Raw genomic sequence first — 144,179 nt, 5'->3', positions numbered from 1 at the left:
CTGCTTTTCGATATTTGAAAGGAACAAACCTGGGTTGGTCCAATGTTGGGAGTGACAAGGTCAATTCACTTGTGCTAACAATAGATTTTTTAAACAATTTTTCTTATACAGCCTTTGTATGTTTTTGCTAGTGTCGGAACATACTGCAGATGGGCCTTTTAACTTAGGAGGAGTTTAGGGTCACTGGGTTCAAGGTGGCGGCCTTGCACACATATATATTTGATAAATGTTTGTAAGTTAAATATTTTTCAACTTTATCACAAAGCAATGACATACCATCTTATAGCGAGCTCGAAGAGCAGGCCCGAAGGGCCTGCTCGCAAAGCGAGCTTTACGGTAACGCGAGTACCTGCTAAGTGATGGTTTTGAAAACTTTCGTCCGAAAGTACTGATATGACACATCGCAACTTTTCGAATTTAAAGATAACGATAAAAACTGAGGAATTCTGACTGAAAACGGATGTGTAGACTGGTCACCCGCGCACTTCTATGGGAACCATAATTGGACAGGGAACCAGAATAACGGAAGCTGTGTATAAAATATCGAATGTCAGTTTTAAAACGGAAAATGTAAAATGAAAATTGAACGATTATTTTAACCGACTTTTCCCGTACATAGGTTTTGCCTGATTTCATTAAATGTACATTTACCTCCTCTTTTTTCAACAAACAAAACATTCTAACACAATCGGAAATTTTTCTATATAAACAAAGAAGGCCCGGAGCAAGTATTACTCTACAACAATGCACTGGCCGTTCTTATTATCTCCCTGTGTATGTTCACATTGAGGGCGCCATTTTGTTTGAAAAATCTGATAAATAAAAACAATTTTTTGTCGAATTTTGTTGTGAAAACTATCTAGAATGAAAGAAAATGGTCTAACTAAGAAAATGAATCCGAACACCAATATCTTTTATTCAGTCGTTAACGCTGTACAGACGTTTAAAGTATTGTTTACGTGACGTCACAATATATAGCGCCAAACAGCACGTGCAAAACAATCAAATCAAGTACGCTATTTTAATGTCTCAAACGTGTTAAGTTTTACATTTATTTCACTTTTAATAATCTTTATTTCGCTTGAAAAATTATAGAGTGAAATAAAATAAACAAACATAGTTTTATCAACGTTTTCAAAATTCGTTATTCTCAAAATGTTTTTTTCACGTAGCATAAATGATAAAATACATTAATTTTATTCATTTAATAGGAAGAACCAGAATAAACGGAAGCAGTGTATACAATACCGAATGACAATTTTAAAATGGAAAATGTATAATAAAAATGAGCGATTATTTCATACTACTTCTCGTTAAAAGTACATCGAGCTCGCTTTGAGGCTTTGCCTTTTTCATATTATTTTTCACCATAACAAAATGACAGAACTCTCTTAAGTAATATAACAATGTTGACATTTTTTGACATTTTTTCTGTATATAACTGAGTAATTTTTTTATTTTTTTTTTAAATGTTACTGAAAAGAATCTGTCTTATTTTGTTATCATTTTCACTAAATGACATCATGAGACCATATAAACTTATATGTTATGCAAATCGCCCCAGGATAATACAAATTTCACTAAATTTCCAATTTCCAAACTTACTGTATAAAAATATTTAAATCAAAAGTAAACACATTAATGAAAGTTGTAAAAGGAGTTCCACAGCAGTACAAAAGTCTAAAACATAAATTTTTTAAAAGCTTACAATAACTGGGACGATTTAAATTGAAAATAAAAATACTTAGAATTCAATTTAAAAGAGACAGTTACTGAGATGTTGGGCATGATGTGAGTATTTTTTACCATTCAAATGCTATTTTGAAAGTAATTTTGCACAATTAAATGTAAAAATATGTCCAGACTAATGATGTCAAAAACATTCAGTGGAGTCCTTTGAAAATAACTACAGTCAACTATCGTTATCTCGACATCGCTTTTCTCGATATTTCGTTATCTCGATGAAATTTTAAAAGTCCCGATTTTTTTCCTTCTTTATCTATATTGGAAATATTTGTTTATCTCGATATTTCTATTTCGATATTTTCAGTATCTCGATGAAAAATTTCAGCCCCAACAGTTATTTTCACACAATTATCCTTTGTTTATCTCGACTAATAATTTTCTTTCGTCTGTTCCCTTCAGACGTGTGAAAAACACAATCTAGACGATAATTGCTCAATTACAGCGCGTGTCATAATGACAATTATGTTTGTAACAAGTTTAGCTGTTTTTATAAAAGTTAATCTATTTAGCGTGTTGATTGACTTATGTCCAAAATGAGTGAATTTTACATTCTTTTTACATTCTTTTTAAAAATTCGAACACTGTATCAATTCATTTTGACTTTAAATGTAAATGAAATAGTGAAAGTATAGAAACACTACCGTTGCAATATTGTTTCACAACATCAACACCAAATCAATCAGCGGTCGAACAATCTCGAGAAAGACCCGATAAATAACCCGGGAGGATATCCGAATCAACCATATCCGATATCAGATTCACTATATTGGTGTATTACTGAGTAAATCTCACTATGTGTTTTTATCACAGACACCCGTATTTCCGCTGGTTAACATCCGCCAATGTTACTTTGTCAAATATTGACTAGGCCTATGAAAACAAGATATAGGGATATTATCGTTTATTTGACATAAGGTATGCACATGTCTTTTGTAAAAATCAGTTTCGCTTTGTTCTAACCTTAATATGTTTATCTCGACATTTCGTTATCTCGATATTTTTTGGACGGTCCCAATGACTTCGAGATAACGAGAGTCGACTGTAGTATATAAATAAAATTAAAGTGTCAAAATTGATAAATATTTGTTGAACATAAACCAATATGATAACAATTTGAGTAACAAAGTCCTTAGTTAAAACTTCTAGACGTTAGAATCGTCCAAACTAATAATTATTCAAAGTAATTAAATACTATTCTTAGAAATTGGTTCCAGCTGCTCGAATCTGCTTGACTCTCAGCAGTATACAGGAGTGAATTACTCGCTTCTGTTTCCTTCTCTATCCAGGTACATTGAACATTTGGGACACAATTAATAGTAACTTAACTTTTTTAAATTCATAATTCACTGATAAGGATAATCAAAATTATATATACTCTGTAGATACTTCATATAGAAATAAACAGTATTTTTCATGAACTGGTTAAATCAAACCAGTTTCAATTATGACAGCAGTTGTCAAAGTCTATCCTCACACTACACACATTGCAAATGTTTATTTTTTCTTTCTTTTTATCTTTGAATAAAAAGAGCTGAGAGGTTATAGTTTACCTTACTTAATTGCATTTCAATTTCAAAATATTGTTTAGTTAGATAATTATAAGAACCAGTTTAATACTTAAGGAAGTCTAACTGTAATGTGTTGCCACTAAGCAAATTCAAATGTATAACATCGGCCAATATCGTAATAATTCGCCCAAGATTTTGTGAAAATAACATTCCTGATTAACCGATGTTTGCCAATGTTGTTTTGGTGGGAAATCATTGCAGCAAGACTACCTTAATTGTATATTTGTGTCAATTTTGTGCTAATATATTGGTCATTGATAAGTTTTTTTTAAACTATTTAACACAAACTATCCGTCTTAGACATAAGTTTTTCATGATTTGGTAAAAAATACCAAAATGCCTAAAATAATTCACAAGTGATTATTAATACAATATATTTTATGTCAGTCCATAGTTTAAGTTTAATTAAACCATGAAAAAATATATCTACACTGGAAATAGTTTTTAAGAATTGTATGGATACAGTCAATGCGAGAAAGGAATCTATTGTTGAACCATCAAAACTGCTAATTATCTAGAGTTCTTAAAGTGTTTAAGATTTGAAATGATTTACCCCACATACATAGATATGCGAAATTCTTAAATACGTACAATGCCACTCAACAAAAGATTTTATAATATTATAAGTTAGAAGTCTTAAATGATTGATTTTTAAAAATCCCGATTTCCCCCAATATTTGGCCCCATGTCCTTCATCTTTTACTGGCGAAAAAAATGAGGACATGAGTAACTAAAACATCCCGAGTATTTTTAACTAACAACATTTTCCATACACCCCGCCCACTAAGTTGCACAGTAGTTTCCTTCTCATAATCCTCTTCTCCTGGGAATTTCTTTCAGTTCTAGCATTGTCTCTTCAGCAAAGTATGGAAATTGTAAAAATTATAAATTTTAGTCATAAAAGGAATTTAAAGTAAAGAAATTAACATTTATATGCATTTTTTGAAAAAAAAATGTTTTTACCCCACTCTCTTTGTAATTATTATAATCAGAAAAAATGTACTAAAAGTGAGTTTTTTTTGTTGATGTTAATGTTAATTCTGTTAATATATGACATAAGAAAACATTAAATTTGACAATAAATAGAAAAAAATAAATAAATGTACAAGTCATGACATATGTAAAAAATAGCATTTTTTTCTTATATTTTTCGACACAATTTTCACTTTTTGATCATTAAAATATTTAAACACTAATATACACATTAAAACCTCATTTATGTCCTTATTTGATACTAAAATGCGTTATAAGAATATATGCAGCAGTACTTACTGGCTAAAAAATCAATTACGTAAGAGAATTTTTTTTCATATTTTGGTGGCCATCTTGGACGCCATCTTGTAATTCTCGGACCGCATCATGATTTGAGTCTTGATATTATTACAATTCTGATATTCCTCTAACAGAAACTACATAAATTATTTGGGAACCTTTCATGCACACAAAAACCCCTTCAGATACTGTTACTAGTTCTTCCTTAATTCGTAGTTTAATGAAATATTGTTGCCAATCTTTGCGTGTTCAATTATCGTTGGCATTGTAATTAGTCAATCAGTGGAAACATTACTGCTCAAGACTTAAAATTATTTAAGAATATACGATAATCGCACACTACATGTATTTGTCACATTGGTGTATTAGGTTTCCATCCCAGTTCGCAAGATACTTCTAAACACTTGAAAATATTTGATAAGGGCAAGAAGAAAAGTCTTTAGGATGATTGTGTGTATGACTGCCGCAACATTTACAACAACAGACCACACCATCGAGTCATGCAACAAAGTAAACAACTATAGGGCATACCCCTAAAATCTTTATATTAACCTGTTGAAAGTCCAAAATCTGTGATTGCTGACTTAATTTCATGTGTTGAAATTACGCTTATATAAAACATGGTTAAGCATTATAACTTCATGAATATTTTGTCAACAATGCCCATAATAGAAGCGCCACGCCTTCATAATTTAAAATTTGTATTTGGAAAAGTTCTTGGTTTTTAGTGAAATAATTTTACCAGTTTTTACGTTGATCTGATTTGTCACAGTCCAATCATGTTATTAATCTAATGTTTACTGAGGTTTGCTGTTCATTTTAGCAATAATAAATTAATAACCGTCAAACTCAATATTAAGCTCTGTATACTTTTCTTGAAAAAGAGGCCTTTCATAAATAGCCATAAATTCAAACGCACCAAACACACGAACCGAACACAAATGTTTTTAAACGTGTACAATTTCTGTATTGAAATAACAATCATTCGTAAACAATTTTTTCATTAAGAATGCCTAATTGTAAGTTGCAAAAGAATTCTGAAAACGAAAAATCTCTCGACTGCAGTGAGAAACAAAGTTAAAGGCCTACACTGAAATACCCGATATGATCAAGGCTGTTTGTGAAAGATTAGAGAGAAGATGAGGGTTGCTATATCCCTTACGGCTCGAGATTCGACATACGCATGTGAAATCTTCAATAAAATCGGTACTTGAGACTACTATCCTGAAAAAGTATATGTAACATAATGAAATTTTGTGCAAAGATATTTCATGCTTTTTTACACTTATAAAATTAAAACTTGGATTAATTATTCAACACGTATTTGGACATCAGATTTAAGATCTTGGTTTTTAACAGCTTCAAAAATAATGTTTAAACATGGATTAATTTTATTTGTCTAAAACCTAATTCTATGAATATATTTTCTCATGGAGTGGTATTTAATTTTTTTTATAAATTTAAAAAGAAACATCTGAAAGTTATAATAATCAAATGTATAGAACTTTAAGAAATTAGCTTTACGTGTTGTCTGACAAGTCTAATTTTAGCATAAATATCTAAAATGGAATTGAGCCCTTGACACAGAAGCAACGTGAAACATACTTGAAAATAGCGAAATCCGGATTTTATGAACATATGATTTATTGAAATTTCTCTGTTATGAAGGAAATAGTCAATACTGATTGCTGATGTGTCCTTAGATCTATCATTAAACCTATCCTTAATCGAACTCACCTGATGAAATGGACAAAAAAAATAATTTTTTATGTATAGAATTATACACTGTGTTATATTTAGACACTTAATGAAACATAAACGATTTAGACAGATTAGTTGGTGGAGAGAGCATCGGCTGAGCATCGAGACTGTTTAAATAAAAAGAGGTTAGATTTACATTGTATTTTTTTGTTCTTCTTTTTTGTATGATAGTGCTACACATTTGGATACTTAAGTGGCTATAGGATTAATAGGGTTTGATATTGTTTTCGTCGTTTACATCTTCTTATGCACGAGAGGTCTCTCCAAATAGACGCTAAGCTTAAATGAATTTCTGATCAAATAATTATTTCGCTGAAAATATACTGTCAGAAATGTTTAGTCGAAATAGTAGGATAACGGCTTATATACATTTTTATGTTTGACAACCAACTTTACTGTTTTAATATAAAGCAATCTGTCTAAAGTTTCCTCGAGAGCAACAATGAAAGAGAACACAACCTAGATGCATTTGTTTTTTTATTATGATAGACTATCAAAAAAAGAGGTGAACTATTAGTTCATTGGTCAGTATTGTCGGTGTTGCGTGTAGGAAGTCGAGTATTGTTATTAGACCGTATCACATATACACGATTCTGATGATTCTGATGTTGAGCTGTCAGCCGGCGGCGGCGGCGGTGGAGCACCAATTCCTCGTTTTCGTCTCATCTTCACTAATGACATTCTCACATCTATAAAAAAAGTCAAATATAAATGTAAGTTTAATCTTATTTCGTTTATCAGTATCAAAACTGACAAACACGTTTTCACCTAAGATTATAGGTACATTTACTAGGGTTATTATTACATGTCGATTAAGACTGTCATTTACAACAATGACATAAAATAATGCAGACATACTTGTGCAGAATCTAATTAAAATCATCTCCTAAATTACGCTACACATTAGGATCGAACATCCACCCATAGGCAGTCACCCTCTAGTGGTCTTTCAAAAACCAATTAATTATTGGCGAGCTTTTATTATTTCGAAAGCGATGCGGTTTTTAATTTTAACCCTAAGAGTATGTAATTTTAACGATTTCGAAAACAAACATGACGTTGTCCATGCAGCCGACTGGTAAACTGGCAAACAATCTTACCCATTTAAAAAATTGACGTAAATTAATCAAAAATTACTTCAAACATTCTTTTCTAACAACACAACTTCCTGTGGATAACGGTAGGTTGGTGCTTCTTCTAATGTAAAAAAACCGGTTTGATTTTATGGCTTAAAATAGCTTTCTCGGGAAATTCGAATTATAAAGAAAGCGAAACATATTCGGTCGTCATCAAAACTGCACGGAAGGAATAAGTAGATCTGAACTTTAGTCAGATTGGTGCAGAATTGTGCATTTATATGGCTGAAACGAGCATCACAGCAAGTGAATGAATCAATATAAGTTATAGTAATTCAGATTAAAACAAATGAATTAGCGCGTACAGATGCTAAGACGTCAATTTTTAAACCACATTACAAAATGTTTTAGAAAATATTTGCTCTTCACTACTTGTGTCATGTAATTATTACTAAAAGGAATTAGATAGAAATATGATAACGACACTATTCATGATGATACCAATGTTGCTTCGGTGTATCACTCGCAATCGGCTTAACCTTGTAAAAGGTAAGATATCAGTCACATTTCTCTGCTAATTACAGTCTAATGTAATATGACATTAGTTGTTTGGCAAAGTGTTCAGCAAAAGTTTGCCGAATATCAAACAATAAAGTTTAAAATGAATTTTTGTATTTATTTTCATTTCACACCTTATAGAATATAACCAATTGACATTCAGTGTTGAAACGACGTGTTGTTTCATTAGAATTCATATATGGAATCCTTCTTATCAATATAGTCCTATATCCAAAAAAACTCAATATCAAATGAAAATCGTACTCCATATGGCCACGTTCTCATTTTCAGTCCAAAACATCTATCTATCAAATACATATAATCAAATACTCTACCTGGTCTCGTTTTCAATTCCTTTGTCAACATGTCAATAAATGGTGTTGTGAAATAAAGAGGCCAATAAACATTGTTGGGAAAATACTTATTCTATTAGACTTGTACACAACTGCAAAATTTATATCAGACTCGACTAGCGATTCGTCCAGTATAGGGCTGACAGCTCTGTACTCGTCCGATATAATTCAGTACTGTATTCAAAAATCTATCATAACCTCATTATATCGATGAAATAAAGTCGCCTTTAAAACTGTAGTCAGGTCATCATTCGAGCGTATGATTAGAAAAAGTAAAAATATTCCTGGAAATATTTGGGTAAAGTTAAATATCAATATCATATTTGAACATAGAGTAATTTTTACATAGGTATTACGTTATTTCACAGTCATGCGTTCCTCGATATCAAGTCAGTGATTAATTTGATTATTTTTTCTTGATCCATGTAAAATCATAAATATTTTATGAAAAATATGGCATATTTGTTTATTTCTACCCCCTAAATGACAGAATGAAAGAATATCTGCATATTGTTACAGACTTTAAGAATTTTTCCTAGTAAGTATTCACCGAATTTAACCATTTGACTACAATTTCGCTCATAAGAAAACACTTCAAGTTTTCATTAAACAAATGTGGAAGCGTGATGCTTTTTTCCAATCTATTCTGCTGTTAATATTGCTAGTAAAAACAAGACATTGTATACTTAAAAAACTAATTACCGTTCACATCTGCCATGTCTACTTCATCTTTGGCTAAGTCTGTGTCAGCCTTAACATTGAAACCTAAAACGATAAGTGTCTTCTTAAAAAAGTAAGATAACATTTAATTACATATAACTCATTTCTTAATCAATTCGAAGTCACCAATAAATGACAACAATTACTACTGCTGCAAATGCTGATGGTAATGTTGCTGATTAAGGTGGTTTTTAATGCAAACTATGAATCTAATAATAATGATGACATATCACTTGCTTTATCGTTGAACAATCGTTCCTTATTCTTTCACAGATAAAACGATGCTATGTAAAATTGTTTTCACAGCATCAAAATTTCATTAAAATTGCTTATAGGATTTATCATAAGTAAACATGAATATGGCCTAACTTTAGTCCGAGAAAGGCCCAATCCTTTAAACAATTGTCTACCGAGTAACTCAATAGTTAGAGACCTCGACGTAGTCGATTAGAGTGCAAAATGATTTAAGTTAACAATCATCACCCACGTTTCGAATTCAACCAGTTTAAGCTCCTGTTCTATCTTAATGCAATTCCCCTTTTAATTCCATATTTTGTTCCTCTGTCAGTAAATAATGACCATGATCAAACTGTACACACATGTATTGTAGGTTCACATGTGGGTTCTATGTTTAATATGTACCCACAGCTCTTGATATGTGACCCTTTCAACTCTAAAAAAATCGAACGACATTTTCAAAACAAGTTATCCTTTAAACAGAGATCAACGCGCAATATTTATTTGTATGATTTGAATTTTCAGAAAGAAATATTTTTGAACAAGGCTTATTTTATCAAAACCAAAAAAAATCTGTTTCTGAGGTATATTTCTTTTTATCAATTTTGTGAACTTACACATTTAATTTTGTAAACATGTTTTAATGTGGGAGAGAGTCGTTTTAACTTTAAGATAATATTTTTGCAAATAGATGTGTTACACACACACACATATATATATATATATATATATATATATATAGCGGGAAAAAAAGAATGAAGTGATGCCTTTTCCAGTTTACATTGCAATTGTTTATTAACAAAACTGTAATAAATAATTGAAGAGAAATATCAACCGGTTTCACCCGTTAAAGGGATCTTCAAGATTTGTTAATAAACACAATTGCAATGTAAACTGAAAAAGGCATCACTTCATTCTTTTTTTCCCGCTATTTTTATCCGTATTGTGTTTAAACTTTACATTTATATATATATATATATATATATATATATATATATATATATATATATATATATATATATATATATATATATATATATATATATATATATATATATCAGAATTAAAAAAAATGAAATAGATAAATAAGAATTACTAGTTACAGCTTACAGGAATTAATAAGTTCAATTTCAATAATAACAAATAACTGGTGTCGTTTAAGTTACACAAATGATACAATCGTCGCATCTGTGCCCTAGTTATATTTGTTATCGTTACCTTAACACATGTTTTGTATTAAAACGAGTAAAAATATTATCACTTCATTTTAAATCTATAATATAAATCATTAGAACGATTAAACAAGTTATATTCTTAGAGAATATTTCCCTCTAATAAAATATATAAAGTTATCTACAGAAAAAAGAGAACATTTGAACATCATCATTGAAACATTACAAAAATCAGTTCTGAATCGAATCAAATAACGGTCATGTGAATATGAATTTAAGCATCTTTTCCAAATACAATATTTAATAGCAATTAGAATATTTCATACACTACCATGAAATCAATATTTAGAACTGTAGGTTACTCCTCATGGACAAATATTTTGTCTGCAATTCCTAGTAAATTAACATAAGATGCTGGTTATATAAAAATCCTTAATATGTCATATGCACATTACTTAAACTATTCATTTTTGAAGAAAAAAAAAACAGCAATAATAAAAACATTTCCTTTTCAATCACCTCCATTAGGCATCAACTCAACTAACATATGATAAAATAAAAACCTTTTAAGATGCCACAAATAAATAAAATGTGTTATGCATGACTATATATGTAAAGAAATTTCGGTAGTTTTCCAAACTTGTCAATAGAGAGAAATAAAAGAAATATATATAAATAACACGGCAAAATATGGCATCAACACACAAGAAAACAAAATAAAACAGACAACTTACCTTCAATAGTTACAGAAAGAACTGCGCACAAAATGACCAAAATCAACAGCTTTTTAGCTAACATTGCTGGGTTTGTAGTTGACTCGTGATCACCAGAGCTGGAAAAGCGTATTTGTCGAGTATTGAACACACGTGTATTCAAGCAGCAACTTTACATTTATTGTTTACGAAGCCGTTATATAATGTTAGTTGCCCATTAAGTAAGCCACGTGATATTTTATCATGATTTCCCCTAAGCAAGGGTCTAAAAGTTCAAAAGAGATTAATGGGTGATAAGTTTAAAAAATGCATAGACTGCAATTCTTTGTTAATGTCAAAATGTATACAACAATGATGTTTCAATGTACAAAATACAACTTATTATTAAAACAATAGAACAAAGAAAAAAATTATTTAAGAAGAACAATATGGAATACAGATGATTACTATGTAATTATTTTATCACAATTGTTTGTTTATAATTGTTGTTGTTTGACTTTAACTCACACCGACACTATTAAGATCATTTGGCGACTTTCCAGCTTTACTTGTGGAGGAAAACCTCAGGTGCCCTTTCGTATAGTATTTCGGGCACGCGGGGTATCTGAGTATAACTATTTATAACAATTGAATAAAAAGCTTAAATAAGACTTAAGGAATCACTGCGGTCAATTGCCATTCACTATAAAACAAAATAAGCAACTGTTGGCCGGCGGTCGCCAATTATTCCTCGTTACAGTATTAGATAAAGACTATTATAAAACTCAAAACAAAACCTTTGCTAATAAGCCAAGTTTAAACTAGCTTTAGATGAACAGAACGAATAAATTAAAATGTAAAGAAATATGTTTGTTTCATCAAACTTTCATCTGCATGTACGTAATACAATTAGAGATTTTGTAAATGATTGCAAAGATATAGGATGAAACACATTTCAATAAGATATGCACTATTTGAAATTGTAACAATGATGCATGCCAATAATTATTCATCGACGATTAAGTTGGTAATTTTTGCCCGGACGTTGGTGACAGTCAACGATTTTAGAAGGTAGACTTAATGTCTGGATTTGATTTCTTTTAACCTTAAACGTATCAACGATAATATAATTATAATGTAGAATCACTTAATGTATCATCAAATGCTAATGTGATTACATTCTCGTGTATATCTATTTCTAAAGGGAAAACTCTTTTTTAGCAGTTAACAATGTTATGCAAGCGTTGCATTATTTCATATGTTTTAAATGCACTAACTATTTTATCTGCCAGGTATTGTTGCAACTTTATTTTTGTTGCCGTTACATAGAAGATTATGAAGATTATAAAAATTCAAAACTCAAATATAATGCATAATTCATTGTTGCATTTTGAAAAACAATATTCGCATTAATTTCCAATATAAATAAAACATCAATTTTGTTTGCCCTAATTATTATTTTTTGTTTTTAACAAATAAGTGGATACTTGTATCTTAAGGATATTTTTCTCTACAAAGTATTATAAAGTATTTTTTTACGAAAAACAACATTTTCTTTTAAATAATTTATCGGTGAGAAGAAATCTTTGACAATTTTTTTTAAAAATCTTTGACAAGCCTTGTTTATTTCGCTTCCGTGAATACTTGATTATTTGATTATTGAGAAAACATCTATTGTTCTACGCTTCATTGTCCCTTTGATACAAAGTCTCAGTCCAAAGTTTAACCTTATTCGTAGAAGCTTCAACATACTCTTTCTGTTATTTCATTTTTTATTTGGCAGGCGATGTATGGTGCTTGTAATAAATGCTGTTGAACAATTTATTTGTTAAACAGTCAGACAATTTATTTTGTTAAAATGATTTGAATACACTCTTTAAAGAGAATAATATTGAGTGGCGTAATTTCCTTTAATATATAAAAATGATATCTCCTGTCGTTATCTAAACCAGCGAGATATCCACCAACTGTTTCAGCAGTAGAACGAGTAATGACAACTGATTTTGTAGATATACAATGAACATGAACCTACTGCTTAAGTATTTGACGACAAAAATGTGTTTGAAGTTACCTTATTATTTTCTTTTCATCATTTACGTACAATATATAATGCATATTATCCTTAATTAAATTACAGATTTCGTGAGTTGATAATTGAAATTTATGAACTTTCAGTTTTTTGCGTATTACTCTGACGATATATGGTTGTTACTTAAGATGTAATTTTATTTAATACTAAGTTTAAATTATATACCTCCAGGAAATATTAATGTTAATTAATACTTTATGATTATATGTTTATTACTTAATGCTGAAAAAAATGTTGTTGTTGTTGTTGTTGTTGTTGTTGATTAAGAATCAGTCCAAGTTTCGATTAATGATCCTGGTTTATTCATTTATTTATTTATCTTTTTCATTTACCTGACAGTATCTCAACTGACAACAGCGGTATGCCTTTAGGATGCAAAAACGTTTTTACAATAGTTTGCGATACAAATATATGTCATTCTAAATGTAAGTTTTTCATACTTTGTTTTTATTGTTAAATTTAAAGTACTTCCGAAAAAGATTAATAATGGGACAATCCCCTAAAAGATATTTAGTGCTCGCCAATTTTTTTAAGCCAATCACCGACGAGGATATTTCAAATTTTCAGGTTTCAAATCTTAATAGAACAGATTTTATATAAACTGGACGTTTTATATTATAAAACGCAAGTGGGCGGAGCACTAAGCCGGTTAGAGTGCATATTGGATGTTCTCCGTAAATAAGAAAGCTACAGTCGCTTCGCAAGCTCCGCTCCTTTTTAGCTTTCTTATTTACGAAGAACACCCAATATGCACTCTAACCTTTACATGGTATATTCTTCTATACATAATCAAATGATCCTGATTTTATATTTATTGCTTTATTAAAAAATGTTATATAAAAAAACGTTATTAGGCTAAAATGGTATAGTAGATAAACATATTTTTAAAAAACATTATGATTTGCAAAATACATAACAATACAAAAAAAGCAATGATAACGGAATCAAAATAAGGATCAATTATAGGACCAAGATCAATATTTTAATAATCTCTTAATTGCGCTTATGTTGTAAACCAATATTTTTTTGGTAAAATGCCATAAATATGGTATTGCAAATTCCTTTTTATATAAATCTATAAGTAAATCTATGAGAATAAACATACAATAAGTTTTAAGATATGACATTGATCCTGGTCCGTAAAATTGATTAAACACGGACATGGAGTGAAGAAGCAGCTTTAATTGTAAGCTCATGATTTTTAGAGAGAAAATCTTCCAAATGCAAAAGAAGATCAATAAACATATTTTTAGATTGATGTTCCGCTTTTCCTTTAACAAAAACATGCGCAAATTTCGTTAAAGTTCAAACAAGTTCATTACGCGGACTTATACAATAATTTGTTTTTGTAAACAAATAACTTTTTAAAGATTTTTAACCGATTTCAAGGAACAGTTTAAACCAAGATGAACTATGATATCCTAAAATAAATCATTTTAAACAAACTAAATCTTTTGTAAACAGATTTTACATGCTATCACTGTTAAAGAAAAGTTAACGGATAAACTTCACGCGACCCTTTTAAAATCTATATGCTCTTATTACGCAAGTTAAATTCACCCCTTTTCACGCACTATATACCATTGACTTGTCATAATGTCACTTTAATATACAGTATCAGGAGTGTTAGATATTAATTTAATACTGTATGCGTTTCTTTATAAAAGATACATTATGCTGAAATTTCATATTTGAAAATATTGATATTTACTTAACAGTCTCTTTTAAATGTAAAATAAAAATATTTTTTAATAAACACACATAGAAAATATGTTACGTTTTACAATATACGCACTATAAGTAAACACAATATGAATACAGTGTTTTTAAAAAACTATTGTGTACGAGAGAACCACCAAATGAACGTGACCAGTAGCATGGAATGCTTTCAAAATACTGCTTTGTGCATTTTTTTTTAAAATTCAAATTCAATATACTCAGTAAGAATTTCATAAGTAGTCGTATTTTACCCAAAGATGAGCGGAGTATGTCTTTTCTTTCTCCACTTACCTTCGACTAACGTTATACCGGTATCTCTATGTTTCAGATTTTTTTTTGTTGTTATCAAAATCTGCCTGGTATTTAACTTCAGTATTGTTGTATTTTTCTGGTCCTACGCGATCATTTATTCTAGTAAGTTAGTGTTGAAAATTGATTACAGCTTAAGTCGGGTCTAGGGTTTGTTGCGCTTGTTCATTATCTCTCAGGAGCAGAATAAATTTAAACGAGTCTGCAATTTTTGAATAATAATGCAGTTTTCTTTGCTCTCAAGGATCATCTATATTCAAATGCGTTATACCAGAAACTTTTAATTATTTCGAATCGCTGCTAGAGGAAGCTATCCGGTCTATACACAATTCCGTCTGAGACATCCGTTATGCTGGAAATCGTTACATTACCTTAAATTGACATAATGCCCATCCAAGGGTATATATTGAGTAAACAGGTGAAAGTCAAAAGTTTACATTTTGCCCTAATTCCATTCAGTTGTATAATTAATACACATGAACGATAAATAACTCAAGGAAATTTATATAAGTATTCATCTGAAATTACGTATAACGCTCAGTTTGGGAGCGGTCTATTTATATATCAGGCAGATTTATATTTTATTGCAAACGTTGGTCAATCACCATTATTACAGGAATTGTTTTGAAATATATAGTCAATTCAACTCCATTTGACAATGAAAATGAGCATTATGTCATTTTAACCATTCACAAAACCGTAAGAAAAAGAATCTTCTTTCTGAATGACAATTTTAATGATTTTGTTTTTTTAATTCATTTTACGGACACAATCCGTTTGTTATCAGTATGACTGTAATATTAACAGGGAAGAACTGAATATAAGGAGAATTTTCATTGGTCATTTTGAAATTACAAACTGAAATCGGTGAATCTCATTCGTCATTCTAAAATAAAGTGTGATAGTCTAAAATGAGGTGTGCTGGATAGTTCTTACCATTCTAAGATAAAATGTTAAGAATTGCTTTATCATGATGAAAGGTAAGAGATAGTTTTGCCACTATAAAATAAAATGTTGAGGATGGTTCTAAAATTAAATATACAGGAATGACGATAGTTTTTTTCAAAAATATTTAGGTTAATTTGTAAATGATAACAAAATGTATCAAGTCAAACGTAAAACAATTAAAAGGGACACCTTTAATAGAAATTGTTATTCTCTGAATAAACATCAATATAAATATGCTATAATTGAATTTCAATGTTTACAAAATGGATATTTTCTTATAATTATCATGTCATTGTTTTGCAAGCGTTGCTGGCATTTCTTTTGTTATTGAAAACCTTGAAATAAAATAATTGTTCATGTCAAACAGATTTACTGCGGCCTAGTACCATTTTAATAGATACTTCTTGTTTTATATACAAGGGTCGATGTTAATTTGCTCTAACAATAAATGATAATATTATTGCAATGCTTTTGGTTATGAAAAGGTAGTGCATATTAAAAATGTAAATTATTGTGGTTTTGATTTATGAAAAAGAAATGAAATAAAAATTATATATTTCAATTTCCATGTTTGCATTTTAAAATTAAAAAAATAATACGATTTAAAAAAAGTTTTAAAAAGTCATCCCGTACTTCACTACAGTGTTGCTTTATTTTTATGGTATTTCGTTATCATTGCTTTAAGCACAAAGGATAAAAATTTAGTTTGCATTGAGAGACACAATTTACTTCCAATTTCTTAAACAGGATAAGTTTTTGTGTGTAAAATTCAGATGTTTTGAAATAACAAAAATGTATTTGTCTATATCTATTTTTAGTATGTCAATAATGTCCCTGTCTTGACCACTTTTACAGCAGATAAAAGAGTTAGCCCAATGTCATTATATTTTATCACGGGATAGCCCTCGAATTGTTTGCAATACGATCCAATTTTTAACCAGGATACAGTCCACGTCAGGGGCATACCTCGGCTTATTTTGAGTGTACGCCGAGTGCCGGTTTTTGGCCGAAGGAACGCCAGAGACTAATATATCATATATAGCTATGTGCTATAACTAATGATTTAGGGGATATTTAAGCTAATTGTACTACTATTGTCTTTTTCTATAGTTATGAAAATAACATCAAGTACATATATTGAATGTAAGAGAAATAGCACGAAGTCTAACGTGTACACTGTTTTAAACAGTTCAAAATATATTTGCTTTTAGTAAAACAAAACATAGCCAGGTGTCTCTCTTGTAAAAAAGATGGGTTTTATCTCCTTTGTAACAAGTTTAGTTTCTTCTTTGTTACTTTTCTTATGTTCCACCATAACTTAACTTGAGATATAATCAAGGAAAATATGCTTTAAAATGATCTGTATGACTTTAATACAAACACAACAGCTTAAATGTTTTGTGTAACGAAAGGTTATCGTATTCACAGATAAAATGTAGTATCGCACGATCATTTAGCTTCCTTAAAATATCTTTAATGCGTATTATGTCAATGGTGCAGACAATAAGTATTGACTTTTACATTTTTGGTCTCAACTCTAGTCTTTCAATTTCCATTCGAAATATTTAAGTTATTTCATTACGAAGTTAAATGCCTCACGCACATAAAGTATGTTAGTATAAACAGACTCGCAAATTTGTTATCTAAAGTCGTCGAAAATAACAGAATTTAGACATGATGTGTCTTATATGGTTATACATCGTTCTCGTTATATATTTGTCTATGTTTCAATATGTATAGATGAGACTACGTATAATAAAGAATATATATCATTGTTTTCAGAAGTGTGCATTTTTTACTCAATAAAATAATACAGTAGAAACAATTTTCTGTAGTGATATATTTTGTAAATACTGGTATTCTTTTTTACGGTCAAATAAACAAAAGTTGAATTTGGTTTGTGACGATGGATGATGGCAATAGTTCACTGCAAAGATTTGATTCACAGTGTCAAAATTATTCTACATAATTTGAAATGAATATAAGTTGAATGAATGTTAATATACTGATTTATAGTTACAAGGTAAAATATAAAAAGACATTCCATACAGCTAACTCACTCCCTTCAATTGTGCTGCAAACGCCAAATTGCAAACAAGATCTTTATTTTGCATATATACCTAGATGTAAAAAATGAAATAAATGTTTACTTTTCACTGATTTGATTCTTCTGAAGAAAAAAAAATGATTGTAATATATTTCATGAATTTTTACCCTTATTTGGAGATTGACGAGGATTATTAGCATTTATTAACGCTTTACTCAAAATGAAAAAAAGAGAAAATTCCAAAGAAATTGTTTATATCATCTTTTTACTCCCTTTCTTCATAATTGAAGTTTTGATTGTGCATAAAAAGTTAACGCATATTCGAATAAGGTAACATCCTAAGCATACCTGTAGAATCAATTAGCAGCTACGAATATGTTGATAGATCTACGCCCAGATTTCATTTTTGATTTTTTTCAGAAACTTGTTCTTTTTATACGCCCGCGCGTATTTGCGTATCGGTAGGTACGCCACTGCACGTATCATCACTTTGTAATGGATGACACAGGGCAAAACAACTGTAGTAATATAAGAAAAGAAAAATGTTTGTCTCAAAGGTAGAGCAGAAGACTACAATCGTGTCTAAATCTTGTTTTTACTTGATTGGTTAATCTGTTTAAGGAAGAAAAAATAGGAACTTGATAAAAAGGTGCTCATTACCTTCATAAGTAAAGGACGGGGGATCATCTCTTACAGGTATGTCTTCTTTTAATATATACAATTTAAAACATTTTTCTATTTTATTTCACCTATTGCTGTGAATTTCATGCCGAAAGATAATGCCAATAACGTTATGTTTCAACAAAGTAACACTTACAGGAAAATGATAGTAAACAACTCTTTAGCGTTAAGTGCGATGATTTAGTAATTTATTATTATTATTACTATTATTACTAATGTCTTTATAATTACCAATAATGATGATTATTTATTTATTTATTTTGTTTATTTATTTATTTATTTTTGTTGATTGATTTATTTATTTATTTATTTATCCATCTATTTCTTTATTGCAGCAATTAAAATTTTAATAATAATAATAATAATAATAATAATAATAATAATAATTATAATAATAATAATAATAATAATAATAATGAACATCATTATCGATTATAATAATAATTATCATTATAAATGTTGCTTTTACAATAATTGTATTTTATCAAGTACCATAAGAAAATTAAGACAGGATGCTGAAGATAATAAAATTGTCAATTGGGCTTCAAAAGTAAGAGATTTATTACAAAATGCTGGTTTTAATGATGTTTGGTTGTTTCCTTCTTCAGTAGATATAAATAAGTTTACAGTAATTTTTCGTACACGACTTCAGGATATATATGTTAATAACTGGAGACAGGATATCTCATCCAGATCTTCACTTTTATTATTCAAAGAATTAAAACCTATTTTTGAAATATCAGAATATTTAACAAAGATAAAATGTCCAATATCAAGAAAGACTCTTGCTAAATTACGTTTGTCGTCTCATCAACTTTTTATTGAAACTGGAAGACATAGAAATATTGATAGAAATGATAGGAAATGCCAACTATGCCAATGTAATGATATTGAAGATGAATTTCATTTTGTATTAATTTGCTCAGCTTATACAACATTAAGGAAACAATGCATTCCTAGATATTATTATACACGCCCAAGTATGTTAAAATTTACTGAATTGTTACAGTGTACAAATGCAAACATTTTAAATAAATTAGCCAATTATTGTAAAAAAGCATTTGATGTTCGAAGGAATTCATTAAATCATTAAAAAAAAGACATAATAAATGACTCATCACTAGAATGTACTCAAACATATATTTAAAGAAAAAAAATGAATTAGAAATTAAATACAGCAATATATTTATATATATGTATTAATTGTATATAATAATCTATTAATATGTTATATAAAATGTCACATTACTTCATGTATGTAAATAAATGTATGTATGTATGTAACGATGAACTGTAAATGTTCAAGTTAGACAAATAAATTTTCTGTTCTGTTCTGTTCTGTTATTTCTTATATTATTTATATCGTATTATCATTATAAAACTAATTATTGTTTTGTTATCTTGTTATATCTTTGTTATAATGAAATATTGATAAACACAACAAAAATGTATTTTTTAAATATTCTTTTTAAATGTATTTTAAAAAAATTATGTTACAGAGTTTTAAATTAATAAATAGTAAATAACAATACTTTGATTTAGAACAATTTGCGTTTTGTTACCTTTGGCATTTTTCTCGATTCAAATGTCATTACTTAAAAATAGCTTTAATCAAAATCGTTATGTTGACTTCATTTTTAAATTTCTTTTAATTGCGCACCGTTCTCTGCTGATGTCATTGTTTTACGTGCGCCTTTTTTCCGCCCTTCTGCTGCACTGAGTTTTTTATACACGTGTCGTCAATTACATATTACCTGTCATGATTTTTTTTATTTCTATAATGAAATAGTTTCAAACAAAGAATTTCTCAATTATTCATACACAAGACTTTATGTTTGTATATTGTAAATGAACGTTATTTTAACTTACACTGTACATATCTTATGTTTTATGTATTCTGTGTATTCGTAGTATTTGTGTGCAACCTCAGTAGAGCCACCCTCTGCAAAACAATAATAATACAAGTTTGAAATCTTCCAAAAGAAAAACTTAACCATTAATGTAGCCTATCTAGTACAACACCTCAACGTATACGAAAAGTTGTAACTCCATCCAAGAGGGTGTTGCTTTGCAAAGGGTTGTATAGTATATTTAATATAACAATGTAACTGTAGACTTTTCGGCTAAGTCCATTTCTCACTTGTTATAGGGACACATACACAGTAAGATTCGAACGAAATAACCATGCAGTTCTTTGGTGTTTTAATTCTGGCAGGAATGTTGTGCATTTCACTTACTTTTGCAGACAGGGTAAGTTTGTGCATTTGTTGTTTCTATCACAACGCAAATCCGGACTATTCCTGATCACATGTATACTGTAATTAGTTATATATAGATAACTTACTGTGTAGCTACGGAATTAATACATCATTGATTCATTCAATGTGTATGGTTTATTGCAAGCGTAAACACCTTTTAAACTTCGACAGGTGTATCATTTATTGCAAGCCTAACAATAGTAACTTATATAATTTCTTGTTAGTACATGCAGTTCACTGTGAAGTTGATTGAAAACCACAGTAACTAAATGATTATTGGTTCTTTCTCCAAGAAATATTTGTTCGGAAACATTCTTGCAAGTAATGGTGAAATATATCATAATTTATAATTAAATTGAGTACAATCGTTAGATTTTTATCAAAATTACTTTTCATTTTATTTTAGATCTTCCGAATCGAGTCACATAAGAAGGGTAATGAAAACGTGCTAATTATTAAAGAAAGAGACTGGGAAGAGGGTCACGGAAATTGACGTATTTGAAGAGGATGTAAGTAATTGTATAATTGTCAAATCATTACAAGATGAATCGTAGAAAATTTTGATAAATATTTTTCTCAGTGACGAAATACCCATCTTTTTCAATAACATTTTATCTATAATATACACAAGTTACATCGAAAAAGTCACAGGCTATTGATGCTTCAAATGATTGTTGGAGTTCCAGAAAAAGTGTTATGGATTGCGTCGGGGGGCATACGTTCTGTGAACGTCGCCTTTGCCTTGTTGATATTCGTTCTAATCTATATTTACTAATTGGCACAAAACACATAATATATATTGTACAACAACATTGACCTGGCACTCTTGCATTTGACCCTGTTGTCGGTATATTCCGTAAACGTTACGATCTACCTGTAAATCAATATGAATGTAAATATCGAATTGATAAAATTGTGTAAATTAAAAATCAATCTTAGCGCAGTTGGTAAAGGAGGTGTAACTTCACTTGAAGAATTTAGACGAATTCTGGTAGGTTCGAATCCTATTACTACAACTTATTTTTTATATTTAAAATTGCCATTCTCTCAAAACTATTGCAAATCTTTTATTTGTGTGTACCAACATTGTGTGTAGTATTTAAAATAATTGCCTTTAAAGCGCGTATGCGCTAAAGCATAAACGATTTCATAATGTCACAAAAAGAACCGATGAAAGATACTGTTATAAAAAAAATATGATACTGTTATAAAATAAAAAAAAATATAATTGTGTTTAAAAACACCACTAAAAAGGTTTTCTTAAACTAGGTGTAGTAAAACTATTTCAAATTAATTCTTGCGAGTAAATAAAAAAAAATCAAAATGGGGTGTTGGTAAAGGATCGAACCATAGACCTTCAGATCGGTAGTCCGACATCTATGCCAATACACCACACCTTACTGACGAGTGAAGTTAGCAAATATATTGATATATTCGATAGATACTGGTCAGTGTTTATTCAAATGACCTTTACGAAAGTTAATGAAGTGCAAGGTCAATGTTGTTGTACAATACTTTTGTAACATTTTGTTGTTATATACTTTGCATATATTTCATGTTTTCCCTTTATCATTACTGTCGTTGTATTCAAAACCATAATCAAATATTCGGAATATTTCTCACGCTTTATTACAACTAATTTTAGCCGCGTCACAACAAAACCAACATAATGGGTTTGCGACCAGCATAGATCCAGACCAGCCTGCGCATCCGCGCAGTCTGATCAGGATCCATGCTGTTTGCTATCAGTTTCTCTACTTGTAATAGGGTTTGTAAGCGAACAGCATGGATCCTGATAAAACTGCGCGGATGCGAAGGCTGGTCTGGATCCATGCTGGTCGCAAACTCATTATGTTGGTTTTGTCATGACATGGCTCAATTTGAATTCCCTTGCCTGAATCAGGCAAATGTTAATCAGGCAGCAATAAACGAAATAAGCAAATTAACATAAACGCACACTTATTTCAGGAATATCAACTTGGAAAGCCAGAAGGCGAAGATTATTGCCTCGTCTCACGATATCTGATTAAGGTAACACTTTACATCGTTTTCAAGTGTAAATTATAGAATACATACGCATTTGCGCTAATCCTATCCGCTTTATTATTAATTAGACTTTGTTAATAGAATACTAAATACTATGTATAGGTTCAAGTTTTTTAGTACTACAAAATTTAATTGGTCAGGCGCGCGCGGCGCAGCAAAGTGTTTTAAATTATGTTAATAAACAGTCGATTTACTAGACTGATTACAGTTTGGCGATTTACTTAAGTTAATGTGTTACGATTCATTTGGAATACTGCAATCCTATTGGACAAAAATAATTTCAAACACTAAAGATTTGATCAAGATGTAAGCTTATCCTTTCCACTTATAACAATTGTATTAAAGAATTATTTAGGTAACTTTTCAATCCTATCGTATTATCAACTTGAACAAGGACAACTTTTAATCCTATTCAATTATTAAAAAAGAGAATTTAATAAATAATTTTGGTAAATATTCAACACAATCGACTTATAAACTGTGAATAAATTATAAAGAAATATTTCAATACTATTCATTTCTAAAATAAATAGTGTATTGAATAATTAATTAAGTAAAACAGATAAACTTATTGTATTAAGTAACTTAATCAGGTTATTCACCAATCGTAACCACTTGCTGCATATTATTAACATCACGCTCCATTTGTCATAAACATTTCATGAACAATGCATTATATATACTATGATAGTATAGTAAGATATGAAAATAGTATTTAACTGAAGTATAATTTATCTTTTGCAAAAAAGATTGAATAAATACTTGACATAATGAATACACATTCGTCCTATGATTACGTTTTATGGCGACTTTATTTGCAAAAGTAGATTAAATTAAAATAACGAAATTAAAATGAAAACCGCAATGCACTCATTTTTTCCAAAACAAATATTTTAATGTATTTTTTCTGATATGTTATCAGGCAGCTGATTCCCCGTATTGTTTCAAACGTATAAATGGTCCAATAGACATGCAAGAAGAATTACAAATCGATCTTACCGAATGTGGAGACCGTGAAATCGTCTTCCTAGAGCCAACAGAATGTCGTAAGGCTGACACGGACATGGATAGAGAACCTAGAAACGGTAAGACAATATAAAGGTTTAACACGAATCATGTGATAACAATGTTTTATTTCAATACGTTTTTTCTTCATATCTTGCTATATATACATGTATATTGCTTATATGAATTAGATACTTCTAAATGAAATATTGAGAAATATTGAGGAAATAAAATGCGTATTTTCATTTTCCGTATTTTCACTGAAAACATTTATATTTCACTGCAGTGAAACATATTTTCTTTATTTCAATGGTGTCTTGCAGAACTACGTTCTTCTTTATTCAGTCAATATACAAAGTTAAAGAAGTCCCACAAATCGAAAGGTAAAAAAAGAGAATAATGTATATACTAAACAGAATATTCAAGGGTTTTTTTGTATAAATACAGGACCTGTTTTCATCTTGTGATATGATGTTATCATATTTCACTTGTGACTACGGCCACTCGTGCAATATATATTTTCATACTACCCAATGAAAAAAGATCCTAAATTTATAGAAAAATCCTCTATAAGCACCGGATGGAAAGAAAATCGTATTTGTAAAGAAGTGTGAGCAGATGTGAGGGGTATGGTGAAGTAATGTCATAAAGTTATGTCTGATAATATAGTTTACAAATGATGAGGTATAATTATATAATAGAGTTAATGAAAGAATTCGTAATTCTATAATTGTTTCATACACTTGACCATAATAGATATAACAAGAACGTATTACATTAGGCAAGTGAGACTAGTAAATGCATGCGAGTCAAGTAAGGGTACTCCACTTATCACCCTAGTATTTAGATATTAAAAAAAACCCTCAACAGTATTGGTAGATTAGATAAGATATATTTCTTCTTTTTCAGGTCTTAGAGAGAAAAGGGGGGTAAATTGCTACACCAGAGAAGAAACCATTGTATATTGTAAAAGGTATGAAAACGTGTGCACACGACGGGGAGGGTTGTGGAATAAGTGTAAAGCATACAGGACCCAATGTGCGGAACAGGATACGCGCGTTGTTACAACACGTTATTGCTCATAAGGAAAATGGTATCGTAGTGTAAACATCAGCAACCAAAGATAATATATTTACGAAAGACTTTAACTGTTAAGAATGTATGTATTTGTATGACTTACTTCTATGACGTATGTGTCAATCCAACAGAGGTTAACATTTCTATTCTGTGTTTTTTGTTTTCATTTAAACCATTTATTACTATTTGAAAATTTAACCAGGTTATAGTTTTTAACTTTATAAAAAAGTAAAGGAGAACGTCAAACGTATTCGTCTTAACCACGACGAAATCGTATTGGGATGATTAACACTTCAAATTACTTGATTAACATTTGACAAATAGTTTTTCTATTAGACTTAATGAAATTAAAGTTTATCATCAGACTTATTTTCACAGACTTATTTTCAGTCCTTTCAAAGGAGGATAACTGATGCATTTGTCTATTTAATCTCATTTTTGTTTAGGTTTTCGTTTTCGATATTACTCACATAACTTTATGTCACAAAACAAAACTCAAGCAACGACATAATACATTTGTTATACCCTTTCACTTACAACAAAAAGGTTGAACTTTCTTTGCAAATATGTCGCTTTATAAGTATATCAAGTATATCTACATGTTAAATTTATTTAAAAACAGTCCTTTTTACAATTTTTGAATTTTGCATAATGACTTAAATGCGAAACAGCAACATGAAAAGCCTGATAAGAATGCCTAAAACAATCCAGACCGGTAACCCATCATTTTGTTAAAAATGTTTAATTTTATCATATTCTAATATTATGCAAATAAATTCTACCAATAAGTTTTATTTTGCCTATATGTTTTTGTTAAAACTGCAGATAACGTCTTTAAACAAGGTACTTGATACCTAACATGATCAAATTGTCTCGTTTGTATTGTTACTGTAATGAATATCTGATGTATTTATTAACATGCTACAATTCTGATTTGTTATAACTCATGTCTGAATAAATAAACGATTAACCAAGTTTGTTCGTCGCTTGTTATGTAATTTTGTTACTAGGATGTCAGCTGGGGTATCTTAGATGAGTCTTGCTAAATTTTAAACATGTCAGTCATTAAATTTTGAAAATACAATTTATTGAATATTGAACCCTTCTCATCTCTACAACGTAAAAATATGTCTGTTATTCCCATTGTATGCTCTAAGAAGAAAAAACATGTTGTATTCGAAACCTTACTACAAGTAACTCTTGATTTTGTTATATTTTTTCCTCTCTAATAACCATCATAATGACCCGAAGTTTTCCGGTTCTGACGCTTGGAAGTTTCGCTACAAAAGGTGATGAAACCTTTACAAACTTAAATATCATAAATGAACTTTTCATTTTTCAATCAAGACAAAATTATTGGTTATTTTCTACTAAATTGTCAATTACTGTTTGAATTGTGAATAGTACACACCATTTGTCTACACTAGTCGCATTGTTCTTTTCAGTTTCTGTAGGTAGATTAAATGTTAAATTTGCACATTTACAAAGCGCAAAACAATGAATAGAAATCTACTTTTTAACTTTCTTTCAAATAACAATAGATGTTACAACAAACGCGAATAGTATTTCTTTTGTAAAAAAAAGTTGTGATTGTTTGTGATGAAATTCTTAATGCAATGCAACAATCTGATAATTTGAATAAGACAGATAAGTGACATATAGGTATCTATCCATCACCGTATCGAGAATCAAAATATACAAAATTCACACTTTATGAGAGGTGTTACAATATGAATGCAACTAGGCAAATATCTCGCTTTTAACCACTTTTTGCACGAACTATGTACATGTATTGCATAGATGGCATTATAAGTTCTCGATCGATACAATACATTAACGCTGCTCGTGTATACTAAAGCTGACATCATTGGGAAAAGGTCTCCTTCCACTGACAAAATACGGTCCTATATCAAGAACCGCTGTATTCTTGCGATACAGGCGAAATACATATCAAAGGAAATAAGTCGTTTTTATGGGAACAATTACTTTCCTTTTCATCTGTCACACGGTGGTATAAAAAATTAAAAGTGGTGTGGATTCAGTAAATGGTTGAAAAATAAAGGATCTGATTGCCACTAATGCAAGATTTACAACTAGGTATATAGCTATATATGTTGGTATCTCTATTGGAGCCGCTCATACAATTATCAGACTAATATAAAAATGAAAAGGATAAGTGTCAGATGGATACCCCATCTCCTTACAGAAGAGTAAATACTTGCTTGGGTAAGAATCTCCAAACAATTGTTGAAACAGTTCCCTAAATACAACAATTGAACTTTCGTAAATATCATAACTGGCGATGAGACGTGTGTTCGCTTTTATGAGCCCAGGCGAAAGATGCCTAACAAAATATTGGCAATTAACTTGCATAGCAAAACGCACCATGAGCGTCAAAAAGGTCATGTACGTAATTTTCTTTACCAATCAAGGTACTGCTATTTAAATTGCCGTACCAAAGGGTAAATCTGTAAATGCCAAGTTTTACAAAGGCAAGGTCCTTCATAAATTAAAGAAATATTTCAAAAACCGTCGACCAGCAACTGGTCTCCGTGGTGTCAGGTTGTTGCATGACAATGCTTCGTCACACAAAGCGGCCATTGTACGAGAATATCTGAAACAGGAAAAGGTTGTCGAGCTTCCTCACCCTCCTTATTCGCCAGATCTTGCCCCTTGTGACTTTTTCCTATTTCCGAGGTCCAAAAAGCACTTTGCTGGAAGAAAATATCAAAAGCGAAAAAAATTCGGTTCGGCTATTTTCCCGCGTCTGAACATTACGAGTTATACCTCGAAAAGATTATGAAAACGCTTTTAAAAAATAGAATTAAAAGACTAAAACTTTGAATATCACATGGTGGTGAGTATTTTGAAGGATTGAGATAATTATTTTGGCACTGTTTGTCAAGCACTTCTGAAATTGACCCATTTAATACTTTTTTAAGATTATTTCAAAAGAAAACATACAAAGTTTTAATATACTAATAAATAGAATGGTCAGGGTTCATTCATTTATTAAACTTTATTAAATGTGATTTTCCAATATTTTCTACAAAATGATTGATTAAGAGGTGGCTAATATCCTGAATAGGTGAAACGTTTTTTAAACGTGCTGGAATCATCACCGTCTAGCATTGCACAAATTATATCTATATACTTTTATTATAATTTTATAGGATTATTAATATTGTTCCAAGCAAATTATGAGTGACATGCAACGATTCCCTGGTCAGTGCGTGGCAATATGATATTACCTTCTGTTTCAGGTTCTGTTTTACGTCACACCAACAAAGTTTAGTATCATTAAAGTCCATGGCTTGATTTAAGACCCCGTTTGCGAGGGACACATAGTTTACATTAATCACCCTGCCACAAACGCTCCAAATATTCCCTTAAATGTTCTTACATGTATATGAAACATAACCTTACGCGCACGTTATTCTGTACGATAGCTATAGTTTAACATATTTCCTAAATATTAATAAGGTTTAAGTAGAACCGAAAGTACAACAGTTAGAGTTATTCTGTAAAGTATGAAAAAAGATATAAAAGATTGTCCAAGGATTTCTAATCAATATTCTTAGCAAAAGCACATCAAATTAAAATACAATATTTAAAATGATCTTTACATTATGAACTTATCTCAAAAGTTATATATAATTTTCTTGTCAATTGCAAAATCTATTAAACCTGTCAAACCTCACCCTTTCTGGTCATTGGCTCATGCAATAGTGGTACACATGTCGTATATCTGTAGTTCAAACCTAGTGTATATTATAAATTCATCTCAATAAAATAATATAAAAATAATTTGGTCAATAACAATACCAATATTCGTTAAACCAATAAAGGGTCAACTGTCTGGACACTAGTGCTTCTAGTTCATACCTTGTGCATATCATAAATTCATCTCGATTAGAAAACATACTACCCTGGTCAATTGTCATGTCATTGTCCAATTAAACAATTAAGGGTCATCACCATGTTTTGTCATTTGGTCTAGCGCACTAGTGGTACACATGTCGTACACTTCTGGTTCAGATCTATGCACACTACGATCGTATGTGTTCACGACTGAGAACATTTCGTGTGAACTCATATTAAGTTTGTACTGAAATAACAACTTCCGCGATAAATTGTTATATAGAATATTTCGATGTCATTTGCATATTATGTATTTTAAATCAGTTGTCATATATGTATAAATGTATACAATACTGTAATGTCTCTGTTCATAATAAAAATATGCTTTATTTTTAACTGATTAATACCATATATCAATCGATTGTATCAACTATATCTTTCTTAAAATGTGTTATTTGCTAAAACGTGTTATTAATTAGGATATACAATCTAAAGTCGTCAACATTACTTCTATTTAAGTTTTGGATATCGAACCAATCTAAATATATTTGGTAAACACAGAAAAGAATTATAAGATAGGCAATAAAATAGTTTTGATTAAGCATTGTCTGTCAAAACGTAAAGAGCTTTTCAAACCATTTATTATCAAGCGAGTCAATAACTTTAAATCGCGCTAGCATGAAAACAAGAATTTGTAGAACCTTCGACAAAAATTACAGTTGAAATTCTAAACGTTATTGATATATATAAGAAAATATCAAACATACTATCTTTCTATTTGGATTCCTTTAAAAGCTGTTTGCATAACATAAAGACTATAAGATTTATACTATTTTTACATGTTATACATGTTGACAATAAAACAACTTGAAATTGCTACTGGATTAAATCATTTTTAAAAAATGGCTGAAGGAGGTGGTGTGGATATTAATACTGGTGTTCTTCACGACGAAGAATTTGATTACCCTTGTACAATGTGTTTAAAGAAGAACAGAAACAAAGAAGCAAATATTTCTGTGTTAATTGTAATGACAATTACTGTGATACATGTATTAAAGTTCATGACGAAGTGCTTACACTTTCCAGACAAAGGAAGAACATATTACGCTGTCATCACCACCAACAAAAACAGACTCGGGTACAAATCATGTTTCAACAGAAAAATGTGATTTACACCGTCAAATATTTATATAATATGTATTGCCGCGACCATGATTATGTTGGATGTGGAATCTGTATTGCTTTTGATCATATATAGTATCTCTTTGTTTTCATTTCATTTTATAACTTATTAGAAGTTAAAAGTAATAAATTTAGGTATTTGTTACTGTTCAAGTAGTGTAACATATGATAAGAAGTAAGTCAAACGTCCATAAAATGACTTGCAGCTATTGTTAACGTCTTTACAAATTACGATTTAAAATAGATGTATCAATTTTGTAATGGATTATTTTTGGTGTGAACTTTTCTATACGTATTAGCAAGAATTAGTCCGCTACTTACAAACGTGTGTATTTTGAATGTCATTCAACAGAAAATGAAAGCTTGTTTTGTTAATTTATTTCTTTTTATATTTCTTATCTGCTTCTCGAATCGGCTTATCTAATTGGCCTTTTGATCTTAAAATGTCTATTTCATTTTTATAAATTATATAAGTTTTATGTCTAGTGGAGTTGTAATGTTTGTAAATAGATGTATGGTATATAGGTCTATTCATAACATTGAAATGCATTTACATTTACAGACAATGTGAGAACACAATTTATATACCAGAATATCTGAAGATAAAGAAAAAAGAAAAAAAATCGACAAAAGATGTTAAAAAGAAAACAGCTGAAAGTATATCATATCTAAAATACTATCTAAAAGATCTGGAACAGATGAAGCAAGAACTTCTGAATAACAAAGCTTCAACACTTCATTCTATAAGTCAATTTAGAAAAGAAATAAATGATAGGCTGGATGAACTCGAAAAGGAAACAGTAGATTACGCAGTTACAAGATTCAATGGCACCATAGCCAAGTTAGATAACAAAATGAAAAAATGTGAAGCATTGAAAACTAGCTTAGTGTCAATAAAAGACAATATTAAGACGAATCGGGAGAATAAGTTCCAGAAGTTTGTCACTGTCACAAAAGATATGACTAGGCAAGCCATAAAAGATATACATGCGTCTCCAGTTTTAACTAATGACATTTGTCTTAATTTGGACCATAATCTACTATCAATGCTTAAGAAAATAGATTCTCTGGGAACATTTGGCCAGAAGGAGCAAAAGGCTATACTTGGAGTTGGAAAAAGCGATATATTATGTATCAAGGTAGACAGCGATGAAGAAGATTGCAGCATTACAAGTGCATGTGCACTTCATAATTGGACAGTTATCTTGTCTGACGCTGGAAAATAAAAAAACTGAAACATATAGAATGTTGTACCTTTACTATTGTAGACTACTGTGAACTACAAGAAGAACCAATGCAAGTGTGTGCAACTTCTATGGATGAGCTAGCTGTGAGTTTACTGTTTCAGAGGGAAGTGCAGTTTGCTACCTGTGAAGAATTGACTTTGATACGGGCAATAAAAACTGACTTCGAATGCTGTGGTCTTACCTGTGCTAAAGGTAACTTGTACATATCCGATAGAGGTGTATTTGTTTATGTATACAGTTTATCTGGACGAAAGCTGCAACAGTTCAACATAGACCAACCAGGAGACCGACCAATTATACCGGTGTATAAACAGTATGTCTATCAGTCATGATGGATCTAGAATATATATCGCTGATGGGTATCACGAACTTATATAATACTCGACGGAAAAGGAGGCGCTGTTGGAAAATTTAAAGATCATGTTTTATCCGAACCATCAGGAAGCTGTGTAACGGAGGAAGACTGTCTGCTTGTTTTAACAATGTTCTTCAATTCGGGCGAGATGGCAAACTTCTTGGAGAAAGTGTTGAAAAAGCAGGAACGATAGTCAAACAGGCATGCAAGCAATTTGTTGTACCCAACATACAGACCAGATTCTGGTTGGAAGTAATTTAAACAATTTAAAGGTTTACGATTTGGAAATATTATCATATTACAAAATCCGGTTAATGATATTTGTAAATATTTTGAGCAAATTAATAATAAGTGCAAAACCGAAGATGTGTAATTGTCCTTAACATTTATTATAGTACATTACTGTACTTTCAATAAAACCTATTTTAAACAAGTATGTAAAATCTGTGAAGGACGTTGTACAGTACGAATATGAATGAAGGTGTTTGTAAACGCAGTTAAGTATAATCATTACGGGAATTAGTATGACCGACGGATAGAAATGTCAAAAAAAAAAAAAAAAATTTTTATTCAAATCAGAATTATTTGAGAAGTCACAAATCTTACAACGGTCCGTGTCTGATTCCTTCATTGTATAACAAAATGTAACAACTAATTGAAACCTAAAGTTGTTTTCTATTTTTTTTTAGTGATTTCTTATTTGTTTCTACTACCGGATTGAGCTATATGGACACTTTAATGATATTACATGGCAGAAAGATGGCTTATCAATTTAGTTTTACCAATCAAAATATAGTGCTATAGTCAGTCAAATATACTTCATTTGTTAAACAGAAAATTAACATTAAATATATATACATACATGAAAGTGGCGGATTGTTTACTGTGACTGTTATTAGCTTCTGTTGGTTCATTCACTTATTACAAATTAAAAAAGATAATTATGGTAACGTTTTCTCAACACAGTTTAAGACGGAGAAGATAAATTGTTTATTGAACCGCGTCTCGTACTTAAATATAATCAATATCCTATTGCTGCGCGCAGTAAAATTTTGGTTGCGCACCAAATGAGGGTTAAAAATAAACAAATTTTATTATTCTTATTGATTTGGTGAAAATACATAAAAATTTGTAATCACATTTTCTTCTTAAAATATTTATTCATTATTTTACATAAACGAAACAAACAACCTCTTTATTATTCATATGCATTGTATCTATAATCAAAAATAGTTGCTGTCTAAACAAAATAAGGTATTATGTGTTAATTTGTTTTTATCATGTAATTACATTGATTTCTGCTATAAAAGTGCATGGCCTGATATATTTATCTTGATCAATTACCCTCGGCTGTATCAGACAGCTCACAAAAAACATATTGAAATAAAATGAAGAGTATGGAATATTTTCCACCGCTTACTTCATTGTAATTTTTGCTGATAATATTTGAATTGAATAGATATTTTCAATCTTAAAAAGTCACTCATACATTTGATCAAAACATTTTGGGCAATAATTATAGATATTGACCCCTGGGGATATAAACCTCCAGAGAGTGCTTGGTCAAGTTGGATTTTTTCATTTACATTTAAAATTTAAAGAAAGAAACGCATATGTCGACGTAGCCCAGTCGGCAGTTATTTGTATTACAGGTGGGGTAATAGACAGACACAACAAATGCAAATCTGAAATATCCAAGATATTTATTAAACAATATATAAACACAATATCAATATATTACACAACTTTAACATGTAATGGTCAGATATGAAGTGCAAATAACAATAATAAGATAAGGTTGAATGCGTGATACAGGAATGTAATAACTACATGTAAAATTTCAGGTAAGTATTGTAAATATTCCCGGTAAGTATTGTGAATATATCTCTCTGTTATCTATCAAAAACCTCTATATATTAACCAATAATGACATTCTGTAATAATCTAATAATAACTTTCAGAGATTACTAACCTGAAATATCCAAGATATTTATTAAACAATATATAAACACAATATAAATATATTACACAACTTTAACATGTAATGGTCAGATATGAAGTGCAATGGAGCATCACACAACATACCCGAACATAACATATCAAGTTTACGGGTGACAGGTTAGTAAAGGTTAGTAACAATGACAGAGAAGAATAATAGAAATATAGAGAGAGATATAACGGTATAGGATCAGGGGTCAAATAATATATAACACATTAAGATACAGTTAATATACTTTATTTGAAATGTATAACAAAACATAAGGCAATGTACATTTTATATAAATTTCTATCCTGCGACACATATCAACATTGAAAACATGATAATAAAATATCAAGCAAGTGTCTGGTATGAAATTTTACAGCCTTGGCACTTAAAAAAGGGGACACCTATAAAGTTTTATTTATCAGTAATATAGAATTTATAAAACAGAAATACGGGAAAAATACGGGTAGTGTTACAACTAAATCTTAATTTGTACTTAAAGGAATTTGTCTTATCGATGGATCTCTTATTTGCTGTTTATGACCAGTTATTCTGTTTCTGATTTAATCCCCCGTTTGACTAATATTAAATTCATTAAACCCTGCCCATATTAGTACATACCGTACATTTTTCTGTTATACAATCTATGTCCTTTTTAGTCGTTAATTTTAAATTAATTACCCTCTTTTATATTATCACACAGACGTTCACATAGTATATAACTTTATTGACAAAAAAGGTTATTGTTCATGCAAAATATCAGGGCACTCATATCAAGTCGTTTTATCTCCCGTGATTTACTGTCATTTACTGTCGTTTCTGTCATTTGAAAGAAATCATTTATAAAAGGTCACTTATTGATAATTCCTGAAAAGTTTGCCCTGAATTATCCCTTTAATTAAGGCGTAGATGAAACTTAAAGAAAATATTGATAACGACTGACGACAGACATAGTGCTTTCACAAAATGCACCTCTTAGCTTTGCATACTCAAATGAGTTAAAAGACTTTTTGAAATTTCACAATATCGATCTTATTGAAATTAAAGTGATGTAGTGGGAAAACGTAAAAACCTTCTTGATTCTCAATCTAATTTATTCTTACCGGTATTAAAATTTAGATCATTGTCAAGCAATGGTTGGATGATTTAATAAACTTGAAACTTGAATGATTTGTGTGTATACGGCAAAAGTAAGATTTCAAATACATTGAGCTTGCACCACTACTGCTTTGTTTGGTAAGTTTGATAAGTGGTTTGTAAAAAGTAATTAAAATGAATGCCATGGTATACATGGTATAAAAAAACATGGGATATATAATTTACTTAAAATTGACAAAATCTTTTAAGTTTAGTGAATATATCAAATAGTGAGATATAGTTCATATTTACTTAACAGAATATAAAAAGATCTTTTTTACATAGCATTTTAGGATTTTTTCAATAAAGCTTCTTGTCAGTTATTATCAAAGTTAGCGTTAATGGACGCTCATTTATATGACAATATCTAATGCAGTAAGAAAATGTGTCTCTTCCTATCTGTTTGAAAGAAAGAGAAAAAAGCTACTTGTAAGTTATTATAGACGTTGGCGTTAATTGACGCTTATTTATATGACAATATCCAATGCAGGAAGAAAATTTATCTCTTTTGTTTTCTGTTTGAAAGAGAAAAAAACAGCTGAAATTCTATATATAATTTAGTCGAGTATGATATTGCTTAATTCCAGCTGATTGATCGGATCGACAAAATAAAAAATGAACTTGACTTCCTATGTTGGAGTAATAAGTACCTCAAGACGCCAATAAAATAATTTATGCACTGCGTTATCTTTATAAATCATAATGCCAGAATATATGCTAACATAACTGTAGGTATACCTTTTCATCAATACAAGACATTTGTTTTACTAAGAAGCTTTTATATATGTCAAGTTTCTAAAAATATGTTAAACTTTTGGTTCTTCATAAAATGGACCTTTCAAATTTTAAGCTGTGAAAATTTTAGCCGCGACTTTTCCATTCATTGCAAAGCCAATCTACAAATTGCTCACAAAAAGTATCACAAACTTAACCACGTGTTTTATGTAAACCCGTCAACCAGTGACTATGTAATATCCTTGAGTAGCAATTTGATAGTCCGTCAGCCAGTTAACATTAATTTGTAAACAATGGAAAGGTTTATTGTCACTGATTGAGTTGAAAAGTAAGATGTTTTTCTTCTTCTTAAGATATGCAATTTCAATAAGTGTCATATACAACAGATCTAAATTGTTGTTTAAAGAAAACTGATTAATTCTCATGTTTCAAAATATACAAACCGTTATGAAAACTATTTTTTGATATAAATTATGTTTTTCCGTCGATCAATTTGTTACTGAACATTGTATTTTTGAAACAGAGTAGCGTAGTGGTATGAGGTTATATTAGATAATTGGCAAGCTAAAGTTTTAAATACGTCCTTATTACTGAAAAGAAATCCTGTTACAACTGGCGTACTTATCATGATTAATTGGCTGCTAATGTTTGGTAAATGATCCAAATCATTTACAACCTATGATAGATAATGAGGAAACCGATATTGTACCGAGATAATGACCAAGGAATATTTACATTCAATATTCTTGCACCACACAGCTGTCCCCCCCCCCAAAAAAAAAAAAACAACAAAAGGTTTGTTTCAAGTTCTTACAACATGGTCAATCCTACATAAAATATGACTTAAACAGTTTCTTGTCATCACTTATAAACGGCATATAATAAATACAGCCAAAGTGAAAATTCAAAACTTGAAACAATCTATTCGTTTTATCAATTCTTTACCTTACTTATATTTTCTTTTCTGATACTACATGTACTAAATTAATTATAACATAATATTGACAAACTTTCAATGTTGTTTTCACTCTTTTAATGGTTAATTATCTCTGTTAATTATGTCTATCCTCCAATTTTAATTTCTATTATTTGAAATAATTATATTTTCAGTTTGAATGTTTTATGTATACTATTATCTTTCTTTAATTCAAATTGTAATATTCATATCCATGCCTTTTTGTCAGAATCATCAGTATCTAAGGACCACAATGGAAATAACAGATTAAATTATCTTTCTTGTGTTACCATACGTATGATGTATTTGAGGTGATCTCTGAAAGGCACATTACACCTCAGATATGGATAAAATGATCATTCTTAAGCAAGGGTTTTATAATGATGATACTATGGATTTAAAACATGTGAAATAATTTTTACCTAAGGAAATATCGCTGATTATGGAACCATTTAACAATCTGTTAACATATTGCTATTTGGCTCCAATATAAAATACTCGGTCACTATAACCATACGGATTGCCAGGAGTAAAACATGACTCAATTTTATGACAAATTGGTATATGTTTGGAAAATGTAACATGACATCAAGTGTAAATGCTTAGGGGAATAATGGTACATATAAAAATATGTTTAGAATTAATGGGCATTTAACAAAAAGACTAAAGTATACTCTTAAAAATATTCATTGTTCCTTGTTGTAACAAGATTCACTTTGTATAATATAGAAATACTAAAACAAAATAAAAGAAACGCTAGTCTAAATAGTAATATTTGCCTGATAATTGAATAATTCTTAACACATTGATACAAATGTTTCAAGTAACTTTGAGTTTTACCGTTTTATGAACCTTTGTATTATGACAAATGTTATTAAAGAGACATGCTCGTTTTATTTTTGCATGAGGATTCAGGGGTATATGTCGCCCTAAAAATGTAAAAATAGAGAAAACAAGAATCCCTAAAGAAAGCCAAAAACGACAAAATTGAAAATGTTGCAGGCTCGGTTTGATTGAGCCTGTTCATGGACGGTACTGTAAAGTGCAAACTACGCCCACGCCCATAGCACCGGCTTCAGCAGAATTCAACATTTAAAAATGAAATGGTAAAATTTTGAATTAAGAAACATCCGCAGATGTGTTCATACGGCGGTTATCATGGAACCTTTAATGTGACACTTTCGTGCCATTCCATCAAAAGCGCGTATAGTCCCCAAGTAAAAGAAAGCAAGAGAAACGAGAAAACAAATGGCGGAACTAAATAAAATGGAATTTTGAAAGGGGATCAGAGGTTATGAAGAATGCATATTACAGATAAGACGTCAAAAGACAAGGTTAAAAAGCAGGCAACATAATCTTAGGGTGATTCAACATAATTCAAGTAGGAATATTGGAACAAATATTGGTATCATTTGAAAGTAAATGCTTTAAAGCATAGCATATTTTACACAAAGACAAGAATCACGAGGTAAATAAGAAAATAGTTTCATTTTTTTTATATATATTGACCTATCCTTCTACTCGCCACCTACATTCACATGATAGATTCACGTTTCCAAGATACTTTCTACTACAATATATTGACGTCAATTCTACATATATAGATATCAAACAAAGCACCGGAGAGAACATTAGACATTTTTTATCTTCTTGTGTCTTTATTAATTTTCCAAGTCGATATTACAAGTCTTGGTGGAATACACTGGAAATAGTAAGTGTTCTGTTGTTGTTGTTAATTAGACTATTAAAAATCTTTCTTTTATTTCTTCAGTTATAACGTAATTAATGATTATTTTCAATGCTGAAAATGATGATACCACCTTGTAAATAATCCTCACTGTAATAAAACGCAACGCCACCAATGCTCCTTAAGGCTTTTCTTTGTTCGAATTTTCTGTTAAAAATATTCGTTATAAAATCGGAAATATCAATAAAGTTGGTTTACTTGTCCAGGTTTTACATAGGATTATAATGTCATAATTGATAAAGGTATCATTGAAACCATCATAAAATTTTTAATCTTTTAATTTTTGTCTCCCCCAGTCGCTTTCCTATTTCTGTGCCTTACCATTAAAGTAAGTAATGTCGTACGAAAGCCATGACTTATGACTTTTCTGCCTAGCTTCCTACATTTACGGCAGAAGGTCTCCCATTAATCAGATCTTTGGAACATTGATCATTAACATAGAAATGTGTGTCCCACGGTGCGCTTGACTTCATAACTAGTTCCCTCACTTTATTTAAACAATATTATTATAAACATATTTCTAGACCTGCTGTTCTGGCGACCGTTTTAAATTACATAGCATTATCAAAATACCTTTAATTTTTCATTTTTTCAGAGATTAAACTATTGACCACTTGCTCACAATCTTTATCATTTCTGTTAGGGACTCGTCTATATAATCAAATACCATTTTATCTTTTGTAATAATTAAATGGCCAGTTTTGTGTTTACGATCGGCGTCGTTAAAGAGAAAATGTGCTTAGGTACAGTACTTTATTAACAAGGAAAATGTGTAAATTTTTAACATTACAACAAAAATTTACAAACCACTCTATTTGTTATACAATGAACGGGAACTTTATTACGAGGTGTTTCAATGGTAAGATAAGACATACACGATTTATGGTGGCAAAGACGGTTTCTTAATCACGTTTTTTGACAGCTTTAGAATGTTTATTGTCATCTACGTATCAAATGCAATAATAATGGGAAACACGCGTGAATAATTGTCAAAAGACCTTTAGTTATAAGCAGATCCTTGTAAGTTTTTATCAACTTATACATTTGTTCTTGAAAATAAAAGCATTTCTGTGGTATAATTGGACTGTAATTATGCTACTTGCTATGCATTTATAATTATATACTGCTGTGTTGAATTTCGAAACATTCGACATTTGTAAAGAGACATACAACCTTGTTAGTTATATTGATGGATACAACCTTCGATTCACCTAAAAGAAATCAAACGAATAAAGGATTACTGTTGAATTTCTTTTTTTGATAAATACAAGTTTCTATTTAACATTTGTGAAATTGTGATCTCTTTATGCGTGTTAAAATCTATTATATCTGCATACGACATGAATAAATGAGACTTAATATTATAATAAGTTTATAATTATGACAAACACGATCTTAAAAGTGAAAGTTTTCAAAATTAGTAAGGACCAACAGAAAACGTAGTTAGATTGTTATTTTTATATTTCTAGGAAGAAAAGCAATCCACCCATAAACAGATCAAAGACCACCTTGTGTACATGATGAATCATACAGAAGATTTCATGATAAACGCTTCGGTTTTCAACAACTCCATTGCCATTTATGATTCCATGTACGAGAAGAAGTCGTATAATGTTTTAACAATTACAATACAAACATGTATACCTTTATTATCAATTGTTATAATGATATGTGAAGTAATAGCCATTCGTTTATTGAGTCAGTGTAAAACAATGCCATACCAATGTTTGAAATTATCAATTAGTTACCTGCTGAGCGATATTGCTGGTGCCTTATTTTACGTCATCCATTTTCTTTTCATTCATGTATTCAATTTCAAGACGGATCTTATACAGAATTCACAGATAATTATTGTGTCAATATTGAACAACATTTCATCTGCGTCATTATCAGCAATCATTTTAGAGAGGGTTATTGCCTTAAATGCAAATCTTGATTATACATTGACATCGAAGCGTGTCAAAATTAATATAATTATCACAATCGTATGGCTTTTGCATTCGGCTATACCTTTGGGGGCCTTGACGGTAAGTTATAGCCATCAATGCAACTTTAATATGCAGTTTTGCGATATTTGGCAAGTTAGCCGATCCGCTAAATTAATTTGTATTGCTATTCTGATTGTTTACGACTTAGTTTTGATTACAGCAAACGCTTTTGTCTACCAGATTGCGAAATTGCATGCTGCACAAATAGACAATATGCAAAATTTGTCGTTTAATGCAAATACTGCAAAGGCAACACCAGTAAGTGAACGGCAATATGCCTCAATGAAAATCTGTGCACAGCTTGTTACGGTTTATGTTATTTTGCAAATGCCAATGGTTATTTTGATGATAATTAGTATGACCTTGACAAACATAAAAGATGAGACTTTCATGAGGGTCCTTCGTTCCGTAGCATATATTTTAATCAAAGTAAACTCGGTGATAAATTTGTACTTGTATATTTGGAAAATTCAGGAATGCAAACTGTTTTGTTACTTATGGCTGGCAAAATACTTTAAAAAATATGAAAATATTGCGAATAAGAAACGCATTGAAGTGTACAATATAGTAGTTGTTTTTGATAGGAACGACAAAGGATCAAATAACACTAAATTTCGAGGAGAAACTGTGGAATCGCCTGCATAAGAACTATCAAGCAACATGTAAGAAATGACCAAAATTTATAACTATAAAGGCAATGAAAGGAGATTAACGATAATATAATGAGAACGACATATTGCTTGATTCAGACATGGAATTATTATATAATAAAAGATGATAAACAATTACATCAGTTGAATTGGACCAAATATTGTAAATTATTTTAAATGCAAAGTAAAATTGTCACTCGTAACCTTATATGATGTCAACACAAGAGCAGAAATTGATTTAGGAATTCTGTTCCTGTAGACATGTCTAGGGTATTTAACAAAGTCAACTGGAAACTTAGATTTTCCACTTCAACAGTATAGTCAGCAAAACGTGATAAAATAGCGTCGTGCGAGTGTTTCCTTTTGTTGTTGTGTTAAGAAGCATGGTTTTGTGAACAATAAATTTAGATATATATACTGCATGATGATATGCCTCGTAGAGTTTTTGAATATTGTTTAAATATAAACACAATCATTTTCTTTTTCTTTATTTTTTATTATCATTTTTGTTTGTTTGTTGTTTTTTTGTATGCTCGTGTCTATGATCAACTGTATACATTGATATAGAAATATAACAGGAAACTTGGATACTCAAACTGATCATTTGAATGCATATATATGAAAGTTATTTACTTGTTTGCGCTAACGAAAATAAATTATTTATTCTCTTTAAAAGCTACTAAGCATAATAAACAACGAGACATAATAAGGATTGGCCAATTGTATTGATTTTATTATATTGAAAAGTACATGAAATAATTCAACCCAAAATATGCCAAAATGACGTCATGGCTGGAATATGGAGGATGACTAGTACCGATGTAAGCAAAATACAATCCAGTCTGACACGTAAATTTAAATTGTCGAAAATTTCATAATTATAATTAATTCTTGAATTATAAGGTTAAACTTTGTTTCTTAATATATCTTTTGTTAAAAAAAATGTGTTTCTTACCGACAGTAGGGTAAGAAACAGAGCTGCCTAATACGAAAATTGGCAGCGAAAATAATTTCCGCTTTAACAAATAGCCTATTATTTTGTGATGGTCCTAATTTTGCTTTTTTAGTCAAAATAATCGCAGTCGTAGCTTTGTTTATAGCCTACAGTCTTCGTTATTAATTCCAACGCATCAAAAAGACAAACCGCTGTAAAATCACCTATAAACACCACTGAGACCGATATATTTTTTCTGATATGGATAAAACACGCGGCGTTCGTGTATGCGGGGTATTTTTAGCATCATATGACAAGAAAAACATAATAAGAGCTAATAATATCAATTAAAACGTTATCATTGTTGCTTTAAAATGCTTTCTGGACCATGGATTGAACAAAAAACAGCTGGATAAACATTAAGTCCCTAACCAGTGTTTGATGACAGTTTAACACCGTTCTTTCTTCTTTGAGTATAGTGATATAGTGACAAAATCAGGAGGCATATTAGAATATTACTTTGACGCTCATAATCAAAAACACGATTTGAAAACATACAACTAGAAGATGTGTATATTGATGGACGACTGTAGCTTCTTAATTATTCATTTAGATGTCGCGTCTACGTAGCCCAGCACCTTACACACCTATAAACTGTGAATTTCAATGAATTTCACTTTGAAGATTAGACCGTTTTTATATGTCAAACATTTCTTGGACATTCACATTAATTAATTACATTTTTTTTCGGATGAATACTTAATTTTTATGTATGGTTTCTGGTTAATTTCCTATTACGAAATAGAGTAGTCTGGCCACTACATATGAAACAATTCGTGAGAACCATTAACGTTAGAAAGTGAGCAGAAATATTCAACACATTGCAAGCTGAAAATGTTTATTTAGTCATTGTATCTTTACGTTTAAATAAGACACTTGTTTTTACTTATGAATGGCGAAAAATGCACATATCGTCAGGATTCCAATTACAACATTTTCATGATGTCGCGAGTGTGAACTTTAAAGATTCTCATTTTGTTGCAGTGTAGTGACCTATACTTGACTACAGAACATATTATTATTTCTATGGAAATATGCCAGTAATAATGCAGATATGTTACGTGAAAGAATGAGCGGTACACTCTTTGAACTTAAGTTAAAAAAACTTCTGTAAGTGCAAGACTTGTCGGTAATACGATATATATTTTCTTAGTTTCTTACCTTATTATTGTCTACATTTTTATGGTCAAAATCTACAGTACCGACCGGTAACTGATCTAGAAGAGAAAAACTTTAAAAGAAACCAAGACACTCAAGATGCACGACAAGGGACGACATGTACATCAGTCCTACTTAATCACAAAATAAAAAATGCAATCAGTTAAGGACTTTACTTGCTTTATAGTATGTGTCCGAAAAAGTATCATGTTTTAAATTTTCTTCTTTTCATTGCGATGCGAATTGCAAGTTTACTTAGAACAAGCAGGTGTATTTTTTTATCTTTTATGTATAAACGCATTTTTGTTTTGTTTGTTTTGGGTTTAACGTCACATCGACACAGTATAGGTCATATCGCGACGTTCCAGAGGAAGACCTCAGGTGCCCTTCCGTGCATTATTTCAGGCACGAACGGGCACCAGAGTAGAACCACGGACGTTCCGTAAGCTAGCTGGATAGCTTCCTCACAGTATAAACGCATTAGAGATATATAAAATAATAAAACGTCGCACACAAAGTTTATAATTAACGACTGTTATACGTTTTCATAAGAATTAAAAACTATTGTAGCTGCAAGAATTTAGATTTATCCCCTGTTTATCATCTGAAAATCATAACCTTTTTCTCATGTTACATTCTGCCATGCATTTTTTTCATGTTTTTCACAATAAGATTGTGTGCGAATTTTCCAGGAATTGTAACTGAAAATGTTAAATGAAGACTCTCTCGAGTACGGTTTATGTTCGGCAGCTTATACAAAAAGGAACCTTAAGTTTGTACAGAAACGGTAGTCAGTTTAAGACCAAATAATCATAGACATAATTCAGTAAAAATTAATTCATTTCTTGTTTATAGAATGAATTATCAAAATTCTCGGTACTAAGCAATATCAGTAGCTAACGTTTCTCCAAATAAAATATATACCAAAGCCCTAATATTGAAGATGAATATCATTTTGTTTACACATACAAAATACGTACAAAATAAACATTTTTCGTTTATCAATAAAGTGCAATGATTTATAAAAAAAAACTGAATGCGAATCAAACAGACTTATCATGTACAGACTCAATCAAACCGAGTCTGCAATTCTCTTGTAATTTTGTTGTGATTAATGCTTCCGAGGGATCACTTTGTTTCCAGACTTTTATAGATTTAAACACAAAATGTTCATGTAGTTTTAATGTTTAACCGTGTTTTACATATTAAGTATAACTGCAACACATGGAGCTTAGTCGGCAATCATAGCTTTTGGACTTTTAACAGGTAAATATAAAGTTCTAAGAGGTATGTTACTTTGCTTTGTGACTCGATGGTGTAGTATGTTGTTGTTAATGTTGCGGCAGTCATACACACAGACATCCTACATGGATTGATCAAAATGTTCTTGGCCCGATGTACTTCCGGTAGTCAGAGAACAAAACTAATGGTCTTACTTTTCAATATAATCGCCCTCTACATCAATGCACTTTGCCCACCTGTGCTCCAACTTGTTTAACCCTTCAAAATAGAACTCTATATTTTGGTCCTCAAAGAACTCATTGCCCACATCCATGACACCTTCATTGCTTCTAAAACGTCTACCACGTTTTCAGTTTCGGAAACAGGAAGAAGTCAGAGGAGGCCTAGTCCGTAGAATATGGGGGATGGGGAAGAATTTCAAAGCCGCAGTCAGTTGCAGCAGCCATCGCAAATTGGGATGTGTGAGCTGGCGCATTGTCGTGCTGGAGCAGAACGCCTTTAGTCAGTTTTTCCCTCCGTTTACGCGCGATTTCCTCACACAGACGTCTCAATTCGTCTGCATCGTACGAACCGTCTATGGTACGACCGTGCTCAAGAAAGTCAATCATGATTATCCCCTGACTATCCCAAACAATTGAAGCCATCATCTTCCTTGCTGATGGCACCCTCTTAAATTTCTTCGGAGGGGGTGAGTCAGGGTGCTTCCACTGCATGCTCTGGTTTTTGGATTCTGGATCGAAGTGATGGACCCATGTTTCATCCTGAATTACGATCTGGGAGATAAAATTAGGTTCATCCTCGTAGCGAGACAAAAGATATCTAGAAATGTCAATCCTGGTCCGTTTCTGGTCATCAGTCAACTGTCTGGGGACCCATCTAGCGGAAACCTCTGACATGCCATAGACATCAGTAAGAGTTGCCTGAACTGAACCAAAGCTTACACCCACTTCCCTAATAATGCTTCGCATGCCTCGCCTTCTGTCGCACATGACCAGGTCGTGCACAGCTTCGGCAGTTTCATCGTAGGTGGCCTCTTTTGGCCGTCCAGGCCGCTCATCATCTCCAATGCTCTCCCTGCCACTTTTAAACTTAGCAGCCCATTATTTCGCAGTGCTATAGGAAGGGGACACCTTCCCAGGTGTATCCATGAAGTCTTCATGGATTTCTTTGTGGGACATCCCTTTCTTACAGAGATACTTAATGACGGCAACTTTCTCCAACTGGTCTAAATGACAGGCCCCTCTACTGATCAAAGTGTGTTTTATGTTACTTAATCTGTGTAAAACCGCGTGTTACTCGGTGAATACTCTTAAATAAGATATCGGTATCGACGTATTGTGTGTAAATGTCAGTGAAGTGGCTAGAAGTTTATCGGGCCGAGACATACCTCGAATAACTTTGCGTGTAATTCTCATGTCTTGCCACTTACACATTAATGATAAGGTATATGGGTGATTTAAATGGATGGTACTGGTCTAATCGGAACGTGTCATGACTAGAAGAAAAGTTTTTTACAATTGAAAATAGAACAAATAAATTTGTAAATGGACACTTTGTTCGGATAAGCCAGGATCAGAATAAGAAGGGTTCAGATTAGCAAGGTATTTTGTGACATGATTTTTTACTTAGATGTTAAGCAATTTAGCTCATAATCTGCTGAATTGGTGGTGTATGAATTTACCCATTTTTGGTCTTTCTCTTTTGAAATGTACATTCAAAATTTGAGGAATTTCAATTTCAAAGTACAAAAAATAGCCGAGCTACCAACATGATCAGGCTACATGGCTGTGCAGGCTGGCCTGGCTATATACTGATGGCAAAGCCACAAGGGTTCAAGCAAGATAAAGAGTAACCGAAACTCTTTTACCCTTTGTTCCAAATACTGTTTATGTTAAGACCTAAGTTTGACCCTCCCTTAAGTATTGAATCAATATATATTTAGATAAAGAGCGAACAAAAGTTTCACAAAGGACCTGACTGATCTTGGTAGTAGAGAAACTTGGATACAAATGTATAAGACCTGTGACAGGGTAATTCATTTTGTCTTTTTTGACAACACTTCTACAGCAGTTTGGCTGCTTACCTGTGTGCCTACTAACATGCATTCCTAATGCATATGTGTGTTGTTTGTAAACCAATTCAACTTTCTTCTCTAAAACCTGTTTAAAGTTTTGGCCTTGAAAAAGTAATCGTCAAAATTAAAGTATTATGTATCTTTATTCATCGTAGTTGCTGTATCTATAGGCAGTCAGTTCTGTTGCGTAGTACGCATAGTCTTACGTTCATGGGTCTTAAGAAATTCACGCCACACCGTCACCCAGTCTGAGACAAGCCTTACTGTCAAGTATTCAGAGTGTAAACAGCATTCTGTTCAGGAAAGGTCACACATCTTTGGATTCAGGTTTTTCGTTTTTTTCATATTGAAATATTTTTTAATTCATATTAAATAGAATTTTAAAACATCTCTTTGTTATTTAGTTATCAAGAGATTGCAATGTTAAGATGTATTCAAGAAAGTGCTAAGTGATAGATTATATATTTATCACCATTCAACCCATTACCGCATGAGCATTTTGTGAAAAATGGCTATTTCATTGAAAAGTATCCCGTTACAAGTTCAAATTGCTATAAAACTATAAAAAAACTGCTTCAATACTAATCCAATTTCGCACAAATGTTGACTGAACCATTGCTTTTCTAACAATATGCTCAGTCTTAAATGTCCTGGTACCAACTTTCTCCATTTGGTCTAAATGACACATCCCTTTACTGATCAAAATGTGTTTTATGTAAAACCGCGCAATCTTCAATAAGATATCGGTATCGACGTATCGTGTGTAAACGTCAGTGTATATATATTTTCCAGTCTGCAGATGTATCCGCTGAATTGGGAAGTCAACAATAGCGAGAGAAATACATAATGTGTGCAATTATTGTTTTAAATTATGTAAAATTATGCATGTTCGTAAAATATTTCACAGAATCTTGAGCAGTAATTTTTTCACTGGTTAACCAACTACAATATCACACAAGAATTTCAAGATCATTTCATGAAGAACGTTATTTTTTCTAAACATGGTCCCCGTTAACATTTAGTGTGTCATTTGCGAACTGAGCTCACTTCAACATGTGCCTCTTGTCAGCAATTAGGGGAGGGAACTGATTAGTAAGAAAACGGTGTTTAAAGCAGTAATATTATGAAGTTAAACCCATACCGATTTATTGTAGATTAAATTTATTTAAGTTTGAAATAAGAAATAATTAACTAAATATAGAAACTGGCAGACGTATACAGTTTTGTTTGTCCCACCAAGATAATTGAACACGCAAAGGTGGGCTACACTATTTCATTAAATTACAAAATGAGGAAGCTGGTTTGTAATTGAAACCAATGTAATTAATTTTCATATGAGGAACAACTGAACAAGCTTTGAGAATCACGATAAAAGTTCTCGGTTCAGAACACTTACTACTAACTGATTAATTTATTTAGAATAATGCGTTAAAATTGTAATTACATGTATTTGGTATGATAATAAACGTACTGTTTTTATCATCAGCTTTTCAAATTAATCAAAGGTAGTTTGTTTTCCTTCTATTTCATTATATTGCCTTGATATACAATATAGAGGAAATAACCTAATGTTGCCGATTAAATATCAATATACGTATTTCCTTCGGTTTCTGTTAATTACAGATATTCTAATAACAATATCTAAGAGATTTAATTTCGAATTAATGTAAATTCATCTAATTTATTGTTGTAATTAAACTGCCACAGTGTTAGTGACTTTTTCTGACAAAATTACATCATGTGTACGCAATAATGTCATATGAAAGCCAGATATGGGTGTGACAACTTTAATAAACCGGTATGTCTAGGAACAAGAAAAATTGTTAATCACCTAGAAAGTAACAACTAGTTCAAAGTTGACGCAGATATTCCTAATTAGAATATATGCGAAGTTATATTTGAAAAATAAGCTAAAAAATGTAAGAATATAAGTAACAATAAAAAAGAAGAAGAAAATGATGTGTCAAGGAATGATATGTGTGAGAAATGATATTGGGAATATCATGTCTGCTAAAATTACCGTAAGCCCTAAACTGCTAAAATTTTCGACCACTTTGTAGGACAAAAACAAAGGCAAATTTGCTAGCATTTTACTAGAAAGAAAAGCTCATATTGACGTCTAAATGTAGATTTATGCATGACGACAACCGTGCTATCTAGTTTTAAGAACCGTCCAGTTTTCAAGTTGTTGCTTTTTTTTCTATATACTTAAAGCAAAATTAATTGTTTCAGCGCTAAATGCAATTGAAAATAATCTTCATAAATTGACTCATGAACCATTCTCGCATTGTCATCAAGCTTGTTCTTTATTTTCACAGTTGATTGTCAGAACAGAATAGTATATACATGTAACATAGCAAAGAAGAATTTTTTATTACATAATCTAAGCATGACAAGCTCATGGTCATATTACATATAAAAATACAACATGTGTTAACATTTTAGTCAATAACATAATGAAGAGAGCCGTCTTTTTTTTAAAATATGAATGCAAATCAAACCGACTTGTAAATTTAGATAGTAATGGCTTTATTATTTGATACTTTTTCATATACTTAAATATTGTTCTACGTTCATTATATCAATTATACAATATACTGAAATCTTTGTACTGTGTGTTATCTTATGATTGGATAAAATCTACAAAGACGAGATGAGTATTGGTGTAATTTAGAAAATAATCAAACTGTTTGCAATTTTGTTTTACAAACTAAATGCATGATAGAATTATGCAAATTTAAGGATTAGTTTGGCTCGTAATGAAACAAGATATGTATATCACAGACGTACAAGTAAATATAAACTATACAACTTTTATAACGCTGTTTTGGTATAATAATATTGACAATTTCATACACTTGCAACATTAACTCAACCTAACATTTGAGAGTCACAAGTCACAAAGAAGAAATGCATGTTATAAAATGAAACATGATCTTGAGTTAACTTACAAAAAATTTGAAAAGCAAATCGCCAAATACCGCGATACTTAACACGATAACAACGGTTTGTTTCTTTGGTATAGGTCCAGTATTGTTCTCAAAGAAACCAGAGCTTTCTATACAAACCCGAGCTCTGACACCTTTCAAAGTATCGTGTATAAGCTTGAATTCATTGTTGAAAAGAACGCGTTGAGTGACGCGATTAAAAAGTGCAACATTGTGTTCACTCAATATGAATTCTTTGCCAGTTAACTCTATTTGGTTACACAAGTGTAACTGCGTCATTGTTAGTGCTGTTTTCGCTTCTCCAGGTATATGAAGATCTACCTTAGGAGTTACTACAGGAATGGTGTTAGGTAAAGTAAAGATCAGTGTATTGTTTTCAATTTGAATACGATCAATCGAAATAAAAGGAAGCACGTCGCCAAATTTGTTCAGATTTGCTGAACAAACATATGTAGTGTTATCAACGTGTAAAAACCATTCTTCTTGTAATATTTTATGAACAGTTTTCAAAATATGCTTTAGTTGTAGCGGCGATTTATTTACTTCCATAGTTGCATGGAAATATGTTTTGTTTGGCATTTTAGGGTTTATGACAAAATGTATGAAGATGATAGAGAAGTGTTTTGGCAATTGTGAGGCAGTTTTGATAGTGACTTTCTTGGACATCTTCAGTTTATCTACATCGAAGTCCACCTCTACTGTTAGATTGAGATAAATTTCAACATATCGATCATACCAAACTCTGACTGCGAGTACGCATTCACCAAAACTATCAAACAAATGTCCAGAAGGGCAATGTACAGGTCGGCATGATTTGACCTAAAATAGAAGACATAAAATAGTTAAAATATGTCTATATTACTGGTGATTTTAATAAATTTTGTCAATATTTAAATTCACTGTGAAAATATAGCTCTAGATTATTTAAATTTTAACTTACTTGTATACAGTTTATAACATTACAAATATTAAGAAGATTAAATTTAATGAATTTTAAATGCTTTATGTTCAATACCAATTTTCTAAAAAAATAGAAGATTGGGGCTTTACTTATTTACATATAGAGAGCGGACCGGTAGATTAGAGGTATCGTGAGGTTTCCTTATTGTTGATGTATTGCATCGAGTGCAAATTTCATTTTCCACTTTAGTTCTCTTGATTTTACAAATTTATGACACGATTTATCTAAAAATAACATATCGAACCTATAGAAAAGCTTGAGGCCACTTTCAGCTTTTATAACATACAAAAAAACCCATATATTTCTTAATGATATGCTTAATAAAATCAAAATCGAATGCAAACAAACATCTACGTGTACTTACATTATCCCCCCTACATGCTTTTCGAATCAACGTTCCCGGTGATTTGCTTGTCAACCTTTTCGTGAGAAGAAAGTCCATGTCAATCAGTGCTACAATGTTTTTAGTTGTAAATCCACCTCGAGCAGAATGAATAGACCTCATATTCGGACATAAACCTTCCTGCTTGAAATTTTCGCCGTTGCATATATGACAAAAAACGTTGGCATACATTTTCTGTTGCCTATATGGTGATAGGAAACCGCTTGTACATGCTGCCATTATTTCCTCTGCAGAAAAATTGGCCACATTAGGTGTTGACATCATTGCTGAGTTCGGGCAGTCATCAATTACATCATCAAAGCATTTTAATTTTTGTATTTCTTCGCCATTAAACATGAAATTTATGTGACAGTTTTTAGACTTAAAGCCACCTCTGAGTACAAAATCAATTAAATAGCTATCATCGTTTTCTATAATAATGCTTTTATCATCGTGGTGTAATACGGATTCTGCATTACAGCTTAGAAGAATATCCCAAGCTTGACCATCTTTGACATTATCAGCATCTGCACATGCCCTATTCTTGTAGATCTGTTGCTTACTTGCAGAGTATACGGGGAACAGGCTTCCCCAGAAGGCGACTCTGGTATCCCCGCAAGCTAAACCGGAGTTATCTTCATTCATAACAGAGGTTATCATAAAATAAGAATGGAACAGAATCTTTGTTTCCACTGGAAGGACAAATGTAGTAGGATGAAGACATTCACGCTTGAAGTTTGATGCTTCAGAATCTTGTTTGTTTAGAAATATTTCTTCTTGCGGAAAACAGCAATCACCGAAATCGATGCAATCCGGTTGACAAGAGCATTCTGCAATAGAAGTTATGAACATGGAGAAACTTGTGAAAACTTTTGTCCTAATTGATTATGATAACATTTATGATGATGATCATCATCATTATAATGATATTTTCAAAAAAAGAGAGAGATGCAAGCATTAAACTTGTATCTGTGAAACAATATGTTAATCGTTATTAATATCGATGTCTTGTAGATATGTATTAAAAATGATTTCTAGATTAAGATGGTGATATTGAACAATCGACATTACATACAGTCAAACTTGTATAAAGAGGGTTCGAGGGAAAATCCGTAACATTCTCTTAATACAAAGCACATTAGCACTGTCAGCAGATACTGATAAAGGGAATTCAAATGTTCTTTTCTTACAGAGATCAAGACTAATTGTCACGTAGCAGAATTATCCAGCAATATTATGATTTGTTTGTTATTTGAAATGACATTCAGAATTACCAACATATATAAATCCAAATGTTGCGAGACTAGGTTAGAACAACGTTTTTTATTGGTATTGTCTATAAATAATGAAATGAAATGAGAAAAAAAGCGTGAAATTGCTTGGGGATTTTATAAACAAAGACACAAGCACGAGCAAGTCAAGACTGTATTCTTTGAATGGCATCTCGAGCGCTTATACAAAGAATTTGTAACCAAAAACACAGATGTGTTCTTTTTAAGCAAATGGAACAAACGTAAATTAAAACTTACCGGTGCAACAGGATCCATAATCTTTGAAGTTGACGAAACGGCTTATGTCCGGCATTTTGGTGTCACATAAATTGGCTCCTGGACATAGTGGTGCTAACATGTCACCGATGTTTAACCACTTTAGTGAATCATTCTTGTAATTGTTTGACAATATCAGAGATCTGTTCTCATGAATGTCTGGCATCATCAACGATCTCCTTTCAGCAGCTCTATTCTCACTTACAAAACATGTAACAATGAGAAATAAACGGAAAATCATATTCGTGTTTAATCGATATCCCACCTATCTTAGAATTTATTCAGTTCGTCTGAGATTGTCAATTCTGTATAAGATAAGGTTTTGACAAATAACGCTGAATATTGTTCACAAATACCTTACCGGCAACAACTTAACAATCATGTCAACTTGATTCTTAATATATAGTGTATGTTTGTCCAATTAGATATTAGATTCACGAAAGAAAAACAACCGTTACTGCAATATTATTTCAATATTGCTTCCATCTTTTATACTTGAAACAGTCTTTAATGCTATTACATTTGACTTCTGATTAACGTAATTAATATTGTGATTTAAATTGCATTTATTAATTACAAAACCAAATTAAATTAGTCAACCACTGGGGGATATTAAAGCAATTAAATAAGAAAAAAAAGCTATATATAAATTATACATTTGATTAATTCTGCTGGAGACGCACATCTGACACCTGGTAATCACTTTTAGTCAGTCAAAAATTATTGTTATTAGTAAAGTGTCCAACAAACTTGAACTTTTTCTACAAATACTTTTTTGTTTGAGTTAATTCTACATTTCAAGCATGTAATGTTATGTCATACATATACACCAAAACAATCGGACTTAATATTTAAAAAAAATGATCTTCCCTTTTATTGCATTTTATCTATAGATTATTCAGCGTTTAGAGATGCCCCTATCAAGTATGTAATAGATGTGAAATTTTCATCTGCGCAATCTGGTAAAAGACAGGGTCTTTTAAAGGATGTATTAACTTCCTTATCAGCATCTTACCATAAAAGCAGCATGCCTCCAGATTCATGCTAATTTTAATAAAAATTTTGAACATGTATTTAAAAGTAAAATACTGTGAAGTGAACAAAGAAACTAATTTACAAAATGCTATTATACGCTGCACTTCGTCATGATAATATCTTTCACTGTGTGAAGTTTTAATTAAATTCCGTCAATAATTTTCAAGTTTTTTAATTAATATTATAAAGGGTATAACTAAAAAAGTAAGCAATGTAGGGTTTCGGTTGTTTGACATTGAACCATCTCTCACTAATCTCTACACTGTGATGACATTAATAGTTAAGAACTTATACTCCGAATACTATCAAAAAGGGAGCAAGCAAGCAAGGCAAAATTCCGATATTTTGCCATTGCACTTCCTTTCACTGGTATCTATCACTGTGTAAAGTTTTCCTTCTATATTTTTCAAGTTATTCTCCAGACAAGCATTTTTAAGTATTATAAAGGGAGACAATATGAAAACTAAGCAATGTAGAGTTACGGTTCTTTTTCTTTGCACTTCCTTTTTTCGAGTCTCTACAAATGTATGTAGTTTAACGATATATTAAGGCATTTTTAACTAAAGGGAGATAATTCAAACATTAAGCAAAGTAGAGTTATAATTCTTGGACACTGCATGTCCTATCAAAGGTCTTTATAAATAAAATTTCTTCAACACTTCTCAAGTTATTCTACAGACAAGAGTGTGACAGATGGACGGACGCAACATTAACTAGAAATGTGTCCATAGGACACGGATGCACCCACTCTTCACTGTTTGTTCAATCTTAGGACTCTAGGTAAAATATTTTTGGGCTACATGTGCCACAAGTTGAAAAAGGGCCATATTTCTGTTAAATTTGGTCGCAGCAAAAATTCCTTCCTTTACTTCCATCAACACATTAAGGTTGTTCATCCCTGGAAGTTAAAGCAAAGTCTGCCATCCGGTTTAAGAGGAGTTGCGGTCACAAAATTTCTATATGGTATATAGTGAAAAATTCAACAGAAGACCATAATTTTGTTAAATTTGGTCGCAGCAAAACTTCCTTCCTTTACTTCCATCTACACATTAAGGTTATTCATCCCTGGAAGTTTAAGCAAAATCTGCCATCCGGTTTAAGAGGAGTTGTGTTCACAAGATTTCGGGACGTACGGACAGACAGACGTACGGACAGACGGACAAGTGCAACGCTATATGCTCCCCACTTTGTAGAGGCATAAAAACGTCATAAAGTGCAAAATCTGTCATTTTCATCTCAGAAACAAATGAAAACCTTCATTACACAAAACAACACAGTAATAATTAAATATTATTTTAATAGATTCATAAATACAATAAAGCATACAAAATTATTGCACTGCATTTGTACATTACAAAAATAAGACAGAAATATTACCGTAGTTATGAAATCTTATTATCTATGAATATTGTTTAGAAACAAAACTACATGTGTCAATCTTTTATTATTGAATTATAAAAAGTTTTTGGGTATTTTTTTTACTTTTGTCTTTTACTATTTAAGTTATTCTAAACAACTGATAAAGAAGCAATAGGTAATTGAATAACCAACCTTACTGAAAGAAGAGTTCCATCTCAACTTTAGTTTACACATCAAGAAGATGTTGCAGTGCTACCAAAGTTATTCAAATATTTACTTTTTTCTCAAATTTTTACCTCTATCTTGTTAAAAACTTGTGTGTTTTTTTAATCATGCCCTTTATCATATATTTTAAAATGATATTCAATACTGAAAGCTTTAATTGCCCTTTAACAAGAGATTTTGGAGAACTTTATGTATAAAAAGGCAAATCTATTTTTAGCTATAGCAACCAAAAATATGGGCTAGCCAACTTTACTTGTAAGCCTTATCAATAAAAGAAAAGACGGTACAGGCCAAAAAAACTTACTTTTCTTGTTTTAAGTCCGAGTTCTTAGCTCTTAAAAATTCGTATAAAATGAAAAAATTAAAATTACTGGCATACAAAAATGCTACACAGCCAATATAAACAAAATCTGAACAGTACATTCAGGGGAGCTAATTCTTGCTTACTCCTGATGCAGGAGCATCCATGTTTAACTTACAGCTCCACTTTGACATTTTAAAGCCACAAACTTTGACATCAGATATAAATTATCCAACCCAGACCCATAAAACAATGGGCATAAGGGGAATATATCTCCCATGAGACCAGTGAATACCATTTTTTGGCCAAACTTCTTCCAGAATTTTTTAACTGTAAGTATATGTTTTTAACTGGATCACATCACTTTAACCATAGTAGATATGACAAAATCTTTATAATGAAAATTATTAATAAGAGCTACTTTTGTGATGTTCACAAAAATTTAAACTATTTTTGAGGTGTGCGGCTTTAATTCTGATATGCTCACCAATATGACTATGGCATGTCATACGTAAGCTATATTATCATACTTAAACTTACTGATCTTATACATGCAAAACAAACAAAATTCAAAAAAATTTCATTTAAGAAACTGTACAAGACAAAGACAACTTGACATGTATGTAAATTCATTTTGGTCAAGAAATGAAATTTCAAGAACATATAAGATAAAATATAATTGTATCATGCAAGAGTGGGCATTTTAGTAGAATAAGCTAGCTGGATAGTAACATTAAATGAAAGAATCCAAAAGTTCCTGATAGGGATTCAAACCAAAAGTCATAAGGGGCAATTGATTTGAGGTCAACAGCTTTAACTGCTTGGCCAAAGCCATCTCAACACACAAGTTAATAAATATGTATCTGTTTATATACAAAAACTCAAACTCAACAATTGTTATCACGATTGATATCAGTCTAAATGTTGCTTAAATGAAATAAACAAAGTAGCTGCTTTATTTGAAATTGACCAATCAGAATCATATTTACAAGACAGCTTACATCTAATCTAACAAACATAAAATACCTTTCTTTTTTCTAAAAGAAAAAAGGCAGTGGGAAGCTCTTTGACTATAAATTAAACATATCTATATTACATGGTATATACAAAACAAACAATGCATTCCAAGTAAATGCTTCGACTTTACATGGAAATTCCAAGCACATTACATTCAAAACATGCTTTTTGAGAAAAATCAAAATTAACAATTCTAAAATATGTAAAGTTTAAAAGATACAGCTGAAACACCCAAAAGAAAATATTGAGTACAATACTGAAGGGTTATCTTTAAAGACAAAAAAGTATTTAAAAAAAACCCAGTCATTTCTTTATCTTTATATGTCAACCAAAAACTTTTTACATCTAACAGTCACTAAACAATAATTTGGGGAATTAAGTTTCAACATTCATTGTTTACTCTATACCTGCTAAAACCAAAATATATTAGCTTTTGACAGCAATATAGAGCCAGGCCAGCTTGCACACCCAGACCAACACGTACACCCAGGCTAGTGCTTGCACAACCAGGCAAATACTGACAAGCTTGCACACCAAGGCCAGCGTTTGCACACCCAGGCCAATCCAGAAAAGCTTGCACATCCAGGCCAATCCAGAAAGGCTTGCACACCCAGGCCAGCGCTTGCACACCTAGGCACATCAAGGCCAGCTTGCACAAACATGCAGTATGACCAAGCTCTATATTGTTGATAGCTTATTTTTTGTAATTGAGGTTTGAAATCCGTTTAACTTACAATTGTCTTCCAAAATTCAACGCTGGGCCCATTACATACATTCAGCAGGTTAAATGTTAATAAAGAGAGTTTGATATAGTACAGGTAAAAAACTGAAAGACAAATAGCTTTACATTGTGTCAAGTGCAGTAGCATAATAATGCTTAAACAATGCAATCTGAATGTTTAAACAATGCTGCAAGCTATGAAAAAAGCCTTTAATATTTTTTAAAATAAAGAAAGCATTGATAACTAATAGCACCATAAATACAATTTTGATATAGAGCATAGCTAAACTGACTTCAGCTATTCAGTAATCAGCTATCATCAGACTGGGCTTTAGATATATTTCTAGCAGGAACACTTCCCGGTGATGGTAATAAACGTTTACTACGCGGTGTCGAGAGACCTGACGCTCGATCTAGTTCTATCACTTTTTGTACGCTGTCAACTAAGCTGTTTATAGATTGCTGTACATCCTCCGCGGTAAATTGCAACTGTTCTACAACTGTGTCAGATAGCGATGGTGACTGCTCATCGTTTGAATTATCTCCCTTTGTAGTCGATGTTTTCCTGACATCGCGTGTTGTTACTTCAGTTACACTGACAGAGTATTTACGTATCATTTCAGCACATTTTATCAGTTTCCTGATATCAAAGTCACGTCCTAAAAAACAAAACAAACCAAATATAAACAAAAATCAAACACATCAAATATCTTGGCAATTCATTCAATAAGTAGTACAACATAGGTAATTTGGTGTTCTGAGAAAATCTGCAAATATCATTGTTTGTAATAAGAAAGTGACCTTCACATAAAACAACAATAAAATGAATTTAAAAATGGATTTAACTCAATACAAGACTGGAGCAGTAGAATTCTACCTCTTGCAGAAATCATGACCACAAAATAGAGAAAACTAGAACTGTGTCCAAAGGACATGGATGCCCCCACTGACAACATATATATGGTATATAGTGAAAAAATCAACAAAGGGCCGTAATTCTATTAAATTTGGTCGCAGCAAAAATTCCTTCCTTAACTACCATCTACACATTAAGGTTGTTCATCCCAGGAAGTTTAAGCAAAATCTGCCATCCGGTTTAAGAGGACTTGCATTAACAAAATTTCTATATGGTAGATAGTGAAAAAATCAACAAAGGGCCATAATTCTGTTAAATTTGGTCGCAGAAAAAATTCCTTCCTTTACTGCGATCTACACATTAAGGTTTGTTATCCCAGGAAGTTTAAGCAAAATCTGCCATCCGGTTTAAGAGGAGTTGCGTTCACAAATTTCTACATAGTATATAGTGAAAAAAATCAACAAAGGGCCATAATTCTGTTAAATTTGGTCGCAGCAAAAATTCCTTCCTTTACTACCATCTACACATTAAGGTTGTTCATCCCAGGAAGTTTAAACAAAATCTGCCGTCTGGTTTAAGAGGAGTTGCGTTCACAAAATTTCTACATAGTATATAGTGAAAAAATCAACAAAGGGCCATAATTCTGTTAAATTTGGTCGCAGCGAAAATTCCTTTCTTTACTACCATCTACACATTAAGGTTGTTCATCCCTGGAAGTTTAAGCAAAATCTGCCATCCGGTTTAAGAGGAGTTGCGTTCACAAGATTTCGGGATGTACGGACAGACGTACGGACGGACGGACAAGTGCAACGCTAAACGGTCCCACATTGTGGGGGCATAAAAATTTCCGCTGATTCTTACAACGTTCATTCATTATCATATAGAAATTGGTGTGAAAAGATGAATTAGATGTTTTAAAGTTAATTCCCTAATGTGAAAAGGCGTGATTTTAGCATTTAATCATTCAAGCCTCTTGTCCGGTATGAACCAGTATATGATACTTAGTGTGGTGCTCCAATCCTTTTTTTAGTCTCACTCTTTAAAAATAAAGCTAAGAAGGAGAAAATAACTGTGCCTGTATAAAAATAAAGTTGAGCTCAATCTGCCTTAATGAAAAAGCGTTCCAAAACTGACACTTACCTTCTATAATAGGTTCAGCATTTTGTACCAGCATGCCAACACCTTCTACAAGTGCACTTACATGGGAGATCAATGCCTCACAGCGACGATAACTACCTGTGCAATATTGTAGAGATCCGTGGAAAGATTGCTCTAAATTACTCATGTCTACCTCTACCTGAAAAACACACAGTTGAAATTGAAATTATCACTTACTTGACAACAAACAAGAAGAAATTTTCTATCAGGCTAAATTTATTTTCAAATTTATACAGTAATAATAATGTAGTTACTTTTCAGCTTAATTTAGTTTAACTAAATTAATCACTAACCTGAGAACAAACAAAAAGTACATTTTCTATCACACTATCCCCCCCCCCCCCAATTTACAGTGAAATTGCTATTAACCTTAATTTAATTAATCTAAATTAAAAGTAAGAATTAATTGTAAACTGGTAATATTTCCTCTGTCAAATTAATTAAAAGGAAATATAATAGCTGTTTTTAACTCTAATAGTATAAACATTTCAAAGATGTTTGAAATTATGGCAAAATTTCTAAGAAAATCTCTACAAATCAAACATGACAGTTATTTAGATGAAACTATTTGAATGACTGCACAGGAAATGCTGTGCATTCCTTTTCTTTTTTTAGACGACTTCATCCACTGTTACTGTTGTAGCTCATAAGACCACATAAATCAGGATAAACCAATACCTGCCTGGTTAACACAATAAGTGCAATAGGCTAGCCCAATATTGCTTGGCTAACACAAAATCTGCCTGACCCACACAATAATTGTTAAACTCACCCAAATCGTAGGCTAACACAATTATTGCTAGGCTAACATAATTATTGCTAGGCTTACACAATAATAACTTGCCTAACATAACAACTCTCAGGTCAACAAAATAATTGTACAGCTAACCAAATAATTACACAATTGCAAAGTCAAAACAATTACTGCTACACTAACACAATTACTGCTAGATTAACACCATAACTGCTAGACTAACACAATTAACTGATAGGCTAACACAAACAAACTGATAGGCTAACTCAATTACTGCAATTAAAGGAAAGGAATTAATATAAGTGTTATGCTTGTTTTCCAATCCATATATATTGTGATGTAAAAATGTTACATGCTTGTAAATATTGATGAATAAAAATATGTTTAAACTAATTACTGCAAGATTAACACCATAACTGCTAGACTAACAGAATTAAGTGATAGACTAACACAATAACTGCTATACAAACAGTCAATAACTGTGATACAAATAGTATATGTAAGTTTATAAATAAACCTGATAACATTACCTGTAGTTTTTGACATTTCAGTAACAGATCCTTGCAAGTTGTTACACATATCTCTACATTCTGTGGAACATCTCCCAGTGCCTGTAAAAGTTATTACAATAAAACATTATTGTGTTCTGGAGAGAAACTTTATGTTTTATGCTACCAATACAGTGTGTAACATCACCTGCACTAAAGTGGACACCATCTAGCAATAAACAACCATGATTTCATTTACCATTTTTGGTATTTATAGACATGGATGTATGTGATGTAAAGAATTTATAGTTCTGTAAAAGATTTTTTAAGCCTTTCTCTAAAAGAGTTCTTTAAAACAGGTTTCCCTGTATGATGCTTTTTTTTTAATATCATCTCAGTGCAATTTAAAAATGCTATGGTCTATATACAAATGACTTAAACAGAAATGATATATGCATTTATCTTACCATATTTGATAGCCCTGCATCTGTTAGCATTTGAGCTTTGGTTTCAAAGTCATCAACAGTTCGTAATGCACCTTGTAGAGTTTTGTCTATGAATGTTTCACAGCCACTGAAAAATGACTGGCTCACCTCTGTTGTAACCTGACAAATTATGAATAAATATGTGAAAGTTAAGTATGTCACAGAGAAGTCGTCTTTCATAAAAACCTGCTTTACATAGACCCATCCATATAACATACATGAACATTTATGATTTCATTTATCCTGGAACATTTTAGAAAATGATCCCTTTAATTCTTGCAATGATAGTTAGATAGTTTTTTTCAATGATTAAGAACCCTCTATTTGAACTTGGAACTTAAGCACAAATCAACGATTTATGATATAAAACCTTTAAAGCCAAATCTTTATACAAGAATAACCTTATGATCAAAATTGTTTTATTATTTTACTTTATTATTCTATTAAAGTCAAATGAATTAAACAATACATTTCTACACCAGACATACCTAAATAAAACCTAGATTGACGTCTTCATTCAATTAGCAAGAGACAGTGAACAGACTGTTTTTGCTAACCAGAAATATTTCAGTTACAAACTTTTTTTTCTCTTTTATTTTTCAAACTTGACAGAAAACTACTAATACCAATACTCATTTATTTTCATATTCCAAGCTGGAAATCAAAGAAGCCCTTAATCAAGCAAAGAAGATGGAGTAAATGTTCTTCTAGGAGGCCAAATTTACAGGTATAGCTTCTTATCTGTTCACCCTCTGAATAAATAACTTAAGACTGTATTACCTGGCCATCTTTGCCTGTCTGACTAGAGTTATCATCAAAGTAAAGCATGGGAGTGTCGGTTGCTAGTGCCAGCTCCCCCGCCAGCTTACACACATGGTGTATACTGTCTGACAGTCGTGATGTAGATTCCTCGATCAGGCTGTCTATATCACCTTCACATCCCTGATAAGATAATCATTGATTATAGTGACTTGTGTGTTTTGACAATAATTACAAAACTATATATATATGATTATTATAATAATAACACCCAGCCCTATGGGCCTATAAGTCACCTTGCTCTGTATTTTTTTAATTACAGCACATAATTATCATTTCCATTTTTCAATCATACCATGAAATAAAACATTGGCTTTTACAAGTAAGATACAATCCTACTTAATCAGTTACTGTGTAAAGCTATATCTCTGCTGCCTGCAGTTTACAAATTGTTTGTTTCCATTCTGAAAAAATGATACTTCCAAAATGCCTATATGAAAGGAATGCTTAATGGTTACAACCTACTTAAATAGTAGCATTATATTTTGTTCGAGAATGTTACAATCTATTTCTGACATCTCATTCAAGATTCACCCATAAGTTTGTGGAAACAATGCAAATTAACCTCTCTTTTTTTTGTATTTCAAGAACATATTCTATAGATATAGCTCTATACTTTACAAAGTGTAAACATTCCACAAAAAATAAAATGAAAAATGTGTTTGCTTTTTGATCTTTAATATATCTTATCCATACTAAATCACTTTAAAATTCTATCAACATTTGAGCCGCGTCACGACAAAACAAACATAATGGGTTTACGACCAGCATAGATCCAGACCAGCCTGCGCGGATTGCGCATCCGCGCAGTCTGATCAGGATCCATGCTGTTCGCTTACCAACAAGTAGAGAAACTGATGGCGAACAGCATGGATCCTGATCAGACTGCGTGGATGCGCAGGCTGGTCTGGATCCATGCTGGTCGCAAACCTATTATGTTGGTTTTGTCGTGACATGGCTCATTTTGTTTTCTAGAAATATTTCATGAGAATATATTATCCAATTAACAATTGTTTTAATCAATATTTGAAATTCTTATGGAAAATGTGCCCTTTGTGTAGACCAATCCACTTTAAAAATAAAATTCACATAAATTAAAGTGCAATGTATGTTTTATTCATAGATAATCAAACTTTAAATACATTTCATACCAAAAATCAAAAAAAATTTGTAATAAAAATAATGTTAACTTTGAAATATACCTGCATAAACCTGACAATATGTCCACCCATATTTTTCACTTGATCCCCTATTCTCTGCAGCAGGTCCTGAATAAGTGCTGACTGTAGAGATTGATACATCGATGCCCACAGTGTTGTATTGTTCAATAAAACATGAAAGCTGTTAGTCATCTGTATACATATAAGCTGTAGCAGGTCTGTACGACTGGCCTGATTGTTGTTGGTTTCCCTGGAAACGGGAAGGTTAGATGTCTGGTGAAGACTTGCATTCAAACTTTGACAACTGTGAAGAATCTTGTCTGCAATACTTTCTTCCATTGTAGATGCTTGAATATAGATAGAAAGATTAAAATCACACTGTAAAATTTTTTGAACAGGATCCGTTTTAAGACACAAATACCAGTCTCAAATCTGTTAAATACAAAAGTTATGGTCATATTTATCCATGGTCAAAGTAATATTTCAGTATGTCAAAATAAACCACACTAAACACTATTACAGGGCATAAAATATAAAACACATTTAAATAATTAAAAATAAATTGACTTTAAGGAATAATTTAAGATTCAACGTTCATTTTTGAAAAGTAATGTCTTACACAATAAACAATATGTCCGATGTCTTAAAAAGTCATAATAAAGCCCTTTTTGCTATATTTCAATGCCAATTTTTTTTCTTTATGTTATTTTTTTGGGTCTTTTGAATGGAATCTTCATCAATTTAATTAACGTCCTACATAATATAAAAAATAATTCCAAGGGATACTATAAATTTCACAAAATCAGGACTTTTAATCTTGCCTTCCCAGTATTTACTTCTCTCAAATACCTAAGCATTCACAAAATAAATGTAATAAATTGATAAACTTACATTTAATTGTACTCAAAGTAACATTCAAAATATCTTTACAAAGGGAAGCAACTCCAGGTCCAGAACATTTGGCACAAGTATCCCCCTTAATTAGTGAATCTGAAATAACGCAAGACAACGTGCATTAACTTTCAACCAATATATATAACACCACTTTAGAAAGTGAATGATCATCATTCAATTAACACTTTTACAAAAATTACACACTTATAATACTCAATAATAATACAATTCATCTCTAATTTTACACAGAATACATTGTGAAAGAATATGAATGTATAATCTGTGTGGAAGTGAAGATAATTTAACAGATGACAAGCATGCAGTTTATGACTTGGCCTTTGTATATAAAAAAGACTGGAAGATGCCCTGTAAGTCCTTTGTAAAGAGTAAAACATAAGCTGTTAATGGAAATTAAAACAAATATGTAATCTATCAGTACTTTGTTGACATCTTATCAGTACAATCTATTGGTTTGTTTGTTTGTTTGGGTTTTACGTCACACCCACACAGTATAGGTCATATGGCAATGTTCCAGCTTTACTGGTGGAGGAAGACCTCAGTTGCCCTTCCGTGCATTATTTCAGGCACGAACAGGCACCTGAGTAGAACCGACTTTCCGTAAGCTAGCTATTTGTAATGGAATAACAAAAAGATGTTTCATTTTTATGCGAAGTTTTGTTTTTTTATATATGGGAATTACAAACCAAATGTGACATTTACCTTTCCTGAACAGACTGCTGTTTACACTGGAAATACTGGACAGTAAGGCTTGTCTCAGACTGGGTGACGGAACTGAATGTCTCTGTCCATTTCTGTAATAGTAAGATAGAGCAATGAATAAAGATACATAATACTTAAATTCTGATGATTACTTTTCAAGGCTAAAACTTTAAACAGGGATTAGTCTATCAAAGAAAGTTGTATTGATTTACTTGTATTCCATTTCAGACAACACACATATACATGTAGGAACGCATGTTAGTAGGCACCAAGTAAGCTGCCAAACTACTGTTTAAGTTTACCACAAAAGACTAAATAAATTACCCAGTTCCTGGTGTTATATTTGTGTACCTAAGCTGCTCTACCACCACTAAAGTAGAATTAGAATTCTGATTTTAATCTATTGTCCCCTCTTTACCTGTTTATATTGACACAATACTTAAGGATCAAACTTAGGTCTTAACATAACAAGAGCTGTCAGAGGAGACAGCACACTCGATTAATAAAATATAAAGGAAGGCAAAACTATTAAGAAAATTTTTTTCACCACATGTAGACATATTTGGGGCCACCATTAGATACCTTCCATGTGGTTATATTTGAAATGACTGATACAGCGGAGACTTGCTAAACCACACTTTTATAATTCTTCCTTATCCGATCAAAGTGTCAGGTCACAATTTTAATTGTTCTATTTTTAATAGTAAAAACCTTTTCTTCTGATTCGGACAAGTTCAGATTAGACAGGTTCCACTGTATAATTACATAAAAATCATCCATGTCCCTTATCATTAATGTGTGAGTGGCAAGACATACAGCAGTACATATATATTTCATATATAAGTCAATAAAGAGTACATACTTGGGTGAGCGGGGAGACATACTGGTGGAATCTTTTCCCCACTGATCTTCTGGGTCATTAAAAACTTCATCTTCGTCTGTACTCTCTGAGTCATTCTAAAAATAGATCATCACATCTATTCATTACTTTTACAATCTACATGTATATGTTGAAGCCCTATAATTTCACCAGTTTTACAAATGACTTATTCTACAGTAAAAATAATAACAAGAAAAGCTTAATTTCTTGCCCATAAAATTTTGTGGTTTTCTCTAAACAAACATTTTCATTGGTTGTTAAAATTGTGGATTCTTTGCTTGCAAACAAGTAAAAGGCAAGTACTCTTATACACCTAATCATCCAGCAACAGAAATAAAATTGGGTTGGATCTTTAAAGGCACATTGTGCCTCAGAAACAAATATTTACTTCTTAACAAAGGGCAATCATGAATCTTATAATGTTTAAATGATGGTTTTACAGAATGTTAGATGTTTGTTACCTGAAGAAAGTAGTGATTAATGTGAAATAATTTGTCATTAAAGTAGCAAAATGTAAACAAAAGTAGTATTTTGACTTCCATACAAAATACTTATTCACTATAACTGTACTTATTGCCAAAAAGCAACAGATGAAAAACATAGTTCAGGTAAATTGCCAATTAGTAATTATTTGGATACTTTATGAAAAAACAGTGTCTGAAAAATAAAAATGAAAGCATCTCTGAGGCATAATGGGCCTTTAAATTGTGGATTGTCCAATGAAAATTAAGTGCCCAACAAATAATACTGTTTTTGCAGTTACAATCTGGAATTGTTTTTACACATACCTGATAAATGTCCCTCATTTGCATGAGCTTCTCCTCAAACTTGCTCAGTGACCAGTGTGTACATACATTTAATTTAGTATTGTTTACTTTAATAACTGTCTTCACCTCCTCACCATCTAGGAAGTCTTCTCTTGTGAACACCTAGAAATAATAGTGAACAATATTGTCAATTCATTTAATATAGTGCTTATCTAATGCCCTGTCCATACTTTGTCCTTAAGCATTAACATTTTTAAGACGTAGAGTTTATCTAAAATCAGGGCTTTTCTTCCTTCTTTAACAGGGACCAATATAAGGCCCCTTCACAATTCAAAATTTATTATCAAGCGTTCACAGCAAACTGTTTCCAGTTTTCAAAATGTTGTGGAATGCCAAAAAAATTGTGATTTTTTTTCACAATTTTATGACATATTGCGTTTTTTTCCTACAAAATGAAGGCCCAAGGCCCCTTCACAATTTTGACAAAAAATGCCAAGAAAATCATGGGAAAATGTTAATCACTAAGATGTCAAAATGCATCATGAATGTCGAAAAATAAAACAATACATAGTCCGAACAATTAAAACTTAAGAGAGGTTTACTATAAGAGACTTAACAGTTTTTACCATATAGTGCTTTTATGAACAATAAAGTTATATAAGATAATTTCATGAAAAAGTCTTTTATCTTACTGTGTTTTTCTTCAAATACTGGCTTATTTTGTTGGCCTCTCTTACTTGTAAAGCTATTTTATATAAATCTGTCTTTCCTGAAACACAAAATTGTGAAACGACTTCAATAAACAATAGTATTTGCATTGCGCAAATTGATTTGGAAAAGATGTAACCTTTTTTTTAGAAGTATGTGATGTTTGTTAGTATTAAAGGAAGGATTATTTCTATCTGCTTAACATCTTAGTAGTAATTCACATGTAAATATATGCGTTGGACCTTCAATAACAACAACTGAACCACAAAAGACACCAGTCAATATATGTAAATTAACATCTATGTTATTTTGTAAATTGTCTTAAAATCAATAAGCAGTCAAGATCACACATAAATACATACAGAGGTATGTTGTGTCAAAGTATAAAAGTATATACATTAAGTGTACATTGAAGATATAAAGCCAAGGTTAAAACTGTCCACAAACAAACAGGCAGACAGATAAGATAAGATATAATCTACAGATGACAGATGATTAGGAAGAGCTTTAAGAACACAAAAAATTATATGTGAAATGTATGCATGTAACTCTTGTAACTTTTTAAATAACAACTTTTCAGAACTTTGTCAACTTGTTATATTCATTTATGATCACTTAAATAACAGGCAGACATTGCTATGAAAAAAAACTTTTAATTACTATAATCTATCATAGAAATTAAGGGAAATTAATGTACCTGCCGACACTTCTACTATGTTAGGTGTTGGACTTTTAACTTGTTTCCCTCTCGTATATTCCTTCCATCTTTGTTTCAGTTCCTCAAGTTTCTGTGCTTCCTTCTCTTTCTGGGCTTGTAACATTTCTATAATCTTTGACCTCTCGGAAACAAGTTGATTCGATGCCTGAAAAATAATAATCTGTGCTTTTTTTCTTCTATAGCAAAGACCCTTTAAAAGGTGGCTTCCCCCAAAAAAATTTCGATAAAATCGTAGTTTTCCCCAAAGAATTGACATAAAGTATTTTCTTCCTCTCTTACAAAAATACGATATTAGAGTCTCATTTTCATTCATATATAATATATATTCCTTTTATTTTATCATATCAGGGTTTTATTTGTTTATTTTGTTGGATTTTAAGTCACACCAATACTGTAAAGATCACATGGCACCTTTCCAGCTTTACTGGTGTGGAAAATCATCAGATGATCCTTCATGCATAAAGCTGGAAGTATTGGGCATAAAAGTACACAACAGTAGAACCACTGACTTTCTATAAGCTGGTTGGATAGCTTCAACGCATAAAGGAATTCAAAAATTTGTGCCTGATCCAAACTTAAAGGGGCAAGTAAATTTGAAGTTGACGACCATAATCATTCGGTAACAAAGGGCCCTTATATTATATGAGCGAAGTAGTTACAAACCTTGGTGGCAGCTTCCGCTTCCAGCTGTTGTCTTTTTCTTCCTGCTATCACCTCTTGCTCTAACATCTAATTATAAACAATAAATATAAACAATCAAGTAAATGAATGAAACATGTTATTTTTACAAACTTTTAACATAAAATGTTTCTTGATGATGGTGAAGTAAAGTCATTACTATATAAAAAGAGTATGAATTATAAAAATATTAATTCAGATCCAGTATTAACTGACCTTAAATGTTCATGTCAAGAAAGTAATAAATTTTGAATATCTTCAAGTGACGTCACAAAAAGGACAAAAAACACTTATTTCTCTTATTCCATGTACAAACATGACATAATGAGGTGACAAACATGAATAAAACTACATTGAGGCTCAAATAGCAATTGATTAACAAAAGATAAGGTTATACTAACGAAAAACTATAATAGTAAATAATTTGACATTAAAATTGAGGTTTGTATACCTTCAAGTATCAAGTATGTGGGGAGTCGAATCTTTTCATGTTTGTTTCAGAAGAGCATAACATAAAACATGGGCTTTCGGCTTCATACAAATGAAAAAAAAAATTCAAAATTTTATAGACTTTTTACCATTTTTTGTTTCTTTAACTTATGAATGACATCTTCATGTTCCTTAACTTTCTCAGCATTCTCTTCACGCTGAAAGATTACATGAATGAAAATAAGTTCATAACAGAATAACATATATAAACCATTTACTTTAGAACTATACCTTCTTGACCCAGAGGTGATTAGCCTTACCCATCAGAACTTACACTGTTGGTAGCTTTGATTATGAAATCTTTAACACTTCAAATAGAGTGTGTCAATTTCAAAGCGGGTGAAAAATATGTAACTGTTAAAGCAGCTCTATAGTCATGCATAATACCTACAATATATGCCCTGGCCAGTAACCTGCCTTAATATTTGTGCAACCTGACCAGGTAACTACTGGCTACTTTTTTTTGTTGGGTATTAGGTCACACAGACCCTGTTTTGGTCATATAGTGTCTTTCTAGCATTACTGGTGGAGGTACACTTTAGGTGACCCTCCTTGGATTATTTCAGGCAATATGACCATCACTATCAATACTTCTAAATTTGTTGTGTCCTTAGAAAATCATTGTCACTATATTATAAATTAAAAAAACTTATTTTGTGCCAATAAAAGCCTCATTTGAGTGAAAAGCATTGTAACGTTGGAAAATCAAAGAGAGCAAATGATCTGAAATTTTGCACAAATCATTGAGCTGAACCTACAATAGGCTGGCTGAGTGTTTAACTCAGACTAGTAATCTAAGTATTGCTGACCGCGTGGGTTCAAACCCTGTCAAAGGAAAGCCTTCGTTTCCTTGAGATAAATAAATTTTAATATACTATAAACTAAACCTACATCAAATGGAACATTTATCTCGAAATATTATTTCCAGTCCCAGCATGTCAAGAACTTAAGTGAAGTCCCTTTAATCAGATAAGAAAATCACTGATCACCTTACCATTAGTTTTTCAAGGTCAGCAAGTTTTGATTCAGCATCTTTTTCAGCATCTTTCTTGGCTTTTTCCACTTCCTCTAACATTTCCTCCTGTGCTCTCTGTCGAGCTTCTTGTAATCTAAATTAATTTTCAGATTTGGGAAATAACAATATGCTGAACCGATTTTGTGAGATGATAAATTATGATACAGCCAAGTCATACTGCAATACTTATTTGTTAGCATGCCTGCATATGAGCGGAAAAAAAATTCAAGAAAATAAAACTTGAGGAGAATGTACTAATTTTTAAGGAAAGTAAAAATATAAAAGATTCAAGCAATAATTTACATGTAATGTGACATTAATGATAGATTCTGCAGTATTAAATCACCATATTTCTACTGTGTGACTAACATAATAAGAGCATTTTTTTTCGAATTCTGACTTCTTTTTAGTAACTAATATAAATTGAAAGTGTGATTTGCAATGTGAAATTAATTTCTTTGTTCACTTCACAATATTTTACTTTTAAATAAATTTTCAAAATTTTCTTGAAAATTAGAATTAATCTGTAGGCAATGCTATTTTTTAAGTTTCACAAGATGTACACCACTCTTTAATATTTCTCTCAAATATAGGAAAGTAAAGGTATTTATTCATTTATAATTAACATTTCATTTATCATTAATTATACCAAAGGGTAACGTGGTGCTTTAGGCGAGAAAAACGTGTAGCCTATGACGTAAAGCCCCAATTTACTTGTAAATATAGGCATATCATTTGTATGCAAGTCATGCTAACATATCATTACCAATAAAACCTTATAAACAGAAAATATCTTTTTCAATTACTTTATATCAATAAAAATATTCTAAAATTGTAAGTACATATATTCATATTTCAAAATAATTAATGAAAAATACCTTGTTAATAAAGTGAATGATATTGAATATATCTCACTGGTATATCCAATTTCTTACTTATTATCATATTTAAAGGAAATTATCAATACCTAGCCTCCTGTACTCTCATTAATTCCGCTTGGGCATAGTCAAAATCTTTAATTTCTACATTCTGAGATGATGTCTTGTTTTTCTTATATTGCTGTACCTCTATTGGATGATTAAACCTGAAGTAATGATCTCCCCCTAATATCACTCTATCACCCTGTAATATAAATAAAACATATGTTGATATGGTTCAATGAATACTGTGACAAAGGGAGGTCATACACCAACCGGGAAAATAACATATCTTCCGTCTTCTTTACATTAATTTAGTCGCTAATAGGCACTGATTTCTTGTTGTTTGAGTCCCTTTATACTTGTTTTATCTAAAATTTGGGTCAAGATCTTTATTGAAATAAAAAATTTTGGTTAATAATCTTTATTTTTTGGTTCCAATTCGGGTCAACATCTTTATCAAAATAAAAAATTTGGGTAAACAACTTTTTCAAAAATTTGGTTCAACTGGAAATCCAAGAATCCTAAAAATAAGTGTTGCATTGATATAATTGCTAGACATACTGATAAAGAAGGTATTGGACATGCAACTGTGAAAATACTAAATGCGCTAAAGGTACGTACATGATGAAGTGTGGCTGGTTCTGAAATAAGGTTTCCATTCACATATGTCGGAGCATCTCCTATTGGGGTTATTGTTACAGCAGTGTCTATATTGTTGATTATACTGAAAATATAGAAAAATAAAATGAAACCTTTATTTCAAAAATGTGCCATTACATAAAATCTAAAGAGTTAATACCTTAAGTATGTCAATATCTAACTATCCTTTATCATTTATATCTAAATATATCCCTTTACATCATTCTGATGGACTTTTGTTAAAATATATCCTCATATCCTCAATATCCCCCATCCCCACTTGCCCAACCCTCTCAATTAAATACACATCATCTAAATCTTGTACGAGCATGAACAATGAACTAGCAGTTTTATTTTATCAATTAATTCAGTTAAACATTATATAAATAACACATAGGCTGTAACAGTAAAATATTATCCCTAGAAAATTTTTACAAGGGATGATATTTTTGCTGTTACTTACAAAACTATGAATTATTTATTTTATTACCCCCAATGAATATTTCATTGGGACAGTATTTATATAGGTTCTTATTTTTCAGATTTTTACTGTGAAAAAGTTCTGTTACCTATTTAACAGTATAAAATTTTTAGTCACATGGTACACTTGATTAACAGCAAGAATAACTCCCATTGGCCTTTGGGAAATTAACATTACAAAAATAGAGAGGTGTAATTAAAGTATATATACCAGTGATTGTCTGCAATGAGAGCTCCATTAAGTTGTATGTCGTGTTTAGAATTCTGTCCCATCCTGCCCACCTTAGTTACACCCTCTTTTATGTTATACAGTAACATCTCAGAGAGTTGAGGGTCCTCATTCAAGTTAACGAGATTAGGTAGCTTATTGTCAACCTTCAATGTTACACCAGCTTTCTGTGGATAAAAATAGAAACACAACTCCAAAATTTATATCATATGATTGGTTTTATTAATAAGAAATCAAGATGTAATTTTGATACTTTAAATTGACTGAATTTCGTTATAGTTGATGCTAGGGTGTGTTTTAATAGTTTAAATTTTACCAATGTCCATGATCAATTAAACACAGCCTGCAAGATTTCCAAATTTGCAACTTTTAAGCTTAGTAAATACTGTTGGTACAGAAAGTAATTATAAGCCTTTGCCACTAGTATAGAGCCAGGCCAGTCATGCACAATTTTTATATTTTGATCTCTTAAATGTGAAACTAGAAGTCAACTCCAGCATAAAATCAAAAATGTACTATTTTTTTATTAAAAACACAACATTTCAACTTAAAAGTCTGCATCAGGCATGTGGCACCACAATTTTCCTTTTTTTTTTTTTGGATTCAATACATGTACTAATTTCATATCAATATGTAGTAAGTTGTAATATGCTGGTTTTCCATTTCCACATTGCTTTTTTTTTTTTTTATATTTGATATTAAAATCCCATGAACTTTGATTCAACAGTTCCAAATTCCAAAGTAGGGCAGTTCCACTAAACAAGCACATTAAAGGTTATAGTATAAACGCCAACTATTATACAAAAGTATATTATTATATAATTATAATTATATTATTATTATAACTAACCTCTAATTGTTTAGCCTCTTCAAGTTTTCTCTCCTCGGATAATCTAAGACGTTCTTGCCATGATTTTGTAATTTCCTCCATTTCAGTTTCTTTCTGTCTTAACTTATCTTTCAGTGTTACTATCTCTAACATGCAAGCACTGGTCACATCTTCATTTCCAGACAAACCTGATGCTCGTAACCTCTCTATCTCAGCTCGCAACTCTGAAAATCATAAACATAAAATGTATGTACACATTATATTGTTTCCCAGTAAAGCTGCACGCCTCCAGATAAGCCAAAATATTTCAAGAAAATCAATATTGAGAAAAATGTACAAAAATTTTTTTTAAGAAAGGTTAAAATATTTAAGATCCAAGTGATATTTTATGTGTTATATGCGGTTTAAGACTGCTTTAACAGTATTTTATCACCATATTTCTACTGCGTTACTAACCTAGTAAGGGTTGTTTTTGCATATATTGACTACTTTTTGATATTTTTCTTGGATTGTAAGTGCTGATTGCAATATGTAAATTGCTTTATTTGTTCATCACACTATATTTTACTTTTTAAATACATTTCCAAAATTTTCATCAAAATTTACATGAATCTGGAGGTGTGCTGCTTTAATACCTCTTTGTTATATTTTCCATTACATCCCTGACAGACATTATTATATCTAAATGAAAATAAGAGTACTGGTTTCAATCTTTCTAAGTTGCAATGAACTAGTGATGAACATTTAGACAAATTAATTACATCTTCTATTGTATGTGTACTTTTAAAATTGATAAATAAAAGCACTCACCTCTGATAAGTTTGGCTTTCGGGTCCTCATTTACACGTGCAATGTTGACAATAGACCGTGCAGTCTGGGCGTATCTCAGGGTACTTAAAGTCTCGTCTGTATGATGATTGGCTGGAGAGATGGTAGCAATCATCGCCGTCTTAGAATTTCCACCTAAACTTTCTTTCAATAACCTGACAAATACATGAAGCATTTCTCATATAAATTGCAATCTGAATAATTATTAACCCTTGCCCTTAACCTGCTGAATTTGTGAAAAATTTGGTCTATACTGCTGGCAAAAGCTTCTTAAATTAGGTTCCAGTAGGGTGCATGCAAGGCCATCATTAAACAAGTGTTTGTTTCCCTTTGCCCTCCCTACTCATCGAAAAAGCCCCCTACCCAAAATATCTTTATCCCTTTCCTAATATAACTATATTTACACTTTCAAAGGCCTATTATAAAATTACACATGCATTTTTTAATGATGGCACCTAGTTAAGGGTAAATTTTTTTTTTTATGAACCTGTCCTGATTTAAATTGAGATCTATCTATTATTGGTTAAATGTACATACAAATATGACTGTAGTAAAGCTTAGCTACCAACAGTATAGGGTCGGGTCAGACTGAACAAAAGTGCATACTGGGCTGGCATTTTGGAAATTAACCTTCTTAAAATTTAATTGTAAAACAGCATATACACAAATATCATTATCTCAAAATAAAGAGAACATTTAAAGCACATACATGAAGGCATGTCAGGAGAACTCAAAATCTAACTGGATAGTTTCTAATATAGAAAGAATACAAAGATCATTGCAGGACAAGGCCCTAAGTAATCAAACACTAAAGGCAATATTTTTGAAGCCAGCAACCTCAAATACTGTCACTTAGTGGTCTGTTAAGTTTGATTTCTAAGATTTAACCATGTAAGATTTTAAGATACCATGTAAGATTTTAATATTTTAACATACCAAGTAAGTACAGAGTCACGATATGGTATAAATATCTTCTTCCTCTTGTTTGTCTGACTGGATTGTTCTGCTAGCTGAGAGATAACTTTTCCCAATGTAAGTAGGGATTTATTTATATTAGCACCTTCCTGCAATGTTAAAACACAATTATTTATATAGTTGTAAATCAGCATAAGCTTATATGATCTTTTGTTTTGGTTTAAATTAACACCTACACTGCTAAAATGACTGCATTGAGCTTTTTAAAATAATGACACTGGAAACATATTTTAGAGATTTGTATACAAACCATTAACTTGCAGGCAAAATTTCAGACATTTGCTCATTCAGTCTTCCTAGAACAATCATTTTAATTATGAAAAACTATCTAAAAATGAGAAGCATTTAAAGACTTTCAACTAAAATAGGCGAAGAATTGCACTAAAATTCTATTTTTCAATTTCATTATGTGTATATTTCATTATCTTTTCCAAATATTTTCGTTTTTAGTGTCCCAGTTGAACTATTTTTAAGTTCCAAGGTTAAACTTTGTAAGAATTTTATATTTACATATTTAGGCTATTGGACCTTAGGAAAGCTCTTTTATTGTCATAGTCAGCATACAAGCATATTTCTTCCAGCAATATTGGCATTGGGATATCTATCTCACAAAGCTTAAAATGCTTTTTATATGGAAGGTAATTACAAATGTAGTTACTTCTTTTTCAACCATTAGCCTATAGTAGTACATACAGAAATACATACCCTGAGTCTCTCGCCGGAGGTTTGAGCATGTGACTGTCTCTCACTACCAGCCAGATCAACCAAGTTTATCTTACTGGTGATAGAATGATCATGCTCCTGACCTTCTAAAATATCTGTCTGTAATATAAAATAAATATTCTTACTCTCAAGAAATTTATGAAGAGAAATTTAAACAGTTTTAATGTACCTATTTTAGTTTTTTTTGTACAAAGATTATTTTCTATTTTATTAGGTTTTACATAGTACCAATATGGTTAAAGTCAACTTTTGGCAACTTTTCGCTTTACTGGTAGAGGAATACATTTTGTATTTCAGACATGAACGGGCACTAGAGTAGAAACACTGACGTTCAAAAAGCTAACTGAAGGTTCTATTACCTAACAGGATAGCTTCCCAAATGTAAAAGAATCCAAAGTTTATGGCAAGATTAAAACCAACACATTAGGGGTAAGTGGTGAGATATTATATACAGTTTGATGCTTAAAGGATGTTAACAAATAATTGCCTGTTTCTGTAAGGTACAGCCTTATAATTCTGTCATTTAATCAAGAAGGACCTTAAACAGAATAGAACAAATTTAACATTTATTTTCTGTTCGGGTCCAATCTTATGGAGCTTTTTTCGAACAGAATTTTCGTTTTTACCTGAGGTAACAAATCATTTGAAATGTGTCAACAAAAACAACAGATCTGGCTAAGGGTCAAGGGGGATATTTTAATCTACAGGCTGAAAATGCAACTGATTTTAACATATCGGTGATATGGATTGCCAATTTGTTAATGATGAAAACCCTGTCTAAGGTATGCTAGCTAACCTTTGTTTGAGTAAGGACTATGGTGAACACAGAATGAGATCTACTACTTTTATCATTCATTCCAGTGGCCGCTGTGGCTCTGTTCTTGTTACCGAGGGTGATCCATCCTTTAACATCATCGAAGGAGTTGACAACAAATGTAGACAGACCCTCAACATATGGTCCCAATGTAGGATGCTCTCTCACCCTTAACTGTAAATAAACAAAACATTTCCATACCATTCTTTTTAATCAAATACAAATGAATTTCTACAGTTAATTAATGAATGATACATTTAAAAAGAATCAACCATTGTCAACAGGTACTATAATTAACAAATATTCAAAACTTATTTATGTTTAAGTGCTGCCAGTTAATTAATTAGCTAAATTCAAGTATATATTAACAAAGCATTAAATAATGATTTATAGCAATTCAATAAACATGAAATTCTGATTTTACTCACTCTTTACTTTTTTCATTAAGTACAGGCACCTTTGTAGGAAAACAACTGCATCAGAAATACAAGGCCAGAATAATCTACTACTACATTTTATCATAAAGTTCACAATTTATTTTTGACAGAAGTCTGCTATTATCAGTATTTTGAAATCTATTATTTTTCTAGACAGCATGATCATTTATAAAAGTCACTAGTATGCCATAGGGGAGTATTGGCTTTATGTGTAAGGTGCATGTCTCTTGAGCCTGAGATTGTGGGTTTGAGCCTTACTGGAGTCAGAAAGCACAAGTTTGAGAATAATTTAATAATTATAGTTATTTATGTTTGTTTTGTTTTGTTTGTTTGGTTTTACACTTTTACATCACACCAACATAGTAGTAAAGGTCATAAGGAAACTTTTCAGCTGTACCAGTGGAGGAAGACCTCAGGTGCCCTTCCAGGTTTTGAACCCACAGCATTGAGGCTTGAATTCAACAACGTTCACCATTCAGCCATAGATGTCCCACAATAGCATGTTAATGCACATATTTTTTGCATTTACATCTGCAGAAGCACAAGGATGCATTTGAAAGGTCAAGCCTGCAGAGCAAAGATTTTACAAGTCCAACTGTTAAAAAGTTATGACAGTTTATTTTAATCAAATATTGAAGAACATATTGCAGTTACTGGTCATGGGAGTAGAGTACAAAGGTACTTTTTGACTGAAGCTTATCACAATATATAATACCAGAATACCGATGAACTGTTGCAACACACAAGTCAAGAATGAAAATATAACTTACTGTAGCTTTCTTGACTTTTTTCTCTTTGTTTGATGAAGCCAGAAGATCATGAATTTTCTCATTGTATATTTCAAAGAAGCTGATTTCTACATGTAACTTCACCTGAAACAATATTTATAAATAAATATACATAACACTGTGTATAAGATATCTCTTCTCTGGAGATGTTCAAGTGCAAGTTTATAAGTGAAATCATCTTGTTCTATTATATCTGGTAAAAAAAATAATAGTGTAATAGTAATGGTTTTTGTTTGTTTGCTTTTAACATAACTCACATTGCTTTCCATATAACAAACTTTCCTGGACTAGTAATTATCAATATATCCTAAAGTGACAAACTACTTAACCTACATGATTTTTGAATCTGAGGTGAAAAGAAAATGGCCATTAAACTTAATGTACCATGTCAATAGTCATGGATAAATTTCATATTAAACCAGTGATCCCTGGATTTTTAAATTGATACTTTCCCTTATGAAGCTAATTTGGCTGACTAATAGTAATGCAAATCTTGGTAGATGGTAAAAGAATGGACATTAATTAAAATTTGTTGTCATTATTTTTCCTCCTTTCTACATTGTCAAGAATATAGTTTTTTCTATAAGAACCTTATTTTAAATCAAGCTGTAATAGCATAATTTTCATCAAACTAATCTATTATTACAAAATGTTATAAGTTTACAGCTCTAACAATAGGCAATAATACAAATATCAACCAACTACAAAATTCAACCAATCAGAAAAGCTGTTACATTTTGTCGACAATTTTCATTGGCTGTTTGACAAAGTATTGTATAGACATTGTAGCAAATTATGGAATTTAAAAATTCCATAGTGGAGATTACATGTAGTAAATCAATGGTAAAATCAATGAGGTTATGAAATGGTTCAATTAAATATTGACATGTTAATCATAGGTGTATCATACTAAAATAATGCTGACTGAACAATTTACAGAGATGAATGCCATCCACTATTTATACCAGTATTACGATAAAGCTTCTACAGTTACAAGATCTAATAATGAATAAATTGGCGTATAAAGTCTATACATGCAGCCAGGTCAAATTTAATTAAATTTCAACATTGATGTAAGACAAGAAATATAATCTTGTTCTGTGCGCAGAATTTCATATTTTCTCTATAAATAAAAAGCAAAGGAGGGACAATAACTATATTGAATAAAAAAATTATAAAGAAAAAAAAGAAAAAAAGATCTTGAGTTTTGAAAAGATCTGAGTTTATATATTATTATTATCAGAATAACTACTTTAACTTAGTAGAATCTGTCCGTCTATACACATCATTAACAAGCTGGACCTTTTGCACAGTCTTGTTATTAGTACAATGTACATGTTACATATATACCAATATTGCCGTCACATTTGGCCACATTTATACAATCTACTATAATTAAACTCTTTATCTAACATTAATATTGATGGAATTTGATGGAATTTTCATATTTTTGGACTATTGTATTGAATATTCAATCAATTACATTTCATTCCAACCTGTCAACTTTTACCACAGCTCTTACTTTCATTGTTATAATCCATTTGGTAAAATCAATAATTTCGTATTTTTCAACTAAGACTTTCGCAAATTTTTTTTTCTGTCAGGTTAATTCAATATTCTGTTTATTATAACCAACAAAAGACATGCTCTGGACAATAGAAGCATATACATTAACCCTTCGGTCAATACGATTTTTTCAATTTGGAGCTGTGAAAAAGCACTTAATATTTGTGTAGTAAATTCGAAATTAAACAAATATTGGTAGATATTTAATGCACTCGAAACATCAAAAGTGGCCCTGGAGTGGCATTATTATGGAGTTTTATCTATTCTATCATGTAATGACAGCTACGATTTGACATTAAGTACGTATAAAGGGGTAGAATTAGACCATCTGTTATGTAACAAGTAGATTTGATGTCATAAATATCTCACAACAACAAGAATAAACTTAAATCAGAAATGGAATGTCACATATAATGTTCAATTGTACATGTATAATTATATACACAATGCTGTACGGAGTTTGAAGTTCAAACGAAAGAACATTAATTAGTCTCTTACTTACATGTTTACCTTTAGTACCACTCTAGGACCAAAAACTTAACAAAATTTGACTGGAAGCAGTCATGGATCAATTTACAAATTTAGCAAAATGAAATAAATATTTTCTAGACTACTTCTTTCATCTTACTTTTCATATGATTTCATATGTATCACTAACCTGGAGGGAGTACCAAATCATCCCCCCCCCATGTTACAATAATGAAACAGGCAAGATTTGCAATCATTAACCAAAAAAGAATGTGCCAATACAGAAATGCTTTTTAGAGGGGAAATTCATGACTAATGATGAAAAATTTGATGACTTACAACATGATGATTTATACAGGGCTTTAAACTAATTTAACTAACAAACATTAGGCACAGTAAATATTGAAAATAAACATTTAGACTACAATTTCAATTTAATTGCACAAGTAAACTAACTTTGTTTAACATTATAATTGACACTACATATTCAAAACATTTTGGCTTTGAAGTTAAAAAGTTACATGGTAAGTTTATCAATATATCAAAGCATAACGGTTAACCTATGATTGGTGCATTGTATATTATATATATATACTCTTACCTTTGAAATAAACTGATCATGAAAATAAATTGTTTGTTTGACAATGTTAAAGCTGCACGCCTCCAGATGAGCGAAAATATTTCAATAAAACCAAACCTGAGAAAAATGTACTAAGATTTTAGGAAAAGTGTAAAGATTCAAAGTTCTAGTAATAATTTACATGTTATGTGCGATTAATGACCAATTTTTCAGTTTTTATAACTATATTTCTACTGCGTTACTAACGCAGTAAGGGCTATTTTTGCATATTTTGTCCTCTTTTTAGTAAATAACATGGGTTGTAAGTGCCATAGATATTGTGTAAATTGCTTCCTTTTGGTTATTTCACTGAAATAAAACTTTGAAACATATTTTCAAAATTTTCATGAAAATAAGCATGAATCTGGAGGCGTGCCGCTTTAAGCTGGTTGGTTTTTACGCTGATTTTAACATATTTTTCAAAATTTGGTCACTGCATTCAATCCGCCTAAAAAAATTTCCCTGGATAGTTAACCAGTAATTATACATTGTATTTCTACGCAAGTGACCAACTACATAACCAACATGATTTCTGGATCAGCCTTGCGAGGCAAATGACCATTGGCTTGGTGTCTTGGATCAATTATTATAGCTGGGATCAATTTCAAAGTGACAAACCAGAGACCCCTGTAATATTACAATATTCTGTTTAATTATTTCAATAAAACAAAGGGAGAGTGATTCAAGGAAAAATAAACAATAATCTTGATTTCAGACTAAGAGAGGCTAAAAACAATTTTATGCATAACTGTAAGTAACATCAAATTATTTTAAATGCAACTTTAAAATTGAATTTAAAAAATAGGTTTTAAAGTCAAAATATAAGACACTAAGCAAGCATCCTAAGAGTAAACTGTAAACAGATCATTGATGAACTTATAGAACATTATATTTTACATAACACTCAGCAATTTCAAAATATGCTTTCAAAAATAAAGCTCAATTATTGTAATTTATCATTTGAGCCGCGTCATGACAAAACCAACATAATGGGTTTGCGACCAGCAAGGATCCAGACCAGCCTGCGCATCCACACAGTCTGATTAGGATCCATGCTGTTCGCTTGCATACCCTATAACAAGTACAGAAACTGATAGCGAACAGCATGGATCCTGATCAGACTGCGCATCCGCGCAGGACGGTCTGGATTCATGCTGGTCACAAACCCATTATGTTGGTTTTGTCGTGACGCGACTCAATTTTATATAAACCACTGACAAACAAAATATTCCTCATTTGCGGTCCATTAATAACAAGTCGGATTTTTTTATTTTACTTTAAAAATTTTCAACAGAATAATTGACTTAAATTCTTAAAACTATTTAAACATAGAATCTTAATGAACCATATTTATCTTATCAAATATTGGCCCGGATTATATAGCCTTGAATGGACGAGTACAGTCAATTTTTTACAGTTTACAGGGAATCAATTTTAACACCCACTAATCCAACATAATCCTCCTTACATGTTGTATCCCTTAGATAAGTCTTACAATATCTGTTTAAACAAATGAAGTATATATAAGCCTAACTGACTGGAGTTGTTTCTTTACTGCATTTTTGAAACATTTTATGAATCACAGTACATTGACATTTATATGTCTAGTTTTAGTGGAAAAACACAATATGTTTGTCTTTTATTTCAAGCCAGTTTTTGATGTAACAGTATTTTCACCTTTTTAGTTTAAGAGGCCAGAATGCCCCATAAATGTTGTCATTTTTATTTCACAAAATCTCTTTATTTTTTGATATTCTTTTATAGTTTTCAATAAGTTTTAAACAAGTTACTCATTTGCCAAGTACCTGAACTGTCTTCTTCTGTTTTTTTTTTGGCAATTAGCACATTTATAGTGATTTAGAAGTGGTTTTAGAGTTAACCCTGGACATCGGACTTAAAGAATTGTAGAGCCCTAATTTCAAAACAATACAGAAATAATAACAAGAGCTGTCCGTAAGACAGCGCGCTCGACTTTTTTATTGCTTGCCAATAAAAAAAGTTTTTGCAGTAAAAGGCAATACAAGAATCTCTGTATTTTTAAAGTGAACAATGGCCATGAGCATTAAGATATTTAGTGAAGAATTATTTTACTGAATTGTGTGATACCCTTGAACACTGCAGCAAAGTTTGAAATGTTTAAGTCAAAAGAGGGCTGGTAAGAAAGAAAAAAAAAACTAGTTGTTTGATACCCTTGAATATTACAGCAATGTTTATATGACATAATTTATGGTAAAGTGAACAAGTGGATAGGAATGAATTTTTTTAGATTTTTTAAGTTTTTTAGTGCTTGCCTATAATACAAAACATTGACAGTTAAGGGCCATAATTCAAATAAAATCTTTGACAGAATTACCTCTCCTGGACATGTTTGGGAATCATGATTGTAAACAAGTATTCCAACTTTCAAATTAATATCTCAAACAGTTCAGTCAAAAAGTGGACTGGTACTAAAAACTTAACCAAGATTCTAAGTCGATAAAAAGGCCTTAATTTTTAAAAAACAAATCCTTGACAGAGTTACCTTCTCTTGCGTACAGATGGGGGTAATGATGTGAAATAGCATTAAAAGTTTCAAAGCAATATCTCAAAGGGTTAAGGCAATAAGTGGATTTTACCCATATTCAATGTATTTTCTAAGTCAAAAAGGGGCATAATTCTGTCAAAAACCTTGACAGAGTTATGTCCTCTTGTCTGTTGATGAAGGTCGTGATGGTAAACAAGTATGGTCAGTTTCAAAGCAATACCTCCAATGGTTTTGAAATAAAGTGAGGTGGTACAAAAAACTTAACCAAGCTCAATACACTTTCTAAGTCAAAAAAGGGCCATAATTCTGTCAAAAACCTTGACAGAGTTATGTACTCTTGTCTGTAGATGGAGGTTATGATGGTGAACAAGTATGGTAAGTTTCAAAGCCATACTTGTAATACTTCTGAAATAAAGTGGGGTGGTACGAAAAACTTAACCAAGGTGTGACGCCAACGCCGACGCCGGGGCGAGTAGGATAGCTCCCCTTTTCATAGAAAAGTCGAGCTAAAAACTGAGTGGCGGATCATAATTGTTTGGGTTATTATTACAAGGCAACTTACACTTGCTGTAATGGTTAGAACAAGTCACACAGTCCATTCATGTTTTGTTAATAAGCGAAACAATGTTAATTACTCAACAAATAATACAAAAACCATGCCCTATTGTAATTGAAATTTGTTTTACGACAAGGTAAAACAAGAGCTGTCGGTAGGACAGCATGCTCGACTATTCTAAGTGCTTGATAGTAAAAGAGCCTTAATAATGTTAAATTTTTTAAATTCACAAAAGGGCTAATTTTTTTTTATAAATTCATGTTATAGGCCTTAGAGAGAGTCTAATTATACAGTATTGGCTTGACTATTCGGAAGGTAATGTCACAAGGGTGTTTTATTGAGTATAATAATACTAATTACCTATGAATACATAAATTTGACAGAAAAGGTACAAAGGCTTGTTATTAAGATGTTTTATCAAGTAAATCACTGCTTTATTATTATGAATGCGTAAAATTGTCCCAAAAAAGGCAAAAACCCTTCAGTAGTTATTGAGATAACAGCTTACAAACAAAACTTTACCATGAATTTCTAAGTTGAAAAAGGGGAGAAAAATCAGCCTAAATGCAAGCTTTGTCAGTGACCTACAATTATGACCCTAAATGTGAAGTTTTAAATAAATATCTTTAATAGCTATAGAGATATGTAAAATTGTTACTATAAAAAAAGTATTCTAAATTTCAAGTGAATATCTCAAGCAATAATTGAGATATTTGACTTTACAAAAAAACTTTAACCAAAATTTCTAAGTTCCAAAGGGGCATAATTCTGTCATTATTGTAGGCAGAGTTATTCAACTTGTCAATCTGATGTACTTTGTTACTACAAATAAGTATTGTAAGTTTCATTTGAATATCTCGAGCAATAATTGAGATAATTGACTTTACAAAAAACTTTAACCTAAATTTCTAAGTTAAAAAGGGGCATAATTCTGTCAATATTGTAGGCAGAGTTATCCAACTTGTCAATCTGATGTACCTTGTTACTATAAATAAGTATTGTAAGTTTCAATTGAATATCTCAAGCAATAATTGAGATATTTGACTTTACAAAAAACTTTAACCAAAATTTCTAAGTTAAAAAGGGGCATAATTCTGTCAATATTGTAGGCAGAGTTATCCAACTTGTCAATCTGATGTACCTTGTTACTATAAATAAGTATTGTAAGTTTCAATTGAATATCTCAAGCAATAATTGAGATATTTGACTTTACAAAAAACTTTAACCAAAATTTCTAAGTTCCAAAGGGGCATAATTCTGTCAATATTATAGGCAGAGTTATCCAACTTGTCAATCTGATGTACCTTGTTACTATAAATAAGTATTGTAAGTTTCAATTGAATATCTCAAGTAATAATTGAGATATTTGAATTTACAAAAAACTTTAACCAACGCAGACGCCGACGCGGACGCCGACGCCGGGGCGACTACAATAGCTCTCATATTCTTCGAATAGTCGAGCTAAAAATAACCGTTTATTTTACTGTTCACAATACCTTGAAATGCTTTACTGGGTTATTTTATTGTTAAATCTGTTTCATTGTAACCAGTTGAATGATTCATGAAATTTGCCGAACTTGATACTGCTGACTTTAGTTTTCAAATCCTGGGTTTCTTTTCAGTTTATATTTATATGTTTATATTCTAACCCCAAAATTGTTGGTATGAATACTCTTGATAAAAAAGAAGTCCATATTCCGAGGATGACGCCTGAAACCTTTAATTAAAGGAAATTGAAGCTGGGTATAAAAAAAAATCTGGGAAAACTGCATCATATGCAGAGAGTGATTTCCCTTGACCGCCAATTTTTGAACAAATTTTTCAAAAACATGAAATATTTTGATGAGACTTATACTCTGTTAATGCAAGTGTTTGTGAGTGGATGGGGTAGGGGTGTACCTGCATGTAGATCTTGGAACGCAACTGTTTTGACATTTACTTCCCTTAAATTTGCATTCCTTATTCTAAATAATAATGGAAAAACTTCATGCATACATTTTTCAATTGACTGGTCCGACAGTTATGGCATACAAGACAACACTTACTTTATCAAGACCACGTGCCACATCTGCACGTGAAAACAGTTCCTCACAAAATCTTGGTATAATACCAGTATCTTCCCCATGTCCCATTATACTGGAAAAAAATTCAAAATCAATTTAGTTTTAATAAATAAATTTTTTAATTGAAGAGACTGAACATTTTTTCACGTTTATTTCTGAGGTTATTTAAAGGCGATATGGGATATCAAGTGAAAGTGATACTTTGAACTTGAAGTTGGTGATGTTTTAATGGTTAATGGAAAAAGTTAAGTCTTTTCATTTTCAGGTAAAATATGGTCCCCTAGTTTTATTTCTCAAATTATTTCCACAATGGGGCTACTTTGTTTTCTCAGTTATAACCATTTGATACTTCATTAAGATAAGGTCTTCTTCAATATCACCCAGGGTTATTGAAATGTTACCCTTTGAAGTATTATTTACATATATTATCTATTGAAAATATCAATTTTAATAAGGTATAAAAGATCCACTTTTTGTCACAGCTAAATTACTCTTTTCTGCAGTTTGCAAAAAGTAAACAAATTTCAATTCTAATGTTAAAACTTCTTTTGAAAATATGACAATACTGTGTATATATAATAAACGGTTAATAACCATAAATAATGCAGGGTAATAGAAAAACTTCTAGAGATCAACTTTCATAGTTTTGTAAGAACACAAAATAGAATTTGTAAGCATTTCTTTTCATATATACATATATCTATCTACAGCATTTCAATCAAGAGCATTTGGAACATTGTGTTTGATTGAAAGCATCATATTGAACCTTTTATCAACATAAACCATGGTATTGCATTGAACATAAAGCTTTGTTGATGAACAATGACCAAGGGCCACTTTTAATTGAACTATCAATGTGAAACATGATCCGGTTTAAAATTTACATACTGACTGATAAATAGTATTGGGCTGTCAGAGATAGACAAAATTAGAAAAATCTGCATTCAAAATTATATGAATACTAACTGTTTACAGGCAATACAGCATGCAAGATTGAAAATTAAGACATTCAACTGGCAATATGATTTCTTTTTTACTTGAATGGGTACTTTTTATCACTGTAAAAGAAACTTTAAGTTTAACAAGAGCTGTCGGTAGGACAGCAACGCTCGACTATTCTCAGTGCTTGATAGTAAAAAAAATGCTTGATACATTTACCTCCTCCTGTTTACAGGTTGGGGTCATGATGGTGAACAAGTTTGCAAAGTTTCAAAGCCATATGTCAATGGACTTTGAAAATATTTGAACTATTACAAAAACTTTAACGTAAATTCTTAAGTCGAAAAAGGGGCATAATTCTGTCAAAATGCTTGATAGAGTTACCTCCTCCTGTCTACAGGTTGGGGTCATGATGGTGAACAAGTGTGCAAAGTTTCAAAGCCATATGTCTATGGACTTTGAAAATATTTGAACTATTACAAAAACTTTAACTTAAATTCTAAGTCGAAAAAGGGGCATAATTCTGTCAAAATGCTTGATAGAGTTACCTCCTCCTGTCTACAGGTTGGGGTCATGATGGTGAACAAGTGTGCAAAGTTTCAAAGCCATATGTCTATGGACTTTGAAAATATTTGAACTATTACAAAAACTTTAACGTAAATTCTAAGTCAAAAAAGGGGCATAATTCTGTCAAAATGCTTGATAGAGTTACCTCCTCCTGTCTACAGGTTGGGGTCATGATGGTGAACAAGTGTGCAAAGTTTCAAAGCCATATGTCAATGGACTTTGAAAATATTTGAACTATTACAAAAACTTTAACATAAGTGGTTACGCCGACGCCGACGCGGACGCCGACGCTCGGGTGACTGCAATAGCTCTACTTATTCTTATCGAATAGTCAAGCTAAAAATCAGATACTGAATTACTTTATTGATTGAAATGAAAATCAGGAAAACTAATAGTTGGAATAAATCTGTGTAGTTAAATTTCAGATCATGAAGAACTACCATTTTCTTCTAAGAGCAAATACCTTTGTTTGAAGATCTAAATATTAAAATTTAACTTATATGAATTTCATTCCTTTAAATTAGGGATAAAGACATTAATTCTGATGTGAATGGGTCTTTTCACTTGAACCTATTTACTTAAATGCAAAATACATACCAATAGCTTTTACCAGATCCCGTCTGACCATATGCAAACAGGCATGTATTATAACCTTCAAATGCTTTTCCGAGAAGTGGCTGAGCGAGGGATCGATATACCTTCTCCTGGCAAACATAGTATGGGTCGTTGACATCAAACGATGAAAATGAGAAATCATACGCAAATCTGTGCTCGAAACCACTGTCCGCCTTTACTTTGGTCTCATTACCGCAGATGGTAACAACATTCCGAACATTGGGATCTGATATTTCCCTGAAAGTGAAAAAACATCTTTATTTTTGAAAAACATACATTTTTAACATCAATATTTTATCACTGTTAACAAAATGTTTTCTAAAACATACATATAAAAGGAAACAAACTTCACAAATTTGTCTAGGGCCTTTGTTAATCATAATGGGCAAACAAGTGTACAGCAGTAAATTATGCCTAAGAATAAAACTTTATGTCGACAAATATGCAGTAGCATTTGCAAAATTGAAAATACCTTACTTATAAATAAATGTTCAAAAAAATTGTGAAATTGATTTGGCTTAAGCCTTAACGTTGATGTTGAAAAGCCCTTAAGTATCAAGGGTGCAAGTTCAAAATTTATGAAAACCTGAAACCCTGAATTAAGCATTATTTTTATTGGTTTACATGTATATAGTAAAAGAATGCTTTCAGCAGTATAAAAAGTCTGAACTCCAGACAAATACCTGAAAACTTGAACCCATGCCTTATTCATTGAATATTATTATTAGACAGTTCCAAATTCAAAGCTTTGCAAAACCATAGCATTATACAAATTCTGCAGGTCAAGGGTCAAACTGAAAAGAACAGGTCATGAAATTTCTATTTAATTAAAAAACCCAAGTAAAAAATCACCTTAAGAGGGAGTTTGAAACGGATTAATTTAGCAGGAAACGCAGATGTCACATAAAATGTTCGTAAATTACGTATGGAGTATTTGTTGGAAGTTAAAAGGTGCACACAAAAACAACACAGACGTATGTTGATAAAGAGTTATATAATTCACCTTGTCACAGGTACTAAAATAACACTTATATCTATGCTATGATATACACTTGTATATATATAACATGTATGTAGCAATAAGGTCTGTCACCTTTATGTGTTTATGGCAGCACTCTTTGCCACAAAGATATTGTTCCCTTCAATGGTAACATTTGTGACTATCGCCTGCCCCGGGGGCCCCCTCTAACTTACTTAAAAAATTGTTACAAAAATTTATAACTTTTCAATGTATCCAGGATAACAGTTGGTGAAACATGTGTTGCAACTTATTAAAAAGGTGATATATATAACCATGGCCAATGGTGTTTTTTGTCACCATGCCCCAGTCACCATCCTTAAATATGAATTGATGTAATTATGAATTCTTAAAGGTTTCCAATGTGTTGTACAGGTAGCATATTGAGAATAATTCTTATATAATCACCATGCCAGAGTTTGCTTTTTGTGTGTAAAAATTGCAAAATTTTGTTAATTTAATTCTAACTTACATAATAAATTATTACCTACATGCTACAGTCTAACAGACTTACAGTCAAACTTACTTTATTATTGTACATGTCAATATACAATAAAATTTAAAATGAATCCTTTTCATTCCAAATAGTACTAATACTGTATAGTAATCATATTAGTATATACTTGTTATTTGTTTAACAAAAAATAATTTCAATAACCAGGGATACTTTTGGCTTATTTTATAGCCAATATTCAGTCATATTCCCAATTGAAAAGAGTATATCATTTTCCCAATCCAGAGGAAAACATTCCCAATTGAAAGTTACAAAATAAAAAAAAAAGAACAATAAATTCAAATTATTCTAAAATCTTTGAAAATAAGGGCTTCTTCACATTTTATGGTGTTTAAATGTTTGTAGATCTATGCCATCCTAGACAGTTAATCTTTGCATTCATTTAATCACTACAAAATTTAAGTCCAATATTTTTCTCAATTTTTAACAAAACATCGCTGAAATTCCCAATTCCATGGGTATGGGTCATGTTCCCAAAATCCTGAAAAAAAACCCCTGATTTAACTGACTTTGATAATTATTTATCATAATGTCATACTTCAAGTGAATGTCCTACTTTGCAAAACTGACTGCAGTCTTAGCACAGTTAGTTATCTTAAATTCTTATAAATGATTATTGATACCAAAAGTTAACATTAAATTGACAACAATTGTTCATTCACGAAATCAAAAAACTAGCTAAACGCCGTTTTCCGGTACTTTCTGTACATAGCTCTGGGGAATTCACATAATGGAGTGTAATAGCGAACTCGATGTTTTCGGCCCTTTTTTTAAATTAAATTGAAATAAAACAGTTATTTCTTTATAAGAAAGTATTAAATATCATTGTATGAATAATCCCATACAAAAAATAAAGTAAATGCACAAGTTAACGTAGAAAATTACCTTATTTAAAATATTATGGAAGATTCCACTACGTCTGTTTAAATTTTATTGATTTTCATTATAAATATTTATTTTTTTGAAAATTTGCAATAGATATTAAAGGAATATAATAATTTGACAATATTGATAATTTTCAAAAACAACAATTTATTTCACCTTAAACGGTAAAATAATGATAGAAAAATAGAAATATCATGTAACTGTGTTATGTACTTCATTTGGTGTAATTCCCCAGAGCTAAATCCGTAATGTACCGGAACACGGTGTTTAGCTACGTTTTCGAAATGGTCAATACTTGCAATGTAAGTTTAGCAAGCCTCATGCCCTGTCAAATTTAGTTTCTGCCTAAATTAACCAGATCAGTAAGATTTCAATATAAAGTGTTTGCTATAAAAGCACTTAGTGAAAATTTATTGTCTCTCATTAAAATTTAATATCTTTGACTCCTTATGTTACTTTGTTTAGTGGGGGAAATATCAATACCTGAGGCTACTGTTATATTTTGTTAACAAAATTTTATATTTATAATTATCATACTAAATAGATCTACACTATCAGGTTTTATCTGTAATATAGTAAAAATGCATGTTCACCTTCGGCATGAATTTGTTTTCTTGCATAATTTCTAATTTTCTTATATTTGAAATATATACAAGCTATGTTTTTTTTTAAAAATCCATAATTAGCATACAAAATTTACTTATAACTTGGCATGACTTCAAGGGGTGAAATATGAAATAATGAGATTATTAGATTATTGCATATTTGAATGCCATTGTTTGTCTATTGTTGAAGCATAGTTTAACAGGTCCATAATCTGAAAGACAATACCCTACTATACAGAACAGTAAAATAGGCAATGACCTAGGTAATCATCTGATAATTTTCTTGTTATATCAAAATATGTGAGGACACTTAAGAATTACTTCTAGGCTACTAGTGAATTATTGCCTAAAAGTTAATATATATAATTAATTCTATTTTCATTACTAGCTGCACAATGAATTAAACTCTTTAGAATTTTAGAATCTATATATATGATTGTCAAATGATTATAATTATAATGATAGAACTGTCAATGTTGCAATTACACATTCTTACAACAACTAAATTATACATGTATACTACTAAAATGACACAAGTTTATAAATATTTTTCATAAATAAAAAAAAAATTTAAAAAAAAATTTATTACTCAAAATCAGAATTGTAGCAAAGACATTTGATAGTCTTTTCTTCTTCTGAAAAATATTCCAAGAAATTACATAAACAATAACATTAAAAAATATAATATACCTTTGGCTGAATGGTCGCACTCTTACAGCAACAGTTACGCTACAACTATCTTCCCCATCATCTGTTCTTGCATCAGAGTATCCGAAATCATATCTATTCTTATCCAAATGAACAACTGTATAACACTCAGGAGTTCCTAACAATTTTTCATCAAGTGTATGTCTACGCATTGAAGATGTATGTCTCACCCTCATATTAGGACTTGGAGTATAAAGTTTTACGGAAGCTATATCTTCATTTCCATTACTTATCAAATGAAAATTTCCCTTCACTGGTGTCCGTTCTATAATCAAATCTCCTGAATCCCTCGGGCTGTTAGGGAAATTTTCCTTGTCAGATTCATTATTGGATGTTACAGAAATCGCAACGGATACATTTCCATTTGATTTACTTGTATCCACTAACGAGTTAACACGCAGTGGGGTCACTTTTTCAAAACCATTGGAACTTCGTTCACACCCACTTTCATCCAAAAGAGGTGAAGTTGAATTTTCCGACCTCAAAGAAGTCTCGTCACTGCTCAACCTATTCATTGGGCTTAAAGGATCACCTTTCAGCCTGCCTGGTGTTTGAGTTCCTCCTATTGAAGTCTCAATTGTTTCAGAATTAAAATTAACCTGTGGAATATTCGGTAACATACGCTTCCCTTTGGTTCCTATCCTTGGTGTCGCCATAATTTTGATTTATTTACGATTATAATGAAATTAATATCCTTCTTACCAATAATTATCAACACATGCTATTTACCCGTCAACAGACCTAATGACAACAAAACAAAAGACCTTAATTGATCACACCTCCCAACACCCTGTGGCGATTAGCCAAACTTGCCGAACCGTGCGGATTAATACGCGATAAAACGATACCATAATCAACAACATCAAATATTTTACAATAAGTACAGAATATTTGATCTAACAAAATGAAAACATGTCATTAATTTACAAATTGATGCTCAGCAAGGTGAGATATTTATTTTTCCTTTCGCGCGTTTATAAAATCCAAGTTTTGAAATGACCACCATAACACAATATGTACGTTTTATAACGAAATTTCTGATTGGCTGATACTGTGTACTTAATGAAATGTTTGTATTTTCTGTTGGTTTGTCAAACGAATCAAGGTTTCCGTTTTCGTACTCAACTAAACATGAACTCATACTATATTAAATAATTATTTACCTTAAAATGTATTTGTTGTTTATCCAATATCACTTTGTTTATGTTTCATATTTATATCTAAGAATTATGTTTGCATACACTAGTTGTTTTATGACAATAATTCCCTTTAATATTATAATTTTAGTACTTAATTTGATAAACTAAGATTTTTACATGCAGTATAGACCCAGTACATCTCACTAGTCATGCGTTCAAAGAAGTTAATTCTGGAGCCCTTAAAGAGGTTTGTTTCTTCTTATCTTTATTGTTATTATTTATTTATTTATTTTTTATTGAAACGCTAATCGATTACTTGGACATTTCAGGCTAGCTAGCGTTGTTCTGTGGACCAGTGGTTCAAGCTGTAAATTTAGCTCCACACCTCCAGATGAACCAAAGTATTTAAAAAAAATCAAACTATGAGAAAAATGACTAAGATTTTAAGGAAAGTAAAAAGATTCAAGTGATAACTTACTTATGTGTGATTATAATGACTTATTTTCTTCTATCTTTTACTATCCTCTATCTTCTTTAATGTCAAACCCGTCGCGGAGACATGTCATACTGCTTCAAAGCCGTTTTTCTTTTGCAGTGTTAAACGCCATATTTCTATTGCGTGACTAACGATCCACTTACTTAATGATTATTTTGCATATTTTGACCTCTTTTTCGCATTTGACATGAAATGTAAGTGCTGTTTGCAATTTGTAGATTAACTTTCTTCGTTCTCTTCACAATATTTCATTTTTATATACATTTTTAAAATTTTCATGAAAATCAGAAAAAAATCTGCGGACATGTCGCATTGATTAAAATACTAATTCTAAGGACAACGACTCGTGGAAATATCGTGCTTTTTAAAATACAGTGAACACTTAAAAATGCGGATTGTAAATTTAAAAATAATAATATCAAATAAGAAATCAATATTTCATGAACGAATATATATGTATTAATTAAATGAAAGAAAAATTATGCCTGTTAAACAATCTTGCCAAATGTCTTCAATATAGACTAAATATGAAAACTGCCACAAACGCATTTATAATGTTATAATCTTCATGACAGTAGAAATATTGTTCTATATTTTCTAATCCTATAATAATGTGATACTTATATGCACATTATATTGTATTGTAGTTTTCAGTTTTCGTTTTATGTACCTATTAAAAAGTCCTATTTTTATTTCGCAACGCAATAGTTATGTATACAGCTATATGCATGCATAAATTAAGCAAAAGTTAACAAATAACATTTTCCACAACTTGTATTAAAATAAATAATCTTTAAGTAACTAATTTATGACTAGGACGAGCTTAAAACCGGGAAACGGACAAAAGCCGTCCCGGACAAAAGCCCTCCCGTCAATAAATAACAAGGCGGACAAAAGCCCTCCCGTGAAAATGACAGGGCGGACAAAAGCCCTCCCATGAAAATGACTGGGCGGACAAAAGCCCTCCCGTGAAATTAACAAGGCGGACAAAAGCCCTCCCGTAACAAAAATAGATATATATGTTGAATACCTGTGTTCTTTTTTCAATGCACTCAACGTATTAAAATTGTTACATATATTTCTTGTTGTTTTCAATTGGCCTAAGTACATGTATGAGCTAGTAACCACCTTTTATTCTGAATATACCTCCCTGTAATGTTTAACGAGGTAACTTTTTACACGAATGTCGTTAAAAACAAAGTCACTTTTAAAAGTAATTGACTCATTACAAGGCACATTATAAATGTCTTTAACTTTTAAGTTAGATAATTTTAACTTCTTTTGATAATTTATTAACTTTACATAGGAGTAATCCTTCATATCTACGTGAATAAATATGCACTTACAGAGTTTAGCACTAATTATTCAGATGCCTGTCAGGAATGTGCTCAAGCTCATACAAACACGCTTATGCCAATAGAAAACAAAAAGTATTCATGATTACAATTTTGATATGTTGAGTGCATTGAAAAGAAAACATAAACTATTCAACGTACATATGTATTTGCTGCGGGAGGGCTTTTGTCCGTCCTATTATTTTCACGGGAAGGCTTTTGTCCGCCCTGTCATTTTTATGGGAGGGCTTTTGTCCGCCCTGTCATGTTCACGGGAAGGCTTTTGTCCGCCTTGTCATTTTCACGGGATGGCTTTTGACAGCCCTGTCATTTTTGACGGGAGGGCTTTTGTCCGGGAGGGCTTTTGTCCGTTTCCCGCTTGAGTGTTTGGGTATTTTCAATTGATAAATATATAACTTTATGAAAAATGTAGCGAACATCTTTAAGCAATGTCATATACACGTGTTGGTGTTGCATGGAAGTCATAGCATTTAGATAAATATGCTTAGATTCAATTTAATTCTACATCCTATATCGCAGCAGATTAACAATATCACCAAAATGTGGCAAAATTTAAACATGATGATGGTGTAAGCTAACTAGGTATTACATACATACATATAAATAGACGTGGCATATGTCAGCTTGTTGTAAGACAGCTTAAATAAAAACTGGATTTGTTATACACATATATTTCTCAGAAAAAAGACACATTTCTTTATCTTTATCACTTTATTTCACGGGAGTGAACTCCAAATGTATCTCAAAATGTAGAAAAATATGCGAATTTCTGCTGATCCAGATGTGCGCTAGAACTTAAACTCGAATCCATAATGTCCTTCTTGCTTGCGGCCCTCAGGCTTTTATACATGTACATCTTCGGGCCTTTATACATCGCATAATGTCGAGCAGCAACCAAGTATAACCCTCTTAATAAAGCTTGGAATCTCTATGTGGCCAGATAATTAAAGACACAAACACACATCACATTATTTATTATTTTATTACCATTATCAACCGGTCACAAATAATTTACAATACGAAATGTATCTGATCTTTTATCTATAAATAAGAGTTTGTAAGTAAACAAGTTTACAAGATTTAACATAATTGATGCTGACTTAACAAAGACTAACCTACTTAGTAGTTGGAATTATGTTACACAGTGCGACGAGAAAGTGTCAAATCACAAAATGGTGCTGATAAAATGAATTAAATGTGTCACAGAATTCGAAAAATGGGACGATTTCATTGGACACAATATAATTTCAATCACTTACCAAGTATGAATACTGACGTACATGAATATTTACAAATAAACATTGAAAAAATAGAGGATACTGGATATGCGTGAGTATATTATGATTATGCGGATACATTTTAGAAATATATGTGTGCCTTTTCCTTAAAAAAGGCCTTATATATAATTCTGTTTAAATACATGTAATTCTATTCTTTAAACGTACAACGTCCAATATAATTCAATATATTTGAGCACGTAATGCAGGGAACTCGTCTGCGAGTCTCATACCATACCATATCATACCCTAGCGAGCTTTCTGGCATTGTGAAAACCTTCTGATTGAGTATAGAAATCATCACCTTAAGTATACTAAGATAGTTGATGTAATTCCCGGAAAATATGGATTAAGTACATTAACACACTGCACCATTGACACACTTCGTCAATGACACACACTTCACAAAAACATTTTAAAGGGACTCCACTGAGTATTTTTTTACTTATGAAAGGGACTAAATTTTTCGATATTAATGTTCCATTTGAAGAAGATCAGAATAATTATTCTAATTGTGAAAAATGACACAAAATTGAAAAGCGTTACAACGTTTTTCACTCAAATCGGACTAGAAATAGCTCAAAAATACGATTTTCAATTTATTTCTTTTTATATTTATTAATTATCTTTTGTATCACCTTCTGTTTTGAAAGCCCCAGCTAGACTTTGTAAGAAATTAAAATTTTATGTTTTTAGTCTTTTGGACCTCAGTGGTGTTCCTTTAACATTGCATGTGCAAGCCTATAGAAAATTAATTTCAATGCTGCTCGTCCTCTTCTTTTTCTATTTTTAGACTATGTCTTTTGACGCCGGAATGCACATTCTTACCAAATTTGAGATTAAATTTGTTCACGCGATACCATTCCGTAAGCTCATCGATTGTCTGCGGCAATTCAACTCCGTTGGTTTCTGGCACAAATGCAAATAGAAACATTGTAACTAAGCACAGTGCTGCATAGATGCAAGCTGGTAGCCATTTAACTTGTTCTGACTGAAAGAAAATAAAATCTTCTATAACATGCTAGAAGTTCATAGCAATATTAATAACTTCAGAAATGTTTTTTTTTGCTCATATAATAAACATGTTGTACTATTATTAACAAATAAGATGGACATGTCTAAAAGCTGATTGAGGATGGGGGATGGCGTGCATATGAAATACTCACAACATTTCGCGAAAAAGGAGCAATCATAGCGCCCACTTTACCCATAAAAGATGCAACCCCAAGGCCAGAATTCCTGAAAATAAATGTAAAATAAAAAGCCTCTGTGTAGCTGTGTAGTGTTTATATTTGATATAGATTTCTCTACATATATCAATCATCATCACCATCACATTCATTCATTCATTCATCATTATCATCATCATTATTGTTGTTGCTATTATTATTGTTATTATTATTATCATTATTATTATAATATAAAGACATATATTAATATTACCTCATATTGGTAGGGTACAACTCCGGGGTGACAACATAGGCGGAGCTAAATGCTCCAGTTATACCCATTTTACCTACCAGGATAAACGCCGTCCCGGCCGCCAACATACTGGTATTGTCTCCTAAAATTATACTTATATTATCGAAAAATATGCCAGATGGATTTGTATTAACACACATTATACTAGTACTCAATGTATGTATTAAAATAGAGAAAATCAGAATCCCTAAAGAACGCCAAAAACGACAAAATTGTAATTGTTGCAGGCGCGGTTTGATTGAGCCTGTTCATGAACGGTAATGGAAAGTTAACGTTATCGCCCCATAACACCAGCTTAAGCAGAATTCAACAATTAACATGAACTTTTATAAAGATTTTGGTTGCAACAATTGTTTTTTTCTATTGTGTCAATTGGCGGCTAACAATTACGCTCCTATACACTATGACACTTTGAACCCCAGATTTCGCAACCATAATAGAATGATTTGAAATTTGAATGAAAACATTATTTATTAGATATTGCCAAGAACAATGAGGAAAGTTGTGTCTTATTTAATGAACAATGCCTAAATTGTATGATATTGATCTAAATCGGAAGATATTTAAACATTAGACATGCAGTTGTCGGATCAAATTAAAAGATATTTCATTAATTGTTAGATATACCCCAATCAATAGATTTATATTAGTATCAATTACAAGTACACAATGGTGAAAGTATGGTGAAAATTGTATAGTGTTAAACGGATTATACTGGTAGATTGCCGAAAATTGAATTAAGTAATCATAAATTTTATCTTAAAAGTGTAGAGTGACAAATAGTGCCGAAAGTTTACCGGCAGTGTAGGTCAAGCCCGTTGCAACAACCAGCCCAAAAGCAGCTATGGCGTGACAGATTATACACGTCCACTTCCGGCCAATTCTACATGTTAAATAATAATTTAGAAAAAGTCTTTTCATATTTGAATACAAACGAGTATTAGATTAAGCAAACAGGATTATTTTTTATTGTTCTTAAATTTTTATTAGAATACATATATGAAATGAATGAAAAAAGCAATATTATGAAAAACAAGGTACAAAATGTTAAAAGAGTAAGCCTGTAGCGAATTCGGATGATTATGATAATGTATCCAGTCAAGCAATGCGTAATAAATCGTTGGAGAATATACAAAATGCATACTTGGCTAGTGCAAAATACTCGAATACAGACGCTGGGTATTCAATAAGCGCACTCAGGAAGAAGTTGATGTATCTGTCTCCATATAGATCCGATGATATCATATACAGTCCATAATATACCAGGCTGTCAACAATCCTGCAGTAAATATATAATACCATTTGAATAAGGGAATAAAATCTACTGGCATTGTACAATAAATAATATACCATTTGAATAAGGGAAAAAAACTACTGGCATTGTATAGTAAATAAAATATATCGTTTGAATAAGGAATAAAATCTACTGGTATTGTATCGTAAATATATCATACCATTTGAATAAGGCAATAAAATCTACTGGCATTGTACAGTAAATATTATACAACTTAAATAAGGGAATAAAATCTACTGGTATTATGCAGTAAATATACTATTTGAATAAGGAAAAAAACTACTGGCGTTGTACAGTAAATAAAATATATCATTTGAATAAGGGAATAACCGTATAATTAAATAATGGCAGAATCCAAAATTCCAAGCGAGAATGGAATTATAAAGTTTAGCAATGTTTTGCATTAGTATTCAGATACATGTATTGGAAAACGTTTTATAAAGGGATCTAATAAGCGTCTTAGTAGATTGCATTCCCTTTTTATCAAATGATATAATATATTTACTGTAAAATTACAGTAGATTTTATGCCCTTATTCAAATTGTATAATATATTTACTGTACACTACCAGTAGATTTTATTCCTTATTCAAATGAAATATTTTATTTTATTTACTGTACAATGCCAGTAGTTTTTTCCAACAAGCTTTTCAAATGCTATCTATATTTAGCTTTTTTTTCTCTATGCAGAACGCGCACGCGAGAAATATTTTCCGCGTTGATATGGAATTGGCAATTTGTAAAAAGCTTAGTATGAGATACAAAGCCGTGTAACTGTCCAAGGTGTTTAACCGCTATTTTTACCTTTCCCAGAATATCGAAAAATTTGATAGTGAAGTTATATTTGAATATGCATAAATCGAACTGGGACTGTTAAATAAAATCCAAAAAGCCTACAACAATAACAACAACCAAACTTAAAGCCATAGAGCACGCATTACTTTTGATTGTTTCTGGACATTGTGTTTATTCATTGGTTGCGTGTTGTACGTTTTTTCGTTATGGGTCTATGTCTTTATAAAATCATTAAATTTATTTGATATTACTTGTACATAGATGTCATTATAAAATCATTAAATTTATTTGATATTACTTGTACACAGATTCAAATTTGCGTATTCAGGTATGACGACAATTTCAAGCTGTAATCAAGCAACCCGTTTCATGACATCTTTATCATGTTGACATGATTCTCGACATAAGGTGATAATGTCAAATCTTCATTGCGAATGAATAAATTAAAACGTGATTAGGAACAAAATAGCAGACGAGTATGAAAAAAAGATGCAACTGATTATTGACAAATGAGCCGCGTTACGACAAAACCAACATAATGGGTTTGCGACCAGCATGGATCCAGACCAGCCTGCGCATCCGTGTAGTCTGATCAGGATCCATGCTGTTCGCTTACAGACCCTATAACAAGTAGAGAAACTGAAAGCGAACAGCATGGCTGGTCTGGATCCATGCTGGTCGCAAACCCATTATGATGGTTTTGTCGTGACGCGGCTCAAATTATTAGTAATTTAATGGATGGTCACGTACAACATGTTTAGGTTCTTATATAGATATACTTTCTGATACAAGTATGCTAATCTAGAAATAGGATAATTTTATATCACGGGTATTTTGTCAGCTTATTTATCGCTGGGGCTTTAAAGTAAAGTATTTTACGTTTGAAATCTTTGCGAATGGCCACACAGTTAATGATTTTGCATTTTAACGCTCCTCAAACTAGATGCAATAACTATTGCTTTTATGAGTGACAATAAAGGGGAGCGGTGGCCTAGTGGTTAAGGTGTCTGCCTCTTAACCCATAGATCATGGGTTCGAGCCTTACTCAGATCACGACCGTGTTTCTTCATATGACACCAGTACTGGTTGGTTCCAGGAAGCTGACTCGAAAGTGATTAATATAATTTATGTTCTTGCAACTTGTTTCGCAATCGAGCTAAAAATATGTTTAAACTATGAATGACAATTTAATCATAAAGCAGAACTGGCATGTTTTGAAAAGTCGAAATGATATGAAATGAAGTGATCTTTTTATAAGTTTGATCGGTTCAGTCCCAGTTAAAGGAATAGCCCCCGATCCAATCCATGCAAAAGAACAAAGAATCTTTGCGAATCATATAGCACGTGGTTCTTTAAGCTCTTTTTTGATTTCCTTATAAGACACACTGAAACTATAAAATTAATTAGGTGGCTTTTTGTCAGCATCATCTAAGGCACTAGAGGGCACCTGAGTAGAACCACTGACGGTCCGTAAGCTATAGCTGAATAGCTTTCTCACATGAAGGAATCCAAAGTCCCTGGTGAAAACCCTCGGATGTGAGGACCCACAACTTTGATGGCCAAGTGATTTAAAGTCAACTACCTTAACCATTCAGCAACTAGCCCTCTAGTATAATCTAATCTTCTTGTCGGTTGTACATGCTAGTACTGGTCGTATTAATAATAAGTGTGTATCTGACAAAATCATTCTAGTGCATAACATAGATATAGCATTAAATATCAGACACCACCTTTACAAACTTTACCAGATGTCATATTATTACATCTTATAAGTGCAAAGTCACGTTACGCTTCTGCTTGAATATTAATACTATGAACCTCAATAATTTTATGCACCACATCGTTTGATCCGGCCATCATAATGAAATGCAAATACATCTGCAAACTAACTCTTGCCACACTAAATATCTTAGATGAACTTTTACAGTTTGCAATAATGGTAAAGCTTCTGTCATTTGTAGGAAAAGTACTAAGGTTATTTGTATTATTGTGTATAAGTATTAATCAGTCTTATTGCCCTAGTTATCGGGCAAGTTGTATACCTGTAATTATAGAAAGGTTAGACTCTCTGCTACATGTACGTATGTGCAATAAAACTCGAGAAAACCTAACACGGTAATAACAAAATCATTTGAACCTTCCAACTGTCATGTCATGAATAGTGAAAGGTGCATATCATGATCAGATGACACGAATGAGCAAGCTTATCTGTCTACACAGGTCGCATGAGTTCATTCAGTTGCCGCCAGCCGGCCAAGGGCTTACTTACCACGTATACCACATTATCAAAGAAACTTTGAAAATGTTTTTGTGTCGAACTATATCCAATACACTGTATTCCTTCACCGCTACTTCTACCTCCTCTTTCTGCTCTCCGACCAAACTCTTTAGTTCCTGCACACCGTTTTCTGTTTTATCCCCCTGATGTTCATGTAGTTTCGCCTTCAGTTCATATTCAGGAGTCGTTTCACTTAGACCTATCTTTTCCAGGACTTGTTCATAATTCTTGTTATTCCATTTGCATGCATTTTTTATGATAGCTTTTGCGCGATCAATCTGACCGTTTGCAATTACCCATCTTAGAGATTCATCTAACATCCTAGAATCAACGATGTATTTGACAAATAAGAAGTGCAGTTGAATTATGAATAATTTTTAGTTATAATAAACTCGATAAATTTTTATCAATCTAAAGCATTATATTTATGGAAAGCAATAAAATGGTGTAAAATACCACGAGATACGCACAAATTTGTGTTTTCGTTTATTAAATAGAAAAGAAAACAGATTCCCTCAAGGAAACCCAACGCGGCAAAATTTAAAACGTTACAGGTTTGGTTTGATTATACCTCTTTATGGACGGTAGTGGTTATTGTAAGCTTCCGTCATCAGCTTAAGCGGAATCAAACATTTAACATGATCTGGTAAAATAAAATTTGGTATTGACCTTCTTGTACATGATTTTCGCAAGGATAAGGACTAACACCCATATATCTACATCATTCGCATCTTTTCGGTCTTTTCCGTCAAACTTCGGATATTCAAAGTAATAGCCGAGATGTTCCGATTCCAACATCCGTTTCGAATAAACTAACTGTGAAAATCTATAGGAGACATGTTTTATATTCTACAATAAATGACATGTATATTCAACATACCACCACTGAAATATTGACCAGGCGCTCATCAGAGCGTATGTTATCTGTAGGTATCGCCATGACACATTTCTCAACGCGTACGCTATAGGCGACATTATGCAGATTGCGGTGGTCCACATTGCAAGAGCTAGGACTTCCGTGTAATGTCTAACTTCTGTCGGGAATGTCTCCAAGGCTAAAGTTGTACCAGATAATGCACCCTGTTTTTGTTGATGATAAATAACATATTCGAAAAAACAGTTACCCCCACCAAGCTCCACTTTTCGGTAAAATGAAGAACTAGTAGTTATATGAATAAAATGAGTATTGCAGGTAGGACTTGCCATACAAGGTTTGAAGTTTCTCAGGTGTGCTCTTCGATTGAGGTTTTGTTATAACATATCCAAGTGACCTAGCCCCATTGTGTGGGGACCGATCTCTCTCATTGGATTCATCACTTACAACAGGACATACAAGTATAAGTTACTCAAGACTCGGGGCCCGGCTCAGGAAATCAGTGGAAGTTATGACTCTATGATGCAAGTCCGTTAGACGGTTCGTGTTTCTTTGAGCCGAGCAACACAGGTTGACGGCATCAACGTGTGAAGTTTGAATGATAAATCTTTCTTAGTATTAAAGTTATGATAATGAACGACAATTAAACCGAAAAGGTGGGGAAAAACGTGGACACCATCGCCGACACCGACGAATCGGTTATGACAATAGCCCAAGATTTTCTTCGAAAAGTGAAGCAAAATAAATTAATCAAATGTGACCGTGAAATTGTTTTGAAAATCAGGCTAAGCTACATGAAATATTTTCATTTATTTTTTGCATTTATGAATTATTTGTATTAACTACAAACTTTTTAGATGTTAAAAACTACTGGTTGATTTTGAAAAACAAATGGGGGCGGCACACTTCATGACACCTTACGTTGAATTTTTGATCTACTAGTATTTTAGTTATATTTTTTTATTTTTATACACAAATGGAGGCACACTTCATGGCACCTTACGTTGAATTATTGATCTACTAGTATTAGTTATATTTTTTTATTTTGATACAGAAATGGAGGCATACTTCATGGCACCTTACGTTAGTATTAGTTATATTTTTTTTATTTTGATACAGAAATGGAGGCACACTTCATGACACCTTACGTTGAATTATTTATCTACTAGTATTAGTTATATTAATTTTTTTTATTTTGATAAATACCTGACATACAGCTCCCGTCAAAATTCTCAAAATAACAAAAACAGTGTAGTTGCTACTAAAAGCTGTCCCAAAAACGATTCCGAACAATATCATGTGACTAAACACCATCACGGGCTTCCGGCCAAACCTATCTGTGAAAAACAATATTCACATATGAAGCAAAAACATATTTCTGTGGATTGTTTTTATATATTCTTTATCTCTTTTTTGCATTGCTATGTTACAAGAATAAACTTTACTTTTTACATAAATTTATACATTCCGTCTATTATTCATAATCAGAACATCACCGTTGCAAAAATAAACAGGAAAGTTTTGATTATTTCAATTTTATCTTCTATACATTCCTCACTTTAAGAATTCAAATGATCGGTTGTACTTTTCTAAGTAGTTATTTAGGGGCAAACGTTTGATAATCTAAATTAAATTTGATAGTGTTTTTGGCATTGGTACAAAGTAATTCTTTCCTCTATATTTTAGCTATATGTCAAGAAAGACTTACAAGTCTCGCTTGATAGAAGAGGATAAAAGAATCTTGGCTTTGACATAATTATATCTAAGTTTATATGTCTTTTTAGGGCATACAATATTATACAGTAGTGTGTGCATTATGATTAAACATATATTTAAAAGTTCACTCAGTAACTTGTTATTTAAAAGTACTGTTTAAAATACTGAACAACATAATCCCTTAAGAAGGCCCATAACGGCAAAGTTGGAAATGTTGCAGGCAATGGCAGCTTCGGCATCTCGACCTTTCTGTCGTTTTTCAGTTTGCTAATTCGCCAAGAAATTCAAATAAGTACAACATTAATACCTATAGTTTTTATATATTCTGAACAGGATTACCGTTATGCTTAAAGATGTGGCAAAGAGATTATTTGTACCTGACAATTTAGGACAAGCAAAAGTTCCGAGAGTCATGTCAACTAGGTGTCTGTTATGATAAAAAATATTTTGAAGAACATATTGAACCTGGTAATGTAGAGAAAACAAAGGTTTCTAGCGTCATGTCAACTAGGTGGCTGTTATGAACAATGGAATTTTGAACCTTGTAAGTTGGGGAAAACATACGTTTCTAACGTCATGTCAACTAATTGTCTGTTATGATCAAATATGAGACCAAGAAATTATTTGTACTTGTACCTGACAATGTAGGGAAAACAAATGTTCCTAGCATCATACCAACAATAAGAAGTGTCTGTGTGAGCTCTGCAAACTCTGCATTCTCACAAACAAAATCCCACTACAAGACAGAAATGAAATGACAGATTTTATAATTCAACTGTATACATATATCTATCGAGCATACAAATGTACAAATGTTATGTATAAGGTACGTATAAATACCTTAGCTATTTGGTAATAATCTAATGACATACTCATATAGGAGTGCATGCTATGTTTCATTTAAAGCATACACATGTAAAAGTGCGTTGCAAAATATTTGTTAGCCTATGTAATTACAGACATGATCCCACTTTTCGTGACGAGCTTGAATTAGAATACTTTTCTCATCAATTTTATTTACATGACTATGCATTAAGTTTACATGCCTCTATAACGAATTAGAGTTACTTCTGTTTCAAATTTGCGTTGCTTCTCTCATCATTTTTATTAAAATAAATTTGAATTATTCGGACTCTTAAACGATTCTGAGTGATTTCTTATATTTATGTCTTAAATTTAATCTATCTCTGTTACAAAGTTGTTTTGATTTATCTCAATTACGAATTTGATTTATCTCAATTACGAATTTGATTCGATTTACTTCAGTTACCAATCTGATTTACTTCAACTGCGATCGGATTTACCTCAGATATAAACTTGATTTGATCTACGCCAGTTACGAATTTGATTCGATTTACTTCAGTTACGAATTTGAATCACGTCAATTATGGATTGGTGTTACCTCATATACAAACTTGTTTTAATTGACCCCAGTTACAAATTTAATTAACTAAGTTACGATCATTATGACTTACCTCAGTTACAAAAGATTGTTCTGTAGGAATATCATAATCCCAGCCGTGGGTACATTTTGTTGTGGTGACCTTGACCTTGTCTGTCGAGTTATCAGTTGTCACGATGGAACATTGCTGGTACTGTACATCTATTCCGGTCCGGTTGGCAATAAATGAAGCATTTGGTGGTGCTTTACATTGAAACGCTGGCCTATACCCTAACAATAAAATTATTAACATCAAACAATAGTTGTATATGACACGTATTTGATTTTGGTTTATACAGAATTTATTTTAGTTCGATTGTGTAGGAAGCTATAAGCTTATAGACACCCTTTCAAATTTGATGTTGCAGAGCCAATGGCAATCAAACAGTTTAAAATAATCCTCTCGTAATTTAATGCAGAAGTAAGGTGTTCAGTTTGGAAAGTAAAAATAAAATAATTTCCCCTTAAAATACGATTTTATTATCCAGCTAGGTTTTCATTTATATCTGATTTCATAAATTTAACACGAAATGGTGCCACTTCCAGGTTTGACGTGTAGTAAAAGGCACTATTTTTGATTTAATACATCCTGTCATCATATTTCTTGGGTAAAACCTGTTTCATATTAGTATCTAAGCCTAGGACATTAGTGTTGTTTGCGTCGTTGTAATATTCTTTTTCTTACATAATTCAAGGGAACAGTTTGAAAGTACGATGCAATACCAAAGATGTACAACAGCTTGTGTCACAGAGAATAAAACACAATGCAATAGCAAAATTATGTACATTATACTGGAAAGGATTAATACACAGTGTAGTAGTACAGTTGTGTATGTAAGTGAATAACACACAATGCAATAGCACAATTGTGTACAAGAGAATAAAACTCAGTACATAGCAAATAATGTTTTAACACGTAGTGTCACAAGTTCAGAGAATGATACAACTTGAATCTGTGGTCAAATTAATACATCAAAAACATAAGGTTACATTTATATATTTTTCTTTAAAAGTGTATTATCAAATTTTATTGACATCAATCATAAGTTAGGTTAGACACAATGCCAAACTTTTTATTGTTAATTGATAATTGGTTTCATCAATACAGCTTCTATCACTTCCGTACACCAATAAAAGAGATGTGGTGTTCTTACACAAAGCATAAGGTATATTTGATAGACTTATTTGACATTTGTAATAAGTAGCTCGAAATGCTTCTTCCGTTTCTAAGGAACTTTTGCATTGTAAAAAAGTCTATAGAGCAATAATGGACCGCTCGCAATAAAGTCCACCATTGTTTTGTAAAAGAATATTTGGCTTTAGAAAATAATTTTACATTTGCATATATAGATTCATTACAACCATTAAACCATCCATTATTTAGCTAACGAATACAAAATATTAAAGGTCGAAGCTCATTGTAGTTTTGGAAATCTGGAACCAGCACCCCCACCACCCTTAAAAAACAACAACAAATAACAAAACAGAATGATCTTGCTTTCTGGACATGATTTGTAATCATATGTTAAGTGTTTACATCTATGCATGTACAATGTATATAATAAAATATTGTTATTGATATATTAAATGTAAAATTGTGTTGTTTCCATAATTTTGGCCGATTCTCGACAGAGTTGTTACATTGAATGTCTCTATTATTTAACACACACGGATACTGTACATTAACATAAAAAGATATTCTTGAACAAAATTTGATGCTGCTATTTTACGTAGGGTTAAATCATTTAGCAATGACTTTGTGCACATGACATTTACACTGTAGCAGATATACTAAACACATTTATTTTTTACAGGTATTTTGGAATTATTCTTTATTGAAAATTTAAACAAAACATTTGTAAATTAGGAAGAGATATAGCTTTTTAACCTTTATGTGTAGAAAATCCTACAAGCATGCAGTTTTAGTATATACTTTTAAATGATAATGTATACACAGTTTAAGGGGGAGCCTTTCAAATTGTAATGTAAAAATAGTAAAATGTAAATAATAAACAGCAAATTCAATTTCTTTTTCTATAAATACAGGATTCATTTTCATCTTGTGGAATGAAACTTATCATATTTCATTCGTGGCTACTGCTATTCGTGAAATATTTATTTTCAGGCCACGCGATGAAAACATATCCTGTATTTATAAAGAAAAACTTGAATATCCCCTATATAATTATAGTTTATTATCATGTTTCATCATACAATGTGTACATGTTGAAAGTTTGCATAAGCGAAAATTACTATTGTATGTATATAGAGGATATGATAGATTTCAAAACTTGATCATGTACATAGATAATGTTCGCATATATTTGAATACTTGTGTTTCAATCAATCTATGGTAAATTAACTTGGAAACTATGGTTCATGTAGAGAGTGTTCATGTACAGTTAAATATCATAATACTTTAACGAACAACGTCATTGTTACTATTGTAATACTGATCAAAACTGAAAAAAAAGATAAAAAACAACAACAAAAAACGACCAATCAAACCGAACAGACAGTCACGGAAATATAACTATTTCATTATACATGCACAATTTAATACTATTTAAACTTTATTATCATTTTACCGCCACAAGTTAATTACTTCTCATGAAAATATTTTTTTGCACTTTAACGTGAACCACTATATACTAATTAACATGTTATTTTCATGTATATATTTCATATTTCATTTTGAGTCACTCTATCATGTATGCATATAGTTTTAAATTAATTTGTAATTTTTTCTTGAAGAAAATATTTTTACTTAAATCCAATATTTTCTAAAATATTTGCAGACTGACTGGCCGGACAAGTATTTCTCAACCTTAGACAGGATCTTAGAAGTAAATGTGTATATTATTTATAGATAGACATTCCTTCAGTATCTGGAATGTGGCAAAAGTCCTTCAGTATTTGTAATAAAATGAAAGGCATTAATTCTTAAAAAAGGAAGGAAGAAAACACAAAACAACAACAACAACAACAACAACAACAACAACAACAACAACAACAACAACAACAACAACAACAAAGATACCACCACCACCACCACCACCACCACCAACAACAACCAACCAACCAACCAACCAACCAACAATATGAGTATTATTATATATCTTACACGCATTGATAATATCTCGATTCAGTAGTTATTATTTTGACTTATTTTGTGCCTTTGTTTTAATTTGTAAAAGAAATATGGTATATAAGAACAGATATGGCAACAAAGTGCTTGCTCCCTTCATTCGATCACAAGAAAAATAAGCTTTTGTTTCACATATTTATTTTGTTGTCCTCTGTATTGTTTATATGATACTTATCTGTTTGTTAACAATGATAATTTTGATAAACATGTTACCTAGACAGAGATATTTTCAGTGTGTGAGATACCAGAAAGTGATGTAGGTTGGTCAATATGATAATTATCAGATAAACTTGCTTTCATCACTGACCTTGACCTTAAAGGTCAAAAGTATATCAATTAATCAGACTTCTGTTTGGCATACCTTGGCTCCATTTAATTGATAAACATATCCATCATCATACTATTTGTAATGAAGTTGCCTGTTTTTATTTGATATAATTGAAGATATACTATACTTTTAAAAATTCTATGTCAGAAAATATTGATAATTGCTACACAGTCTCTTTCGTAAATATAAAATAAACACCTTTTGACTTTTCACAAAGTTTGTAATGATATGTTTGAAATTTTACAAACTATATATAGTCACAATATGAATATATAGTGTCATTTAAAAAACTGACAGTTTATTTAAGAAAAGACTATCTTTACTTGGCCTGTTGTAGGGAACGCAGCTTCCCATACATAGTTTACTCTTTCTTTTATTCAAATTATACATATTCAGTAAGAATTTCATAGATTTCAATAAATTTCTGTACTCCAGGATGACGATAGTATATCTTTAACCAAGTCCATTTGGGTGAATTGGAAGGATGTCTATCCTAGGGAGAGATTGAGATTGCATGACAAATAGAGATGACCTTGTGGTTTATAGGAGTTATGGTCATAGGTTCGACGCCAACTGGGATGACGATCATAGTTTCTCCATAGGACTGACTCCAGCTATTAGTTATTGATGCAGTAGTCAGGACCGCACGAGTGTTTGGTTTAAGATTATAGGCATATTTAAGCTAGCGCTGCGGAGTAGTAGACGATCATAGTTTCCTGATATGGCTTACACCAATTATGAGCTATTGTTGCAGTAAGCTGAACCCGCATGTGAGTTTGGTTTAAGACCATATGTATATATAAGCTGGCCCAGCGGAATATCGAACTTGATAGTCCTAGATTTGTACACATTCAGACTTAATTATCACTAAGTCTTAAGAAAAATAACTTAGTGTCACGTAATCTAAGCTTATGTGTCATATATCTCTTACCTTTTCATATTTACATAACACTCTTCCCTTGATACATTTATCATGTTTACAAACTTTTTATCTGTAACAATCTAATATAACTACTGTATGGAGATGTCAATACGTTTTTGCCTAAAGGGGTGCGTTCTTTTACTAATTAATTTAAAAACTTTTGCAGCCGCTTTTAGTTTTTAATAAAAAAAAATAAAAGACCTTTTTTCAAGCAAAGGAAAAAAAATTGATAATACATTTCTATAATTATAACTGCTGTTGTCATGATGAAAGTTTATAATTATAGCCTTAAAAGTTAATATTAAAAAACGAAAAATTGATGTCGGTCTAATATATATTAAGTCGAGTCAGCAAATATTAGTTGGCAAGGTATTGCACAATCTGGAAAGACTTCCGTGAAGTCGTACATGCTTTCCGGACGAAACAAACCTGACAATCCTGGGACAGAATATATATATTGCTATGATGTAATAAATATGATAAATATGAAGTGTATTCATTTACTAAAAAAGACACGCCATGTATGGGCTGACTATATTTAGTGAATAACAGTTGCATTAATTTGTCCTGAGATTTACAAGGACAAAGTACAATGATGTTTTATTTCACAAAACTCACAGAATCATCCTGATTTGCGTTAATTATTGAACAAATCTGGAGGTTGGTGATCCTTTGAAAGCATTAACCACAACAAAATTACATGAACATTGAGGACTCGGTTTGATTATGTCTTTGCGTGAGTATGAAAAAGTACAATATCCCTTACGCCCCATAACACCGGCTTTAGCGGTTCTCAAGAGCGATACTCAATTTTCAACATTTAAAAGTGCTGGAATCAATGGTCCATAAGGACCAGAAAAATATAACAACATTGAAGCCATATCTTTTCTGCTAATGTGCATACTTACCATAGAAATTATCACACTGGATATGACATATTTATGGTAAAATTTGTTCATATATCTACATTCGACAGTTCATTGACATTTGACTTCACAAATATTTTATCTGTTAGGTTAAGGTTAGGTAAAATAAACCATGATATGTAGTATGATTTCACGTGTCAAGGTCAAAGCTTAAAAAGTTACTAAGATTCAGATATTATATTATACATGTTTTCGTATTCATATTTCTTCGACAAGAAATGTATGAAATGTCAGGCTCCAAAATTTCTGTGATAATGGAATACATTGCTTTAAGTCAGAATAGGAGGTGTTGGAGTTGATTTTATAAGTATATGTTCTCAGGTCCGAATATGCATACACTGTTAAATTATTTTAACCGGTAACCTGAAATGCCGACCACCCACCCTCTCTAGACCGGACATATGTCCTTGTCCATTTTCTTGCTATATAATTTATCCCTTTAAATTCCGGATATCTCTTAATTATGGACGAGTTTTACGGCTTACAAATACTTATTGCAAGACAATTCTCCTGTAATCCGGTCTAACGTTATTCATTTCGTGGACGTTTCTTCCGGTTTGCATATTTCCAGGTCGAACATGGATGCAAATAGAAAAGTTTGCATGTTTAAAGGTAGACAATTTATGTACATGGTCAGGTTTGCATATGTCAAGGTCATTCATATATATATAAATGGACAGGTTCGAGGATCATGTTTTAAGGTCGAACTTATGTATGTGGACAGTTTTTATATTTCAAGGTGCATGTAAATGGCAAGGTTTGTATGTTTAAAGGTCGAACATTTATGTACATGGACAGGATTGCATTATCAAATTCGAACATGAATGCATAATAATGGCAAACTTTGTATGTTTAAAAGTCGAGCAATTATGTACCTGGACAGTTTTTCATATTTTTAGGTCGAACATGCATGCAAATGACAAGGTTTGTATGTTTAAAGGTCGAACATTTATGAACATGAACTGGTTTGCATATTTATGATCGAACATGCATGCAAATGACAAGGTTTGCATATTTCAAGGTCGAACATGCATGTTTAGGCCATGTTTGCATGTTTAAGGTCGCGTACTATTTATGCCTATGACTAGTTTCGAATGATTTAGTGTTGAATTTATATGTAAGATCAAGTTTATATTTATCAGCATTGAAGCACGCTTTGCGATTTGAAAACAAGATTTAAAATCATGTTGGCCATTAAAAACGAAGTGTAAACGTCATTTATCAAACAATGAATACATATACATGTAAAGGGATACGGGCATTTGTCACTGTTTCAAAAGGGATTCGGTCTTTTCTTAGTATTTTAATAGAGATACGGGCATTTGCCACTAGATCTATCTTTTTATTTATTCCCTTTTTTCTAAAAATAACAACAATATGTATCTTTAAAACTTAAAAAAATAACCGCGGTCAACACTGGCCTATGCCGAGTGTTCTTATACTGTAACAATATTTTTAATGCTTTCAAATGATAAACACACGATAATTTCGTCCGACATGTACCGGTATGAGGACGGTAAATAGCCTGCGGAATTACCGGAAGTCAAAGAGGAAACAAACAGCTTACGGCCGAAAAGAAGCACACTCGTGGCTTACCTATAAATACGATACTTAGCTGATGAATCACCCAGGAAACACAAATGAATAGATATGATGACAGTTGTTTCCACTGGTATTTTCCCCACGGATCCAAAGTTCTCCAAATATGGTCAACATTTATATCTTCAACATTGATTCTCGTCATTTCGTCTGTCTGAGTGAAGTTCAATTTATTTTAGTACTACATAAATCCAGCAGTATCACTATAAACAATTCCTCATATATTCTAATATCAATTTAAATAATTCAAGTCTTCTCATTAAAAACAATTATATATTTTTCAATTCGACGTCGAAATAATTTTCTGAACAATCTAGCACTGAGTTTTGCTTCTATTACAATGCCGTTTGCATATCTGTATTTAATGTATGCAAATAAACGAATTGGTACAAGTAATTAAAACCTTTATCAGATGGGTACATTTAAATCATGTAAGTATATCAAATTCAACGTCATGCTTTTATCAATGGATACTATATATGTATATTAATGATAATATATATAACATAATATTATAATTAAATAAGCCAGAAAGTGGCCATGTTGTATTTTTCGGGATTTTTTTTAAGTTGCATAGTTGTGTGTACTTGAGATTTTTAAGATACTCTTAAGTGTCAGAACAAAACGTTTTTTCACTCAAAACTACGGTGTCCAAAATTTAGTACTAAATTTCGCATGTCTTAAAATTCGCTGGTCTCTCAAGAGATTATTATCGCCTTTCTATAGACCAGGAACACTAATACTTGCGAAATTTAACAATTTCGCCTCGATAATTATTGTCTTAGTTTTCGTATGTTGCGTGTTCCTCACGCGATAATTATCGAGGTGAAGTTTTCAAATTTCACTAGTATTCATTAAGTTTCCATGTTCTCTAAACAAGAGGGTCAAGATGACTTTAGATCGCTCACCTGACCCATCGAACCCCTCCGAACAATTACCTAGACAAGCATTCTGACCAAGTTTCATGACAGGTGAGTCAAAATGTGACCACTAGAGTGTTAACAAGGATTTTCCATATTTGAGCAGTGTGAACTAGTTTTTGACCCCAGATGACCCATATTCAAACCTGACCTAGAGATCATCAAAACAAAATTTGAGACTAATTTCCAGGATATTTCGATCAAAACAGTAGCCGCTAGAGTGTTAACAAGATTTTTCTATTTTTAGCTCCTGTGACCTAGTTGTACATCCGAGATGACCCATGTTCCAACTCACATGAGTAATTACCTAGACAAGCATTCTAACCAAGTTTGTTCAAGGTTTTTCTATTTTCAGCTCCTGTGACCTTTTTCATCCGAGATGAACTATGTTCAAACTCTTTTGAGCTATTACCTAGACAAGCATCCTGACAAAGTTTGATGATGATTGAATCAAAAATGTGACCACTAGAGTGTTAACAAGGTTACCTATTTTTAGCTCTTGTGACCTAGTTTTTCATCCAAGATGACCCATATTCGAACTCATCCGAGTACTTACGGATCGCTCGAGAGACTTGCGAAATTTAAGACATGCAAAATTTAGTCCTTTAGGGGCGATAATTATCGCGTGTTAGTAGCGAAAATTTTTGTGGACGAAATAGGACACCATACAAAACATACAAAATACGAGACTACAAATCAAGAGAGAAGGCGACATACAGGGTACACAGCATCTAACAATATCCCGTCGTATAGGACATAAAAGAAACACTTCAAAAGAAATTGTTTTACCGATCGTGTATCCGATTTTGAGTTAAGAAGTAGTTTTTTTTATTATGAACAATATATATTTTAGCGCTTGTATTCTGTTTCATTAGTTGATTAAAATAGACGAAACGTATACATCAAGATGTACGGTGGGACAGAGGTGACATATTTATTGTTTATTGTGGGAACGTGATAATTATGTCGTGGCCATGAGATATAACCTTTTGGTCACGAGATAAATAAAGTAGTGTTACTCTGTGCTATTGTAGAAATGCAACATGTAGTTACTTAATTAAAGCAATGTATAATCAACAAACATATAAATATTATGCTAGTGAAAAAGACAGAACTATGCATACAATCAATATTCTTTTATTTATTTTGTTTTCTATGAGAGACATCATTTATTGCTCTTTTGACAAAAGTATATTGTCTCAATTTAATGTTCTACATATTAAAATATGGGACTGTTTTATGACCAAATAAGGCAAGGGTAGAGCAACAAATGAGAGCAATATTCACTTAACGCAGACACCAATAGTACCAAGCCACAAATGACCATCGGTGTGTTTGTTTGATTGGGTCACCGACACACTACATGTCATATGGCGACGTTCCAGCTTTACTAGTGGAGGAAGACCTTAGTAGCCCTTCCGTGCATAATTTCAGGGACGAACGGACACCTGAGTAGAACCACCGATGTTCCGTAAGCTAGCTGGATAGCTTCCTAACATGAATGAATCCAAAATCCCTGTCGTTTAGGCATCATTTATTATTATTATTTATTTATCTATTATTATTATTATTATTATTATCTGAAATGTATTTGATTCTATATAAAATTTAACTATCTTTTCGAAGACAAAACTTGTGTAATTTAGTATCCAAAACCTAAAAGCGAAAAACAACCACGAACATACAGGACGTTGACAATGATTCTTTTTAGTTTAACTGTAAATAATGCAGTATATGTCATTACTTTAAAGTGTGCTCTTAATCAACTATTAGGCAAAAATCATTGTAAGTCTGGCATAACAGTTCATTTGTATTGCGTGTAAAATTGTTTATCCTATGTGATAATTAGGGTAAACAATAACCACAACAAAAAAGACGTCTTTATTGTCTAAGAATATAATCAAAATATTAACCAAAAACTTCAAATATTTTCGTATAGAAAACAATAGTAGCAAACGTTACAAAAGATGACACAAAGTTGGACAACAAAGTATTTTCACATGAATTAATTAACACATAAATTAATACAAATACAGTTGAACTTAAGTTATATATTAACAAGCAGTTAAATGTACATGCATACCATTAGCTTCGTGATACCCATGCAACAAATTCAGAACAAGGTCAGCCGACACTTCCATGCATCTGGCATGGCTAAGTCAACCATATCTGAAACGTTCCCCTAATAATGATTAATGGTTTTGTCCAAAGTAAAAAGTGGACAATCCCACTTCAGATATTAAGCGTTGAAAGGGATAATTTTCTCCATGTTTACTGTAGCTAAATAAAGAGCCGTCAGTCAATATACAGTTTAGGATATAAATTTAGCATTTTTACATGAAGTGTCTCCTTGAAATGTACACTATTTGCAAATTGATCAAACTCCATTAAGAATACAATTTTGAATATGCCGTCCCTATGGCAGTGAAAGGGTTAATCAACAAATACCTGACTTTATCTGGATAACTATCATCCGGTGCATGTATGTAACTGCGACTAATAAGAGAATTTCTGCGGTGAGTCCATATGATTATGTGGAATAATATTGTCAAGATACTTCTAATACAAGCAGAGTTCTCGTTTTTGCCTCACTAACACGCCTGCGTTCTTGATAGTGCTTGATAGTGGTAACGTGTTTTGGGGGTTACATTATATCGATATACAAGAGGTTAAACATTCTTTTTGCAAATATATGAAATGTAAGAATAGCAAATTCTGTTTAATATAATATATCAAATATATTTGCTTTCATTTTCAATTCAATTAAAATATTTCTATAAAAGGCAACACATTCATTCTGAAAAGAAAATGTAAAAATACTTTTACCTCAAAAAAGTATTTACTCCGAAAAAAAGGACACTATTTATCTCAACGTGCCTATCCCGTTACCAAAGGCGCAAATGTGTAATATTTTCACTGAAAATATTGATAAATCATAAAAAAACACGAATCTTGACGAGTACTGTTGCACTTGATAATCCGTGGCGGGGGGGGGGGGGGGGGGGGGGGGGGGAAAGGAGGGGTGTATGTCAACTGTCAAACAACTCAGCGAGGAATACTTTAGGTTCAGAGGAAGGCTGCAATAACGAAGCATTTATTTAATCTAATGTTTATCATCTACAAATTACAATATCAATCTGGAATAACTATCATATACAATATGTTGTTTAAGTATTGATAAAAATGTCAAAGCAGCGAATATATATGAACCATGTCAATCAATTTGTGGAGCTGCTTCACAGATAAAAGGTAAAAAATCCGAACAAGTACGGTCGTTCCATTGGCCGTTATCATATATAGTACCACAATCCTCGTTGTTGTAAGCATTGTTTGGCTCATTAGGTGCCCAGTTAAAGAAATCACCAGGTCTTTTATTCCCGTTAGATGAGCTCCACTGCCAGTTGTTTTCCTCTTGAGTGTCATGTATTCCAATCCAGAAAGGTCCTGGAAATGAAAGCAAAGCACAAATTGTATTCTTATTCTTGCATCAAATAAGAAGACCATGATGACCATATATCGTTCCTTTGAATATGACTGCTTTGAAAAAGTGTTACGTACCTGATAATGGATCTGGAAATCATCCGAACAATCATAGACATGTTTAGACAATATTTGGGTTAAAAAATGCAGAAATTTGTGGCACAATGTTATCCATAATTTCATCAAAATGTTGCCGCATAGAAAAATTTATGTAGACATGACAGGGAAAGTAAAAGAGCTACAAAGTGGAAAAGTTAAGTACCATTTTAATCATCTTTTATATACAAATAGTGAAAATTAATTTTAAAAAAGAATTTTTCCTTAATGAATGATTGTGTCCATATTGAAAGATAGACATGTCTATATAAGATATTTAATGCGGTAATAGTGCACATTATTTATTTTTACCCATGCAATATGGTGCATTATCAGTCAAATATATACATGTATCATACATTGTATTTGTGAAAAACGAATATGAAAAATAGATATGAATGTGGGCGGAGCCAAAACTCATAATAATTATTTATTTTTGGACTACTTTCTCAGATATTTCTCTTTTGCATTCAGTAGCTTCAGCTATTCATATCATCATCGGAAATTAGCTTGTTTCATTTTTTTTCAAGGCAGTTCTGGCTGTGCTTAATAATAGAATTGAAACATTTTGTGAAAGTAACAGTATTATATCTGATGCTCAATTTGGTTTTCAAAAATGGCGTTCAAAATTGATATTATTCTATTCTATTGTTATTTAAATCAAAATAAACGTCTATAGTAGTTTTTGTTGATATGATGAAATGTTTTGATAGTATTTACAGAAACCCATTGAGGCTCAAAATGTATAAAATAGGTATCCAAGGAGAAATGTTAAGAATAATTAGAGATATGTACCAAAAAAATGTAAAATCATAATGTCAAGTCATGTTCTTGTTATTCAGATTATTTCAATTATGCTATTGGCCTACTTCAAGGGGAGGTAATCAAGTGTATTGAAACGCGCCGACATTTGAGTAAAACACTCAAAATAATTCTTTTCTAGAATTAAAACATTTGAACACCATTCCCGGATAATAAAAATAGTTTTCTTTATGTAAAAATGATTTTTTTCAAAAGACCTACATCTGCATGAATGAAATCTTTATATACAAACTTTGCATAATTTTCTTGAAATGATTTACAATGAAATCATTCTCCTCTTTACTTTTATGTTCAACAGATCGCCACCAGATATCTCGCATTCTTTCTATAAATATAACCGAATCTATCGTCAGAAACAACAACAAAAACAAACAAACAAATTTGTTATTGAGACTTTGCTTAAGTATATAATACAATCGATACATTTTTCTTTTAAGATGTTTCTTCTTATAGACGTGAAGTCAACATTATTATGCTTGAATAATAAGTTGCGCCTAAATTGACAAGAATTATAATTTTTATATTTATTATAAATATTATCACATTTAAAAAAAGGTGCCGCGGACATAAGAAGCACATTAAAATTAAGCATACAAATATTTGTGTTAGTAAACTTAGATTTGTTTGTCAAAGGTACTAGCTATTTGAACCGCTATAAGTAAATATATTTTTCTTTGAACAATACGAGAAGTTTACTTACTTTGGCTTTAAACCAAGTAGTAAGGCCTGTTCCAATTCTATAGCATTGTTTTTCATGTAGTATCCATTGCCCTCCATAACTATGGCAAGTCCCAACTGAAAATTCGGAATGCAATATTAAAATGAGTCAAAGTATTCATGGCATTTGACCTATTTTTTAAGTTAATGTTCTAGAGCAAAATATTTTAATCACAACAATTTATTGAAATATATGAAATTATTACTGAATATAAATAAAACCATGTATAGGAAGCTGCGTTCCCTATTACAGATGAAGTAAAGTTGGTTTTAAAAAATAATAACAAGCTTTTTTGATAACACTATACTATATATTCAGATTGTGACCATCTATATTGTCTAGAATTTTAAACATAACATACATGCATCTACTTTATGAGAAGTTATTTACAAAGAGATTGTGCAGCAATTATCAATATTTTCTAATACAAATTTGAGCATAGCATATGCATGACTTACTTTCTTTGCCTACTATGCTAAATCGCTTGTCCGAAATTTTAATATGTTCTTTCAGTTGATCTTTTAGCTCAGATACTGTATTTTTCAAATTTTCAACAACTGTGTCTAAATCACCAACATTAGCTTCAAGGGAATTTATGGCAACCGATTCGTTCTCTACATGTTTTCTTACATCAGTAACATTTGCTTGCATTTCTTGAAGAACGGATTCGGTTTTCAGGATTTTATCATTAATGATATCGTTTGCATTGACCATAATGCTATCTAATTTCCTTGGCAAGTTTTGTTTAAGCTCATCTACGGTGTCATTGATGTAATTCACACTTGCTTCTGTTGCTGTAGCTTGATTTTGTAACTTATCCTCAACCGATCTTGTCAATTCTGTAAACTCCTGCGAGTAATTCTTTCCAAATTGGTTATAGTAAACAGACCATTTACTTACTTGGTCTTTAACAAACGCATCAGTTGTTTTCATGAAAAGCGAAATATTGCGATTCATATTTTCAGTTTCATTTTGAACACTTGCAATGAATTTTAGTCTTTCAGCTTTCTCGTGTTTTATAGCCTTTCGTACTCTTGATTGGAAATCCCTAGTCTTTTGAGTGGTTAGCTTTGCCTTATCATCATCATCATCATCATCATCTGTTTCAGCTTTTTGTTCAACGTTGCTTGCATTTACAAATTCAGCAAATCGCTCTTCAAGTCTTTCTACTCGTATGTGGATATGTGTATCTAAATGTATATCAGAGAGCACTTAAGTTTTTTTGTATAACAGACTTGTATTGGGTCTCTCAGTTTTAGATAATTTTCAAGAAAGCATGTGTAGTATGAACTACTTTTAACGTTTGATATTTACTGATACATTTGCATTTCGTTACTGTAATCGGACAAAACAACAAGAAATCCGTCAAAACGTATAAGCTAATTTACGCATTTGCCTATTTTGCGGAGCAGATATTATAAAAAGAAAAAGCAAACCGCGAGTGCCATATTATCATTCCATGAAAGAATATAATTCTAATTTCTAATAAGTATGCTTCCAAAACATTGGCTTCTATATAATCCCATATACCGGTATATCTCCGACGATTCATACAAGTTTGGCCACATGCATATCATTTGTTTGATGTAAAACAGATCTCCATCTCTTAAATTTATCAACATGACTGTATGCTATAACAAAATGATAAATTTATAAATGATAAATTAAACATGTACGAATTGGACTTTACCTTTGACTGAATCCGTTTCAATCAACTCAGCTCCATTTACTTTCGTCTGCAGTTCCGAACGTAATTTACTCATCTCAAGTTTTCTTTCAAACATTTCCTGTTGAAGAAGTTGCCTTATAAATGCCAAATCAGCACAGTTGCATTGACCATCACAATTTACTAAGAAAACACTAGCAATAATTACGATAAGGCACAACGGAACTACATTAATATTATTCATAATTTCTCTTGTTAAACGGTAAAGCACACAAAACAATTTTGTATTTTGTTTAGTTCATACTACGATATAAACTTCAACAGCAGAAGAGATTCAGCGTCGTGATACACTTTTTATTTTCCGCAAAAAAACCCACACACTTGAGAGACTTAGGTCAGCTATATTTTCTAAAACTGTATTCTCTTTACTTTCTGAAAATTGAATGCAAGTGAAATCGCTGGATCTCGAGGATTTTCAAAAAACGAGATGAGCTACTCATGCATACTTGAGTTACTACAATTAGTTCAAGAACACCGCCACTTAAAACAGTGATGAAATTCTTTACACATACTAACATCTTTAAATTTTACCCAATTTTGTTAATTAGCTGAAACTATGTTCAACGGATATAAGAAAAAGAATGTATTTACAAATTTAAGTTAAAACTAATTTTTTTACGGCATGCTGTAATTTTTCATCTATTATTAATATCTATTTCATTTATCAAAGCAAATACTTTTACATGGTTTTGTTTACATCCCCATTTTCTGAATAAGAATGAATTGATGTTGCCTTGATTACTAGTAGTTTCAATTTAAGTGAAATAATGTTTCCCTACATCTTTGAATGGAATATTCCAGATTGAAAGTTCGGCGAATCCATTCAGCGTGTTTAATATTAACGCCTATCACTATTATCAATAAAAAGAATCACTAGATACTTTAGTCAATATTATTGATCAGATCCTTCAGAGGTTATGACCTGTACATAGTCGTCAAACAATTCAAGACGTACTGTCAATTATTGATAGACCAATTAAAAATTAATCATTTAACAATATTTATCATGAACATTAAATTCAGATCGGACAACAACACTGTAACAAAATTGGCATTTTGTAAGTTAATTTTATTTTACTTCTAATATTTTCTATCAATGTATTACTTGTAGTTAGAACTTACTGGTATACTCTATATCTGCATTACATTAATATCATCATAAAAAAAGAAATCAGACAGTTAATTGCTACAATTATATCTCTCAGAAATTAACATATGCGAACAATTAATGCACAATGAAAATTAGATATATTTGAAATGGCTCCGACAAATACAACACATATTTTTTTTCGTATCGCCACGCATGTCATTCACTAACGATCAAAGTGAAAGTGTTTTTTTTCCGCCTAAGGTCACTTCTTATACATACTTTACGGACGAAATAACCATTTTAGGTGTATAGATTTATCATATTTATAGACCTTAAAAGATACACAACTTATATACATAATTATATATAAAAGTATCTGTAACTTCAATATTTGTGGATATTTTATATATATTCAGAAGTCATATTTCTATTACAACTATATACAAAATAAGCAAAAAATCTTGGGTTTAATTTGACATATAAGGAGGACAATCTAACACTAAGCACGAGAGAACTATATATTAAAGATATGACTATTGACAAAACTACCTTTATAAAGAATGTTAGTTCATGACATATATTTATTGTACAAGGATATCTTTACAAGCTAATTTTCCTTGCGGTCAATAATACTACAGTTTTTCTTTGTAGTCATGCTATCTTTACCTGTTGGTATTTTGAAAATGAATTATATACTGTCCACGAGACTACGAATCTTATGCTACAGTGAGATTGTTGTATTTCTGTCTATATTTAAGAAATATTACGCTGCTACAGTGACAGTATTGTGTGCGTTTTATTCATTTCAAACATGGAAGGTACAGTCTTCGTACTTATAGATGAAATTGGTTAAAATATTCAAGTGTTTTCGTGATCAACTCGTCGGTTGATAAAAATACCGAAGTTTAAAGGTGAGAGAACGTTGACATTCGTGGATATTATGGATAGAAGATAAATTTTCACTTAAATGACTAATTTATTCGACGTGTTACCATTTACGACTATAGTGGAGTATTTTACATTTTTTCTCTGTGTATGTTAGTTTTTGCTTTGTGTGTGGGAGAGTTTGTTTTGGTATATTCAGTATATGTTAATCTAAAATAAACTGAACTGTTATCATCATTATATCTAAACGGTGTGCGGAATTTCTACATATTTCGAAATTGCAAGGTATGCCCCCTTTTAATTGATAAAAATGTATAAAAAATATAATATTTGGAAATTGGTATACTATTTATTCTATTTTGTATAACAGATATATTTTTTTTTAAATATTGATTTGCACTGATAATAAATAAATCACTGTTTGAATAAAATAAACTTCCCTTTTGAAACGTTTCAAGATATCCATAGTAACTGCTTTAAAGTATAAATTTTACAAAAAAGCTCTGAAAATGGAATGGATACCGTCGTACTGAACATACATGTTAATTATAAGCTTCTTTTGTCTGTAACTTTCAATAAGAAAATCAAAGTACATTTTATTTCAATTATAAAACTGTTTTAAAACCTCATACATTGAGATAAGTATAATTGTATAGATACTATGGGGAAGACTTTACCATTCCGGTATATATGCCAAATGTCTTAATTAACACAAACCGTATTAGAAAAAATATAGGGTGATGGGGTTGTGGTTGTGTTTACATGATTTTATGATTTTAATATTTCGTTTTCTGTTGTATAAGAACATATTGTAAGAGTCTGATAAAAATGAAAATATTTCTTATCTCTTAATTGGTCTGTTTCTTATGCTTGTTTCTAGAACAACTTCCAAGATAATCAAGAAGAAAAAAATAAAAACAAGCAGTATAGCAATATAAAGCCAGGAATAAGGAGTCTTTTAATTGATTTGTAATTTAAAACGCTCGAAACCTATCTGAAGATTGTGTCCGTTGCTAGGGACTCCAATTTCACGCAGGCGTGTGAAATCAATATTTCATTTCAGATTTACGGTTTTATGTCGATAAATTCTGTTCTTTCCCGTAATCTTCTAATTTTCTTGATTCTTATAAAAAGAAATTTATGGTGGCTGATATACGCCATGTCGTGCTTTCATTTCTTTGCCTCCAAAATTCGGAAACACGAATGGAAAGTTTGGGCGTCTATTGGTGATATCGCTTTTTGGGTTATCGAAGCAAAAAAGCGGAAATACGACAGAAGAAGGGCGACAATATGATAAGTCTGTCGTTTATTTGAATTTCATCTGTCGTATTTTCGCTTTTGGCATAGTTGCATTTTGAATTTTTCGCATCGTTGTGTTTTCGCTTTTCCCATTTTTTGTATTTTGACTTTTTCGCATGTTGAAATTTCGCTCTTTCGCATTGTTGTATTTTTACATTTCCGCTTTTTTTTGCATTTCCGCTTTTATCGCAGCTTCACTTTCCAGTTTGATTACACATATATGCTGAAGAGTAACCAAAGGGTAAATTTCATATATGTAATCAAAATATTATCCACAAGCACATTCTGTCACATTTTATAATAACTGCCTTTAAAATTAACGATGCGAAAAAAGCGAAAATGCAGAAATACGAAAATGTAATAAAGCGAAAATGCGAAGTGACGACAAAGTTAAAAAAACAGCATTATTTTTATATAGATATTTTTTTACTTCGTCTTACATATTTATGAAAAAAAAACCTAAATATCCTAAACTGTATATTGACTGACGGCTCTTTTTAGCTACAGTTAACATGTAGAAAATTAACCCTTACAACGCTTAATATCTTAAGTGGAATTGTCCACTTTTTACTTTGGACAAAACCGTTAATCATTGTTAGGGGAACGTTTCAGATATTATGGACTTAGCTATGCCAAGTGCATGGAAGTGCCGGTCTGCACTTGTCGCATGGGTATATACAGTATACACGAAGCTAATGGTATGCATTTGCATTTAACTGCATTTAACTGCTTGTTAATCCACAAATACCTGACTTTATCTGGATAACTATCAGTTTCTATGTAATCCGGTGCATGTATGTAACTGCGACCAGTAAGAGAGTTCTTTTCCTTTTATAAGATCAGTTCATAAATATATTATTTTGTGGCATACACTGTAGTTCGATTCTACGCTTAAATAAAGCATTTTAGATAACTTCTGTTTTCGAAAATTAGCAGATATTAAAATTGTCTAGAACAAAATAGAATCAATAAAATAGAAAAGTGTTACTAAATAACTTAGAACTTAATCATTTTTTCAAGCAATATTTTATAAAATTATTCAAATGATACATTTCTATTGTTTTATCAATATTTGAAATGCCTCTTTTGCCTATTGTTAAGGAAGCGTCCTGGTGCCAATTTAACATGTTCTATAAAAATGAAAACTCCTACGTAGGAGATGAAAAGCCTAATTAGGACTTTATAAATCCTACGTATGACTTTAAAACTCCTACATAGGTGATAAAAACCTAATTAGGAGTTTGTAAGTCCTACGTAGGACTTTATAACTCCTACGTAGGAGTTACAAAGTCCTAATTAGGCTTTTTTATCTTTTAAGTAGGAGTCAAAAGCCCTACGTAGGACTTATAAACTCCTAATTAGGCTCTTTTATCTCCTACGTAGGTGTTATAATGTTTCACATAACACCTTAAATAGGCACCAGGACGCTTCCGTATATTGTAGACCAACCCACTTTAAATGAACGTAGATTTTTAAGAACAAACTTTTATCATTATAATAGTCTGGAACCTGGATATTTACGGATGATATATATTAGTGATGACGTGTTGTTTTACGTTGCAAGAACAACATGTCCCTGAAATCCCCTTCATATCTTGTTTTATATCTATAATAAACATTATATGCATAGTTTATGTTTCTTATATATACATGTTTAGGGTAGGAGGGTGTGTGTTAGACGCCAGGCACCTGTGGCAAGAGTCATCTAAATCAAATGGTTTCTTAATTATTTCTTTCTCTTCTAGATCTTGACAAAATATCCACCCATTGACATATGACCTGCACGTGTTGAGGAAAACTGTTGTTACACAGACGTATGGACAATGTATCATGGAAGAAGACGGTTGAGTAGACTTTGCAACGTGATAGCCACGTTATTGTTCTGTTTAATATTCTTATTGGTTTTAAAACGTATGTGCTTTATAACATTTTCATATTACCCAAATCCACCATTGGAACCTAAAAATAGAAATCAAAAAGACCATGTGGTCACGTACGGAGCCAGTTACTTGAAACCAGCTTTTCTAAAAACTATAGTGGTTTGGACGCGTTATTTCGGAGAATGGGGATGGGAGATTATAGCAGAAAATTCAATGAAAAGCTGCCCGACTAAATGTATGTACACACGAGATAAAAACCTACTAGAGAATGCGAACGCGGTGTTATTTAATGCCAATGATATGTGGAAATATCGAACTTTAATTGGCACGCTTTATGAATTCCCTATACCAATGCCTAATGTGAGAACACCGAACCAAGTCTGGATCTTACTGAGTATTGAACCAATGAATACAATGCGTGTTTCTATGAACCAGTATGGATTTAACTGGACGACATTATACAGGAGGGAATCCACCGTATACTACCCATTTACAAACCGGTTTAAAATGTCTCCAGATGAAATAAATAAGAGTGAAAAGCATTCCAAAGGAGTGTCTGAAAATCATTTCAAAACCAAAACAAAGTTCGCTGCAACCATGATAAGTAATTGTGACGATGATGCAAGAAGGTATAAAATAATCAGGGAATTGAAAAGATACGTTGACATCGATGAATTTGGGGATTGTTCTGGAAATGTGATATGTCAATACCGGAAATCCCCGAACGAATGTAAGCAACTCTACGAGTATAAATTCTATTTAGCTTTTGAAAATAGTTTCTGTAGGGACTACGTTTCTGAGAAATTTTGGTTGACATATGATAGAGGGCAGATCCCAATAATTGCCGCACCGAAATACAATTTAGAGATGTTGCCGCCTAAGTCTTACCTTAATGTGTTTGATTACAATAGTATTCAGGAACTAGCAGACGAGATGGTCAAGGTCGGAGATAATGAAACGCTTTATAACAGTTATTTTGATTGGATGAAAATTTATAAGCGTGAGAAGAAATCCATATATTGCAGATTATGTGAGGAACTTTATGCCAACAGAACAGCACAAAATTATATTGACATGGATGAATGGATCAATGATGATATTTGTGAAAAGCAAACGGTAAGTTTTTAGCCCTAGCATCATGGCAATACAAATGTTTTCATCAAGTGTCAAATATCACGAAAGGGACACGCTTGTTGATGAAATTGCATTTCAGTGTTTCAAGTTCTGTTTAAATTTTAAGGCCAACTTCGCCTATTAATGCTATTATATTCATTTTTTCAAAGCGTTTTACTTATGATGTCATGTCACAGTTTCCTAAAAGATACCCATTGGTTATATAATGAAAAGTCTTTCGCTTCTTTTGTATTATTTTTTTTCAAGTGTTTTGTTTGGATGACAAAAAAACCGACTCTGTGTGGAAGACAAAACACATTGTTTGCATTTTATTATCGTGATCACAAGTTGTTAAGCATTTGCCATATGTTCTTAATCTGTTATTAAGTACATGCTTTGCTCTTGTTACAGAAAGGCATAAAAAGATATTTATTTGGAATTGACGCTTGATGTGCCTTTAAATTGTATGCGATTGAAGTTTGATTGTGGTTCAATTTTCTTCTATTGTACAATGTACAATGAGTTATGGGTTTTCTTTTGTTGTTGTTTTACATTTCTATAATTTCATTTCTCTTTCAGTTATGGTCATCGCTGTCGGCATTAATCGAGAGGTGGTTGTTTGACATCGGATTGGTATAAACAGTTATGTGCCACATAACAGATCATATGTGTGCATACTGCAGTCGTCCTCAGTCCTGGTAGAATGATGGCATGAACTTCGATCGTCAGATTCCATTTAAAATGCTAAAAAGAAAAGCATTGATGCAAAGCATCAAAGGGCGTCCAAGCAAGAAATGCAGCAAGTGAGGATGAACTTGTAGACATCTGATGGCCAGATATCCTTTTTAATTGGTTAATTGGTTTTTACCAGAATTGTATAATATTTATGAATGGGCGGACGAAAGACATTGTTCATCATGAACTTTCGTAGGCATGCTAGAGATTAGAATATTAAATGTTTTCCCACAGGGACTTGAAATTCTATCAATATTAACGATACTATCCAAAACATACAGGTTTATAATATCCAATCGCAATGATCGGCTATTATGGCAGACGAGAAATTGCAATTGCTCTTTCACAAAATCTGATTTCATTCCATAAAGGGCGTCGCGCTTCGGCGCGGACGCCAATGATGATACCGTTATGACATTAAAGGTTATAAAGCTATATCTCATATGTATGTCATGATCTTTAATTGCCATTCCTGAGTATGGTGGTATTGTGATATAAATGTATCTGCTAGTTATTGCTTTTTCTTCTGGTAGAAGCTTAACACTGAATTGCTGTTGACAAGCGTTCCATTCTTAATGTGATTTTTTAAAATATTGATAAAAAGTTATAAACACTTGAAATATATAACTTCGATGTGATTTTATTTTTTTTCAAGAGGAAGAAAAAATGTTTATAGATTTCTTAGTATTTATATGACAAATGATATTCATATATTTTATGAGAATAATTAACTATCTGCTATTAAAAGACGTGTCATATCGGACCATTATATAGTTCTTCATAAAAAAATGACACCCTTAAGCAGTGTTGGTGACAACTCGAGGCATAATTGGTTGAGTTAGAACTTAGAAATGCCAGTCTGTTCGAATTCTTAGGTTGATTGACACGTTATCTTTATTGGCGACATTTGGACAATTGTAAAATATTGCTTTCATTTCAATATCAGACTGGTTCACGGGACAACAGAAATATTCATGGAATGTCTGTCTGAATTACATGTACGTTCTATGCAAGATGTGTCTATGTTGTGCCATGTAATGCCTTGTCATTTTATGATATTAAAATTATTATTATACATTAACAGTGAAACAAATGAAATTAATTTACATATCAATTTATAATATTTTGTAGATAACAAAGACATGTACATATTGATTGAACGATTTTGTGTTCTTAAATTTTCTAAATAATTTTTTAAACTTGTTGTAAATGCCTTATTCGAATTATTATTATTATTATTTATTTATTATTATTATTATTATTATATAATATGTTTTTTCCTTTTAAAATTGAAAAGTGATATTACTTTGCATATCCTTTTTACATTATTTTAAATAAATGTATATTTATTGTTCGTGTCTTTTAAATTACTTTCTTAAATCACAATTTCACCTTGCTGCATTCGATTTAATTTGTCTGCAACGCACTGTATAACATGCCATACAACTATACAGAACAAATTATAACTATACCTAAAACAGAACAAATTATTACTGATATCATGCTATATACATATCAAACGAAATTATACATGTTTACCATGACAGTCGCATTCTATACTTTAGTATATACTATTACATAATTTATACCAGATCATGTAACAGTCAATATCTCATACCATCTATAATAAACAATTATTGACTAGTGAGCCATTGAATATGATGTGGTATTCACCGGCAGATGACATATTGACCGAGGCGATAGCAGAGGTCAATATCACTTTCTGCAGATGAATATCACATGATGTTCATTGGCTCACTAGTCAATAATTGTTTTATTATATGAACAGACTAAGAAATAAAAAAAAAATCACCAAAAGTACAACCTTATATACATGTACAAATTTTGCCTCGTTGTAGCACGGGAAAAAACGCACGTGTTAGGCGTGCAACGACTACGCGAACGCTGCGCATACAAAAGTAATTCAAGTTTATACTCATCATTGCGGTGTAGCCTTTAAGTATAACAGTAAAGAATTGATATTTTGATCGAGACATATGCCATAAAGAACAAAACGCAACAATTAGTTTTTAATTAACACGCGTAATTAACAGTCTACGGAATATGAGTCTCAATCTATTTTTAGACTTGGAAAATCCAATTAAGCCAGTGAATATGATGCTACACCCAGTGAACATGATTTGATAAAAAGTTCCGTTGAATACTGTTTGGACCAATGAGATTGCAGATATATTTACATCATATAATAGCTCACACTATACCATACCAAACGAGATATACTTTAAATATTTATTATTTTATTATAGTCTTATCTAAATATACATATACAATTAAAACAATATACATACAGTAAATTGTATAGCCATTCTTTTAAGAATTATAACAGACTGTTATAGTTTATAAGAGGGGCAACTCCACAGTCCATATTACAGAGATCTATAATTTCTACTGTAGATTTACCTCCCTTATTTACACATTTACATTTCAATATAAACACATCATAATTATCATCTCTTAGACATTTACAAGTAAAACAGCATATTCCAAGCATTGAATGTTATACTTAAAATAATAAAATTGTACTGATATCTATACATACAACATAACTGTATGATTACATTAGGGTTGTTATTATTAAAATGGAAGAATGAAATCGCATTACTTTACTAAACCCTAAATGGTTGTCTCCTTATAAATGTACTAAAATCATCTACACATACTTATTATATTTTATACATTCTAAAAGTTTGATAACAACCACTGATCTCAACTTAAAATCTGCCATAAGAAATTTGTTAATAAAATACTGAAATTTGTAAACGTGACACTATTGCGCATAATAAAAAATGTCTAACAAAATCAAATATCACTCATGGTCAAACCATGGACGAACTGGTCAGTGGTGATTATCAAAACAGAAAGATAAAATATTCTAGTTGGTTTAGAAATACATTTATAACATTTATACAATAAAAGTTCTTTTGCTATTAAAATGTTCATTTTAGGCAGGAGGTGAGACAAACACATCAACTTCAAATTTTTGAAATAAATAATGTATATCCTCACCTCCACTAAAATGAAGCAATTAAAATATATATTTGTTGGTATAAAAAATCTCTTATAACATTAAGTATATCGTAGCAGGAATTTGCAATATGTTTGACAATATCATCATTTGACAAGAGGAAGCAAACCTTGGCAATATCATTCACTATAAGGATTAAACAAAGTACAATTTTCAGCAGCATTTTCAAATAATTTATTTCGAATATCAGTGTACTGGGGGCAATGCAATAATACGTGCATCTCATCTTCAATGCCATTATTACAAATAGGACATACACAATACTCTATCGTTAACATTTAATATTTCGTATCTGCCAATCTCCAATCTGATTGGTGCAACACCATATCTAAATTTAGCCAATGCTGATCTATGGCAATAAGACATACATTTATTGACATAGTGCTCCTGTTCAAAATCAAACTTAAATTTCTGATATAACCTTAACTTGTTTCTACCATCACCAGATTTACTAAATACACAATGAACTGATCTAGTCCTTTCATCTATCAATACATCCATTGCATTCTTCACAATTGTATCAACAACAACTATTTTTGTACAGTCACTAAAATCTACACAACAAAATTTTATAAAGATGTTTGTAATCCTAAAATGCCAGTTGCTACAATTTCTACTTGCAAGGTTATAACATTATTTTGATATCTTGAAATTTACTCTGTTTTGACCCATATTTGTCAATTACACCAACAGTTACCAACACATTTCAATTGTTTAACATAAACTGGATCCAAACCCATATCACCGGATTCAGCTGAGCTTGGAATGTATTTTCCTGTACCTAAGAAAAATCTCATAGCACGATTTTCTACTGGTTCTATACAAGAGAATTTCATAGTCCCCCAAATGGCAGCACCATATGCTATAACTGGCCACACCATTGAGTCATAAAGCTAATATACTATGCCATATACCATACTTCATGCAAGTATGTACCATTTATCCCCGTTGAATTGTTGAAAATCATATTTCTTTAGGGTTAACAACTGTAATAAAATGCTTAAATAACAAAATGCATAGAATGAATCATATTCACACATGTTTTTTTTTTCATAATTTTTATATAATACATATTTTAAATTTCAGTCTGTCACCTACACTTAGTCTAGGTAAGATGCATTTTTACCAAGTTATATATATATAATTAATTATAAAGATTTCCGACAAATTATATGGCTCACTTAAGCAGTCGTTAGCTCATATAAACCAAGCCGCTAAGCAATGTTTATATGGCAAACAGCCGTTTATACATGACCATTTAACTTGCCAGACATCTTTATTATACAAATTTACAATATAGCAGAATTACTTTTTTGGGGGGAAAACTCAAATTAGTTTATGATTTAACAGAAGCAGTGCATATAGGTTATATAGATCAAGATTATCTAATGAAAGGCGACGTTACAAATTTGTAGTATTACAAACATTTACATCAAATTACTTAACGCTGTTTGAAGGTATACAGGTTACTTATACTTAGAATATATTAAATGTATGAATTAACGTCAAAATGTAATGTATTTAAGCACGTTTATAACCTATCTGAAATGAAAAGGTTTGTATATTTCCTTAAAAGCAAATGGCATATTTACGAAATTTTTATTGAACATTTATCAAAGTGCAGAATAAAAATATGCTTGATATCTGTTACCTTATTTTTCTTTCAGTACATTAAGTAACAGCCTGATAAAATCATACATAATTATACAGTTTGCACTGATGAAAGGAAACATGGGGAAATATTGTGAACTATGCAAACATTCAATCATTCCTGTCTTGATCATCATTCGTTCACTTCTTCAGGTTTTACGTTTTATTAAATAACAAAACTGGCAGATAGTCTTTGTAACGACAGACAGAGTAAACTGTGCGACATTCCAAAAACGTTAACTATGTTCTAGAGATATATCGCCAGCCCAGAACCCCTACATAAAATGGCAACATATTTTCTTATTCCTGAGCAGTTTATTGTTTTCGTGCAAAACACATGTGAGACATTCTATGTTGTAACTCTTTAAAAATTCGACCGTAAGATTATGTAAAAAACTTAATGTTACATTAAGCTTTTCATACCATTTTGATATACAAGTAGGTATTATCTTGGTTTTAATAAATACTACATACATAGGATGTGTACCCTAAGTAAATTTAAATCAAAAACTTTTAAGAATGGTGGTATAAATGGCAAATATTGATTTCAAGGTCAAGGAGTCAATGTCACATTGACTTTTGATATCAAAATGGTTCTGACCAATAACTCAACAACCCATAGGTCCTTGGCCCTAAAAATTCATGTGCATTGATCTTGACAAGTAGATTGCGTCGATTGGTTTAAGGGTCAATGGGTAAAAGGTCATGGTCACATTTACTTTGTATTTAAAAACGGTTTCCCAGCAATATCTAGACAACTCATAGGGGCTTGAGCATTAAACTTCAAAGATGCATTTGATTGTGCGGTTAAAATATTTAAGATTAAAGTCATATTGACCGTGTATGTAAAAACAGTTCCTGACAAATAATTCAACAATCCATGAGTCCTTGGCCCTCAACTTCACAAGTGCATTGGTCTAGGCAAGAAGATGACCCCTTATTTTGAGGTATAAAGGAATAAAAAGGATAAAGGTCAAGCTCAAATTTACTTATTTAAAAACAGTTTCAGACCAAAAACTACACAACTCATAAGCCCTTTGGCCTCAAACTTCACAGATACATTGGTCTTTGCCAGTAATCGACCCTTATTTTGAGATCAATGGTCAAAGGTCAATATCATATGACCTTGTATATCAAAACGGGTCCCGACCAATAATTCAACAACTAACTGGTGTTTGCCCGAAAACTTCACAGGTGCATTGGTTCTTGGCAGTTTATGGCCCTATAGTGTTTAGGATAACTAGGTCAAAGGTTACAGTGACTAAAGTGGTTTCCAACAAATAACTTGACAACCAATGGGCCCTTGACTCTCAAACTTTACAGAAATATTGGTTTTGGACACTTCATTTTCCCAGTTTGATTTTAAAATTTCAACCAATAAGCCAAAGCATGACTTACTTATTGTCTGGCATTGAGGGCATACATATTTTACAAACATATCCTTGTTTCCAAATATCATGAAAGTGAGAGGGATGTACTTTGTACAAAAATAAGTCATTTTAATTGTTAACATGCAGCATACTCTTTGTTTCTAATTCAATTTGCTCTGGGTGATTTCTTCTTTGAAATGAAAAACAACATTACACGACCCACATTAGGGACTTACATACATAACTGAACTTGACTGAATATTTGTAATATCTTAGTAAAAGGGTTTCACTGGAGAAGTTATAGACGCATGCATAAAAGAATTACAAAGCCAACATCTTTTGAGTAATGATTCGGTAGAGTATAAGACACCAATGTTTTTATCATAATTGCTTACGAATGCTACTCAACTGACGATTTGTTATAAAAAGGGTCAATTCATCATACGACTATATGACTATATGTCATAACAGTTGAATTTGATTAAATAGATGAAAATAATTATGTTTTATAATCAAAATCATACCGATCCTTGATAATACCAGTAGTATAGGCGGCGCTTTAGCGCCAAACACAGCAAATATGAGCCCACCATCTCGCATATGAGTCACTCCCGACGGCCATATTTGGCGGCGGCAGCCATCTTGGACTTAACGAATGACATCATATCTCCTACAGAGCTGACACTAAGAGCTTGAAGTCAGTGAGACGGGGAAAAAATGCGTACAAGTGATTTTACTTACATTCGATCATAAGCGTTCAATAAAACGTTTTGTTTGATACCCAACTTTGTTTCCAGCATTGTAAGGAAGATATGTTCTACACGAATGATTTTTCTTCTTTTACTTCTATACTAAATATTTTATGTCCTCGGATTTTCCTTGATGTCCAACTAGAAAATGAAATAAGCCACTGATTATTTTAGCTCAACTTGAGCTATCACGTAGAATGACGCATCGTTTTATAAATAGAATGACATCATTATTTTATTTATAATCTCCCGGAATTATACCCGAGCTAGAGTTTTTAGCTCCTCGACGACAAGTATTATATTTGATTATTATAAATCCATTTCATTTAACGATTGATGCAAAGATAACTATTTAATTCAATTGCATTAAAAAGCGAACAGATAAACCGAAATTATTATTTTTTTATCGACGATGCGTTAAAAAAGACCCTTTACTGCATATTAAATATATGGCTACATTTTACTGCTACATAAACCTTAAGGTACGTCGATACTTTGTTACAAGAAAACATAAGCCATTTTGATGTCCAACAATGTAATTAGTTATTTCTTTAAACAGCATACTGGTAAATACATACAATTTGTCAAATTTATGTAACGTCAAGTTGAACCGAATGTACAGATATAAACGGTTTATTTGCTTCGCGAGGTCATTGAAATCGTTCTGTCCTCAGTTAACCTGGATAGCTACAACGGTCCGTTATTAATTTGACATTTGTTATCTCAATTATACGCGATTTAAAGCGTCGGTTTACCTTGTCATCGATTAATTAAAAATCACGCTGTTAAATGTTAAGTTAAAACCCGTTATATGCCTATTAATAAAGTTGTCCAAAATTAACTTTCGCTTATTGCATATTTGACTCAGTAAAATGTCTGGTCACGAAGTAACATTACTTTTGAATTGGAAAGACACACGCTAAATCTAGATTTATTTTACATCGCATTCCAGGGGTTCCTTAATGAATGACCAGATAGTGAATGAAACGTACAAATCAAATGAATCATAAACCTTTACACTCTATTTTCAGATTTACTATTTTCGATTTACTAGAGAAATATTAATTATGAATATTTTTAATAAGCTATTAATAAGGTCATCAGTGCATCAAACCTGATTATGGTTAAAAAAATGTCAAATACCCGATAAATTTTACGTCCGCTTAATATACAAACTGACCATAATAGCTTACGACAATTTTAGTCGATTGGCTATTCAATTTAAAACTTAATGCGAAATAAAAGAAAATAAGAGGAATATTTTACGCCCTTGGTGCTTACCCGCTTTCCCCTGCAGGTTCCGTCTATAATTTAATAATACCCCAACGGCCATTCATCATCGACACACGCTTTTCTAATGATTTAATTATTTTGTTTCTGTCAACGCATTAGGGATCTTACCATCCTGTAACTTAATGACACCATTAAAACTATGACTGAACCCTTATTACAAATTAAGTGCAAAATATAGACACCATTATTTTTCATTCACAAACATCATCGTGATAATTAAACAATAGGAGGTATGGAATCATTTTCTCTCTGTGTAGTGTTTAGAAAATCTGTCAATGTTTCAGTTATATACAATGTATCTTGTCGCGTCAAGATTTTTGGTTTAAGATCATCTTTTAAAAATATGAACGAAGTATGAACCGATACCAGAAATTATTCGACTGTCTTTTTAACGACATTATTGATCTTTTTATGGCCTGGTCATACATCGCATAGTAACGATTTCTTGTACCCATGGTTGAAAGAACGCTTTTTATCAAACACTCTTAAAAGCGTTTATTTTATTTATGAATCTTTGAAATATTCTTTAAACGGATATACGTTTTTATGTCCAGAGCAATTATATCAGGCAATGATTGTACAACATTCCGAATAATAAATAATAACTAGTATTGTCAATAATTATGTATTTTATATTCCAAATGTTGTTTTTAATATTTTTTTAATACTTCAACAAATTCGACAAATAGCTTATTACTAATACTAATAGATAACATATAAATTATGTTAGGTCATGATATATAAACAGAAAAAACTGTAAGACGACTTTTGTAAATTGACATCAGTAAAATTACATTGAGAAATTGACCAGCTGTTGAACGAAGGCACAGTGTTCGACCAGGCGTCGAAACAAATTTTAAACTTTTACTTCTTATTAAAGGTAAGGAAGTAACGTGATAAATGTTACGGATATAGTTGTGTACAGTTATATCCCTTTTACTAGTTAATGATTTTATTCGAATATTAACTTGTACTTTGTAGAGATTTGTTATCACGTTATCATCTTATTAATACAACGTGGTAAAGATTTAACGCGTTTTGACAAACTTTATGGATTTATTTTACGGGTTTGTTAATATTCAAAAGTTAATAATGACTCGGTAGTCAAGTGTCATTGGCACACGCCTCCGTTAAACGATTTCTGTCAAATGAAACTATTTGTATGAAAACAAAAGCGTCATTATTTTTAAACATCATTCACAAACATTATCGTAATTACTTAACCATAGAAGATTTGAAATAACGTTTCCAATTTTCTTTCACACGTGCATCAATTTAGAGAAAGATCGATTTGCGAGTAGTAAATTATTATTATGACCAAAACAAATTGACCATGTACGGATATTGTATTTCTGTTGTAGCTCCTTAACAAATCTGAAAATTAATTCGTTTATGACAGACAGATATCTTTATTCACTCAAGAACATTTGTGCGTACAACAGTAGGATTTTCTAATATAATGAATATAATACATTAGTACGTACATAATTTTACACAGTATCTTTTTTATGTAAACGATATGGTTAATAATTACATAAAAAATCTGTACAGCGGCGTAGCTTTATGGATAAAAGCTAATGTTTACTATTTTTTTAATACAAATTTCAATGATTATAATTGTAGTTTATTTGTGACACAATAATTATAATTATTTTATATTAACAAATACTTTATATGGGGAATAGTAACTCGCATTTATGCGTTAAAAATGATGATTAACCGATGCTTATAAAATTAACATAGCTTAAAATAATGAAAAAAGATGAATGTTTAAAACCGGCTTTATTATTATAAATTATGTATAAAATGTCACCTTTGAAACAAGTTACGAATAACCGAAATATTAATATTTCATCTACAAATTAATATATAAAGTTAAGTCTTAGATTTAACATAAAGAAAACTGGAACTGATATTGTTTAAACATGGCGTCTTTTCTAAAAATAGGAACGCATTTGCTCTGTGGAGAGAGTATATAACAACGCATTTAGATAATTTTGATCATTCCGATTTTAAAAGCTTAACGAGTAACATTGTAACTTTAGAATTTTAAAAAATCAGTATGGATTTAGATGATTTCGGGGATAAGTATACCTTACAAGACTTACTCGCAATTGACGAAATAGAAGAAGCGTTTGCTACAGTAAGCTCGTTCCTTTAATATATTTTGGGTGTATTGTTTCAATTCGTTAAGTAAGAGATATAAACTTAAGAAAGGGGCCATATAAATAAAAAACAAAAGACGATATATATGTCAAATTTTATTTCTATTTCATATATAATATTGTTCGGTTCATTAATAATCACTTGTTTTGTAACATCGCGTCTTTTTTCTAATCAGTTTCTTCATTTTAGACATATTAAGCGACCATTGTGCTTCCTTTGGTGGATATCGAATCGTTTAAAAATACTCTTTAATGTCTCGCCCTGATATCGTTTTATGACGTAAAACGCGCAGTATAGACCACACACGTTAGACAAAAACTGTTGTAGTTGTCCGTTGTTCCGGAGATATTTCTTGCTAAGTATCTTTTCAAATTCAACGCCATAGCTTTCCGGGCTATTTCCGAAGGAGTCAAAATATTCGTAAGGTCCGTACTTAGGAAAAAAGAAGACTACCCAATGTTTTCCTGGCCCATTTTTCGTATCTGTGTTGGAAATAACAAATTTTCCTCTTTGTTTACGAATTTGATCAGCGGCGCACACTGTCACTGGGTATCCTCGCAAAATATTTTTTAGCTGATAATTGTTCATTTTAGTAAGTTATCTGATTCAAGTCAATATCTGTTCTGGGTTTCTTACGCACAAGTGATTCTTTATCGGTATCTCGTAAACGTTTTACCTCCGATTTGGCAATTTCTATCGCTTGCGCTACGGGACTCACCATACTGATTACAGGACGTTGCGAATTTTGGAACTTGTTTTCCGATTCTTTTAGTTTTTCTTTCGCTTCATTGAGCTTTGCTTTTAGCGTTTTGAGTTGTCTACGCGAATTACCGCTACCAATAATGTAACGGCCTTTATGATCGGGTGTTACGTAATCGTCGCTTAAATCCTTAAAATGTTAATACCATTTCTCAGGGTCGGGTGTATAGGGTACCCATTCTGTTGTTTAAAGTCGTAAACTTCTATAGAACCCATTATGTGTTTTGATAGTAAAAGAGCAAACAGATCATTCTTACAATTTTTTCATCTGACAGGTCTCCTGATTTTCAGTGTCATTATTTGTATTGCTCTCGTTGATGTCATGATTAGGCCATAACGTCTGAAACAGGTCTTTTTTAAGTTTCACGGCTTGCCGAATAGATTCTGCGATAGTCATATCGTGTTGATGTTTAAGTTTCTCGGCTGATTGGAGAATTTGTTGCTGCGTATGGTCATTTTGTAATGAGTAAAAGTTAATCAAAAACTGTACATAATTTTGTCTCAACTTCTTTCTTAAATATGGCAATTCGCGATTAGCAGCAAGGGCATAAGATTCGTCGATAGAGTAATCTTGATCTAGGTAACTGTTTAACCTATTTATAAATTGTTCTGTATGAGACTGTCTTAAAGGCTTTTGAAATCTTCTGTCCCATATATCGTGACGTACACGTTCTTTTTTAAGCTCTTCTTTTATGCACTTACCAGGAGGCCCCTTAAATAGATATTGTCTCTTAACACTACCCTCTACACGATCTTTATCATCATCAACATCATCATCATCATCATCATCAGTATCATTCATAGCCGTGACGGTCGAGTTACCATCGTCCGTTAGTTTTCTTTTTTTAGTAGCTGGGCTTTCTGTCTCGAATGCATTTTCGCGCAAACGGTCCTGTTCCGGGGTACACGATTTTAAATCTACCACCAAATAGCCGTGCGGTCTAGACGTTGCGTTTTTGAAGCTTTTCATAAAAATGGCATTGAAGGAGGGATAAATTCTTCTCGCCAGCGTCGCCACTTGCCGTCTATCTATAGGATTATTGAACAATACGAGATACTGCGTATTCAATGCGACATCTCTGCAGGCCTTTCCTTGCGGGAATACATTTTGCGTCAAATATACGATGGATATGTTTCTGTGATGACTACCCTTGGTGAAGAGATCCGCAGTCCTTTGGTCGCATTTAGCTTCTGTCATCAAATCGTCAATAACAATAGATTCCATATAATTCTCTCAGGCACCGGACGTACAAGATCGGACAAAAGTAGTTTTCTGGTCCATTCAGTCTTTCCGCTACCGCTCGGCCCGGATACAACCATAGAAAACGGATGTTGAAACGTCATATTTCTTGAATCGTCCAGAGACTTTACGTAACTCGTTTCTTCGCTACCAGAAGTATGCACGTGTCTTAAATGCCTTAGCATTGCGTCTTTTCTAGAGAAAACCTTTTAACACTCTTAACACTTTTTGTCGCCCATTTTACAGATGCAGTGAGTGTCGTATTCTTACTCATTTTACAAAACTTTTCTTACGCATTTACTGTGTTGTTGTTGTTGATGGTCGTGTTGGTGATAAAGGTGGTGGTGGTAGTAGTAGTGGTCGAGGTGGTGGTGAAAGTGGTGGTGGTTGTGCTGAAGGTGGTGAATGTGGAGGTGGTGGTGGTGTTGCAGGTAGTGGTGGTAGTGGTGGTTAATGTGGTGGGGCGGTGGAGGTGGTGGTGGTGGTGGATGTGGAGGTGGTGGTGAGGTGGTTTTGTTGTTGTTGATGGTGGTGTAGGTGGTGGTGGAGGTGGTGGTTGTTGAAGTGGTGGTAAGAGTGGTAGTTGTGGTGGATGTTGTGGTGGTGGTGAAGGTGATGGTGGTGATGTGGAGGTGGAAGTGGAGGTGGTGGTGGAGGTGGTGGTCGTGGTGGTGGAGAAGTGAGGTGGAAATGATGTTGGTGGTGAGGGTGGTGGAGGTGGAGGTGGTGTTGGTGGTGAGGTGTTGGTGGTGCAGGTGGTGGAGGTGGTAGTGGTGGTGAAAGTGGCCGTTGTTGTGATGGTGACAAAGTATACATACCTTACAAGCGTAAACGTTTCTTAACACGTCAGGACTAGCCAAATAATTAATATAGCATCCGCGCAATAAAGGGTCCTTTTTTAACGCATCGTCGATAGAATAATTGTTTAGGTTTATCTGTTTGCTGTTTAATGCAATTGGATTTTAATAGTTATCTTTGCATCCATCATTAAATGAGTTGGATTTATTATAACATTTAACTATAATACTTGTCGTCGAGGAGTTTACCCCAATGTTTAGCTCGGGTATATTTCAGGGATAATAATAAATAAAATAATGATGTCATTCTAATAATAAAACGATGCGTCATGGGGGCTAATAAATGGCTTATGGTGTACTAAAATAGATCAGTGGACATTTGTGAAATCCGAGGAAACAAAAATCATTCGTGTAGAACACATCGTCCTTACATAGTTGGGTATCAAACAAAACATTTTAAAGGATCTATCGAACGTTTATAGTCGATCTTAAGTAAAATCACTCGTACGCATTTTATCCCGGTCTCCCTGACCTCAAGCTCTAAGTATCAGCTCCGTAGGAGATGTCATTCGTTAGAATTCCAAGATGGCTGCCGCCGCCAACTATGGCCATCGGACGTGACTCATATGCGAGATGGTGGGCTCATATTCGCTGTGTTAAGCGCTAAAGCGCCGCATATTCTACTAATACCTATCGATGCTATAATTATAAAATTGCCCTTCATTAACATCATTTGTATCAAAATAATAATTAGGAAAAGGGATGACACTTTTATGAAATATCGTTAAAAGAAGAACAAAGGCAACATTCCTTATAAACGAGTGCGTGTTCGAATTGATAAACGTTATAACGGGTATGCATACTGGTGAATTAAAAATACGATTTTTTATGCCGTACTTATTTTGCTCGGTTTGAGAGTTAAATGAACACGATAAGCATCATAATGATTTATCAATAAATTTCCCTCGGACATTTTCAGAAGATGATAAAATAATATTAATGAAAACTCATCATAATTATTGAACATAGTTATCATTCGCCTGTTTGTACAATAACTATATAGAATATTGATTTAAATATTATTCATTTGCTGTACTAGTTACATATATACGTTCAATATCGGTAAACTTTAACATAAAGAGGCCGTTTAAATCTACCTTTTTCATAGAGGTACATTTTGGGATTTTTTTAAAAATTAATTTTTATTTGTCTTTGTTAAAAACTTTGATAAGGAAATTCGATCATTATTATAATTGTTATGTTAAATCACATTCACACTCGTCAATTAAGCTAATCAATTTAATTCGTCTACAATATCTAAGTAATTATAAACACTTTTACATCATCCTATGTCAAAATTGAATTACATTTTTCTATGTTGAAGTTTGTTTAGTTTTACTTTACATTTTATGATTATGTTATACACCACCAACATGTAAATATTGTACTATAATTGAACGAACCCCGAACCTTTACTTTAAACACAACTATTGATGTACGTTTGATAATCAAGCTTGATTATCGTGAAAAAATATGACATTGCCTATTATGTTACGATACATTGACGTAATAAACTTAAGACAAAGAATTAACTTTTAAACAACAGATTGTAGATTTATTATATCCACGGTACCGATACATTTGAACAAATTGCAGATATCAGTTATTTAAAAATGTAATAAAAATGTACAAAACACTTCATTAAGACAGGGACATTATAAACCACGTAATAGAAGTAAAGTATAAAATATAATCCAGTACGAGTGTCTCGCTTCTGTCACTCAAAGGAATACGCATACATTGATGTATCTGAAATTGATATTTTTTCAGATGTACCATACATACGTTTATGCCAATTGTGTCAAATCTCTGTTTAAAAGACAAACGATTTAATCAATAGATCAATAATAAACAATTAAATACTTCACGCATATGCTTTATTGTTTGACGTAGTTATTGAGCCTTGTCATTCAGTAATTAAATGAATTATAGATCCGAAGATGTGCGATTATATTTAAAGCATATTTGGAGTTTCATATAAAACACAATGAAAAGTACAAAGGTAAGAAAAAATATTTTTATTTATTCGATTTATTGAATAAATTTATTTCATATACATAATTTGATTGCAAGTACTTAACACAAGCTAATTGAAAACAAAGTGTAATCATACTTTCAAGACGTATTGTTATAATTTGTGTCGTAACTATGGGGTTAAAAAAACAAAACAAAGCAAAACAACTCAAGTTCCCAAAAGAAGCCATTTGAGAGACAATATTTGTTTTTACATTATAAAATGATTTAAATAGAAACTCCTAATGCTACATAAATAATGCATAAAACACGTTAGCTTTGTAACAAGAGTATCTATTACACAAACAGACGTTTAAAATAGATACGTTTAAAGGTAAAGTTTGATTAACTACGTAGTTCTTTTTTATTGACGCTACGCTGGTTTTATCGTTGAATTTAAAATAAAAAAATATTAAGTTACAGAAAGAAAGGGTTAAATGCAAAGAATTCAGATGAAACATACATTTTGCTAGGGTAAAATGTTGGACAAATATACCTTAAAAAATTAGTCACTTACATTTAATAGTATTATAAATGAATTACTTGTATATGTTTAATGTTATGCTAAGGCTTGCTATGTCATTAAAAAACAAAGAATAATTTATAGAATAATTCATAGTAAGACACATACGTTATGTATATAGACCATATCCCCGGTTCAAGAAGATAATATAATGACTAGAACAGCTCGGAAGAGAAACCCAATCGAACGCAAAAGTATCAAAAAGGCGATCTTTCATATTTAATTGAAAAGCTGCTAGAAACAACTAGAACATATCATTGTGTTTTTTAAAAATCTTATTCTGACATATCTTTTTCTAACACTTTTTGCCATCGCGCAATCGAACAGACCTCTACCTATAACGGAAACTCTTCTAAATTATCAATCGAACAAGCTATTAGTGTAAAATTGACCAATGCAAATTCTGCTTATATTCAAATTGTTGATCAATAAGAGAAAGGGGGTTCTGACACCTAAACGACGAAAACTTGTAAAGACATTATTCTGCCGTGACGATTACTGCCGCCCTATTCACAGAAATAAGGTTTGTCACTTTTTACGTATTTTGTACGTGTTTTCGTAACTCGAAATTGCCGAATCTGTTGATATATTACATGTTTCTATCAAAGGAAATGCGCAAACCTTCGTAATATATAAGTTACCATTGTCCCAAACGATCTTTTCTTCTGCCTCTTTTTTTCTGTTAAGGAGTTCTCAGGGAAATACTACTTTTCGCCCATGCGCCTTACATCGTTGTGTCAGTACATGTTTTATTATGCACTCTTCGAGGAAGTTTGGGTTTATTATTTTGCACGTCCTGTCGCTTACCAAACAGTTTCAGATCAATTACTTTAGAACCTCTGGGCCTAGATATTTAAAACTTGATTCAGTACTTGGTCATGGCAAGTAAATGATGCATATTGATTTTGAGGTCATGGAGTCAAATGTCAATGTTACATTGACTTTTGATATAAAATGGTTCTGAGCAATAACTCGACAACCAATAGGGGCATTGGCCCTCAAACTTCACATTTGCATTGATCTTGGCAAAAATGATAACTACTATGGATGATTTAGGGGTCAAGGAATAAAGGTCATGACTAATTTAGTATTTAGTTTAAACATATTTATTTCTATTTTACAACATATACAGTAAGCATATTCAATCACACTGATATATTTCGTGGATTGGAAAACAAGTCAAATGTGAACTATGTAAATTCCTTTCCACACATAATGTGCTTGCAATAAAAAATATGCACATATTTGGTTAGAATAATACTGAAAAGGGAAATCAGAAAAATAGTTAAAAAGAATAGATTTGTTAGAACATTATTATCTAGAGTAGTAGAATAAAAAAAAACGTCTGTTTCAAGATTATTTCATAATATTGGGAGATAACTCCAAACAATTTCTACAACAAATTAAAATATTGTTTTTAACTAGTATTCAAATTAAGTAATTTTTTTTTCAAATGATTTTGTTAAGAATGTTCCGAAGAAAAAAGAGGCAAAAATATTTAAATAAAGTTTTGAATTAAGATAAAGAATAGAGAATATATGTCTGCACACAATATTATCGGGAAGTGATGGACAGAAAAAAGATGATATTAGTTAGTAAAACGTTATGGAAGCTAGGATAAACTGTTGAACTTTAAGAATGAT

At 31.6% G+C, this 144,179-nt stretch overlaps 4 protein-coding genes and 1 long non-coding RNA gene across 7 annotated transcripts; 2 read left to right on the top strand and 3 right to left on the bottom strand.

Moving 5' to 3' along the window:
* Nucleotides 1-18,823: 18,823 nt before the first annotated feature.
* On the top strand, nt 18,824-26,309 carry LOC132755494 (uncharacterized). Its single transcript, XR_009629220.1, has 6 exons — nt 18,824-18,963; nt 21,098-21,198; nt 21,613-21,715; nt 23,175-23,237; nt 24,175-24,337; nt 25,167-26,309. It is a non-coding gene; the product is annotated as an uncharacterized LOC132755494 (long non-coding RNA).
* Nucleotides 26,310-54,796: 28,487 nt separating this feature from the next.
* On the bottom strand, nt 54,797-92,056 carry LOC132755581 (kinesin-like protein KIF14). Its single transcript, XM_060746469.1, has 27 exons — nt 91,020-92,056; nt 87,290-87,544; nt 85,169-85,259; nt 77,373-77,474; nt 76,148-76,339; nt 75,334-75,450; nt 74,590-74,717; nt 73,636-73,808; nt 72,847-73,049; nt 71,979-72,163; nt 71,270-71,372; nt 70,696-70,850; nt 69,708-69,822; nt 68,803-68,871; nt 68,210-68,275; nt 67,526-67,691; nt 66,813-66,889; nt 66,142-66,282; nt 65,336-65,430; nt 64,474-64,565; nt 63,751-63,849; nt 62,902-63,206; nt 61,661-61,822; nt 60,863-61,000; nt 60,438-60,518; nt 59,136-59,292; nt 54,797-57,798 (listed from the first exon to the last, which is right to left on the bottom strand). The coding sequence occupies exons 1-27, from the start codon at nt 91,691-91,693 to the stop codon at nt 57,449-57,451; spliced, it is 4,491 nt and encodes a 1,496-aa protein (XP_060602452.1). The 5' UTR covers nt 91,694-92,056; the 3' UTR covers nt 54,797-57,448.
* A 2,944-nt stretch (nt 92,057-95,000) lies between these two features.
* Nucleotides 95,001-112,480, bottom strand: LOC132755571 (organic anion transporter 3-like). The gene is made up of 11 exons (XM_060746460.1): nt 112,104-112,480; nt 105,218-105,414; nt 104,379-104,478; nt 103,233-103,363; nt 102,033-102,232; nt 101,144-101,473; nt 97,931-98,065; nt 97,584-97,669; nt 96,748-96,868; nt 96,471-96,543; nt 95,001-96,295 (listed from the first exon to the last, which is right to left on the bottom strand). The coding sequence occupies exons 1-11, from the start codon at nt 112,249-112,251 to the stop codon at nt 96,062-96,064; spliced, it is 1,755 nt and encodes a 584-aa protein (XP_060602443.1). The 5' UTR covers nt 112,252-112,480; the 3' UTR covers nt 95,001-96,061.
* Nucleotides 112,481-116,037: 3,557 nt separating this feature from the next.
* On the bottom strand, nt 116,038-120,189 carry LOC132755552 (uncharacterized). Of its 3 annotated transcripts, none has more exons than XM_060746445.1 (5): nt 119,833-120,186; nt 118,601-119,332; nt 118,125-118,219; nt 117,657-117,749; nt 116,332-116,470 (listed from the first exon to the last, which is right to left on the bottom strand). In XM_060746445.1, the coding sequence occupies exons 1-4, from the start codon at nt 120,050-120,052 to the stop codon at nt 117,681-117,683; spliced, it is 1,116 nt and encodes a 371-aa protein (XP_060602428.1). In that variant the 5' UTR covers nt 120,053-120,186; the 3' UTR covers nt 116,332-116,470; nt 117,657-117,680. The 3 variants fall into 3 exon arrangements, 2 of the variants coding, with proteins under 2 accessions (XP_060602419.1, XP_060602428.1); XR_009629229.1 differs by having other exon boundaries at nt 116,336-116,470; nt 117,626-117,749; nt 119,833-120,187; XM_060746436.1 differs by lacking the exon at nt 117,657-117,749 and having other exon boundaries at nt 116,038-116,470; nt 119,833-120,189.
* A 4,702-nt stretch (nt 120,190-124,891) lies between these two features.
* LOC132755484 (alpha-(1,3)-fucosyltransferase fut-6-like) lies at nt 124,892-126,925 on the top strand. The gene is made up of 2 exons (XM_060746367.1): nt 124,892-126,138; nt 126,715-126,925. Exons 1-2 carry the CDS (start codon nt 124,966-124,968, stop codon nt 126,772-126,774), a joined length of 1,233 nt encoding a protein of 410 aa, XP_060602350.1. The 5' UTR covers nt 124,892-124,965; the 3' UTR covers nt 126,775-126,925.
* Nucleotides 126,926-144,179: the final 17,254 nt, after the last annotated feature.

This window comes from Ruditapes philippinarum, unplaced genomic scaffold (assembly GCF_026571515.1).
Source record: "Ruditapes philippinarum isolate M1 unplaced genomic scaffold, ASM2657151v2 ctg546_1_1_1_1, whole genome shotgun sequence".
Classification (NCBI taxonomy): domain Eukaryota; kingdom Metazoa; phylum Mollusca; class Bivalvia; order Venerida; family Veneridae; genus Ruditapes; species Ruditapes philippinarum.
The sequence above is the reverse complement of the archived record's forward strand: the minus strand, read 5'-3'. Positions and strand labels throughout refer to the sequence as shown.

Bases quoted from the DNA above. Each gene is read 5' to 3' on its own strand.
- LOC132755581 (XM_060746469.1), bottom strand. From the start codon at position 91,693: ATGGCGACACCAAGGATAGGAACCAAAGGGAAGCGTATGTTACCGAAT. The intron at 74,718-75,333 runs GTATGTATTTCT...TTAACATTGCAG, and splicing joins CCTCCGGCGAGAGACTCAGG to GAAGGTGCTAATATAAATAA. The intron at 66,890-67,525 runs GTACATTAATTT...TTTGTGTTTCAG, and splicing joins CATAGTAGAAGTGTCGGCAG to GAAAGACAGATTTATATAAA.
- LOC132755571 (XM_060746460.1), bottom strand. From the start codon at position 112,251: ATGACGAGAATCAATGTTGAAGATATAAATGTTGACCATATTTGGAGA. The intron at 103,364-104,378 runs GTACAAGTACAA...TGTTTTTCACAG, and splicing joins TGTTTTCCCTACATTGTCAG to ATAGGTTTGGCCGGAAGCCC. The intron at 102,233-103,232 runs GTATTTATCAAA...CAACAAAAACAG, and splicing joins TGACGGGAGCTGTATGTCAG to GGTGCATTATCTGGTACAAC.
- LOC132755552 (XM_060746436.1), bottom strand. From the start codon at position 120,052: ATGAATAATATTAATGTAGTTCCGTTGTGCCTTATCGTAATTATTGCT. The intron at 118,220-118,600 runs GTAAGTCATGCA...CCGAATTTTCAG, and splicing joins TAGCATAGTAGGCAAAGAAA to TTGGGACTTGCCATAGTTAT. The intron at 116,471-118,124 runs GTAAGTAAACTT...TTTCATTTCCAG, and splicing joins CTACTTGGTTTAAAGCCAAA to GACCTTTCTGGATTGGAATA.
- LOC132755484 (XM_060746367.1), top strand. From the start codon at position 124,966: ATGTATCATGGAAGAAGACGGTTGAGTAGACTTTGCAACGTGATAGCC. The intron at 126,139-126,714 runs GTAAGTTTTTAG...TTTCTCTTTCAG, and splicing joins ATATTTGTGAAAAGCAAACG to TTATGGTCATCGCTGTCGGC.